General features: G+C 35.4%; 3 protein-coding genes across 4 annotated transcripts in view; 2 read left to right on the top strand and 1 right to left on the bottom strand.

Annotated features, from left to right (window-relative positions):
• Positions 1-23,671: 23,671 nt before the first annotated feature.
• LOC136033140 (mitochondrial ribonuclease P catalytic subunit-like) lies at positions 23,672-47,703 on the bottom strand. 2 transcript variants are annotated; one of them, XM_065713780.1, is made up of 3 exons: positions 47,666-47,703; positions 47,597-47,631; positions 23,672-25,222 (listed from the first exon to the last, which is right to left on the bottom strand). In XM_065713780.1, the coding sequence occupies exon 3, from the start codon at positions 25,199-25,201 to the stop codon at positions 23,699-23,701; it is 1,503 nt and encodes a 500-aa protein (XP_065569852.1). In that variant the 5' UTR covers positions 25,202-25,222; positions 47,597-47,631; positions 47,666-47,703; the 3' UTR covers positions 23,672-23,698. The 2 variants fall into 2 exon arrangements, with proteins under 2 accessions (XP_065569852.1, XP_065569853.1); XM_065713781.1 differs by lacking the exon at positions 47,597-47,631 and having other exon boundaries at positions 47,636-47,701.
• A 6,125-nt stretch (positions 47,704-53,828) lies between these two features.
• LOC136033143 (DNA primase large subunit-like) lies at positions 53,829-100,238 on the top strand. The gene is made up of 10 exons (XM_065713784.1): positions 53,829-53,871; positions 59,439-59,618; positions 60,702-60,817; positions 63,783-63,992; positions 70,022-70,255; positions 78,961-79,107; positions 83,165-83,347; positions 84,358-84,553; positions 97,412-97,585; positions 100,027-100,238. Exons 2-10 carry the CDS (start codon positions 59,447-59,449, stop codon positions 100,188-100,190), a joined length of 1,596 nt encoding a protein of 531 aa, XP_065569856.1. The 5' UTR covers positions 53,829-53,871; positions 59,439-59,446; the 3' UTR covers positions 100,191-100,238.
• Positions 100,239-117,998: 17,760 nt separating this feature from the next.
• LOC136033139 (b(0,+)-type amino acid transporter 1-like) overlaps positions 117,999-144,179 on the top strand; it is a 97,038-nt gene continuing 70,857 nt past the window's right edge. The window contains exons 1-3 of the mRNA XM_065713779.1: positions 117,999-118,138; positions 126,407-126,535; positions 140,794-140,895. Coding sequence (XP_065569851.1) covers positions 118,063-118,138; positions 126,407-126,535; positions 140,794-140,895 — 307 coding nt within the window. The 5' untranslated portion in view covers positions 117,999-118,062. The remainder of the gene's footprint in view (positions 118,139-126,406; positions 126,536-140,793; positions 140,896-144,179) is intronic.

Raw genomic sequence — 144,179 nt, 5'->3', positions numbered from 1 at the left:
TTATATTGAAATGATAGATTTTAGGAAGTAAAAGACCCTTACCCGTCAGGGGAAATAATTTGACCTGAGCAAACGGGGCGAAAGAGGAACTATAGTACATTTATGCAATTTTGCCATTAACTAGACTTACCTATTTACTTGATGATAAGGTTTTAAGCAGGTATATTTGTTTAAATATTAATGAGGAACATATTAGAAAGTGTAATGGAACCCTGTTTTTCGCATTTTTTATATTAAACACGAGGATGGAGGATCAATTAAGAAAAATTATCTGCTTAAAGTAAAGAACAAAGTTGAAACTTAAAACGAACATCGGTTTTAAAGTTATTTAATATTGTTTTCTCCAAATTAGTGTGGGGGGGAACTGCCCTCCTCAACGATGCCACTGTTTATGGCCTCCACCTCAACTTCCTTAATCGATATGTTAATGCTTTCTCCACTTTCTTTACAGCCCTTTATTTTCATATGATCTATCATTCAAATATTTTTTTTTTACAAACCACTCCCCCTCTCTATATAACAAAAAGCATTTTCACTTATATTTCTAGCTGCGTTTCTAACTTTTTTAATCTCAAAGCTTCGTTTGAGATTAGGAGTTTCAGAAACTCATGTCCCAGAGGGGTAGGAAATACGAAATTAGGTGATATAGATTTAATTTACTAAGGCAGGAAAAATGGGGTACATAGACAGGGATTAGGGCTCATGACGAATAAGGAATCAACTAAACCTTGTCAATGTTGGTAAGATATTAATAATAGAATGCTAGTCGCTCATTTTATGACTAAAATATGCAGAGTATTAGTCATAGTAGTATATTCCCTCGTAGAACCGACAGGCGAAGATATTAATGACTCAGATGAATTTTACTTACAGCTACAGGAACAATTAGACAGGGTGCCGGGTAGAAGTATGGAGATTTTAATGCCCAGGCCAGCAGAAATAGGGACAGATGGTATCCTAGCCTAGGTAAATTTGGTGTAGGAACAGAAAACAGAGTCAGTTACAGACTGGCTACAATTTTGTAAATATAGCTATCTAGTTATAACCAATACAGTATTTGGTAATAAAAAAGCCCATAAGTTAACATGGTATTCACATGATGGTATGACAGCTGACCTTATCGATTTTATTGTTGTAAACCGAATGCTTGCAGGATCTATACAAGATATTAGGGTATATAGGAGTGCTGTTATTTATTTTAAAAGTGAAGATTACCATCTAGTAGTGTCGAGGGTAAATTTAGAGCTGAAATTTAGAAAGGGACAACTACCTTTCGGGGAGCTATGACGATGGTAGATTCCAGTATGAGAATTTGAAATTTTCCAGGAATAGTTATGGAAATATCCTCCCACGTAACCCCCCCTCAAATCTCCGTCTCAACAAAAAAAAATCCCCCCTGAAGATGTCTGTACACTTCCCAGTAACCATTACTATCAAACAGTTCGTGGTAACGAACTGTAGTTAGGAGCGACCCGGCTCAATAGTAACCGAAACTCTAAAAAATGGAATTTTGATACCAATAGTTACATCAAAAGAACCGCATATTAATGCTGATTTTAAATATACAAGTTTCATCAAGATCAGTTATACCCATCAAAAGTTACGAGCCTGAGAAAATTTGCCTCATTTTAGAAAATAGGGGGAAACACCCCCTAAAAGTCATACAACCTTAACGAAGCATACAATCTGATACGCTGATCAGATTCAGCGTATCAGAGAACCTTATTGTAGAAGTTTCAAGCTCCTATCTACAAAAATGTGGAATTTCGCATTTTTTGCCAGAAGACAGATCACGGATGCGTGTTTATTTGTTTTTTGTTTTTTTTTCCTAGGGGTGATCGTATCGACTGAGTGGTCCTAGAATGTCGAGAGGGCTCATTCCAACGGAAATTAAAAGTTCTAGTGCCCTTTTTAAGTGACCAAAAAATTGAAGGGCCCCTAGGCCCCCTCCTATGCTCATTTTTTCCCAAAAGTCACTGGATCAAAATTCTGATATAGCCATTTTATTCACCATAGTCGAAAAACCTAATAACCATGTCTTTAGGGACGACTTACTCCCCCGCAGCCCCGTGGGGGGAGGGGGCTGCAAGTTATAAACTTTGACCTGTGTTTACATATTAAATACAAAAAACAAGTTTTTGTAACGGAAAGTAAGGAGCGAAATTAAAACTTAAAACGAACAGAAATTACTCCGTTTATGAAAGGGGCTTTTCCTCCTCAACGCCTCGCTCTTTACGCCAAAGTTTGACCCTTTCTCTTAACTCTACTTTTTAAAACAGTAAGAAACTTTAGCGTAAAGAGCGGGGCGTTGATGAGGAAAAGCTCCTTTCATATACGGAGTAATTTCTGTTCGTTTTAAGTTTTAATGTCACTCCTTACTTTCCGTTACAAAAACTTGTTTTTTGTATTTAATTTCTGGACGATTTTGAATTAATACATGTTTTGATCTTGACTCTCCGCTCATAAATAATTAAAACAAAATTTTCATATTAATTAATTGCAATTAATCGGAAGATTTTGAGAAAAAAGAAGCGAAGGAGGAGGCCTAGTTGCCCTCCAAGTTTTTGATTACTTAAAAAAGCAACTAGAACTTTAAATTTTTTACAAACGTATTCATTAACTTAGGTATTACGAACTTCTTACGAAATTAACTTACGTAACGAACTTCTATATTCGTATGTTTTTATTGCGTATATGAGGGGGTTCAACCCTCGTCGATACCTCGCTCTTTACACTAAAGCTTAGATTGTGTCCCAATTCCTTAAGAATGACCTCTGAATCACAAAGGCCGTAGAATAAATAGCTCAAATTACTAAAAATACTTTAGCGTAAAGAGTGAGGTATAACGAGGAGGTAAACCCCTCATATGCGTAATAATTTTTGTTCGTTTTAAGTTTTAATGCTGCTCCTTACTTTCAGTAGAAACAACTTTTCATATTTTTTTTCATTGTTTTTTTTTCAAATAAAGCTAAAAACTCCTGCGCTCCCTTCATTGAAATTCTCTTTCCCCATGAGACGTAACCCCCCCCCTCATCTCTCCCCCATAAACAAAAAAAAATCCTCCTGAAAACGTGTGCACACTTCCCAGTAACCATTACTATATGTAAACACAGGTCAAAGTTTTCAACTTGCAGCCCCTCCCAGGAGGACTGCAGGGGAGTAAGTCGTCCCTAAAGACATAGTTATTAGGTTTTTCGACTATGCTGAATAAAATGGCTATCTCAGAATTTTGATCTGGTGACTTTGGGGAAAAATGAGCGTGGGAGGGGGCCTAGGTGCCCTTCAGTTTTTTGGTCACTTAAAAAGGGCACTAGAACTTTTCATTTCCGTTAGAATGAGCCCTCTCGCAACATTCTAGGACAACTGGGTCGATACGATCACCCGTGGAAAAAAAACAAACAAATAAACACGCATCCGTGACCTGTCTACTGGCAAAAAATTCGAAATTCCACATTTTTGTAGATAGGAGCTTGAAACTTTTACAATAAGGTTCTCTGATACGCTGAATCTGATGGTGTGATTTTCTTTAAGATTGTGTGACTCTTAGGGGGTGTTGAAAATTTGTTTTGTGGAAAAAGTTTTTTCCACAAATTAATTAAATTAATAAACAACAAAGAGAGATAAAACTCCACAAAAAAAAACCTCAAACGAGACTGCGGCCAGTAGAGAGGTTTTATTATTGCCATGTAGATTATTGTCATTTCTGACCAGTTCGGCTTAAGAACTTTCACTAAGTTAATATCAAACAGTTCGTGGTAACGAACTGTAGTAAGGAGCGACCCGGCTCAATAGTAACCAAAACTCTAAAAAATTGAATTTTGATATCAATAGCTACATCAAAAGATCGCATTTTAATGCTGATTTTAAATATATAAGTTTCATCAAGTTTAGTCTTACCCATCAAAAGTTACGAGCCTGAGAAAATTTGCCTTATTTAGGAAAATAGGGGAAACACCCCCTAAAAGTCGTAGGATCTTAACGAAAATGACACCATCAGATTCAGCGTATCAGAGAACCCTACTGTAGAAGTTTCAAGCTCCTATCTACAAAAATGTGGAATTTGGTATTTTTTGCCAGAAGACAAATCACGGGTGCGTGTTTATTTGTTTTTTTTTTTTTTTTTTTTTTTTCCAGGGGTCATCGTATCGACCAAGTGGTCCTAGAATGTCGCAAGAGGGCTCATTCTAACGGAAATGAAAAGTTCTAGTGCCCTTTTTAAGTGACCAAAAGAATTGCAGGGCATCTAGGCCCCCTCCCACGCTCATTTTTTTCCCCAAAGTTAACGGATCAAAATTTTGAGATAGCCATTTTGTTCAGCATAGTCAAAATCCATAATAACTATGTCTTTGTGGATGACTTACTCCCCCACAATCCCTGGGAGAGGGGCTGCAAGCTACAAACTTTGACCATGTTTACATATAGTAATGGTTATTGGGAAGTGTACAGACGTTTTCAGGGGGATTTTATTTTGTTTGGGGGTGGGGATGAGGAGAGGGAGCTATGTTGGAGGATCTTTCATTGGAGGAATCTGTCATGGGGGAAGAAAAATTCAATGACAAGGGCGCAGGAATCTCTAGCATTACTATAAGAAAACAATGAAAAATAAACATGAAAAGGTTTTTTAAATGAAAGGAAGAGGTTGCATTGAAACTTAAAACGAACAGAGATTATTACGCATATGAGGGGTTCTAAAATACTTTAGCATAAAGAGCGAGGTATTTAGGAGGAGATAAATACCTTGCTCTTTATGCTAAAGTATTTTTAGTAATTTCAACTATTTATTCTACGGCCTTTCTGATTCAGGGGTCATTCTTAAAGAATTTGGACAAAACTTACGATTTAGTGTAAAAAGCGAGGTATTAACGAGGGTACAAACCCCTTCGTATACATAATAAAAATATAAGGTTATGAAAGTTTGTTACGTAAGTTAATTCTTAAGTTACGCATATTTTTACTAATAAACACGTTCGTTAAAAATTAAAAGTTCTAGTTGCCTTTTTAAGTAACCGAAAAATTGGAGGGCAACTAGGCCTCCTTCTCCACCCCTTATTTCTCAAAATCGTCTGATCCATTTAGAGAAAGCCATTTAGCCAAAAAAAGAATTAATATACAAATTTCATTTTAATAATTTATGTGCGGAGAGCCAAAACCAAACATGCATTAATTCAAAAACGTTCAGAAATCACATAAAAAAAAACTAATTTTTTTAGCTGAAAGTAAGGAGTGACATTAAAACTTAAAACGAACAGAAATTACTCCGTATATGAAATGAGTTGTCCCCTCCGCAATCCCTCGCTCGTTACGCTAAAGTTTGACTCTTTGCCAAAATTCTACTTTTTAAAACAATTAAAAGCTTTAGCGTAACGAGCGAGGGATTGCGGAGGGGACAACTCATTTCGTATACGGAGTAATTTCTGTTCGTTTTAAGTTTTAATGTCGCTCCTTACTTTCAGCTAAAAAAATTAGTTTTTTTATGTAATAAATATATAAAAACGATTAGATATAAGAATTATCTTTTATGGGTCATTAATCAGCTCTTAATGACGTTCCAGTGCCTCAATAGCGATGAAGAAAAATAAGAGGACGTATAACTGCTGCCCTTGAAAACAACGTTGAACAATGTTAATTTACAGGGTGTAGTTTTAATTTGCTAAGCTTAGTTTGCTAATTAAAGTAGTTTAAGTTGCATTGATTTTTAAATCAATGCAACTTAATCAAGTGATGAAGGAGGCTATTGGAATAGTGCGTAGATTTTGCGAGGTTTCTTCTCCTACGATGGGCACAGGAGTTGAAGGAAATGGAAGGATGATATGCACTTCAATATTAACGACAAAGCTGCCAACGAATCCAAGCTGATTAAACTCACCATCACCCACCCGAAAGTGCTTACAGTACACTTCTACCATCTGCACCAACTCATTGCTGGCAGTCTTAGTAAAAGCTGAACCCACTGCTGAATTTATGGGGTTTATTTATGCGTGTGCACTGTTTATTTTTACGTTCGGTAATGTTTTTAAATTTAACCGAGTAACGTCTTTGCTAAATAGTAACTTTTCTTCGTCTAAGCTTGAAGAAATGACCTATTGAAGACTTAGGGAAGGAACTTTACTTTTTAGCCACTTGGTATATCCCCTCCATCAGGAGGAAGAGCTCATGCACATATAGTCCCAGGATCGGGACAATTGGGGTGCTACATAGTCTGTAAATTATTAATTCACAATAAGCGCGTCCATAGGCTCAGAGATGTAAGATGGCCAAACTTTCGGTACCTTAACCAGTTCCGTAAAAACCAGCTTTGTTCAGCTGTCAACTTGAATGTGTTTTACAATGTGTTATTAAAAATATAATTTGTATCAATTTTAATTGGTTATAACAGGCTGATAAAAACAATAAAAGACAGAGCTCCTTACTTTCTTTCCATAGCTCAGAACCAACTTTATAAAGCAATGGAAAATGGAACAAGGAGAAGAAGGTATTGAAAAGGGATTTAATTCCCATTTACGTCTTCTTATAGTAACACAATAACAGAAAGTAAAGACAATCTTAACTGTGAAAGTAGCTCAATTTTAACTAAATTAATTAACAAAAGTGATCCAATTAATGTTCCGACCTCAGCGTTGGCTCATATTTGTGACGACCCCTTTCAACAAAGAGACTTGCTTTTCCCTTAAACTAATAGAAGAAAATTTGGATCAGAATCGTCAGAATTTTCAGACACCTTTAAAGCAGATTTAGGCTTGTGTTATTCACAAGTTTTCTAACATACCTTTCTCCACAGGTGGTTTTAAGCAGAGGGGTTGACGGGACACTTGCCCCAGGCGCATAAATTTTAGGGTGCAAATTTGAAATAAGTAATCTAAAATTTATAATCAATATGTAGTTTTAAAATTTCTATCTACAGGTTGTAGTTGGCAGTATATTGCTTACTTACCGTAATACTTATATAATGATGCTTAATACTTAATGCAAGTATAAGCAAATTGATGAGGCTGGAACCGTAACTGCTGTCTCCTGAAGGATAGCCCATGCCCACTGACTATCCGGATGTGGACCCCCTCTTATCCCCCCAATAAAAATGCCAAAAGCTACGCCCCTGGCCATGAATAAAATTGCTGAAGATTTGGAGATGCAGCCAGACGGCATAATAGTAAAATATTTTGCTTGCATACAAGTAAATTGAGAGGGAAAAGTCAGTCTGGACCTGTCCCAGTTAAAGATAGGAACGAGGCCATAATTAGTGTTAAGAAAAGAGTTAAAGAGAGAGGGGCAGAGCCGTTTGAGAATGTGTTAAACCACGGAAGATTTACAGGAAAACATATAGAGAAGATAGGAAAAGTTTGTGAAACTTCGGATGTAAAAGATTTAAAGAATTAGTAACAGTACTAAAAGGAGGAAAAAATAATAAGGCCACTGCATTTGCCCTCCACCCTCCCTTAAATATTGGCAACTGGAAGTGACTGCTTATGGGACTTAAATGAGTTGCATTGATAAAGTTGAGCTTCTTTTTGCTTTGGAGAGTAAATACTGCTCTCAAAGAGTAAGTGGTCTGCAGTTTTAATGACAGCATTGTGCAAAGGAGAGGAGAGTGGCTGGACCATGCCGAATTAAAAATTCGGAAGGAGGAAGCTTATAAACTTAAATCAGTGGGACTTACCTGGATCCTATGGTAAATATGAGACTAATTTTTACAGGGACATGAGATAGACGGTGGGAGGGGGGGGGGTCGTCAATTGTATCCCCTCCAAACTACAAAGAGAAAGAGCTCTGGAGGATGAGCCTTTTGCTTTTATAGTCTTATATGACAACAGCCTTTGATATATCACTCAGTTTATCAGAGGCAACGCTATAGCGTTGGCTATAAGTTAAGGCCATACGGCTTTAATGTTTTATTTGTTTACTTATTTATTATATTTTTTTCCCAGAGGTACTTCCTATGGAAGGAGTCTTCGTATAAACTCCAAAGGGGCTCATTCTATAGGAAATCGGGAGTTCTAGTGCCCTTTTTAAGAGTCAAAAGTGATTGGAGGGAAACTAGCCCCCCGCTTCCTTTTTTCCCCAAATACATCCTATAAAAATTTTGAGATAGTCATTTTGTTAAAAATAGTTCAAAGACCATATAGCAAACAATCTGGGGTCGACACAACTCCCCCCGGCCAGGCGTTGTAAGTTATGTACTGGGGGCTTATATGGTTCTTATAGAAGGGATACTCGTATAAAATTCAGAAAGGGCTCATTCGATTAGGAATTAAAAGTTCTATTTCACTTTTTCAGAGTCAAAAGAGACAGGAGGGCAACTAGCACCCCCATCGCCCTTTTTTTACCAAATCTATTCGATAAAAATTTTGAGATAGCCATTTTGTTAAAAATAGTTCAAACATTAGACGATAAAAGCTCCAAGGTCGGCACAGCCCCAAGACACGAGGACAAGCGTTGTAAGTTATGCCCCGGGGGCATATAGGGCTCTTATTGAAACGATCCTCGAATAATTTTCAGACAGCGGCCATTAGATTGAAAATTGAAAGTTCTGGTTGACTTTTAAAGAATCAGAAGAGATAAAAGGCCAATTAGCCCCCTCCCACGCCCTTTTCTTCCCAAACCCGCCTGATAAAGATTTTAAGCCATTTTGTTGAAAACAATTCAAACATCAGATCATAAAAGTTCCGGGGTCACCACAAACCCCCAGAGCTCAGGAGCAAGTGTTTTAAGTTATGCCCTTGGGCCATACAAGGTTTTTATGTAAGGAGAGGTCGTATAAAGTTCAGAGGCGGCTTATTTGATTAGAAATTGAAAGTTTTAGTTATCTTTTCGTGAGTCAAAATGGATCAGAGGGTATCTACCCCCCCCCCTCCAACACACACCCTCTTTCCCCAAATGTATCCGATCAAAATTTTGAGATAGCTAGTTTTTTTTTAAATAGTCCAACGATCAGATAGAAAAACTTCGGGGTCAACACCCTAACCCCCCGAGCTCGGGGGAAGGGTTGTAACTTATGCTCTGGGGGCATGTAAAGTTTTTATGGAAGAAATGGTCGTATTAACCTCGGAAGGGACGAAAACGATCAAAAATTGAAAGTTCTAATTCTCTTTTTAGGAGTTTAAAGTGATCCGATGGCAACTTGCCCCCCTCCCCAACCTATTTCCCTCACATTTGTCCGATCGATTTTTTTATATAGCCGTTTTGTTTAAAGTAGACAAACATTATATAACAAAGACTCCAGGGATAACGCAACTCACCAGAACCCGGGGGAAAGTGTTATAATTTATGCCCCGAGGGAATGTAAGGTTTTTATGGAAGGAATGTTAATAAAAACTTCGGAAGGGGGTCCGAAGGGTACACCCTCTTTTCCTTAAATGCATTCGATGGATTTGAGATAGCCATTTTATTTGAAATAGTCCAACGATCAAACAACAAGATCTCGGGATCAACATACTTACCCAGAACCAGGGAACTAAGAGTTGCAACTTTTGTCCCCGGGTATGTAAGGTTTTATGGAAGAGGTGGTCGTATATACTTCGCAAGGGACTGAAATGATTAGAAATTCAAAGTTCTAGTTCCCTTTTTAAAAGTCAAAAGTGATCTGATGGCAACTAGCCCCCCTCCCCCTCCCTACCAACCCTCTTTTCCCCAACAACCATTTTGTTAGAAATTGACCAAAAATAATATAACAAAAACTCCATGGATAACACAGCCCCCCCCCCGAGAACCTGGGGGCAAGTGTTGTAAGTTATGCCTCTTGGGCATATAAGGTTTTTTATGGAAGGGATGGTAGTATAAACTTCAGAGGGGGCTAATTTGATTGTAAATTGGAATTTCTGGTGTCGACATAATCCCCTCCTGAGCCCAGAGGAAGGGTTGTAAATTATGCCCAGAGTCATATAAGGTTCTTATGGAAGAGGTAAACTTCGGAAAAGACTCAAATGACTAAAAATTTAAAGTCTTAGTTCCCTTTTTGAGAGTCAAAAGTAATCTGATGGCAACTAGCCCCCCCCCCCCCCCCACCAACCGTCTTTTCCCCAGATATATCCAATCAAAATTTTAGGATTCTCATTTTGTCAAAAATAGACCAAACATCATATAGTAAAAGCTTTAGGGTTTACACAGCCCCCCCCCCCCGAACCCAGAGGCATATAAGATTTTATGGAAGTAATTATTGTAAAATTTCGTCGGGGGCTCATTCTATTGGAAATTGAAATTTCTAGTTTCCTTTTTAAGAGTGAAGTGAGGGCAACTAGCCCTCCTGCCTTCTTTACCTCAAATCCATCCAATCGAATTTTTGAGATAGCCCTTGTGTTAAAGTAAGTCAAAAGATTGGGTAACAAAAACTCCGGGGTCAACACAAACCCAAGAGCCCTGGAGCAAGTATTGTATGTTATATCCAGGGAGGCATATAAGATTCTTATGCAAGGGATTTGAAATGATTTAAAGATCAGATAAGCCAAACCCCCACTCCCACTCAAAAGATTTGTGAACGATATTTTATTCCAAAACTTAAGCGAGCTGAACCCTGGCCTGTTCTGCATGTTGTTAACAACATTTTATTCCAAAAATTATGGCAAGTCATCCCTGGCCCTCAATGGCCCGACCCCTTCACCCCAAAAAAACAACAACTTATTAACAATGTTTAATTCCAAGACTTCTGGGAGCTGACCCCTGGTCCTCCCTGGCCCTATATCCCTCCCTCCCTCAAAGATTATCAACGATAAATCATGAGAACTGACACCTGGCCCAACCCCCCCCCCCCACACACACACAAAAATTGTTAACAATATTTTATTCCAAAAATCATGGGAGCTGACACATTGCCCTCCCTCAACGCATCCCCCAACAAAAAAATTATTAACGACATTCTATTTCAAAAATCATAGGAATTCAGTTTAATTTTATTAGCTCTTTCCAAAACTTCTTCACTACAAACAAGAGTATGGCTACTGCCAGTTTCTAACAGTGAAAGCATAAGGCCTACTGCGTATTTGGCGCTTTACTAAAACGAATTGTATTACAGATATTTTCTTCTGTACTTATTACAAGATTGAAAATGAAAATTAATTTCCCGTGAAACCAGACCAGAATTTACCAATAGACAGGCTAGGCCCTTTTGAAAAAAAAAAATATTTCGAAATAGGGAATTTCGAAAAACTTGAAATTCTGGCAATCAAAAACGAACAAAAATTCATTTATAAAAAAAAATCCAAAAAAGAAGTTTTCTGACGAAAAGTAAAAGTTGTATTAAACTTAAGATCCGAAGAAACAGAAACCTACAATAATTTAAAACAAAAAATACCAGAAATTACTATTAAAGAATAAATGAAACCCAAAACGAACAGAAATTGTTGTATATACAATAATAGCAAACAAACATCCAATCGGTACTAATATAAATGAGTAAATAAACCTTAAAACGAGTGAAACTCAAATTGAATATCCGAATCAAGCTTGAAACGAACAAAAATCTCTACAAGCAAGATATTGGGTTTTGCCTCCTTCTATCACTGTAAAAGTCTACAAGCTACTGCATCATTGGGACTTTGTTGAAAACGAATTATATTACAAATATTCTGTTTTGCAATTATTGCAATATTGAAAATAAACATAAAAATAACAGTAAAATTAAATTTGGAATTGATCAGCTTTCAACAATTAATTTCATTATATTATCAAATATTAGTTTTATTACTTCTTTCCAAGACTATCCAAGACACATATAGCTTCACTACAAACAAGAGTTTGGATACTGCTCCCTTCCTTAAATGTATAAGTCTAAAGCCTTCTATGTCATCATTGCTTCACTGAAAACGAATTATGCTACAAATATTTTCTTTTCCAGTTATTGCAGCATCCAAAATGAAAATAAAATAAGAGTGAAATAAAATCTGGAATCGATGATCTTTCAACAATTGATAGCATTATATATCAAACATTCAGTCTGTTTTTATTTATACTTTCCAAAACTGCTCAAAACACATATAGTTTTCAGTAAAGCACCAATAAAGCAGTAGGTTTTGAATTTTACAGTGAGAGAAAGAGGCAAAACCCAATCTTGCTTGTAGAGATTTTTGTTTGTTTCGAGCTTGATTTGCATATTAACTTTAAGTTTCACTCGTTTTAAGTTTTATTTTTTCATTTATATTAGTAAAGCCTCCACGACGTCAAATTAAAGAGAACACAGGCACTGCAAAAAACTACTAACGAGGCCATCTATGAAATGGACAATGACCCAGAAATCTACCAGCCATACTTGGATAAAATTATCGTGCTAAGCGCAACGGCGCTGTTTCTAATAGCACCGACCAACCAGGACATCTTTCGAAAAATCATCCGTCAAATCTAAGCCCGGATATAGGCAACCAATCTTCTGACCTGAGCATGAGACTTAACTCAGACCCAACAAGAATTGGAAGCTGTAAAAGCGAATCTTAGGGATGAAATCTCACGTAAAGTTTCTGATCGCATAAAAAATCAACTCCTGCACTCGGCTGAATCAATTATATCTGACATATATGATTCTTTGATGGTCGAATACTCGCCAAAATTTGATTTTATCGAAAAGCAACTAAAATTGCTAAAAAACAGCTTCATGATACTCAAAGAGCGAGTGAAAAAGATCGAAAGTAGACTTGACTATATTGAGCAAGAAGATAGGCTGGATTCACTTATTTTCGGTGGTGTCAAACAAGCTCCGGGTGCTGATGTAAAATCTTGTATTAATAATATTATCTCGGACAAGATGGGCGTACAGGTTAATGTTTTGGAACTAACTAAAGTGTATAGATTTACCCTTCCAGCGAATCCTACGCGCCCTGATATGATTGCCCCGGTACTCGCCCAGTTTTCGTCTAAGGATGTGGCTAGAAAGGTATTTGCTGCTAAGAGCAAACTGGCCAAATCTGGTATATTTGTGTCAGAAAGTTTAACTAAGAAGTGACGAGAAATTCTGCAACTGGCTCGTGAACGGTTAGGTAACCACAACGTATGGTCCGATCACGGCCGTATTTTCGCTCGATCTGGAAATGACGCTCGGACACGTCGACTGTGGAGTTGTGACGACATCTAATCTGATTTTTTTTTTTTTTTCGTTTTAGTAGTTATAAATGTGTACTTCAGTATTTACATTCTTTCGTAGTAATAGTTCTTTAATAGGAAGTAGGATAATTTATTTATGAATGTTTTCACGATTACTATAGTTAGAAAATAATCGCTTTTCGTTAGATAATATTTTGTCGAGTGATGTTGGTAGCCGGTCGGAATTTTCGGATAAACAGCCTGCAAGGCTTAGTAAATATGTTGCAGTAGATGTAAATAATTTCTTAGACCACACTGCTTTTCCATTTACGAAAAAAAATAATTGAAGAAAAACGGGTTTAATTTCTTATAAAGCAGTGACAACAAAATAAAATAAAAACTACACTTTAGCTAACCAAAAAATAAAAATACTCCGAATATTTCGGCCCACGTCCGGGAGCCTTTCTCAACGGAAAAAAAAAAACAACAAAAAAGGAGAAAATTACAACAATTTAAGACATTATAAAAATGCCACAACTAAACCAACATTAAAATATAAACAATCAAATATATAAGAAACAAAAACTCACATTTTAAAACAAACACTCCCGCAACTGACTGTAACTTTAGAAAAACTGAAGTAATTGTTTATATTGGCACTTTCCTCTGCCACAATCGATGTATAAATGGGAATCTATTAAAAATGAAAAATATAAATAGTTGCAACAATACGAAAAGAGGTCACCCAACCCCAAATCCAACCAAAATCTTACAGGTTAATGAGACACAATTATGAATTATAAATTGAATGGATTTTTTCATTTGCTATTTTAGCTGCCGTCCGTTGACTTCTTACAGCATTGACCATGCTTTGACCTCCGTTCGCAAGGTTATTACTTGTTTCAGGACAATTATGCAACTCAATACTCATTGAAGTTTTTGACTGGTCTTTAATTAAACTATTATAAATTGAATTTATTTTAAATTCCCCTTCATCTCTATTGATAATAATTCAGATTCCCATTTATACATCGATTGTGGAAGAGGAAAGTGCCAATATAAACAATTACTTCAGTTTTTCTAAAGTTACAGTCAGTTGCGGGAGTGTTTATTTTAAAATGTGAGTTTTTGTTTCTTATATATTTGATTGTTTATATTTTAATGTTGGTTTAGTTGTCGTGGCATTTTTATAATGTCTTAAAAATAGTCTTAAATTGTTGTAATTTTCTCCTTTTTTGTTGTTTTTTTTTTCGTTGAGAAAGGCTCCCGCACGTGGGGCCGAAATATTCGGAGTATTTTTATTTTTTGGTTAGCTAAAGTGTAGTTTTTATTTTATTTTGTTGTCACTGCTTTATAAGAAATTAAACCCGTTTTTCTTCAATTATTTTTTTTTCGTAAATGGAAAAGCAGTGTGGTCTAAGAAATTATTTACGTCAAGCCTACGGGTGGCAAAAGACCAATTCAGTTTTAGTATTTTTGAATTTAGCGAAAAAACATGCAAATATAATTACACAACAAAAGTTTTTAGAAAAGTGCAAAATAAACAAAATCATTCCAAAATCATTTCGTTTTAAGTATCATTTAAATACATTTAATGAGAATAATCACACGAGAAAGGTAAATTTACTAAATTTAAACCATGTATTGAAGGATAAACGTTTTCAAAGATCACAGATTGTAAAAGAAATAGATTTCTTAAAAAACATACTTTGTGGGTTTCTTAATTGTCCTGAAACAAGTAATAACCTTGCGAACGGAGGTCAAAGCATGGTCACTGCTGTAAGAAGTCAACGGACGGCAGCTAAAATAGCAAATGAAAAAATCCATTCAATTTATAATTCATAATTGTGTCTCATTAACCTGTAAGATTTTGGTTGGATTTGGGGTTGGGTGACCTCTTTTCGTATTGTTGCCACTATTTATATTTTTCATTTTTAATAGATTCCCATTTATACATCTATTGTGGCAGAGGAAAGTGCCAATATAAACAATTACTTCAGTTTTTCTAAAGTTACAGTCAGTTGCGGGAGTGTTTGTTTTAAAATGTGAGTTTTTGTTTCTTATATATTTGATTGTTTATATTTTAATGTTGGTTTAGTTGTCGTGGCATTTTTATAATGTCTTAAAATAGTCTTAAATTGTTGTAATTTTCTCCTTTTTCGTTGTTTTTTTTTCCGTTGAGAAAGGCTCCCGGACGTGGGGTCGAAATATTCGGAGTATTTTTATTTTTTGGTTAGCTAAAGTGTAGTTTTTATTTTATTTTGTTGTCACTGCTTTATAAGAAATTAAACCCGTTTTTCTTCAATTATTTTTTTTTTTGCAGTAGATGATGTGAGTGCACCCGTTATGCTGTCCGGATTCCAGATTCTCCACTGGAATTGTCATTTAACTACTTCACATGAAGATGTAGTTGATATAATTAACAAACTTGACAGTGAGGTGCAAGAGATACTACTAACTACTAATAACTCACTGCAGCACCAAGCCGCCTGAGGCCAACACAGCTACGCACGCTCCTCCTCCAACCTAATCTATTTAAAGCCTCCCTCTTTACACCCTCCCAGGAAGTTCCCATTTCCTTTAAATCCTTATTTATGACATCCTCCCAACCCAGACAAGGACGACCTGCTTTCCGTGTAGCCCCAGACGGTTGGCCAAAAAGGACAATCTTCGGTAATCTGTCATCCTTCATCCGTAGAACGTGGCCTAGCCATCTCAACCTTTCTTTCATTATAGCCCCAGAAAGCGGGATTGAACCACACTTTTCGTACAACCTACTGTTTGAAATACGGTCAGTCAGCCGGGCACCCAGAACAATCCGTAGGCAATTTCTCTGGAAAACATCTAGTAAATTTTCATCTGCTTTTCGGAGTGTCCATGCTTCAGAGCCATATTTGACCACTGTCATCACTGTAGCTTCCAATATTCTAATCTTGGTTTGTAGGCTTATCTTTCTATTCTTCCAAATTTTTTTTAACTGTGAAAAAACACCCTGAGCTTTAGCTATTCTACTTTTAACATCTTCACTGCTCCCACCATCTTTACTAATAATACTACCAAGGTAACTGAAGCTCCCAACCTGATCAATCTTTTCGTTACCTGAGGTCACCTGTTCATCTTCACTTATTCCTAACCTTAGTGACTTAGTCTTCTTAACATTAATTTTCAAGCCTATTTTAGCACCCTGAACTCGTAAAACCTCTAAAAATTCATTCATTTTGCTCACACTTTCATCTAATATGCTTAAATCATCAGCATAATCTAAGTCCAGGAGCGTTCTTCCTCCCCATTGATTCCATGGTCTCCAATTGCCTTTCCTGTGCTCCTTAAGACGAAGTCCATCAAAATGATCCATATAAAGGGGGATAGAACACAACCCTGCTTAACTCCTGATTTAATACAAAACCAGTTGCTAACCTCATTTCCTACCTTAACCGCAGCAGTATTATTCTCGTACATAGCGCAAATCACTTTAATGTATTTTTCTGGTATACCATATAACGATAAGACCTTTGTTAACGCTGTTCTATCAACAGAATCGAAAGCTTGCTCATAATCGATAAAACTAAGGACCAAAGGTGTTTGACAACGAAGGGACTTCTCAATTATTAACCTAAGAGTGAAAACATGGTCGACACATCCTCTACCTTTTCTAAAACCGCATTGTTCTTCCCTTAAAACTTTGTCTACAGCATGTCTCAGTCTAAAAGTATCATATTACTCAGTAATTTGCTACCTACAGAGACCAGACTAATGCCTCGATAATTCCGACATTCACTCTTGTCACCTTTCTTATACAGTGGTTTAATTAAGGTTTTCCTAAAATCGTTGGGTACTTCCCCTTTTTCAAAATCATGTTCATAATCTTCAGTAGCTTATTCCTAACCTCAGAGCCACCATATTTAAGGAACTCATTAATCATGCTATCAGCACCTGGGGCCTTATTATTTTTTAATCCTTCTAGTACTGTCGCTAATTCTTCCTCACTAAACAAATCTTCCTTCACATCCAAGGTATCACAAACTTTTTCATTTTCATCTATATCTTTTCCTGCAACTGTATCTCGGTTTAGCACATTCTCAAAATGTTCCACCCATCTTTCTTTAACTTTTTCCTTATCACTAATTGTGACCCCATTTCTATCTTTAACTGGGACTAGTCCGGATCGGCTACTCCCTGCAAGAGATAGGTATTTGTGAATCATTTATTAGTGAAGAGTGTCCTGCTTTTTTATTTAATTTTCCAGGTTACACACTTATTTCCAAGAACCGGTCATTGATGGGAAGGGGAGGTTTAGCATTCATAATCAAGGATGATATAAAATTTAAAGTAAGGGAAGATTTATCTTTATGGATTGAAGGTAAGATTGAAACTTTTGCTAGTGAAATAGTGACAAGTAATAATAATCCACTTCTTATTTCATCGGTGTATAGACCCCCTGGTGCTAGCCCGGATTTTTTCCTAGAGGAATTCGAAATTTTAATATCTGAAATAAATCGAAATTTTGATAAAATTGTAATCATATGTAATTTTAATTTTGATTTATTAGATCTTCAAGCCAAAAATTTGGATTTCCTTAATGTCATGCTTTCATTTGGTCTTTTCCCATTAAATTCTATCTCATCCCGATTAACAGACCATTCTGCAACTTTGATTGATAATGTTTTCGTCAGTGAAGTTATGGTGGAAGATAGCATGTGTGATGTATTAATCCATTCTGGTTCGGACTACTTACCGCTTCTTTGTTTGTTACAGAAGTTATCACATTGTAAAATTAAAAGAAAAAATAAGATTCTTCGGCGTGACATGAAAGAAGTTAATCTGGCTAAATTTATATATGAAGTTAGTTCGTTGGATTGGGAGGTGGTTTACAATGAAAAGTATGATGCTTCAAAAGCTTTTAATATTTTTTCAGATATTTTTTACCCTGTGTTTGAGAAAAATTGTCCATTGAATAAAATTAATTGCAAGAAAGCTAAACCGAGAAAGCCGTGGATAAATGATGAAATTTTGAGTTTAATAAGACAAAGAAATAAGTTGTATTGTCAATATCTTGATTATCCATCTGAAATGAGTTTAAAGAGTTGAGAAATTATGTAAATAATTCAAAAAGAAATGCAAAGAATGAGTATTATTTAAACCGTTTGAAGATTAAGGAAGGTAATATAAAAGATACTTGGGGAATTGTCCGTGAAGTGATAGAATGCGAAAAAAAAATATGTGTATAATCAATTTAAAAACTAGTAATAGAATTATCCATTATAAATTGGAAATAGCAAATTACATGGGTAATTTGCTATTTTTCGAAAATTGGTAGTGTTATACAGAATGATGTGTCTAGAGGTGGTTGTGCCGTCAATATTAACGCAAATCCTTCAAGCATGCAGAATGGGTTTGAATTTGTACCATGTAATGTAGAAGAAGTTGAAAAAATTGTTTGTAGCCTTAAATCAAATTCTTCTGGTGTAGATGGATTGAACCTAAAGGCTTTTAATTATGCGTCGGTGTATCTTTTAACGGTACTGGTTCATTTAATTAATCTCTCAATGGTTAAAGGGCATTTCCCGTCGGAACTGAAACGATCTAAAATCATACCTTTACATTAAGGTGGGGACCCCTCAGACCCCTGTAATTGGCGACCAATTTCCATTTTACCTTTATTTAGTGAAATTTATGAAAAAGTTATTTATAAACGATTGTATGATTTTTTGGATTCGAATAAAATTTTGTATAATGGACAGTTTGGTTTCAGAAGTAAACATTCCACTAGTGATGCAGTACACCATCTTTTAAGTTTTGTTGATAATGCGCTTGAAAATAATATGGTTCCTTTAACTGTTTTTGTAGATTTCCGTAAGGCTTTTGACACTGTTGATTTTAATACTCTTCTTAGTAGACGAAGTGGGCTTGGGTTAGGTAGTTCTTGTGTAAAGTGGTTTTCATCGTATTTGCATGGCCGGACTATCAAATTTTCTTTATCAGATATATCAAGCAGAGAGTTCGGTGTTAAGTGTGGAGTGCCTCAAGGTTCCGTGATGGGACCTCTACTTTATCTTATTTATGTTAATTCGTTGGCTTCACATGTTGGAGTTGAAGCGCTGACCTCTTTCGCGGACGACACTGCGATAACAGTAATTGGTAGTTGTTTGGTGCAGGTTACACATAAGGCTAATTTGGCACTTGAACGTTTGCGCAGTTTTACAGTAGGTAGTTCCCTAAGAGTTGATGCATCTAAAACAAATTACATTATATTTAGTAGAACAGGTAGGTTACTTAATTATAATAATAACATTTTTTTTTGGACATTTACCCATTAAACAAGTTTTTGAAATTAGGTATTTGGGGTTTTGTTTAAATAATAATATTAGTTGGAAAAAGCATTGTAGTGTTATTGGTGCTAAAATGGCTAGGGGTCTAGGAATTTTGAGACGCATAAAAAAAACTTTTCCGTTCAAGATTTTAAAAATCATTTATTTTTCCCTTGTCCATCCTTATATAGATTATGGTTGTGTTCATTCGGCTAGCAATTTCTTCTCTAATTATAAAAGGATCCAGATTTTGCAAAATAAAAGCATTCGATTGATTGCGGACATAAAAGAGCAGGTTGAATCCAAAACTACTGCTAGCTTTTCCTGGTGTAATGTTTTAAATGTTGGTCAGATTCGTGACTACCAGGCATCAATTTTTGTGTTCCAGGCCATGAAACATATATGCCCTGAGTATTTTCATGATTATTTTTCCATGAATCAGGAGTACCATAATTATGATACAAGAAATTCACAACTTTTAAGCCATGAACAAAGAAAAACAGTTCGATCATCATATGTGATTCGTAATCTGGGGCCTTCTGTTTGGAATAGTTTGCCGGCTGGCATCAGGGAGTCTGTCACTTTATATGGGTTTAAAAATAAATTGAAAACATTTTATTTAAGTAATAGATTTTGAAGGGCAGGAGGTTTTTGATGTCTTTTTTTGCAGTTTATTGATGTGGGGTGGGGGCTGAATACCGGTAAATGATATTTAATATGATTATTTTGTTGCATTTTGTTCATGTGTATGTGTTGTTATTTTTTATATATAGGCTAAGATAGGCTAGGTGGTTAATCATTAGATGTTATGTTTAGATATTTATTTATAAGATGTAAATCATAATATGAAATTGCAGCACAAGTCCTTAGGACTTTCTTTTTGCTGCAATAATTTATTAGTGCTGTCGTTTTTATTTATGTTTGTATTGTGGATAAAATAAAACTTACCTACCTACCTACCTATTATTGTATATATGATTTCTGTTCGTTTTGGGTTTCATTTATGCCTCAATAGCAAAATGTTTTTTTTAAGCTTTATTTGCATATTCAACTGAAGCTTTACTTGTTTTGAGATGCATTTATTCATTTATATTAGTTCCTGTTGTATGTTTTTATGGCACTCGGTATTAACCAAGTGACATATAGCAATCGCAAATTCTGTCGGTCCTGGTTTTGCTACTTTAGGCACTTCCAGGTAAGCTAGGACGATGAAATTTGGCAGGCGTATCAGGGACCGGACCAGATTAAATTAAAAATAGTCGTTTTCCTGATTTGACCATCTGGGGAGAAGTGGGGGGCCCGTTAATTCGGAAAAAATCGAAGTATTTTTAACTTAGGAACGGTTGATCAGATCTTATTGAAATTTGATGTTTGGAAAAATATCATGTCTCAGAGCTGTTATTTTAAATCCCGACCGGATTTGGTGACACTGGGGGGGGGAGTTGGGAGGGGGAAACCTAAAATATTGGAAAACTGCTTATTTTTAACGCTACCTTTTGCTTTTAATGCTAATTTGAATGCTTTTAATTTTAACTGCTACACTCTCTTTGGGGTAGTTGGGGGGGGGGGGGGGTTAATTCTGAAAAATTAGAAAAAATGAGGTATTTCTAACTTACGAACGGGTGATCAGATCTCGATAAAATTTGATTTTTAGACTGATATCGTGTCTCAAAGCTCTTACTTTAAATCCCCACCGGATCTGGTGACATTGGGGGGATTTGGCGTGGGGGAGCCTAAAATCATGAAAAACGCTTAAATTGGAGGGATTGGGATAAAACTTGGTGGGAAAAATAAACAGAAGTCTTGAATACGTGATTTACATAATTGGAACGGATCCGTTCTATTGGGGGGGGGGGGGTAATTTTGAAAAATTAGAAAAAATGACTTATTTTTAACTTACGAAGGAGTGATCGGATCTTCATGAAGCTGCATATTTAGATGGACCTCGTAACTCAGATCTCTTATTTAAATCTCAACCGGATCCAGCGTCATTGGGGGGGGGGGACTGGAAATCTTAGAAAATACTTAAAGCGGAGAGATCAGGATGAAACTGGATGGGAAGAATAAAAACCTATCTAAGATAAGGGACTGACATAACCGGAACGGTCCGCTCTCTTTGGTGGAGTTGGGGGGGGGGAATAATTTTGAAAATCGAGGTATTTGTAACTTACGAAAGGGTCTTGTGCTTTAAAGCTCTAATTTTAAATTCCGACCAGATCCTGTGACATTGGGGGGAGTTGGTGGGGGAAACCGGAATTCTTTGAAAACGTGAAAATTGGGGTATTTTTATCTTACGAATAGGTGATCGGATCTTAATGAAATTTGATATTTAGAAGGAATTCATGTATCAGAGCTCTTATTTCAAATCCTGACCAGATCTTTTGACATTGGGGGGAGTTGGAGAGGAAATCTTGGGAAACTCTTGGAGTGGAGGAATCGGAATGAAGCTTGGTGAATAGAATAAGCAAATGTCCTTGATACGTGATTGACGTAACCGTACTGGATTCGCTCTCTTTGGGGGAGTTGGGGGAAGGGGTTCAGCGATTTGGCGCTTCTGGACGTGTTGTTACGATGAAAATTGGTAGGCGTGTCAGGGAGCTGCACAAATTGACTTGATAAAGTCGTTTTCCCAGATTCGACCATCTGGGGGGGGGGCTAAAGGGAGAGGAAAAATTAGAAAAAATTAGGTATTTATAACTTACAAGTGGGTGATCGGATCTTAATGAATTTTGATATTTAGAAGGACATCGTGACTCAGAGCTCTTATTTTAAATCCTGACCGGCATTAAGCCTCTGATTTTCCTTTTAAATCAATCTATTGATTCTTAGAATTTTGTTAGAGCTCACACCATATGAGCACTTGCCTCTTAGCTCTTCTTGCCTCGTCACAAGTGCCATATGAGCTCTTAGCTCTTGTTTGTTATAATTGTTTACTCAATTTCGGTTCGTTTTGGGTTTCATTTATTCTTTAATAACAATTTCTGGTTGTTTCAAGTTTTTAAGTTTCAAGTTTTAAGTTTCAGAAAACTTCTTTTTCAGAATATTTTTTTAATTAATGGATACAATGCCCATACGGCCCAAGATACAATGGGAATCGTTTTGATACCTTGGGACCTTATTAGAAATTTTTAATGGTTAAAGCATTTAATTTAAATGTGTTTCTTTGACAGATAAAATGTATAATAAATACTGATGCCTGGCTTGCATTAAGGACTGGATAATAGTAGGTTAAAATCCGATTTGACAGTTCAGAGTAGAGGGCAAACATTAAAATTTTGGGGAGAGTTTGAGGCATATGTAAAATATACTTGAGAGACATACTAATAGCAGCACACATACATATATGTTACTAAATAATTTTTAAGCTACCCATTTTTTGGCAGAGAAAACATGAATTCTCTGATAAACGTTTTTTAGCAATTGGGTACAAAAGTCTAAGCGTACATTCTTTAAGGAGCTCTGATATTCTTAAAGTTAGCATAAATAAATGCTTTATCAAGCTCCCTTTTCTAAAGGTTGTTTCTACTTATTTTGTAAGCTTTCATAGCTCCTGCAATCATGGTACCTTCAAGTTCAGGTATCTCGACAAATCTTGACTAGCTCAAGCAACTAGCGTTGCTTGAGCTAAAATTTGCCAGTTTTTCCACCAGCCTTCTAGAAGGGACTGAGCCCTCGCTGTCAAGATGGTCAGGTTTGTACATAAAGAGAACGCCAGAAGCTTTCCATTTTGTAGTGACCTTAAACAGCTGACCTTAAATCCTACTGGTAACAACATATATTGAAAAATAAAGCAGGTAAATTATATTCGAGGAATTTGCTGGTGTTGAGGAAACTTCTTACTCATGAACCTGCTTAATAGCATATAATTTGACGAACTAACTCAATACTCAATGCTTAATACTCAATACTTAACACTAACTCAATACTCAACACTGCAGCTAAGTATTACCACTTTATTTTCCCATGAGATGCTGGATGGCAGTAACCTCCTTGGAATATAATACTCTTAAGTTGCTTATCTTGTAGCTTTTTAATAAATATATCCTTGCAAGTTAATCTTTGGACATGTTTTAACTAGTTTATTTTTTTTCACTAAATTTTATAGGTTTTTCTCTGTTTTTAACCTCTTTGTTACAAAGATTTATTGTGTGTTGGGTCTATTATTCATCCGCACAATAAAAAGGATGGTGGTTCTGTGCATTTGATGATGCACAATACAAGTCCATTATTAAACGTGTTTTCTTTTTGATTAAAACCTGATTTACCCCCAACATCTGCTAATGTATAAAAGAATGATATGACCAAATTACCTTAAATAGAAGCAAAATGTTTTTTCCCTCTTTTCTCAATAAATAACGCAAATATTAGGAATAGTAACGTTCCTTTATTTCTTAGCTTGTAATTCGTTTTGCACACAGCCAAGTTTTTGGAGGATCAATTATTGGTCGCGCTTTTCCATCTTCATAAGGTATATGAACCGATTCCAAATTTTCGGAAAATTGTGCTACTCTATCTTCTTTCACTGGTGGTAAATAACAAATTTTATCATTTTCTATCACAAAGTTCTTCAATTGCCTAGTTTTCCTCCACCTAACAAAAAACTCTTTCAATTCTGGATCTTTCAAATTAAACATATGATTCCTTAAGAAGTCCCGTGTTGCCACATAACAATCCGGACCACTCATTAAACTCGAATAGATCATGAAAGGATCATCCTCCGAGTCGTTATTGACTAAATACAGATGGCAGTATTTAGAAACATTGATGTTCCTCAAACCATTTTCCATATGCTTTCGTCCAATTAATAAAACTTTTTTGTTTTCTTCTTTAAGTTGCTGAATTAATGAAAGTAGTTTCCTGTATTTAATCGATTGATCAACCCTTATTCCTGATATATAGAGAACATTTAGACCATCAATGATAACATCAAATGGTGCTCTGTCCTTAATAAAAATTTTGAAGTCCTCCACCTCCTCAGGCGTTGATCTCTGAAAGACATCATTTCCAACAAGGACATTTTTCATCACTGCCCCCTTTAAACGGGAATATTCACGAAATGTCAGCGGTGTTTGAACTTGAAATTGTGTAGAACACTTGGGACATTTTCCATGTCGCTTGAAAAGAAATCGATTCACTGTATAACCATTTGATACTAATTGCCTTTCCAGCTTTTTTGTTACATTATTAGATGGATATATTTCGTTCTCTGCAAGTAATGATATGAACAATTTAAGATGATATTTTCCTGTTTTATTAAGAGTTTCAAATACCTTGCTTTCAACCAGTGTTTCTAAAATATGATCACTAATGGTAGAATAACTTATGCAGAGTTGTTTCAGTAACCTGAAACAGGTATCAAAGTCCCATGAATTAATTGATGCAATTATTAAATTTTCAAGGCAATTTTTTGAAGGGTTTTTAAGCTGATTATAAAGTGATATCCCTTTTTGCCATTCTTTAGTTCCAGAGAGTCCATGAATAACATCATATAAAGCACTGTCAGGAACAAATTCCATCCCCAGTATCCGATCAATAAAAGTAGTCACTAACTTTTGATCAACGACATCTAAGTACTTTGGTACATAACGAAGGTAGATCAGCATTTCAGCATCTGATACATTTGACGTTTCATTCTTTTTTTTCATGAACTCAGTCACTAGTTCAGCTTTTCCATTTTCAAAGGCAATTTTAAATGCAGGAGAGTCATTCTTCAGATTTAATACTGTTTTTAGGCTCTCAATCTTTCTTGTACTATCAATCTGACTATCATTTAAAATTTGCAAGGCTTTTTCTTTGAAGCGATAATTATTCTGAACTATACTTGTGTGAAGAGAGTTGGCACATTCAGGTAATACAGAAATACCTTTTCTCAAGGCCAAAAATACTTTGAACATAACTGTTGATTAACTTCTCATCTGTAAAAAAAAAAATATATGTATATTAACAATCACCCAGTTTGGGGTATAAGAAAAAAACTGTGAAGAAGGACAAACTCGGACCAATAGTAACCAAAACTATAAAAATTGAACTTCGATAACAATTAATACTTAAAAAGAACTGGCTTTTTATCTTGATTCCAAAAATATAACATTTACTATGTTGAATGTTACCCACCAATAGCTAAAATTCTGAGAAACTTTGTCTGATTTTCCAAAAGTGGGGGAAATACCCCCAAAATAAAGCTATCTCAATGAAAATTACACCATTAGATTCAGCCTATTATATAACTCTATAGAGGTTTCAAACTCTTATTTACAAAAATGTGCAATTTTCCAGTTTTTCCCAGGAGAAAGATCATGGATACACGTTTATTTGTTTGTTTTTTTTTTTTTTTTTTAGGGGTGATGGTATCAAGCCAAAGGTCCCAGAAGATTGCGAGAGGCCTCATTCGAACGCAGATTACAAGTTCCAATGCCCTTTAAAAGAAAAAAAAAACAATAAGATTGTGCCACAGGTAGTGACTTTCTGCCATTTTTTTGCACAAAACTATGATTTTACCCCAAAAAGCATCAAGCTGCTATCAATTGGAAGTTCTGAGATAGCCAATTAATTTAAAAGTATTAAGAAAGTTGCAGAGGAGGTAGTGCTGCACGAGGCAGATTAGTTTCAGGGAAAGTCACCTAGTCAATATAAATAAATGGTTAGCATGGTCATTTATCTTAATGCTTGATTTAACTAAGTTAATCTGCTTGATTTCTTAAAAATTATGCACAATGAAGTATAATTACGCATCAGCTTATATGATGAAGGTCAGGGGGAAAGGGACGAATGCCAAAGATTGTTATCTATTATGGGTTACCTCTCCATAGTAGCATAATACTTGTAGGCATAAATATATAATGATTTGGAGGCAATAGGCTTGAGATTGTCTATGCAAGATTTTGACTCTTGTTGATAGAAGAGCATCACCAGGTGAGGAAAACCATGTTGGGACCAAGATAGACCAAGGATTACAAAAATCCTCTATCAACTGAATCTTTCACTATTTGACTCCTCTTATCAAACTGTTCGTGGTGACGAACTGTAGTAAGGAGCGACCCGGCTAAATAGTAAACGAAACTCTAAAAAACTGAATTTTGATGCTAAAAGATACATCAAAAGAATCGGATTTCCATGCTGATTTTAAATATATAAGTTTCATCAAATTTAGTCTTTGTCATCAAAAGTTACGAGCCTGAGAAAATTTGCCTCATTTTGGAAAACAGGGGGAAACACCCCCTAAAAGGCACAGAATCTTAACGAAAATCACACCATAGCATTCAGCGTATCAGAGAACCCTGTAGCAAAAATTTTAAGCTCCTATCTACAATAGGAGCTCCTATTTTTTGCCAGAAGACAGATCACGGGTGCGCGTTTATTTGTTTGTTTTTTTTTCTTTCTTTTTTCCAGGGGTCATCGTATCGACCAAGTGGTCCTAGAATGTCGCAAGAGGGCTTATTCTAACGGAAATGAAAAGTTCTAGTGCCTTTTTAAGTGACCAAAAAAATTGGAGGGCACCTAGGCCCCCTCCCACGCTCATTTTTTTCTCAAAATCAACGGATCAAAATTTTGAGATAGCCATTTTCTTCCGCATAGTCGAAAACCATAATAACTATGTCTTTGGGGATGACTTACTTCCTCACAGTCCCTGGGGGAGGGGCTGCAAGTTACAAACTTTGACCAGTGTTTACATACAGTAATCGTTATTGGGAAGCGTACAGACGTTTTCAGTGGGATTTTTTTTTTGGTTAGGGGGTGGGGTTGAGGGGAGGAGGCTATGTGGGAGGATCTTTCCTTGGAGGAATATGTCATGGGGGAAGAGAAATTCAATGAAAAGGGCGCAGGATTTTCTAGCATTACTATAAAAAAAAAAATGAAAAAATAAACATGAAAAAGCTTTTTCAATTGAAAGTAAGGAGTAGCATTAAAACTTAAAACGAACAGAGATTATGTCGCATATGAGGGGCTCTAAAAATACTTTACAATGAAGAGCGAGGTATTTATGAGAAGATAAATACCTCGCTCTTTATGCTAAAGTATTTTTAGTAATTTAAACTATTTATTCTACGGCCTTTCTGATTCAGGGGTTATTCTTAAAGAACTGGGACAAAACTTAAGATTTAGTGTAAAGAGCGAGGTATTAACTAGGGGACAAACCCCCTCGTATACATAATAAAAATATAAGAATATAAAAGTTTGTTACGTAAGTTAATTCTTAAGTTACGTATATTTTTTACTAATAAAAACGTTCGTTAAAAATTAAGAGTTTTATTTGCCTTTTTAAGTAACCGAAAAATTGGAGGGCAACAGGGCTCCTTCCTCACCCCTTATTTCCCAAAATCGTCTGATCAAAACTAAGAGAAAGCCGTTTAGCCAAAAAAAGAATTAATATGCAAATTTCATTTTAATAATTTATGTGCGGAGAGCCAAAATAAAACATGCATTAATTCAAAAACGTTCTGAAATTAAATAAAAAAAAACTAGTTTTTTTAACTGAAAGTAAGGAGCGACATTAAAACTTAATACGAACAGAAATTACTCCGTATATGAAATGGGTTGTCCCCTCCACAATCCCTCGCTCTTTATGCTAAAGTTTGACTCTTTGCCACAGTTCTACATTTTAAAACAATTAAAAACTTTAGCGTAAAGGGCGAGGGATTGCGTAGGGGACAACCCATTTCATATACGGAGTAATTTCTGTTCGTTTTAAGTTTTAATGTCGCTCCTTACTTTCAGTTAAAAAAAACTATTTTTGTTTATTTAATCCTAGCTAGAGACTACACTAGGGTTTCCAACTCCGCTACTAGCATATAATAGATCATCATAGCCAAACTTCGAAGCTGAAAGTGAAAAGTCACTTCTTTGACTCTTTCTCTCAATTCTACTATCAGTAAAAAACTTTAGCGTAAAGAGCGGGTCGTTGAGGAGGGAAAAGACCCTCTCATATACGGAGAAATTTCTGTTTATTTTAAGTTTTAATATCGCTCCTTACCTTCAGTTAAAAAAAATTGTTTGTTTTTTTATTTAATTTCTGAACGTTTTTGAATTAATGTATGTTTTAATTTTGGCTCTCTGCACATGAATAATTCAAACGAAATATGCATATTAAATTATTTTTATGAATAAATGGCTTTCTCATAGTTTTGATCGGACGATTTTGAGAAAAGAGGAGCGAGGGAGTAGGCCTAGTTACCCTCCAATTTTCGGTTATTTAAAAAGGCAACTAGAACTTTTAATTTTTTACGAACATTTTTATTAGTAAAAATATATGTAACTTACGAATTAACCTACGTAACGAACTTCCACATTCGTATGTTTTTATTACGCATATGAGTGGGGTCACGCCCACGTCAATTCTTCGCTCTTTATACTAAAGCTTAAATGTTGTCCCAATTCCTTAAGGATGACCCCTGAATCACAAAGCCCGCAGAATAAATAGTTGAAATTAATAAAATTATTTTAGCGTAAAGAGAGAGGTATTAGGTAGAGGTGAACCCCTCATATGCGTAATAATTTCTGTTCGTTTTAAGTTCTAATGCTGCTCCTTACTTTCAGTTGAAAAAACTTATTCATATTTATTTTTTCATCGTTCTTTTAAAAAATGCTAAAAAATCCTGCGCCCCCTTCATGAAAATTTTCGTCCCTCATGACAAATTCCTCCATGGAAAGCTCCCCCCGAATAAACCCCTCCCCCCACCAAAAAATCCTCCTGAAAGCGTCTGTACACTTCCCAATAACCATTATTAAGTGTAAACACTGGCCAAATTTTGTAACTTGTAGCCCCTCCAACGGGGACTGTGGAGGAGTAAGTCACCCCCAAAGACATGGTTATTAAGTTTTTCGACTATGTTACATAAAATGGCTATCTCGGAATTTTGGTCTGTTGATTTTTGGAAAAAATGAGCATGAGAGGGGGCCTAGGTGCCCTCCAATTTTTTGGTCACTTAAAAAGGGCACTAGAACTTTTAATTTCTGTTAGAATGAGCCCTAACACGACATTCTAGGACAACTGGGTCAATACGATAACCGCTGGGGAAAAATCCACAAGACGGGATCGGTGATCCGTCTTGTGGGAAATTAAATAAAAAAAACAAGTTTTTTTAACTGAAAGTAAGGAGCGACATTAAAACTTAGAACGACCAGAAATTACTTCGTATATGAAAGAGGCTGCTTCCTCATCAACGCCTCGCTCTTTACGCTAAAGTTTGACTCTTTCTCTCAATTCTTCTTTTTAAAACAGTAAAAAACTTTAGCGTAAAGAGCGGGGCGTTGATGAGGAAGCAGCCTCTTTCATATACGAAGTAATTTCTGGTCGTTTTAAGTTTTAATGTCGCTCCTTACTTTCAGTTAAAAAAACTTGTTTTTTTATTTAATTTCTGGACGTTTTTGAATCAATGCATGTTTTGATTTTGGCTCTCCGCAGAGGAATAATTAAAACAAAATTTGCATTTTTTTTTGGCTAAATGGCTTTCTCATAATTTTGATCGAATGATTTTGAGAAAAAAAGAGCGGGGGAGGAAGCCTAGTTGCCCTCCGGTTTTTTGGTTAATTAAAAAGGCAACTAGAATTTTTGATTTTTTACGAATATTTTTATTAGTAAAAGATTTACGTAACTTATAAATTAGCTTAAGTAAAGAACTTTTGTATTCTCATATTTTTATTACATATATGAGGGGGTTCCCCCCTTGTCAGATCCTCGCTCTTTACATTAAAGCTTAAATTTTGTCCCAATTCATTAAGAATGACCCCAGAATCACAAAAGCTGTAGAATAAATAGTTGAAATTACTAAAAATACTTTAGCGTAAAGAGCGAGGTATTAGGAGGAGATGAGCCCCTCAAATGGGTAATAATTTCTGTTTGTTTTAAGTTTTAATGCTGCTCCTTACTTCCAGCTGAAAGAACTTTTTCATATTTATTTTTTCATTTTTTTTTAAATAATGCTAGTAAATCCTGCGCTCCCTTCATGGAGATTTTCTTCCGCCATGACAAACTATCGATGGAAAGTTCCCCAGCATATCCCCCTCTTCTCAACCCCTCCCCCAACCAGAAAAATCCTCCTGAAAACGCCTGTACGCTTCCCAATAACTATTACTATATGTAAGCACTGGTCAAAGTTTGTAACTTGTTGCCCCTCCCACGGGGACTGTGGGGGAGTAAGTCGTCCCCAAAGACATAGTCATAAGGTTTTTCGACTACGCTGAATAAAATGGCTATCTCAGAATTTTGATTTGTTGACTTTGGTAAAACAATTAGCTTGGGAGGGGGCCTAGGTGCCCTCCAATTTTTTTGGTCACTTAAAAAGGGCACTAGAACTTTTCATTTCCGTTAAAATGAGCCCTCTTGCAACATTCTAGGACAACTGGGTCGATACGATCACCCCTGGAAAAAAAAAAAAAAAAAAAAAAAAAAAAAAAAAAAAAAAAAAAAAAAATAAACACGCATCCGTGATCTGCCTTCTGGCAAAAAATACAAAATTCCACATTTTTGTAGATAGGAGCTTGAAACTTCTACAGTAGGGTTCTCTGATACGGTGAATCTGATGGTGTGATTTTCGTAAAGATTCTACGACTTCTAGGGGGCGTTTCCCCCTATTTTCTAAAATACCGCAAATTTTCTCAGGCTCGTAACTTTTGATGGGTAAGACTAAACTTGATGAAACTTATATATTTAAAATCAGCATTAAAATGCGATTCTTTTGATGTATGTATTGGCATCAAAATTCTATTTTTTAGAGTTTTGGTTACTATTGAGCCGGGTCGCTCCTTACTACAGTTCGTTACCACGAACTGTTTGAAAAAAAATGCAAAATTCCACATTTTTGTAGAAAGGAGCTTGAACCTTCTACTATAGGTTTATCTGATACGCTGAATCTGACGGCGTGATTTTCGTTCAGGTTCTAAGACTTTTAAGGGTTTCCCCTATTTTCGTTCCACCTATTTTAATGTTTTCCTCTATTTTCAAAAATAAGGCAAATTTTCTCAGGCTCTTAACTTTTGATGGGTAAGTTTAAACTTAGTGAGACTTATATATTCAAAACCACTGTTTTACTATTGTTATCACTGTTTACTTGTAGTTTCGGTTACTAGTCGCTCCTTACTAACAGTTCGTTACCACGAACTGTTTGACTAGATACTAAACTGGAGAGTTTAAAATCTAACAATGTAGAAGATGCATGGAATAATTTTAGGAACATAGTTTTGAAGTCACTGATGGCGTCTTAGGGAAGAAAGTTAGAAATGTAGCATATTAGTGGGAATTCTTCATGTTTATTAGAGGAGGAGGGGCTTGTACAAGAATTATTTGAGTGATAGATCATGTGAAAATAGAGGGAATATAAAGAACCGGCAAAATAGAAAATAATGTACTGGCATGTTAATGAATTGAGAGAGAATATTCAATCTGGACTTGTCCCAGTTAAAGATAAGAAAGGGGCCATAATTAGTGATAAGGAAGGAGTTGAACAGAGATAGAAAGAACATTTTCAGAGCGCGCTAAACCACAATAGATTTGCACAAAAGATACAGAAAAGAATGAAAAATTTGTGACACTTTGGATTTGAAGGAAGATTTACTTTTGTGAAGAAGAATTAGTGACAGAATTACTAGAAGGATTAAAAATTAATAAGGCTCCAGGTGCTGACAGTGTGGAAAATGAGTTTTTTAAATATGATGGTTATGAAATTAGAGACAAGTTACTGAAGATTACGAACATGATTTCTGAAAAAGGGAAAATACCTAGCGATTTTAGAAAACTTTAATTAAGCTCCTAAATCAAATAGGAAGTAAATTACTTAGTAACAATACTTTTAGACTTAAAGATGCTGTAGACAACAGTATGGTTTTGGGAAGGGAGAGGACGTGTGAACAAAATTTTCACTCTTATATTAATAACTGAGAAGTGCCAGAGTCATCCCTTTAGTCCTCAGTTTTTTAGATTATGAGCAAATGTCTGATTCAGCTTACACCTCAGCAATATCTTGAGAATGAATGGGGGTATTAAGTTGAAGCTTTCAGGGCTACTACTATTACTACTTCTTGCTCTTACAATTTAAATAAACCAAAAGAGTGTAAGTGTATCCAGGTTGTCAAAGAGCATAGATAAAATTATTCGGGAATAGTATTAAGTTTTATTCTTCAGGTCAACTTGAGCAGGTATAAAACTAAAATTGAACACTACTAGTTGTGTTAGGATTAAAACTTGTTGAAGAAGTTTCTCCAACATGGAAATAGCAAGCCAAACTATGGATTTTTATAGAAAAAAAAATATACAATTTTTTCCATTAAAAAGCCTTTGTCAGCAAAAACAAACAGAAATTAATTTTAAAAGCTTTTTTCCACGAAACAAGTTTTTCAGAGAAAAGTAAAGAGCTCTATTAAACCAGAAATGAACAAAAATAAAGTCAAATAATCTTCCAAGCATTTAACAACCATAAATCACCATGAATAAATAAATAAAACACAAAAAGAACAGAAATTACAATAACTAGCCAAGTCACACTAAAAACAAGTAGAAATTAGCATGAGTAGGGTTGACAACTTCCAACCCTTCTCAAGACCAGAATGTTTTTTGCACTTTGCTGAAAATATACGCATATATGGATATTTATTTAATAAACTCTTGATATTTTTTAATTTATTAAAGTAAAAAAAGCAAAAACATTTATCATGTATGTTGTTGAAGGAAAGGGTTTAACTTAATAGATCTTGGTACATTAATTGCTAGTAAAACTATAACCCTTTCTTTGCTCTGTTTACCACTGTGACATTTTTCATCATAAAATTGATAGAATTTACCAGGTAGGCACTTGAAGCACAAAACTGTTCAACAGTATTAACAATATTTTTTGGGTGATAGTCCTTCAAGACAACCTTCAACGAGCTCTTCCAATCATCACAAGAATTACTGTCCACAGATGCACTCTCACCACAAACTATCTTAAACATAATATTGTGTCTCTTTTTAAAATTCTGAAGCCAACCATTATTGGCCTTAAAAAGTAATTTTATAGAGATTTGGTGAAGTGTTTAGTTTTTTCTCTAATAATTGAGCCTCCCAAGAGGAATGTTTTTTTCTCTACATCGTTTGAACCATCCAGTCATGCACTCTTCTGCATAACCTCTTCCTCACTCGACCTCTCAGGTGACTCAGGAAACTCAGATGACCTCTTCCCTTTACATTTGATGTTACCATCATTGGCTTGCTTTTTGATTTCTGTCTTTTTTTTCTAATTTATCAACTTAAAACTTAAAACAAGCTACAGTTTTAGATTTACTCAATGATTTTGCTTTTTTGGGGGGGGGGGTAAATCTTTCCCTTTGGTCTTTTCCTCACTCCTACGTTTCTCTGAACATCTTAGAAGTAAGAAAATATTTTTTCACCACTAGAGATTCTTCTTCATCAGGGAACTCAGATGAACTCTTCCCCTTACATTTATTGCTACCATCATTGGCTTGCTTTTTGATTTCTGTCTTTTTTAAATAGTTGATAGTGTACTGCCTGGGATACATAGCACCAGTGGCGTCATTGAGGGGGGATTTACCCCCCCCCCCCCAAAAAAAAAAAACGAAAAATCATTAAGTAAATCTAAAACTGTAGCTTGTTTAGAGTAAATCTAAAACTTGTTCTTCAGTTTGGGCAGATATTTTTTTATTAAATCATTCTCATTTATAATACAAAAAAAAAACACAAAAACATGGGTTCATTATACTTCCTAATACGTTCCACATTTATATTTATAAAAATTAATTAAAAAAAATACTTTCCTAAGAAGGAATTTTTCAAAGAAAAGTAAAGGACATATAAAACTTTGGATCATAAGAAAAGAAAAATCTACAATAACTCAAACTCAAAATGACCAGAACTTACTATTAAAGAATAAATGAAACCCAAAACAAACAGACATTAAACAAACAATCATAGCGAAAAACATACAACAGTTATTAATATAAATGAACAAATAAATCTTCAAACGAGTAAAGCTTCAATTGAATACACAAATCAAGCTTAAAACGAACAAAAAAATTTTAATCAAAGCATAAATGAAACTCAAAAAGGAAGAGAAACTAAATTAACAGCCATAGCAATCAAACATGCAATAGATACAAACATAAATGAATAAATAAATCTTAAACGAGTAAAACTTAATTAAATATACAAATCAAGCTTAAAATGAACAAAAATCCCTACAAACAAGAGTTTGGGTACTGCCTCAGTCTCTCACTGTAAAAGTCTAAAATCTACTGCATTATTGGCACTTTACTGAAAACGAATTATTTTACAAATATTTTCTTTTGTACTTATTATAACATTGAAAATAAACAGAAAAATTATAGTAAAATAAAACTTTGAACTGATGAGCTTTCAGCAATTAATATCATTAGGCTATATATCAAATATTCAATTTAATTTTTATTAATTCTTTTCAAAACAGTCCAAGACAAATATAGTTTCACTACAAACAAGAGTTTGGATACTGCCCTCTTCACTAGCTGTAAAAGTCTAAAGCCTACTGCATCATTGGCGCTTCACTGAAAACGAATGACATTACAAATATTTTCTTTTCCGACTATAACAGCATTGAAAATGAAAATAAAAATTACAATAAATTAAAATCTTGAACTAACAGTTTTAAACAATTAATATCATTATATATCAAACACTCAGTTTGATTTTATTTGTTCGTTCCAAGACTCTTCAAGACACATATAGTTTTAAGGAAAGTGCCAATGAAGCAATTAGTTTTAGACTTTTACTGTAAGAGCAGGAGGCAGTACCCAAATTCTTGTTTGCAGGAATTTTTGTTCGTTTCAAGCTTGATTTGCATATTCAATTTAAGTTTCACTCGTTTTAAGATTTATTTGTTCATTTAGGCCTATATAAGCATCTAGTGCATGTTTTCTTGCTATGGTTGTTAATTTTATTTCTGTTGGTTTTGGGTTCCATTTATACTTCAATAGCAAAATATTTTTTCCTTTTAAGCTTGATTTACATATTCAATTGAAACTTTACTTGTTTTAAGCTCGCTTTTTGGGCGTCATATACCACTTTATGAGGGTCTTATAGTCAAAATTATAAAGGGCCGTTAAATATGAAATCAGTTTACAAATGAGCCAATAATTAACTCTCTATGATGTCCATGTATCTGGCCCAGCCTTTTCATTCCAAAAATGTTCCCCAAATAGCACTTTTGGTGTACTATGTGACACTTTGTGATGGCCTTATTGAGTCTAGAAATATTAAATAAAAAAAACAAGTTTTTTCAACTGAAAGTAAGGAGCAACATTAAAATTTAAAACAAAACGAAATTATTCTGTCTATGAAAGGGTTGTCCCCTCCTTGGCGCCTCTGTCTTTATGCTAAAGTTTGACTCTTTCTTACAACTCTACTTAAAAAAAACTTTAGTGTAAAGAGTGAGGTGTTGAGGAGGGGAAAACCCCTTTCATATATGGAATAATTTATGTTCGTTTAAAGTTTTACTGTTGCTCCTTACTTTCAGTTGAAAAACTTCGTCTTTATTATTTAATTTCTGAACGTTTTTGAATTAATGCATGTTTGGATTTTGGCTCACTACAGATGAATAATTAAAACGAAATTTGCATATTAATTTCTTTTTTTGGCTAGATGGCTTTCTCATAGTTTTGATCGAACGGTTTTGATAAAAAGGAGGTGGAGGAGGAGGGTTAGTTGCACTCCAAGTTTTGGTTACTTAAAAAGGTAACTAAAACTTTTAATATTTTACAAACGTTTTTATTAGTAATAAATATACATAACTTACAAATTAAATTTTGGAGGTGTTTTGGAGGAGACGAACCCCTTATATACGTTATAATTTCTGTTTGTTTTAGATTTTAATGCTGCTCCTTATTTCCAGCTAAAAAAAATGTTTTTTTATATTTATTTTCTCATTGTTTTTTTTTAATAATGCTAGAAAATCCTACAGCTCCTTCATGGAAATTCTCTTCCCTCATGACGGGTTCCTCCATGGAAAGATCCTCCCACTTGACCCCCTCTCCTTGACCCACCCACCAACCCCCTCAAAGCGAAAAAGTCTTCCTGAAATGTCTGTACACTTCCCAATAACCCTTACTATATACCTATGCAAACAATGGTCGAAATTTGTAACTTGCAGCCCCTCTCCAAGGGACTGTGGGGGGTTAAGTCATCCTGAAGAACATAATTATTCAGTTTTTCGACTATGTTGAACAAAATGGCTATCACAAAATTTTGATCTGGTGACTTTGGAAAAAAAATGAGTGCGGGAGGGGGCCTAGGTATCCTCCAGTTTTTTGGTAACTTAAAAATGGCACTGGAACTTTTAATTTCCGTTAGAACGAGCCCTTTCGTGACTTTCTCCAGGACCACTGGGTCAATACAATCACGCCTGGTGATTGTGATGATGGTGATGATGGTGATGCAATATGGCAACACCAGCTGATTTTTGCTCTGTGAATAATAGTGAATTGTGGCGGACATAGAACACTAACCAAAGAACAAAATTGGCAAATATACTAAACCAAAACTGTAGAACCAGAAAAAAGAACTTTTCCTGTGTAATATGGACCAGTGTTAGACTTCCAGAACCGCGGTTGTGAATAAAAGTGCTGCCACCTACGAGTACGAACTAATTACAGACTTTTCGAGAAAGAACCACAGATGGCATCGCAGTCATCTAAGCGGAAGAAAGACAGTCCGATTAAAGGCCAAGACAAATGCTCAGCGTGCGCGGTAGCATTAGACCCTAACTCATCTGCCCTTGAATGTGATTCTTGTGAAAATTGGCTATGTATAAAGTGTTTGGAGATGCCCCTAGCTGAGTACAATCTTTTCACAAAGATGACAAGGAGAATTGGTTGCCAGTGGGTATGCCCAGTGTGCAAACTCAGGGCACCGCAGTCGTCCAATCAAAGTAACATTGGTAACCAAGTAAAAACCCTCCTTTCCGAGTTTGAAGATCGAATCACAAAAAAGTTTGATGATTCGTTCGACTTATTTAAGGACAGTATCACAAAAGAAATAAGCGAGGCAGTAAACCCACTCAGTGATCGGATCTCCAACATTGAAAGAGACATGGCATCTAAGTGTTCTGTTGCTGATGTCGATAGCAGAATTTCTAAACTAGTCGCGGAGGGAAAAGTTGGTACTGACCTAGAGGACCAAGTCCTAAAAGTGATGAGGCAGGATAGGGACAGACAACGCAGGAAACTGAACCTCATCGCTTACGGTGTCTCACCTACAGACGATGATACAAACTTTGTGATCCAGCACCTAGCCTCAGATTATAGTCTCCCCGGCGTCAAAATTCTGAACCTGAAAAGACTCGGTGCAAACAACCCACCCACCCAGCAAGTCCCAGACCGCCCTCCCCCGATTCTTTTTAGTGTTACAGACATTGCCACCAAGGTAAAGATCTTGAAAAAATCCGTCGAGCTGAAAGCAGACATACAGTTCCACAGCGATGAGTCCCGAGAGGACAGAGCTAAACGTAAGAGCGCTACAGAGGAACTTAAAAGACGGATTGCAAACGGTGAGACTGACCTCGGAGTACGGAACGGCAAAGTCGTTTCAAAAAACGGTCAGCGAGCTCCACCCCCAGCATTGGGGGCGATGGAGCACTAGATGCACAGCCAGACGAAAGACATGTAAATAGTAGTTTAGTGTCATTTAACAGTGTATTATATAGTAGTTCCATATCAGCTCAAGAACATTCATCGGAATGCAGTTTTGAAACTGCCAAATCTGACACTAGCTGCGTTCTTTCTGTTGAATCGGAATACAACTCGCCAGATTCTTATTCAACTGACGCAGCATCTAGCGAAGCAGACGAAAGTCCGTCATCCAACGATGACGTGCTAGTTCCAGCGGGCTCAGGAAGAAGAAGAAGCAGACAGAAACAAGTGATGAAAGTGTTGTCAACAAACATTGACTCCTTGCCAAACAAGCTGAATGAGCTAAAAGTGTTGCTGGCTCACGAAGATATAGACGTTGTGTGCTTAAGTGAAATTTGCCCAAAAAACTCTCAAAATAGACTGGAGGATAGCCATATTCAGATACCAGGATACACAGTCATTTCGAATCTGGACAGACCCAATGTGAGGAGAGGAGTTGCCATATACATCAAGTCAGCCTTGAAGGTAAATAACATTGACCTTTTCACAAGTGCCAATTATTTTTGGGTAGAGTCTATCCTGGTTGAATTGACAGTAGGGTCTGAAAAGTTTAGAATTGGCGTGATTTACCGTAGCCCTTCCTCCCCCAACTCCGAAGAATCATTTCAGTATGTGGCAAATATTATAAATGAAATGACAATATGTAACCCCAAAAATGTCATCATCGCAGGAGACTTTAACATGCCGGACACCAGGTGGGTCGATGGTTTAGGCTTTACTCTTCAAAACAACTATACCAATCCAACTCTTGAAGCCTTTGCTGATAACCTGCTGGTCCAGACAGTTGAGTTCCCTACCAGACATAGAGATCATCAAACTCCATCTCTCCTTGATCTCGTTCTGTCAAACAACCCCGAAAAAATTATGTCAACAGCAAACTTACCCCCCCTTGGAGCAAGCGACCATCTTTGTATCCTGAGTGCAATAATCTTGAATCGGATACCAACCAACAAAATCAAACGAACGTTTGTTGATTACAAGAAAATACGCCAGGACCTACAAGAGATTGAATGGGAAAACTCCTTGCAACAAGACACTGAAGCATCCTGGGAGCTTTTCAAGGACATACTACTGAGTCTTGAGTTGAAGCATACGAAAACTTACTTCTCAGAACGTCCCAGAACCCTTCCGTATATGTCACCACAGCTAAAAAAAAGTCATTAATAAGAAAAAGAAAGCTTGGAAAAAGTATAAAAATTGTGAGAGTGCAGCCCATCTAGAGCAGTACAAAAAGGCCAGGAACAAACTGAGAAATGCGACCAGAAAAGCAACCATAAGATATGAGGAGTCGATAGCACTAGAGGCAAAAACCAATCCAAAAAAGTTTTGGAGATATGTCACTTCAAACAACCCAAGCCGCAGGTCGATCCATCATTTTACCTCCAGCGATGGAACCAAAATAACCGACCCATTGGTAATGGCAGATACCCTCAATCAATGCTTCTCGTCAAATTTCTCTAAAGACCCTGGATGCCCCCCACCGGATATGCCAACCACCCACATCAAACACCCTATGCCACCGATCCAGTTCACAGCTTGTGATACTTACAAGCACCTAAAAACTTTGGACCCATCCAAGGCAAAGGGACCCGATGGCATCCATCCTAGGTTGCTGAAGGAGACCGCAGCTGAAATAGCGGAACCCCTGACAAGAATATTCCAGATGTCAATAGCTTCCAAAACTATTCCCTCTGACTGGAAAACAGCAAATGTCATGCCAGTTTTCAAAAAAGGACAGAAAGATAAACCACAGAATTACAGACCCATCAGCCTGACTTCTGTCCCATCAAAAGTCATGGAAGGCGTCTTAAATGATGCAATCGTTGCACATCTGGAAACTAACAGCCTGTTATACGATGGACAACATGGTTTCAGGAAGGGTCGCTCTGTGGAGACAAACCTAATTCAATCATATGACATAATCACCAAGATGATTGAGGAAGGCCTTCCAGTTGACGTACTCTTGCTGGACCAAGCCAAAGCTTTCGAGAAGGTAGTACACTCGTACCTGGAAAGGAAACTAGAGTTCTATCAACTCCACCAAGATGTAAGGGAATGGATTATCCAGTTTCTCAAGGATAGAATACAGAGGGTGATGATGTATGATGAGGAGGGGAATCAAATCATGTCAAACCCAACTCCAGTGCTCAGCGGAGTTCCGCAAGGAACTAAACTGGGACCTACCCTCTTCAACATGTTCATCAATGACTCAGCCCAGTCAGTGCAAAATGACCTTAAACTGTTTGCAGACGACTCGAAATTGTTTGGCCCAGTCGCAAACAACCAACAGTGCGCAGCTCTGCAGGCAGATCTGCACACCCTCAACAACTGGTCCTCTTCCTGGTCCCTCGAGTTTAATGCTGAAAAGTGCAAAGTCCTACATCTTGGCCCTAAGAACCCAGGAATGACATATACAATGACAGATCGTACTGGGAAGCTCATAACTTTGGAAACTGTCACCGAAGAAAGAGACCTTGGGGTCATTGTTGATGACAAAATGAAATTCCATAGTCACAGCAAATACCTAGCTGCAAAAGGCAACAGGTCCCTTGGTCTCATCAGACGTAATATCACCAGTAGATCTCCCAGGACAATCAGGAAGCTATATACAGGACTGGTCAGACCGCAACTTGAGTACGGAGTCTCTCTTGCCGTTCCCCACTATGTCGTGGACAAGAAGATCCTTGAGAGCGTTCAGCGGAGGGCTACAAAACTACCAACCAAATGTAAGAACCTCTCGTACCCTGAACGCCTCAAGAAACTCAAGCTCCCAACCCTGACGTACAGGAGGAAACGCGGAGATGCAATCCTGACCCACAAGCTGCTGGAGAATGGTGTCACACCAGGGCTTTTTAATAAGTCACTCTCTAGCCACACCCGGGGCCACACCAAGAAGCTCCAGCAACAAAGAAGCTCACGGAGAGAACGTTCCAACTTCTTCTCAACTCGTGCTGTTCCACTGTGGAATTCCCTTAGTGAAGAAACAGTTCAGTCCAAAACTGTTGACAACTTCAAAAAAGCAATTGACCGAGACTGGGCAGCGATGGAGTGGAAACTACACTGGGAGGCCAGTGGATCTACTCAACGGAACTAGACAACGCACTTCCACCTCCATCACTCAACCGGCGAATCTACAGGATGTTCACCCAACCTTATTCGCCGGCCAGTGCGATTTAAGGTAAATTTAAGGTAACATGCATCTGTGATCTGTCTTCTGGCAAAAAGTACAAAATTCCACATTTTGTAGATAGGAGCTTGAAACTTCTACAATATGGTTCTCTGATACTTTGAATCTGATTATGTGATTTTCGTTAAGATTGTATAACTTTTAGGGGGTGTTTCTCCCTAGTTTCTAAAATAAGGCAAATTTTCTCATGCTTGTAACTTTTGATGGGTAAGACTAAACTTGATGAAACTTATATATTTAAAATCAGCATAAAAATTTAATTGTTTCGAGGTAACTATTGGATCAAAATTTCATTTTTTAGAGTTTTGGTTATTAGTGCGCTGGGTCACTCCTTACTACAGTTTGTTACCACAAACTATATGATAAAAAAAATAATATAGAAGAATTACCTTTTATGAGCCAAATTATTACCAAAATATAATATATCACTGCTGTCCATGTAAAAAAAATTGTCTTCTTGTTGTTCAATGAAGAGGGTGGGGAATTTTCCTGTATAAGGTTTCAACAATGGCAATTTAAAAAGTGTACTTATTGACTTACTAAGAAGTCATTTTCAAATCAAGAGCAACGGAATGCCGATATACATGGAACTGTTGGAATATTGTGTAATTTGACTCTAAGATTTTGTCTTCTATAGTTTTCGCAGGAATTGAAGGAAGTGGAAGGAGGATATGCATTTAATATTAACATTAAAGCTGGCAAAGAATCTGAGCTTATTAAAATACCATCACCCACCCGAAATAGTTTACAGTACACCACAGTTGTATGCACCAACTCACGTTTATCAGACTTAGCAAAACCTGAGTCAACCCCTTAATTTATGTTTGTTTTATGCAGGTACATTATTATTTATGAATTTTGTAGTTAACTGGATAATATCTTTGCTAAATAGTAACTTTTCTTTGTTATTGCTTGAAGAAAAATGTCCTATTGAAGACTTAGGGAAGGAACATTATATCTATACTTCTTAACTGCTTGGTACATCCCCCCATCAGGTGGAAGAGTGCATACACATGTGGTCCAAGGATTAGGGCAGCTGGACAGCTACATGTCTTGCAAATTATTTATTCAGAATAAGCATGTCCACAGGCTCAGTGATGTAAGATGGCCAAACTTTGGTTCCTTAACCAGTTCTTTGACAATCAGCTTTGTCCAGCTCTCAACTTTAAGGTGTTTTACAATGTTATTAAAAATATAATTTGTATTAATTTTAATTGGTTAGCCTATAACAGGCTAATAAAACCAATAAAAGGCAGAGCTCCTTTCTTTCTTTCTTAGGCTCAAAACCAATTTCATAAAGCAATAGAAAGTGGAACAGGAAGAAGAAGGTATTGAAAAAGACTTTGATTCCCATCTATGTCCCCTTATAGAAACACAATAACAGAAAGTGAAGACAATCTTAACAGTGGAAGCAGCTCAACTTTCACAGAATTAATTAATAAATGTGATCCAATTAATGGTCCAACCTCAGTATTGAACAAAGAGAGTTGATTTTCCCTTAGACTAACAGGAGAAAATTTGCACCAAATCATCACAATTTTTGGACATTTTTTAAAACACATTTAGACTTGTGTTTTTCACGAGTTTTCTAGCACCCCTTTCCCCATAGGTGGTTTTACTCAAGGGTTAACTGAAAGCTGAAATTTTGTAAGGGTAGCTACCTCCTTGGAAACTATGATTTCAGTTGACTCCAGGATGAAAATTTGAGAGAAACTTTCTAGGAACAGTTGAATGCTGAAGTTAAGAGTTTAAAATTTGACATTATGGAAGATGAATGGAATAATTTTAGGAAAACAATTTGTGAAGTTTCTGATGGTGTCTTAGGGAAGAAAGTGAGGGGTAGAGCTAGGAATGTTAGTGAAAAGGCTTTATATTTAATATGGAAAAAAGGGGCATATACAAGAATTATCAGAGTGATAGAATATATGAAAACAAAAGGAATGAAAAAAAAATGGAAAAAACATTAAAATATGAACTAAGGAAGTGTGAAGTGGAGATCATGGATAAAATTGCCAAGGATCTGGAAGATGCAGCTAGATGGCATAATAGTAAAATATTATACAGTCATGTTAATATGTCAACATGTTAATCTGGGCTTGTCTCAGTTAAAGATAGGATCAGAAGCAACAATCAGTGATAATGGAAAAGTTAAAGAGAGATGGGCATAACATTTTGAGAATGTGTTAAACCAAGATAAAGTAGTAGGAAAAGATACAGAGAAAAATGAAAGTTTGTGATACCCTGGATATGAACAAAGATTTGTTTTGTGAGGAAGAATTATCAACAGGACTAAAAGGATTTAAAAAAATATAAGGCTATAGGTATTGTACCTATTGAGTTTAGGAATACCCTAATTAAAGCATTGTATAAGAAAGGTGATAAAATGAGTTTGGTAATTATTGAGGCATTAGCCTAGTCTCATAGGTAGCAGATTACTTAGCAATATGAAACTTTTAGACTGATAGATGTTGCAGATAAAGTTATAGGAGAAGAACAGTATGGTTTTAGAAAGGGTGGAGAATATTATCAAATATTTACTCTTAGGCTAATAGTTGAGAATTGCCTGAATTATCAAACACCTTTGGTTCTTGATTTTGTAGATAATGAACAAGCATTCAATTTGGTTGATAGAAGAGCTTTAGCAAAGGTCTTATCCTTGAACAATATACCAGACAAATACATTAAAGTCATAAGTGCTAATGACAAGAATAACACTGCTGCAGTTAAGGTAGAAATGAGGTAGAATAGCCAAGGCTCAAGGTGTTTTTTCATGATTAAAAAATGTTTGGAAGAATAGGAATATAAGTCTGCAAACTAAGATTAGAATTTTGGAAGCTATAGTGATGACAGTGATGAAATATGGCTCTGAAGAATAGGTTGTCTGAAAAGCATATGAAGATTTGCTAGATGTTTGCCAGGGAAATTGCGCCTATGGATTGTTCTGGGTACCTGGCTTACTGACTGTATTTCAAGTGGTATGCTGTACAAAAAGTACGGTTCAATCCTGCTTTCTAGGGCTATAATGAGAGAAAGGTTGAGTTGGCTAGGGCATATTCTGTAGAAGAAGGATGACATATTGCCAGATTGTCCTTTTCACCCAACTGTCTAGGTTTAAATGGAACAGGTTGTCCATAATTGGGGTGAAAGCATGTCAATTTTAAATTACCTTAAGCTGCAGCTTGGAGCCATCTAAGGATTTTTCCTTGTAGAAACTCCAGAGTGGATAATACATGGCACATAGTTGAATACATACACTTGACTAGTGGTTTGATGTTGCTGATTCAAGTGCTTCCCAGTTATACTTCCATTTTTATGTTGACCATTTGTTGTCAAGATGGTTCTTAAAGCTGTCTGTGATTTGGGCAGCAATGGTATCTGGCAGTAATTTGTTCCAGAGGTTGGCAACATGGTTGGTAATAAAATGGGTGCATTGCTGCTTTGAGGAGAAATGCCTGGATAACTGCAAGTTATGTCACCTTGTACAAGAGTCCTGAGACACCAGAGGAAGAAGATCAGGAACTGCCTTTGAATTAATAAGTTTATGGACCAGAATGGCATCACCCTGTCTTCTTCTATAAACCAGAGTTGGGAGTTTCAGCTTGTATAGCCTTGTAGGGTAAGGGAGCTCATGCTGTCCACTCACCATCTTAGTGGCTCTTCTCTGGACATCCTCAAGAATTTTAACATCTTTTTTGAAAAAGGGGGATGCAAGGACCATGCCTGTCTCAGGCCTTGGCCAAACAAGTCCTTTATACAAAATGCTCAGAATTTTAGGAGAATGGGAGGAAATTGTTCTTTTTTGAGGCCTAGTGATGAGCTAGCTGATGCTGCTGCCTTCTTTGCATGAGTGCTAAATTTAAGATGATCGTCAACAATTACTCCTAGGTAATGTTCTTCCTACACTGGAGAAAGGAACTGACTGTAAAGAGAGTAAGTTGGATTGATACTCTTGTGCCAAAAGTGTAAAACATGACATTTTGACACATTGAAAGTGAGTAGCCAAGATTTTGCCTACACATTAAGGAGATCAAGGTCTTTTTGAAGTTGGAAAGTATCCTCAAGACTGCTATCTGGACCAATTACCTTGGAATCATCAGCATAAAGCATCATCCTGCTTTTAAGCACTAGAGGAGCATCATTTATGAAAATATTGAACATGGTGGGGCCAGAACAATACCCTGTGGAACCCTACTGATAACATTCTGAGAGGAGGAGAGAATAGGATTGCCATCTGCATTCAAACAGTCTTACATGCTGAACACAATTCCCCAAGAAATCCAGAATCTATTTAAGAATTTTTTCCTCCAAACCAATAGACTGTAGCTTAAGCTCAAGTCTCCTATGAGAAACTTTGTCAAATGCTTTTGAAAAATCAAGAAAGATCATGTCAACAGGGATTCCCAACTCCAGTAGTTGTGTAATGTAGTCATATGACTTGAGCAGATTAGTGTCAACTGATCTGTTGCATTGGAAATCATGTTGAGTGCTGTTGAGAAGATGATTCTGATCAAGATGCTCAATAACTGCTTTGTAGACAATACGTTCAAGAAGCTTATCAACAACAGAGGTAATACTAATAGGCTGGTAATTTTCCACAGAATCTTTCCTTCCCTTTTTGTGAATGGGGGTAATATGTGCCACTTTCCACTCTACAGGAAGCTTTGAGAGTGGGTATACTATTTCTGTTCTGCACTCATGCAAGAGACAGGGGTGGAGGCCATCTGGCCCAGCAGATTTATTTACATCCAACAAAGTTAGCTTAAAGAAAGCTAGTCATAAAGAGGAAGACTTTAAATAGATTGGGCTGGAGGAGAAGCAAGCCTGGCTGTGTTGGTCTTAGGTGGCTTGGTTCTGAGGTAAGTTGTTAGTAGTAGTAGTAAGGTTTTCATAGTTTTAGCATTTTTTTCTGATTTTTAGTCATTCCATTGGCTATAAAAAAGGACCATCAGGGGGGAATATATTTGCAAGTAAATTGATCAGTATATTTGATAAGAGCATAAAAAGGAATGGAGTAGTTTCTTCACCTTGTACCAAGGTCTATGTCACTTAGGCTATGGAACCTTGTAGGCTACTGGCCTATCTTGAACCAGACTATTCTTACTGTTATTGATTTTAGAAAGAGTATTGAACATAGAATTAAATGCCAACATTACCTTCTAAATTATTAATTAGGAAACTCTTTCAGGAAAAGGAAGGGTAAAATTCTAGTTAATGACTTCTTGCTATCTTGGAAAGAGTTTAGGTTATGAAAATGAAAATTTCAGGGATGGGTCTACAGGCTAAAGTATTTCCCGGGAAGGTATTTTAAAGGACCCATCTCCACTCCTTCTCCCTCAAGAGGGCCCTGAAATTTGCCTACATGACAGGTCTATACCTATTGAAATTTTGACAAAACAACATTTTACCTTAATTTTCAGATACTAGTTGCTTTTTCTCTGCCTTTAGTTCTGAAAATGCAATTCCTGTTATTTGAGTAGAATTTTGAGCCATATCAATGTTTTTTTTCAAAATTTAGAAAATGTAGTTGCATATCTTTAAAACCTTATAAAATGGAATTGAGTAAAGTTATGAAGTTAAAAACAATTTTGTTGTACTCTAATTAAGCAGAGGATCAATTATGTAAGGTTTCACTTTTATAACACATATTTGTAAAGGTCACCAAAGGTCAAGGCCCTCTAGAGGGTGAAGAAGTGGAGGTAGTTGCTTCAAAATACCTTCCCAGGACAGACTTTAGTCTGTAGATTCATCCCTGAAAGTTTCATTTTCCTAACTTAAACCCTTTCTGATATAGCAAGAAATCAATTAACTAGAATTTTACCAAAGGAAGAGATAGAGATGTGTCAAAAAAAAATACTTGGTAAAATTCAAGACAAGCTAGCCTACCTTTGTAAGTAGTTAAGGGTAGGAAAATAAAGCTTTCAGTAATGAATCCAGGGCCAAAAACATGGCAACCAGGAAGGTATCACCAAGCCACTATGTTTGCATTCTTCTGATTTTTATGTCTTAGAAATGTACCTCCTTGAAAATTTTTAGTTTCTTTTTCTCTGGTTTTAGGCTAGTTCTGAAACTACAATGTCTGTTACTTTAATAATATTTTAAACAATATCACTGGGGTTGTATCTAAATTCAGAAATATATTTCAGATCTTTAAAGCTCAAAAATTAAATTGAACAAATTTGTGAAGCTGAAAATACTTTTCTGGTAGCCTACTTTATTTAAGCAGAAGATCTATTTTACAAGGCTTCAACTTTATAAAACAAGGATTTTCAAAGTTCAGTACCCTTTAGCTCTAGAGGAAGAAGTATTTGAGGTAGGTACTTCAAAGTACCATTCCAGGCCATAGATCCATGCATGAAAGTTTCATTTTCCTATCCTAACTGGGCCTACTTTCCAAGATAATCAGAATATAACTTGTCTACAATTTTATCTATGAAATTTCCCAAAGAGAGACTTTTACCTAAGAGAATTCATAATAGGCTATATAGATATTCCCTACAGGTTTTGACCTTCAGGACCGAAATCGCACTTAATCACGGTTAGGATTTTCATACTTTTTGCGAATTCAATATACAATGCATGGCAGTTATGTTAATCTGGACAAAACGCCGGATAAATGAACCTATCATCCAAATTACAAATCGCTTTCGTGCGATAAAATTGACCGAAGAGTTAGAAGTTTAAAATAAGTTGTCTAAACTGTTTATTGCGATCCTAGTAAATGGTAATTTGGCCCATTAAAAGCTCTTTTCTCTATACTGCTGAGTAAAAAAAAGATCTTTTGGAGTTCCATTGATTTATTTGCTGTTAGTTCATTGCTGTTAGTTATAATTGATTACCTAAAATTAATGCATAGCCTAGAAACAAATTTACATTCTTCTTTACCTTGTATTAACTAATACGATAGACTCTTTTAAGCTTTGTAAAATAGTTTATAATATATGTAAGTTGAAAATGTTTTTTTAAAAAGATTAAATAATTAAAATTGAATTTTATGCCTCCTCAAGTTGACATGAAAAATAAAACATGATAACTTTCCCAAGAGATTCTTTTTATGCTCTTTCATTACTTGGATTTCTAGACATGCTGCTAAGATTTCTTATTGGCAACCATTAACACAGTGCCTTTGGACTTTGTTTAAAAGCAACATTTCTTTTTAAAACACAACGGGCCAATTGTATAATTGTTGGAGATTGACATAGCCAATATTCCTAGAGACATAGTTACTCGACTATTCTACTATGCTGAACAAAATAGCTGTCTCAAAATTTTGACTGAATGTGTTTTGAAAATGAACGGCTTGGGAGGAGGGCAGCATACATTTTAATCTTTTTTACTTTTAAATATGGCAACGGGTTTTTTTTAATGAGTTCAATACCCGACTAAAAATTTCTTATAAGCTTCAACTTAATAATCTTAGCTGGCGTAGTAGCAATTGCTATAGAAACATAGTTGCAGTGTGCACACAGCACACCGAAGGTTTTTTCAACATCCCCTGCAATACACGCTTAAAGTTTAAACTTAATACCATCAGCTTTTCCAGAAGAATTTTAGATACGTCCTCTTAACAATCTGTGTGGGCAAAGTGTGTTTTGATTTATTTACATACAATTTCAATATTTCCAAATTTTTCCCCTTAATACCATTAGTTTTAGAAGCAGCAGCAGTAGTAGCAGTAGAATTAATGGTAGTAGCCTTAGCTTTAGTGGCAGTAGTAGTAACAGAAGTATCAATAATAGTAGCAGTAGTAGTAGTGTGGGTGGAAACAGTACCATTAAGATTCAAATATTTTCTTTTTGTTATTTCAACATCCCCCACAACAAGCCACGCCAGATGTTGGTGCTACGATATTGGTGCTACAGCCTTTGATAACCTGCATACTGACGGCATGATGTGATTAAGTTACCTTGCCTCATCCCTCCAAAAAAAATTCCTTGGAAATTTAACCTTCATACCCTTTCACATAGCTGTGATACTATTCATAGTAGTAGTATTTTTATTACAGTAGTAATATATAAAGTAATAGCGGTAGTATTAGCAGCAGTACTACTTCTAACATATTACCTTTAAAAGTATTACATTAGAAGTAGCAGTAGTGGAAGTAGCGGTAGTTGTAGTAAATATAGCAGTGACTTAAGTATTAGTAGTAGCATGCACTTATTACCTATTGGTTAGATGATTTTCTCCTTTTAGCAGTCTCTGAAAGTTTCAATTGAAAAGCGCTTTTTTGACAGTGTACATGCACATAGCCTCTTTTGATTTATTTTTCCTTGATATCGTAACTAGAGTAGTGCGATAACATTAATAGTGGTGGTAGTAGTAGTAGTGGTCGTGGTGGTAATAGTGGTAGCATGCAAATATTACATTTTAGGTCGTCTCCCTTATCATTATCTGAAAGTTCCAAATTAAAATACTCAATCATTCCTGAGCTCAATCATTCCTTTTGACAATCCGTATGCACACGACGTGTTTTGATTTAATTCAACACTCCCATCAACATTCTCTGAAAGGATCACCTGAATGCCATTCGTCTTTTTGAAAGTAAAGTTCAAACATGCATACCTTTCTCAATAACGAATGCTGTACGTAAACAATGAACCAATCACCTAACTTACAGCCCTTGCCCTGAGAACTGTAAGGAATATGACATCCCCAAAGACATAATTACTGAACCCTTCAACAATGCTGAACAAAATAGCTCTCTTAAAATTCTTACCGGATGTGTTTTGGGGAATGATAGGCTTATGGGGGAGGGGCTGGTTGCCGTCCATTTACTTTTGACTCTTAAAAAGGGCATTAGACTTTCCAACTTCTAATCCGATGAGAGTAATTTAATCGAAATTTTACGCAACCACTCGTTCCATAAAACCTAATATGCCCCGAGGCATAACTAACAACCCTTGCCACTGGGCTCTGGAGAGTTGTGTCCACTCTTAAGGTAGTTTTAAATTCTCTTTGGACTTTAGTAAACAAAATACTATCTCACAATTTTGATTGGATGCGTTAGGGGAAAAAAGGTGTCAGGGAGGGGGGGGGGCTAATCATCGTTGCTTACTTTCGACTCTTAATAGGGAATTGGATTTTAAATTTCCTATTGAATGAGCCTTCTTTAAAGTTCAAACAGCCACCTCTTTCATGAAAACCTAGTATGACCCCTGAAGATACCTTAAAATCCTTGCCCCAGATGGGGTGCCGTGTCAACCCCAAAGGCCTTTTTATGTGATGTTTGGACTATTTTTGAACGAGTTGATATCTCTAAATTTCTACCGAATGTATTTTAAGAAAATAGGCTATCTGGGGGGCTAGTTGCCTCCCAATCAGTTTGACTGTAAAAAAGGCACTAGAACATCTTATTTCCAATCCAATGAGACCCCTCCGAAGTTTATGCGTTCACACACTCCGTATTAACCTCGTCTGTCCCCGAGGCATAACTTATAGCTCTTCCCTGAGGGCTGTGGGGGGGGGGGGGGTAATCTTCAGAAATATAATTACTGGACCTTTCAACTCCACTGAATAATAAAGCTATCTAAAAACTTTGATTGGATATATTTCAGAAAATGATGGCTTCGAGGTGTTTCCCTCCAATCACTTTTGGCTATCAAAAAGAGCAGTAGACATTACAATTTCCAATCGAATGAGCCTCTTTCGAAGCTTCTGTGACAACTCCTTTCATACGAAGTGCCCTTGTCTAAAACAAACCCCCAAATATATATATATAGCAAAATAAATAAATAATGCATTGTGTCTGCATTTCTCTTTACTTAGGCAGTGCTATCGCGCTCGCTATGATTTGAACTGGCGTTCTCCAATTTAAATTTAAACCCCATTTCAGAAAGTGCTATGTGTTGCAAAACTTTACTTGATACTTTACGATGGTAAATGGCACACATATTGTGTTTTCTGGCTTTTTTTCAAAATGTTCGAGACAACACCGCTACAAAGAAAAAAAAATAGGGACCGCTCCAAAATCAATGCACATCCGGAAGGTGATGTGCTCAAAGAGTATTGACAACACATTAAGAAGGTGTTCGCTAACAATTCCATCCATACCAGACGCTATACCTCCCTTGAGCTTCCAAGTATTATGCCGCACGACATTTTGCTCATTTATCTTCGAGCAAGCTATTTAACTGCCTACAATTCTTATTCTACTTAATAGACTTCTACATATCATTAGTTGAAAGAAGAGCGTGCACAAAAGCCTCGGTGGCTTGTGCAAGCTTTAAGTTTTAAACTGATAGATTATACACTTTTTTTTAGGCTCGAGTAGAAGTACCAAAGTTTGATTGGTGTTTAGCATCTTTCAGAGGAGGACTTTTATTACGACCCAGCTTGCCAATCCTTATTCGAATGCTTGCTTCAAGATCGGATGCTGACTACAGCACTTTCATGGCATCGACTATCTCACAGCAGTACAAGTACAACGCTAGGGTACCGGACGAACCATTCTTCAATAAAAAAAATGAAGCTTTGATTTTCCTTAGAGTTTTGTCACAGTGGGCCTGATACTGATATTGATTAATTTCTTTTTACATTCAGTTTTAGTGTGAAACTTATTGTTTCTTTACCTAGTAACCTTCCTGAATTGAACTTTGCTCAAAAAACATGCTATGCTCAGAATCAAAGTAAATAGGATTCTCAAGGTTATGATTTGCCAATGCATGGTCAGTGTTAGTGACACTTCTGGAATAATGGATATAACCATATGAATTGGGTTTTTAAACATATGGTAGATCGTCTGGCACACTGGACATAAATATTTTGGCAAATTTGCTAGGATCAATGCCAGAGATATCACATTGTAAATCACTATAAACGACTATACACTGATCTTCAACTTTGTTCACAAGTCATTATAGTTGTGTGGAAGCTTGGAAATGCCGTCTCTCAGAAGCCATAGTGTTCATAGTTGTTGAGAGGTAAACAATTACCTAGGCTTGAGTTGCGATATAATATTTATAAAGCTCAATATTTTTACCGAAAACTTTGCTAGCCATAAAACCTGCTCCTTGCAAGGGCGTACCCTGGAGTAATGACGTGTCACTTTGGGGATAAAAGTACTTTTTCACCAGCAATCTGAAGTAAACCGTAATGTTCCGCCGTTACAAATGGCTCTTGGAGGCCCAGGTCATCTTGATTGTTACACATTTCAGGGATATAATCCAGTTTCTGTGGATTGTACCAGTAAATTTTGCGAAAAAATGTCAAGACATTATTCAGAGGTAAAAAAAGGTAAAGAATACGGCATTAGACTTTACAGTCCTTACCGGTGGTGCTGATCTCCGTTTCTTGGACCTTCATCCAGGAAGTGCAATGGGGGGTTTGGGGCCAACCATCCTGTGCTTTCGAACACCCTTCCTGTTTACCTTCCCCAGACTTCTCCAGGTACACATTTAGAGCTGGGTCGACTCTGGCTGAGGTTACAGAATCACACCACTGATCCCGTCCCAAACTGAATAATTGGGTACACTAGGATTCGAAGCCTGGTCCTCTTAGACAAAGGATCCTGAAACCAGCGCACCAATCCACTCAGCCAGGAGTGGATTCAGAAGTAGGCTGTTATCCTGTTTCTAGACACAACGTTCTTTAGCGATTTTTAAACTGTCGCAGAGTTCATTATATAGCTCGCTCGCACTTTTTCGAAATCCGGGCAGAACGCATATTTTAAAGTCGCGGTAGGGCACGGTGATTCTCGGATAGCGACATTGTCCCCGCATATTTTAGGCATTTAGGTTGACTAGTACTATCTTTGGCAGTTTGGTTGAACTAATCGTCGCGGTGGGGAAATGAATTTTATCTAAACCATTCATCTTTTCCAATGCATGATCAAGAGAAATAGAATCTTTAAAAAACAGCTCAATAGCGGTAGACGCATAATGTTGGATATCCATCTTTCACAAAACTTCGCTATTGCTATGAATCTTGAACTCGGCTAGCAGCTTTTAAATTTTGAACCTTCTTCACAGATTCTTCTAAACATTTCAACGATTCGTCCTAATCGATTCATAATAAAACATGAATCAGTCCAAATATCCCTAACAAAAAAATAAAAGACAATCGGTTAATAGCATGGAAGTTGAAGCAAACGGTTTCAACATTGAAGTTGAAAAATGGAATAAAAGATTTACTGTAATAAATATGAAAGTACTCGAATACAAATGCTTTATAATACCACACAAAAATATTGCTTATGGTGTTTAAAGCTCAGAAAGACTATCCGCTCGTGTTGTCATGACATTGTGACCATCTTTTGAGGATTCTCAGATTAAGTCAGCTCCTTCTGTCAAAGCACTTCAGAGGAGTCTGAAACAGATGCTCCAAAGTGTTTCCTACGGGTATTTCTATAGATGTTTCTAAGGGTGGAGACCTTCTTCGTTTAATCTCTCCCATCCAATCTTCTATCCCTATCGCTCCCCTATGCGTGCTAACTCTTCGCCCCTAATTGTTGGGACGTTCTGGGGCTGGAGAATTATGGTTTAGATTTTATTTGATCAAATCAAAAAGTGCCTCACGAAATTTTATCAAGAATAAGCTGCCATTCCCCTTAGCTTTGTCCCTGCTTTGATGTGTTTGATAGTTCCAGGCTTCCACTTGTCAATGGACTGCTCTTTACTTACTGTCTGTTACACTGTTTGAAATGTTAGATTGAAACAGGCGGCAGAATCTGTAAACACATTTCTGGCGGGAAATTTGAATTGATATCTCTTTTAGTAGGGCCTATTGGCAAGAATACTAGTGAATAGATCATTTGGTGCCCTTTTATTCCCTTTCAAAATCCAATAACTGCTTCTGGGGTACATTAGGCCTACATTTTCAGCCCTTAAAGGGCTAGAAGAGCTCATAACACCTTATAGTAACCAATAGTTTAAAAGTTTGTTCCTGAAAAAAACAAACTAGGCTAGTTAGTGAAAAAAGAATTTCATTTGTAGCTTATTCTTAATGGTAACTATTCATTAATATTAACTATCCTACAAAATCTTGGCATAAAAATATGTTTGCAGAATTTTTTAAAGGGTCACAAAACCCTTAAAAATGATGTCAGTTTATCCTAGCTGTAATGTCACTTTCAAGGGGTTTCCAGGCTCTTTAAAAATTCCTTAAAATTTGTTTTTATGCTAACATCTTACCATTAAAACTGGGCTAATGAAAATAATAATTACCAAATGCTTAAGAAATGCATAATTTGGACTAAACATTTGCACATTAGGAAGGGGTAGTAAGGGTAAAGTGAAGTGGAGTACTCTCAGAAGTGATACATATATAAGTAGCCTAAGTATTTTAGGATTTTCTGATGTTGTTTTTTTGTATTTTATGTGTTTTCTTCTGAGTAGGCAGGCCCGGGTTTACCAACAGGCCTATTTCCAGGGGCACAATGCCAGGGTACACAATAGATTATCACTAAGTGATTTTTATTAACAAAATCTAGCCTAAACCAATTTTAGCAGTAAAATTCTAGTTTATTGACTTCTTGCTAGCTTAGAAAGGGGTTAGGGGAGGAAAATGAAAGTTTTGGGAATGGGTCTACAGGCTAAAGTATATCCCAGGAAGGTATTTTAAAGTACCCACCTCACTCCTCCCTCTAGAGGGCCCTGAAATTTGCCTATATGACAGGTTTATACCTATTGAAATTTTGACAAAACCACCTTTTACCTTAATTTTCAGTTGCCAGTTGCTTTTTCTCTGCCTTTAGTTCTGAAAATGCAATTCCTGTTATTTGAGTAAAATTCTGAGCCATATCAATATTTTTTTTCTTCAAAATATAGGAAATGTATTTACATATCTTTAAAACCTTATAAATTTGGATTGAGCAAAGTTGTGAAGCTGAAAACAATTTTGTTGTACTTCATTCAAGCAGAAGATCTATTTTGCAAGGTTTCACTTTTATTACCCACATATTTTAAAGGTCATTGAAGGTCAGGACCCTCTAGAGGGAGAGGGAGTAGAGGTATGTACTTCAAAATACCTTCCCAGGACATACTTTAGCCTGTAGACCCATCCCTGAAAGTTTAATTTTTTCTAACTTAACCCCTTTCTGAGATAGCAAGGAGTCACTAAACTAGAATTTTACCATTTTAGCTATTGTCAAAATGCCATGTAGTTGCCATGTAGCCTATTCATAGAAAAGTGATTTTAAAACAACAAAGAAATTCTCTGGCCACTTATAAACTTTCTGATTTCTCCCCAGAATGGCAGCTGAGAGTTTGGTATCATCTCTCTTTTCCATTACTTTAAGCTCACCAGTTACATTCTGCTCAGTGCTTCTACTATCCCTGAATTTTTAGGAACTTCCCTGAAAATCTCACAAAAACAGAGCTGCAAAAACACTAAACCTAAGATTATCAAAGTTTTGAATGTGGTCCTGTGAGTAGGCCTAACTATAAACTAGTGCTGCTACTTAAGATGAATATAATTTTTTTTTGGATTTTAGGGTTGCTTGCAGTGTAACTGTATCCTAGATCCCCCTAATGATGGGATATAGCCCTAGGTTAGTTGGTATGCAACAATTTTCTGATTTTAGGGTAAAATTCTAGCTTAGGGGCTTCTTGCCATCTTTGAAAGTAATGGAGCTAGGTAAGTAGAATATTCTGGAATTAATACAGGGCCAAAAATATACCCTAGGAAGATGTTGCCAAGCTACTATGCAGTGGTAAAGATAGGGTTTTGAGTTCTGATTAGGGATATCAAGAGTATGTCAACAAATGCAGACACATAAGCCATGTTAAGAGGCCAAAGACATCTAAAGTTCCAAGATGTCATGTGTGGGCAATATGTCCTTCCTAGGGAAATACTCTAGAGGTAATCCTTCCAAAGCAGAGGACATACTCAATAGCACATTTGGCATAGCTTACACACTAGATTTGATTACCAATTTGACCAAGTCCTATGTATTAAGCTTCTCCTTTCTAAGTGATCTTTTTAATTTCAGCCACCTCTTTAGCTTTTTTCTCTCAAAGAGGTGGATCAAGCTCATGTAACTTCTAACTTTAAATGGGAAAAACAATGCAATATTATGTTAGAAAGAAGAAATTTGGAACTTCAGTCTTTACAATTTATTTCAAGGTATGGGGTCCCTTTCCCATACCTTGTATGTATCTACAATACTTTTATCTATTGCTCCATAGATTATTTTAGGTCAGTATGGCATGTTCATCTGAATGTGGGAGAGAATTTAGCTTGAGCCATTATGGTTAAATCTAAGAAGCCTAGCATTTCTTTCCTAGGGTTGAATAGGGACCTCGAGTTTTTTAAACCTTATCTGACTGTTGTTGGAATCTTTGCAAAAATTTGGGTTATTTCTTTAGAACCAACCTATCCACCAAATCATCTAATGCCCCTTTTATCAGCTTGAGACTCTTACAAAGTGCCAGTGAATTGTTTCCAAACTACCTCCAGTTGTCTCACAGCATGCAAACTTTAAACAAAGTTTTTTTTTCATACTTTACATTTAAATGTTGCAATTCAAACACACAAGCATAGTTATGCCATACAGTTTTTATGGCACTTGATATTTACCAAGTGACATATAGCAATCACAATTTCTGTCCATTGGTCTCTCTGTCTGCCAGTTCTGGTTTTGCTAGTTTGGGCACTTCCAGGTAAGCTAGGACAATGAAAGTTGGCAGGCATATCAGGGACCAGACCATATTAACTAGAAATAGTCTCTTCCCTGATTCAACCATCTGGAGTGAACAAGATAGTTGAGAAGATTATTACTGGCTGATAAAACAAATGATTGTTCTGCTTAAGTGTGTCTTGCTGATATAGGGGTATGATTCTCACTTAAAGTGCAAGAGGACTCAGGTTTGAATTTTGGACCACCCCAATTTTTACATGAAGAAGATCCAAAACTAGGTAATGATCAACATAGCAATTGCTGAAAGTTGGCAGGTGTATCAGGAACCAAAACAGATTAAATTAGAAATAGTTGTTTCCCTGATCTGACCATCTGGGGGGGGGGGGGCGTGGGGGTAGAAGGACAGTTAATTTGGGAAAACTAAAAAAATGAGTTATTTTTAACTTATGAAAAGGTTATAAAAATCTTAATGAAATTTGATACTTAAAAGGATCTCATTTCTCAGTGCTCTTATTTAAATCCCAACTGGATCTGGTGACAGTGGAAGGAGTTGGAGAGGGAAACTGGAAATCTTGGAAAATGCTTAGAGTGGAGAGATTAGGATGAAACTTGATGGAAAGAATAAGCACAAGTCCTAGATACATGATTGACATACCCAGACCAGATCTGCTCTCCTTGGGGGAGTTGGGGGATTTTATGTGTTTTAGCAAGTTTGGTGCTTCTGGACATGCTAAGACAATGAAAATTGGTAGGCATGTCAGGGACTTACACAAATAGACTTGATAATAGTTGTTTCCCCAATTCAACCATCTGAGAGGGGGGCTGGAGGGAGGGGAAATTGTGAAAAATGGGGTTTATCTCATGAATGGGTGACCAGATTATAATGAAACTTGATATGTAGAAAGATGCCATGTTTCAGATGCTCCATTTTCAGTTCGGATTAAATACAGGGACATGGGGGGTTGGAGGGGGTAAACGGAAATCCTGGAGACCAAAAATCTTGGAAAACGCTTAGAGTGGAGAGATTGAGATGAAACTTGATGGGAAGAATAAGCACAAGTTCTATATATGTCATTGACATAACTTGACCAGATCCAATCTCTTTGGGGGAGTTGGGAGGATTTCTAGTGCTTCGGCAAGTTCGACAATAATCACAAGTTCTAGGGGCATGATTAACATAACCAGACCAGATCTGCTCTCTTTGGGGGAGCTAGGGGGTCCAGTGGTTTTTTATTAAAAATTAGACTGAGTCTAATTTTAGGTTTCAACTTTGTCACAAGTGCCATATGAGTTCTTGGCTGTTCTGACATTTTCACAAGTGCCATATGAGCTTTTGGCTCTTGTTCAACCTTTGTAGGTCAATATTGAACTGATTTTCTAGATTTTTACTTTGTTTGGCTTTTGGTTCCTTGTTTATTTAAGAATTATAAAAAAAATGTTTCAGGCTGTTGCTAGTTTTGAATAATAAAAAAGATCTAATATACGTCAGTTTGGAAGGTAACTGGACAAAGTCTGGCTAAAGGGATTTGTTTCACAGTAGCACCAAATAAATTTAGGTTTGTAATAAATGTAAAGATTTCTTATCTTTTTTTATAATTAGGAGTTAATATATAAAATTGCAAATAAACTTTCCCTTAGATACCTGAACCAGCTGCAAACCTCATCCTGTTACCCATAACCTGAGATAACATACAAATCTGTTCTCCATCTATATTACACCTATCATGCTAACCCTTACTTTAAATCAGATTGTTATTAAATACCTAGATCTATACTTTTGAATACTTAGTAGGGAATAGTAACTTGAACTGAAAGTCTTCAATCTGTTCAATGAATTTTGAACTGATTTTTTTTTATTCCCAGCCTATTTTTCCTCCTGTAAAAACAAAAAACATCAAGTCCATGCCAAAAAAATCAAAATATTTCATGAAAGAAATACTTCAAAGAAGTTTTAAAGCAATTTCTTAATCAAATGACTAAATTTTGCTACAATGTGAGAGATACTATTTGTAAAAACTGTTCTGTTTTATGATGAAATATTAAAAAAGAGCATTAATAAATGATATGCTTTGTTCAACAAGAATAGACATTTCTTGCTTATCTTATGTCATTGCTAAACATGTAAAGTTATCTGCTTTATTTTGAAGTTGGCAATTCTTATAGAAGGGATAGCATATACTAAAGGCTGATTGTATCCATGGGCATTGTTGCCCAGATCCTCAGATACATTTTGCTTTGTCTATATTATTGGGTAGTTTTTCTTTAGTTCAGCTATTTTCGGCTTTCAAGAAATTTGGAATAGAGCATGCTGTGTGACTATATGTTTGTTATGTTTCCTTTGAAAATCCATAGTACAAAGAGAGAGAGAGCTTCTCAAAAGGATTCCAGAGTTCAGAGTTTAATTCAACAATAAATTTTACTCCAAAACACTTCAATATAGTCTCCACCATAAGGCTCCATGGCTAGGAAGTAACAGGAAAGAAACAAAAATAAAATAAACACACAAAAAAAGATTTTGCAGTGCCTTTGCACCTTCAAGAATCTCAGTACAAAAATAAAAGAAAGACACCAACACACAAAAAAAAGTCCGATCTTCCTCCTGAAAAATTGTCATAATTGTCAGAATTTTTAGCCAAAAACATGTAGTTTTCTTATGAAATCTACAGAAATACATTCATACTGTTTAAGTGTCTGAAACATAGTCTAAGTATTCTCTATACTTTTCTAGTTGACACAATGGAGTATTCTTCTCCTCATTCTGTTACGAAAGGAGTGAGGTATCTAAGAAGAAAAGCTGTGAACATTGAGAAGAAATTTTACAAGCATGGTCTGTCATTTTATAAGGATCATCCTGACCAAACAATTCTATTAGATGATTTGATAAAGTTTGCAGATGAGAGACTGTCAGGTTTGTCTTGGGACTTAAAATTTATTTCGCCTAGGCGAAGTTTGGTAGTACACATACTTTTGTTTAGGGGGTGGGGGGGGGGGGGGGCTCTGAAAAACCACAAATGCATTACTATGTCGAATTTCATATTATTCTGCTGAAAAATCTTTTAGAATGATGCATGGAGGCTCCCTTTTCTTATTACACTGTGTGGAAGTTTGCTCTTATGAGGCAGATCAATATAAATGAGGGGTTTGCATAATGTGCAATACTTGACTGAATAAGTGGCTACTTCAAGGTAAGTTTAGTATGCATGTCAAAAGTGGTAAGAACAGTGTGTTGGCCTTATAAAATCTGACCAAGGAATTATCATAAAGTTTCTAGTTTGCAAGATTTTAAAACAGGCAACAACTTTGCAAGATGTTAATTACACTGTTTGCATATCAAACTATGTTAAGCTGGTATATGTTTGCCTGGCATGATGAGTTCTTTAAGAACCACAAAGGATATCAAACTTGAAAGGCAACACTGTATCTCACAGTTGGCAATGTTTTTTCAATTTTTTTTCGGAACTAGTATGGTGCTTTGCATGATTGTGAGACCATCAATTGATTCCTACATCATGTGTATTGAGTGAGAGATGCATAGTATTCCAACATGTGACCAGTCAATACAAAAAGTTGTTGTTCTCTGTGACTGCAAGAGCCTAAATTGTGTCTCTTGTGCATGAAAATCTTGACAAATGTATTTTATTGCAATTTGACATTTTGTTTTAGTTTAGAATTATTGCAATGCTAACTTCATAGCTTTAAGGCATTCATAGAAGCTAATGAAGGTTAGAAGTTGATCAACCCTTTAAATGAAGGTTTTAAAGCTTTTTATCTCTCTATTTTTTGACAAAAAAAATTTATTTTCTGTTAGTATGCCAATTTTCTAAGTCAATATATTTTTGAACAGTGGCACTGCTGATCCATGGAGTTTTGATTAGCAAAGAAAAGGCAAGTTGGCTTAAACTTTATGTAAAAGGCTCTAATTTACTTGAGTCCTGAAAATGACTACTTTTTAGTTAATTTGAATTTCACTTTTTGCTTTTTCCAATTTCAGTTCTTCGAAGCATAGAGAGAGTCAATCTAGGAAAGACATCTAAGTTTTCAGAAGCATGGAGAGCCCAGCTCGGAGACGAATTGAGGAAGCAAAATCTAAAAATTTATTTTAAAGTTGTAAGTAGGCTAAATTCTGTGTAAGTACTCATGCAATCGTCTTATTTTCAAAAAGAAATATTATTACATATACTAGACGAGGGTGTTGGATACCTTTGTGTACAGGTGCAACCCAACCTCTCTGGGGGGGGGGGGGTGTCCCTACATTTTTATTATCACAAATACATACTAGAAGAATGTAAATTGTTGACTGAAGTTGATTGGAAGTAAGAGTTTGTGTCATAGTTATGTCTCCTGAGGGTTAGGAGGTGACCTGAGATCAAGGGGGGCGGGTTAGGTTTTTTATTGATTCCTTATTCAACAATCCACAAAAAAAAGAATAGACTAAATGAACATATTCACTGCTTAAACATTAAATGACCTTTATGCAGCAGCTCAATTAATTAATTAATTAACATTATGAACAACATAAAAATAAAGTAAGTAAAGAAGAAACAGAAAAAGAATAAAAACAAACCATGGTATTCGCAAAGAGCCCTTCTATCCCTTCATCATGACAAAGGAGTGGATGCAGTGACCTAAAAACAAAGTCCTATTTGTATCTTTTTTTACGGTTATTTTGTCTTCATGTATATCCAAATTATTTCTAAAGTATGTGAAAATGCGAAAAAAAAATAACAAGGTAGTTTTACAAGTTTTTAGGGACTTCCTAAGGCCAGTCTCAGGGGAACAGCCCCCCCCCCCATCCGTAGGTCCTCAGACTGAAGAATTCCTTGCATATCTTCTCTGCCTTCTTTGCTGCTATCAACTGGTAAGATTGGTCATGGTAAAATTGGTTATTTTAAATATTTTATCGTGATTTTAGCAACCCCAGTAAAATTGGTATTTTATCAATTTTACGTAATTTATGTTTTTTACGTAATCTATGTATTTTACCGGTATCTTACATATTTTACCGATATATTTTATGACACCTTGCAATTTTCACAGTAATCTGAAGGGGAGGAACTAGATTTACCATTAAATCTTATTGAAGACGGTCTTAATAACTTTGAAAGTGACTGAATGTTCCACTACTCTGATCCTGTGCTTAGTTATTCAAAGTCATCAATGTGTTGTAAATCAATTTTATACTTGTATTCAGTGCTTTTATAGACAAATGAAAAACAGCATGAATATGATCTGAGAAATGTGGCTGAATATGACTATTTAAATATGCCAGGCTGTTAGGGTAATATATTTTAGTTTTAAATGTAGAAACAAATTGCTAATATGATTTTATTCCCAAATAACGGTAAATTTTGATTTTTTTTTTTTTTTTGGTTTGTTACAAAATGGACGCCTGAAATCAGGTACTGTCCAATTGCTAAGGTATCATCCTAGGCACAAGATTACAAAAGGAATAAACTAGACTAAAATTCTAAATGAAGGGGTATTACCTTTTTTAAGCCCAGAAAAATCAGAGTCATCACAATTTTTATTAAAAGCTGAAAATGATGCTTAAAAAGAAATTTTCTATGGGTCTTGTGCCTACCAGACAATTCTAAAACACCAATTTTAACCTATGTTTCTAAGGGAGCACCTTATTTTACCTTATTTTACCAACTTTACTTATCGAGTTTTTATTTTACGGTGATTTTACAACACTGGTTGTAATCTGATGTTGGATATCTGTACCGATTTTTACTAAAAACAAGAAAAATCATAAGAATAAAATTTTTACAAATTTTTTTTTGAGTCTGGACAAAGATTAGTGCAGGATTTCTAATACCACTATATTATCAGCTAACCTCAACTTTGTGAACTACCTCATATAAATACCTGCCACACATGCTCCCCCTCCATCACAGTCTATTCAGACCTTCACTTTTCACTCCATCTGATACCTCCCCGCTTCCATAATTTTGTTTTCTCATGAAATATTTCACCCGATTCAAGGATGTCAAGCGTTTTATTCGAACCCATCTGGATTGCCAAAAAGCCCAGTTTTTGGTAAACAATTATCCTAAATAGTTTCTTAGACTACACTGGCTAAGCGTGACAAATAAAAAAAAATGGCGAAGAAAACAAGAGGATAATTCCAGCTAGTGATTAAAAGATTACAAATATTGCAGCCGTGACCTCCACTTAACCCTCCTCAGTGTGAAAATGGAAATAGAGGGTAAAAATACACATAGAAGTTCTCAGAGCACAATAAAAACTTAATTAATTTGCCACTAGTCTTGCGGCATATATATTAATTTAGAGATCGTGCTTTACGCTTTTCTATATCTTATTTGGCACCACACTTTTCATTATTGTGAAAAACATTCAAATACTATCCTCCTTTTCTCATTCGCTACTTATCATCACCACTGACTTAAAACCCTGGCAAGGCCTTTAAGTTAAAGCAATTTGGGGCTCTTTTTAAGCACAGATCCATTCGCCAAAATACTGAAGTAGCCGTAGAAGTGTCCCCCAAAATGACACCATTCATCTTAACTATAAAACGAGATTCAGGACCATTGTCTATTACTGTTGGTCACATAATGGGCTAAAATTGGAACGACTTTTTCTATTCTTTTTTCAGATAGTATACTTCTATACTTTTAGTAGAGTATATTTTAAGGTAAATGAGTCACTCAGTGGATTACAATTTTAAGAGTTTCTTTGTTTCTAAAAAATAGTCCCTCTAATCTGAGAGACTGCAACCTATATTAGCCTATTGGGTAGTTTGCCCCACCCGCTCTTCCTAAATATTGAAAGAGTTTGTTTTTCGTTGATTTCTACTTTATATTTGAAAAATAACTCAGTTTGTTTGTATTTGGAAGTTATTTATGTTATAAATATTATGTTGGTAGCATTGTGATAGTTCTTCTGCTTTTGTTAATGTGCAATGATCGTTCTGAAAATATGGTAAGAAAGATTTCTGATTCTAAAGATAAGGCAGACACATAAAGACCTAACGTTTTAAATAAATTTGAGGAAACATAGACATGTCATGTCTATTTTTAACCTCTTCAGACTAAATATTTTTTTCTTTTAGATGAGTGGGATTAATGATGAAGAAGTTCAGAACGCTCGTGAACGTGACCAGCTGTCCCATTTTGCTCTACGACTAGGTTATTCATCAACTGAGGAAAATCGACGATGGTTTGTCCAGCACGAAACTGACCTTTTCCGATTCAGATTGCTCGAGGAATCTCCATCGAATTTGAAACAGTTTTTGACTGAACAAAACATGAAGTTCCAACAGGTTTGTAAATCACAAACATCAAAAACAAGAAGAATATAATAGGGAATCCTTTTAGTAAGACAGTGGAAATCTAATTTGAATGAATATTTCGGTCCAAGGCCCTACGTCTTTTTCGTAAGAGTACTTTTACTAAGACTTTACTGCTCAAAGATCTAACAATCTTCTATTTCATGGTGAAAGTATAGTCTCAAGGCTGGAGGCAGTACTAGTCATAGAATCAAAGAAAGAAAAGGAGCGTGTGTGTGAGTGCGTGACAGAGCCGCTCCTAGGGTTGGTGGTAGGGTAGGGTGGAAAAATGTATTACAGTACCCCCTCCGGACTCAAATATTAGCAAAAAATGCCGAATCAAAGCGAAACATATGATTGAAGTGGGAGGTAATTTTCTTATTAGGTAACAAATTTCTTTTCTAATCTGAATTAATATTTTGGCCCTATGTCCAAGGGCCACCCTCAGCAAAACATAAATATATAGAAGAAGAAAATCTTGCAATGAAAAACAACATACGACCAATAAAACTACAATGATTTTTTTTTAAAACAGTCCCGACATCCTTACTTCAGCGAAGTTCAACCAGGTTAGCTGCCAGAAAAGCAAGATTAGCAATAAAAATGTGTTTTCAATTGTTCTTCTGTCATTTCAATGATTTACCTTGTTTCATCTCACTTTATTTATCAGTACAGAAAAACTCTTATGGGGTTTGTAAATAATCCTTTCATGCAAACTTTTGTACTTATTGCTTGTTTACTAAATAAATCTTATCTAATTTGTGAAAAAGCGCTGTTTTGTTACTTTAAAGGTGCCTTATTAAAATTTAGCTATTTTGGAAACTTTTACTATTTGAAACAAAGTTTTTACGGACCTATTGAAGGTAGAACAAACCCATATCTTCTAATTTTCACAGAATTTGTTGACTATGTGCACAGTCAGGTTTTTATCCAATCGCATAAAGAAAGATAGTAAATAATTTTGCAGAAACCCCCAATTAATAATCAAAAGAATCTATTGACCTGTAATATAAGTATACTATATAGACCTAAAAATTATTCATTAACGCGCTTTATTAAGTATAGTGATAACTTTATATAATTAAAATAATATTTGTCAAAACAACAAAAACATCATAAAAAGAGTCATATTTATCATCCCCACTAATAATTTATCTTCAAGATTCATTCCTGATGTCACACCTTCTGACTCTTATGATAGACCCGTTTTCTAAAATATCATAGGCAGCGCAATAGTGCTGCCGATGTGAACAGTGATGTGGATATAATGTATTATTTATTTATATTATTTTTTGAGGGGGGAGAGGTTAGACGAGGGCACTTCCTATAGAAGGACGTGTCGTAGAAACTTCAAAAACGACCCATTTGATTGGAAATTGAAAGGGCTAATGCCCTTTTTAATATTCGAAAGTGATTGAAGGTCTACTAACACTCCTTCCACGCCCACCATTTCCCCAAACACATCCAATCAAATTTGAGATAACCATTTTGTTTAACGTAGTTGAAACCTCCGGAAATTATGTATTTGAGGATGACAACCCCCCCCCCCCCTATAGCACTCGGGGCAAGATTTTTAAGTTACGCCCTGGGGGCATATACTATATATATATATATATATATATATATATATATATATATATATATATATATATATATATATATATATAGAAAGGATGATTGTATAAGCTTTGGAGCGGGCTTGTTGGATTGGTAATCAGAAGTTTTAGTGCCCTTTTTGAGATTCAGAGTGATGGGGGGGAGGGGCGGTGGATCACCCCCTTTCCCACGCACACCTCATGTTGTCCCGCAATGCGTTTGATCGAAATTTTGAGGTGGCCATTTGATATCATATAAACTTTGAAAGAGGCTCATTAAATTGGAAATTGAAAGGGCTAGTGCTCTTTTTAATAGTCAAAAATAATTGGAGGGCAACTAACCCCTCCCACGCCCACGATGTTCCCAAACACATCCAATCAAAATTTTGAGTTAGCAATTTTATTCAACGTAAATGAAAGGTCTGGAAAATTATGTCGTTGAGGAAGACACCCCCCCCCACTCCCCCCCACATCCCTCAGCACAAAGGTTGTAAGTTATGCCCTGGGGGATCTAAGGTATATATAGAAAGGGTGAATGTATGAACTATAGAGGGGGCTCATTGGATTGTTTATCAGACGTTCTAGTGCCCTTTTTCAGAGCCAAAGTGATCGGAGGGTAGATACTCCCCCCTGCACACACACACACCTCGTATTTTCCCGAAATGCATCTGATAAAATTTTTTAGATAGCTTCTCGTTCAAAAATAGTCCAAAGATCATATACTAAGGCATTTGAGGTTGACAGAATCCCCCAGAGTCTGGGGGTAAGGGTTGTAAGTTATGTCTCAGGGGTATATAAGGTTTTTATGGAAGAGGTAACCGTGTGAGCTTTCGAAGAGGCTCATTTGATTTGAAATATTTAGTTTTAGTTTCTTTTTAAGAGTCAAACATGATGAAGAGCAACTAGCCCCTATCCCTGACATCCTCTTTTCCCAAAACCCATTCAATTGAAATTGTGAGATAGCCATTTTGTTACCAATAGCCCAAAAATCATATAACTATGTCTTTAGCGTGGATACAATCCCCCAGAGCCCATAGTTAAGGATTGTAAGTTATGCTTGGGGCATTTAATTTTTTTATGGAAAGGTTAGTTGTTTAAACTTTGGATCAGATGGAGCTTATTTGATTTGAAGTTGGAAGTCTTAGTGCCTGTTTCAAGAGTCAAAAGTGAATGGAGGGCAATTAGCCCCCTCCCCCAAGCCTATCGCTCCTCAAAACGTATCCGATCAAAATTTTAAGAGAGCTATTTTGTTCATCCTTGTTGAAAGGTCGGGTAATTATGTCTCTGGGGATGTCAACCTCCCCCACAGTCCTCAGGACAAGGGCTGTAAGGCAATACGTTCATTGTTTACACCTAGTATATGTTATTGAGAAAGGTATGCGTGTTTGAACTTTACTTTCCAAGAAGACGAAGGGTATTCAAGTGAGACTTTCAGAGAATGTTGAGGGAAGTGTTGAACTAAATCCAAACACGTTATGTGTATACGGATTGTCAAAATGGTGCAACACAGGAATAACTGAGTATATTTATTTGGAAAATTCAGAAAATAATAAGGGATATGATCAAAAAGGTAATATTTGCTTGCTACCAATACGAATAAAACCGCCATCGCTAGTACTACCTCACTACTCCATTTACAGTTTTAAGGGGAAATTCGAACTAAACCAAAAGACGCTATGTGTATGCCCATTGTCAAAATAGCCTATCTCAAGAATTGATTCGGATATTAAGTTGGAACTTTAAGAGAATACTTAAAGGGGAAGAGGATCTCACCAACAGGCAATATGTGCACACTACTGCTAATACTGCTGCTGCATTTACTACTACTACTACTTCTATGTAACTACTCGTTGTGCTAAGAGCATTGAGACGAAAATTTTAAGAAGTATACGAACATATAGGCTATCAAAAAGCCACATCAGCAATGTTCTAGCAATAGTTAATTGTATTAAGTTAAAATTTCCAGGACTTGAGGATAGGGATGATCAACTGACCAAAAGGCAATAGGTCAATACTAGTACTGCTATTCAATACTATTACTAGTAATGTCAATACTACTGCCGTGACCACTATTACAACTATGCATAATGGTATGAAGGTGAAATTCTGAGGGGGGAAGATGAACTGAATTAGAACACGCCCTCTTTATGCAGGTTGTCAATAGGGTGTAACAGCAATTTCTTAGGAACAGTTTGGGGTGTAAAGTTGAAACTAACAAGGCTTGTTTTGAGGGATGATTAACTAAACAAAAGAAAAGTTTTGCATCCTAATGCTACTGATCCTACTCATACTACTGCTACTGTTACTATTACTACTACTTCTATCGCTACTACTGCCACTAAAGCTTAGGTAATACAATTAATTTTATTGCTACTACTACCTCTGCTACTGCTATTAAAACTAAGGTTATTAAGTTGAAAAGTTTGTGATACATAGAAACTGTATGGAACTAATTCGAAACACACTATGCCCGCACAGGTTGTCAAGCAGACGCATCGGAAATGCTTCAGGAACGGCTGATGGTTGATGGTATTAAGCTGAAACTTTCAGCGTGTGTGTGTGAGAGAGAGAGAGAGAGAGAGAGAGAGAGAGAAAGAAAGAAAGAAAGAAAGAGAGAGAGAGAGAGAGAGAGAGAGAGAGAGAGAGAGAGAGAGAGAGATCGGTATATTTAAAAAACTATCGTAGCATAGCTAAATTCAGTTTTTTTTTACAAAATCATAAATTTAAACAAAAATCACACACTACAACTCATCATTGAAAATTGATGTGAAGAAAGTGAATTGAAAATTGTGTTGAAAGGGATGTTGAAGAAAATAAAGGTTCTATGCGCATACTGCTACTAATGGTGCTACAACTATTGCTACTGTGCAAGCTAAGAATATTAAGGTGAAGCTTTTAAGGAATATTTGGGCTGATGTTGAAACAATCCAAACAAACTATGAGGACGTGGACTTTCAATAAGGCAGCAATGGATTATCTGAAGAGCAACTTATATTATGAATTTAGACCTTTAAGGGTAAGTTGTGGGGGAATTTGAATTAGCCAGGAGGCACTATATGGATGATTTTAATACTATCACTATAGTTACTGTAACTAATGACGCTAGGGGTATTGAGATGTAACTTATAGGGAACGTTTAGGGGTTTCAATTAAGCGAAAAAACTGTATGCATGCAGGTTTTCAAAGGAGCTTATAAGCAATATCAAAGGCAACACCACTTTGTAACAGCTAGAAATACCATTAAAAATTTTATAAAGGAGCTAATCCGATTCAAAATTAAAAGTTCTGGTGCCCTTTTTAAGAGTAAAAAGAGACTGGAGGGCAAGCAGCCCTTCTCTCAAACCCATTCATTTTCCGAACACAACCAGTCAAAATTTTGAGACAGTCGTTTTGCTCAACATAGTAGAAGGGTCCAGCAACTATGTCTTTAGAGATATTAGGCATTTTAACCCCCCCACAATTATGCAATTGGCCCATTATGCTTTAAAACTAAATGTTGCTTTAAAATAAATCAAAAGGCATTGTGTTTATGGTTGCCAATAAGACATCGCAGCAATATATTGAGAACGACTGGGGGTATGAAGTTTAAACTTTAGGGAGTGCTACTATTGCTGCTTCTGCTCTTACAATTTAAATAAATAAAAAGAGTTTAAATGAATATAGGCTGTCAAAGAGCATAGGTAGAATCTTTTGGGAATGCTATTAAGTTTTATTTTTCATGTCAGCTTCAGAAGCTATGAAATCAAATACTGAAAAAAATACTGTTTGTGTCAGAATTAAAAATTGTTAAAAATGTTTCTCCAACATACAAATAGCATCCCATACAATGGAATCTTATAGAAAAAAGCTGAAAAGATGTAAAATATTTTTTTCACGAAAAAGACTATGTCAATAAAAACCGAACAGAAATTAATTTAAAAACTTTTTCTGCAGAACAAGTTTTCAAAGAAAAGTAAAGAGCTCCATTAAGCCAAGAATGAGCAGAAATAAAGTCAAATAATCTTCCAAGGGTAAAACTACCACAAATCACTATCAATAAAAAAGTGAAACTCGAAACGAAAAGAAATTACAATAGATAGCCGAGTCGAGCTCAAAACGAGCAAAAATTAACATGAGTAGGGCTTCACTTCTCTTATTTTCATAAATAAAAAAAAAAATATGAAAACTTTGAGGAATAAATAACAGCATATGTCAATTAAACTGTCAATCCATGGCTATTTGTTTTCTTGTTCTTTTTGTAGACTTCTTTTTTTGGGGGGGGGGGGGGGAATAGATTTTTGTTATATTCCTCACTAAGCAGTATGCTTTACCATTTTTTTATGTCTGTCGCCCAACAAGCGGTACTGCTTATTAGAGATAATTGGCTCTTATAAGACACCCAATCTCTTAACAACTTTATATCCCTTGAAATTATCGGTCCCATTTTAGGTATCTGAAGAAGAAAAGATGTCCCTGTCTACCGAACTTTCTTCTTGTGGCTATAATATGTCAGCTGTAAAAGTTCAATCAATAGAATACTTCAAAGTTCCTTTTACGGAAGCATTAGACTTGGTTCGAACTAGAAAAGTGTTTATTCATAAGGGCTACGCTTATGTTGCGTTTGAGGACTTTGGCTCCATTATTGGAGCATATTTCAGACTGCAGCTATCTCAAGCTATGGTGGTAGGTTCTTTTTTTTAGTTTTAACTAGTTTAATTTTACAAGTTAGATATTTTGTGAGAAAAGTATTTATTGATAAGGCCTACGCTTATGTTGCATTTAAGGACTATGACTCCATTATTGGATTATATTTCAGACTGCAGCTATCTTAAGCTATGGTAGTGGGTTCTTTTTTCTTTTTAGTTTTAACTAAATTTAATTTTACGATTTGATTTTTTGTGAGAAAAGCATTTATTCATAAGGGCTACGCTTGTGTTGCATTTGAGGACTTTGGCTCCATTATTGGAGTTTATTTCAGACTGCAGCTATCTCAAGCTACGGTGGTAGGTTCTTTTTTCTTTTAGTTTTAACTAGATATAATTTTACAATTTGGATTTTTTTTTGTGAGAAAAGCATTTATTCACAAGGGTTACACTTATGTTGCATTTGAGGACTTTGGCTCCATTATTGGAGCATATTTCAGACTGCAGCTATCTCAAGCTACGGTGGTAGGTTCGTTTTTCTGTTAGTTTTAGCTAAATTTAATTTTACAATTTTGATTTTTTGTGAGAAAAGCATTTTCTCATAAGGGTTACACTTATGTTGCATTTGAGGACTTTGGCTCCATTATTGGAGCATATTTCAGACTGTAGCTATCTCAAGCTACGATGGTAGGTTCTTTTTTCTTTTAGTTTTAACTAGATTTAATTTTACAATTTTGATTGTTTTTTTTTGTGAGAAAAGCATTTATTCACAAGCAGGGTTGCCAAAACTTTTTGGGACTAAAATGTCAAATTCAGCAAAAAAGGGACACTTTTAGTGTCCTCCTAGAAAATTAGCCAATATACTTTAAAAGTTTACAAAAAAAGGCGTTTAATGGTTTTCTCGTAACTCCAGGGCCAGATTTACGTTCTTCGATTTCAATTAAAAGCAAAGCGGTTCTTCAAATAAGTAAAATCCCATGTAAAACCTCAAATCGCCTAATACGTGAAGAAGAAAAGAATTCAGTACAATTTCTCGAGTTCTCTCAAACCTTCGGTTGTACTAGTTATTCTTCTTCCGAAAACTCAGTAAAGTCCTGTTTTTATTTTAGCGTTTTCCGGCACCAGAGCTGGCTTTGCCGCTTTTTGGACGACAGTTTTCATTTTCGTCGTTTTTGGCAAAAAATTCGAAAGCGCAGTCTTATTTCAGGAACTGCAGAAGATTCTGAATCATTTGTGCTGCGTTTGCGGTGTTACAGGAACGTAAAGGAAAGTTGGAGAACAACTAAGATGAATGACAAAATATGTTGTTTAGTTTTTTCGTTTTCAGGCAACATGTCTACTCTGTACGGCGAGAAAACGAAAACGGCGATAAAACCTGTCTTTACTATGAGCCGCCCCAGCCGTCTCGGCCGGAAAACGCCATAATGAAGACATGGCTTAAAAGATTTACGCCAGCAGGCCACAGATACGATATCTGTCGCTGCCGACACGGCGACACGGCACGGCTTCAGTAGCATATCAGATCTTCTGCAAAATTTTGTCGACCATTTCCCGCAGACTGATATCGAAAAGCGAGTGAAACGCGCTTGGCTTGGAACGTGCTTCACAGCCTTTTCACCTGGCTTTCGCCAACGCGTTTGGTAACGCTGCTCTCGCCAAAATACACAACCACTGTGTTATTTCATCCAAACATTAATGCATTCATGAAATCAATTAACTAAGAGATCAAACTTGATAAGGAGAGAAATAATAATAAGACAAATATCACTTGTTCTGTATAAAGCTAATTTATTCTTCAAAAAACAAAGAAATGTCAAATTCTTTGCAAATAGTGAGAAGACAAATATCAAATGTGCTCAATCAAACGTTGAAATAAAAAAGAAAAAGCACAGAAAACCAAAGAAAAAGGCGTTTTGGTGTCAAGAATAGCTATAGTTTTTCGAGGAAAATCCGTTTCTCTGCCCACTCTCTTTCTTCTGAGAAGAGGTCGACGGCGTCTGTAAAAGACAATGGAAAGGCTTATTTAATCGCAATCCTTTTCACCAAAAGCAGAATGGTGCACAACAACATAAGCCTTGTGCACAATGGTGCACAAGGCTTATGAAAAGCGAGTAGATACAGAATGAATCGGATTCCAATTCAGAAGTATTGTACAGAGGTCCAGCCCCACCCTGGGTTCAGAAAAGGCCAAGTTTTTCAAGAAAGAATGGAGAAAATTACAAGAATGTGAGAGTGTGAAGGGAAATTTTAATGCAAAATTCCTGTACAAGAAATCTGTTCAAAGCTTCAGCTTTCATTTTTGAAAAATAAAAATAATCAATTTCTAGTTGTTAACTATTTTGGAGAAAAAGACTTCGACTACTGCAATATGATTTCAGTTGTTTGGTTTTCTAATTGGTCAGTCAAATAGGTCAGGTTCAGATTCATTCTCTATTTGCTCATCCTTGTCGTCAGCCATGCAGTACCACCTCGAAAAGTCGTTAAGTAATATTGGCAGAATCTGCCACCGATCCACCGACGCAGCACTACGAGTAACCATGTGCTTTACATGCATGAGGAAATCCACAGTTTTCACTTCCAACCGATTTCGCAACTTAGTTTTAATGTTTGTTAGTTGAGAAAACTGTCTTTCGGCGCCAGCACTTGAGTGAGGTAAAGCGCATAAGTTCAACATAAAGTTTGATAGTTCAAAGAATTTGAGAGTGCCGTCGGGATTCTTCACATCTAACAAGAACTTCCAAAAATAAGATGGTGAGGACACTAGCTCTTCACCACCAGACTTCAGGATCATGTGACTTGAAGTCACATGTTTCACCACGTTTGAATTTTCGCGCTTTTGAAAAATGCCCCCCTGGAAAATACCCCTCCGTGGAAAATACCACCCCGTAATGTATTTTCCACTCCGTGGAAAATACATTACTTAACGACGAAAAGTCGTTAAGTAATATTGGCAGAATCTGCCACCGATCCACCGACGCAGCACTACGAGTAACCATCTGCTTTACATGCATGAGGAAATCCACAGTTTTCACTTCCAACCGATTTCGCAACTTAGTTTTAATGTTTGTTAGTTGAGAAAACTGTCTTTCGGCGCCAGCACTTGAGTGAGGTAAAGCGCATAAGTTCAACATAAAGTTTGATAGTTCAAAGAATTTGGGAGTGCCGTCGGGATTCTTCACATCTAACAAGAACTTCTAAAAATAAGATGGTGAGGACACTAGCTCTTCACTACCAGACTTCAGGATCATGTGACTTGAAGTGACATGTTTCACTACGTTTGAATTTTCGCGCTTTTGAAAAATACCCCTCTGAAAAATACCACCCCGGTTAATACCCTCCCCCCCTGGAAAATAAAGCTTTCTAAAGTCAGGAATTTTATTTGTATTTTTTTTTCGGTAGGGGGAAGGAATTTTGGTTCTTGTGTATTATATGCCACTCACTAAAGTTTATGCTGTGTGAAATTCGAAAGTAGTGCGGATACAATAAAAAAATCCCCAAGACGAAAACAAACCTGAAAAGCAAAAAGCACAAATTAAAAGCAGTTGCAGTTAAGAAAAAAATGAAAATAAATGCATATGGTATTGATTTTGAAAAAATGCCAAAAAGTGTCCTTTTTTTCAAAAAGTTGCCTTTTTTCACCCAATAGTGGCACGGTGTCACCCAGAGTGAAAAAGTGTCAAAAAAGCACTAAAAGTGTCCCTTTGGCAACCCTGTTCACAAGGGTTACACTTATATTGCATTTGAGGACTTCGGCTCCATTATTGGAGTATATTTCAGACTGCATCTATCTCAAGCTACGGTGATAGATTCTTTTTTCTGTTAGTTTTAACTAAATTTATTTTTACAATTTTGATTTTTTTTTTGTGAGAAAAGCAATTTATTCACAAGGGTTACACTTATGTTACATTTGAGGACTTTGGCTCCATTATTGGAGTATATTTCAGACTACATCTATCTCAAGCTACGGTGATAGATTCTTTTTTCTGTTAGTTTTAACTAAATTTACTTTTACAATTTTGATTTTTTTTTGTGAGAAAAGCATTTATTCACAAGGGTTACACTTGTGTTGCATTTGAGGACTTTGGCTCCATTATTGGAGCATATTTCAGACTGTAGCTATGTCAAGCTACAGTGGTAGGTTGTTTTCTTTTAGTTATAACTAAATCTAATTTTACAATTTTGATTTTTTTTTATTTTTGTGAGAAAAGTATTTATTCATAAGGGTTGCACTTGTGTTGTATTTGAGGACTTTGGCTCCGTTATTGGAGCATATTTCAGACTGTAGCTATCTCAAGCTATGGTGGCATGTTCTTTTTTCTTTTTAGTTGTAACTAAATTAATTTTTACAATTTAGATTTTTTTAAATCAATAATAATTTTCAAATTATTGGATGAATATTAGGTAGTGGGTATATCATAAAAGTACCCAAATAACTATTGAATAAGTTTCAGGAAAGGGGTAATAAGATATATGCAAGAGTTGAAAAGGAACATTTGAATAAAGAAATATATTCGCTAAAGGTGAAATAGTTAAAAAGCGAAAAGTAATTTGAGCTGTTCATTATGATTTCATTGGTCTTTAGAAGTTACAATGGGAACGAGCAACAAAGAAAAAACCACAAATTAACAGAATGACCCTGGGTCAGTTAAGCCCCACATGCTCATACCCGAGAGAAAACACATCCGCTATAGCCAGAATAAAAAAAAAAAATTGCTTCTGGGCAAGAATTAACAACAAACAAGTTTTGACCAACAAACTAAACTTAATTTTACAATTTTTTTTTCAAGAATAGCATATGAAATATACCATGGTTTTACATAAATGAAAACAAAAAATACCTTTAGTCTTATTTCTTTGGGGATTTATTTGATGATCCTTTACACCCTAGATTTACCTTGAGATCCCCTCCCTCCGGAAAACAGTTTTTAGAAGCCTCAAGGGGAGGCCCTTCAACATTTAGGGGAATCATTCTCTATATGATAAAGGGAAATCATGCCTGCACAAGGGAAAAGAGGGTTTCTCCTTTTCCTCAAGATTTAATTGCAAATTTGAAAGGAGGAATTGAGTAGTCCATCTGGGCTAGTCCCTGTTAAAGATACGAACGGGGCCTTAATTAGTGATAAGGATTGTGTTAAAGAGAGATGAACAGAACGTTTTGAGAATGTATTAAACAGCGATAAGGTTGTAAGGAATGATATAGAAAGGAATGAAAAGTTTGTCAATTCTGAAGTGAAGAAATATTTTTTTTTTTTGCGACGAAGTGTTAGAGCCCTCAGGCCCTCATAGTTCGAAAAATGAGTTTTTGAAATAAGGTGGTTGTGAAGTTAGAAGTAAATTATTGAAGATTTTTAATACGACTTTTGAATATGGGGAAGTACCTAGAAGTTTCAAGAAAACTTTAATTAAACCCGTTTATTTAAAAAAGGAAAAAATAAGTGTGGTAATTATTGAGGTATTATTTTGGTTTCTGATGGAAGCAAAATACTTTATATGATGATACTTTTAAGACTTAGGGATGCTGTTGATAGAGTTTTAAGAGATAAACTGTGGTTTTAAGAAGGAGAGAGGATGGGTTTAAGAAAGAATTTTAGGAAGGGGTAACCACATTTTTACTCTTAGATCGATAATTGAGAAGTTCCTGAGTCATCAGACCCCTTTAGTTTCCGATTGTATAGATTATGAAGAAGTGTTTGATTTGTCCGACACAAGAGCTGTAGTGAAGTACCTATCCCTGTATGGTATACTAGCAAAATACATTAAAATGATTATTGCTATTTATGCGAGCAACATTGCTGCAGCTAAGGTAGGAAATGAGGTTAGTAGGTGGTTTCATCTTGAAATTTCATCCGGACTTGCAGGGATTATTTTGATAGACTTGGTCCTAAAAACACAGCAAAGGCTATGGGAGAACAGAGAATTAAATGGGAAGGTGAAACTCTCCTTGACTTAGATTATGCTCATGATTTGTCTGTCCTAGATGAAAATGTTGGCAAAATTAAGGATGTTTTGGAAGTTTTGGAAGTTTAGGGTGCAAGAATAGGTTTGAAAATTAATAATAAGAAGCCTAAGTGACTTAGATTAGGAATAAACAAAGGTAAAGAGGTAATGTTGGGCAACAAAAAGATTAATCAAGTGGATATCTTCAATTATTTGGGTAGTAATGTTAGTAAAGATGGTGAATGCAGTGAAAATGTTAAAAGTAGACTAGTTAAGACCCAGGGTGGTTTTTTTTTTCACAGTTTGAAAAGGTTTGGAAGAAGAAGAAAATAAGTCTGCGAACAAAGGATAGAATATTGGAAGCTATAGTGATGATAGTGGTAAAGTAGGATTTTGGATAACGGTTGCATTGGCAGATGGAGGGGGATTTGTTAGATGTTTTACAGAGGAATTGTCAACTGAGTGTTTAGGTTACCTGATTCCCTGGCCATATTTTCAACATCAAGCCACACGGAAAATAAGTTTCTATCCCACTTTCCGGGGCCATAATAACAAAGATTGAGATGGCTAGGACAAGGTATGGAAAAATTTCCAAAGCTGCCAAAGACAGAATTCGCTAGTATTCCAGAATCTATCAACACTTTAGCAGCACAACTTGTGTTTTGACAGCTTTTCTTTGAGTCAGAAGTATTTGAGTTTTAGAAATGAGTATTTACAATTGGGTATTTGGGTATATGGGTACAATTGGATATATGGGTATTTACAATTCAAAGCAGCTTTCGTGCTTTTTTCTCAAATATGCCTCTGGATTGCTCCGTTACCAAAAGCAATTAGCTACTATTCAATTTCCTATTCAATTCTGTTTTTAAAGTAGCACTCTTTCTAAAGTAGTAGCACTACTTTCTGTTTTTAAAGTAGTACTATTTTTATATGTAAAACGGTATTTTCAGACAAAATCTGCCAACAAATTTCACTAAGCCATGACTGCCAAGTAACATTGCTACTATGTTACCCCACTTTTTGCAAAGCGGGATAGGACACGTTTTGCGGATGAATGATGACGTATTGCCAAAGATCGCTCCTTTTGGCCATCCATTTAGGAACAGACGGAAAGCAGCTTTATTGTCTTCGTTCTTCTTTTCTTTGCGATTTTGTGTTTTGTTAAAGCAGCTTCTCCCCGAATGGATTGGGGAGGGATCGTATGAAATAATTTTAAAAAACTAATACTTCTTGGGAGGGTGTAGAGAGGAAAGTTTTGAATGGATTAGGACAGAGGAGGAGCGTGTGAAGCTATTTTGACATCAGGTGGCTTGAAGCTGTAATGAGTTTTTAGTAGCAGTAGTAGCAGTATCTCTTAAAGTATAATTGGTATACAAATTTGATGACTGAAGTTTCAATTACTGCTTTGAGCCTAATTATTATCATAGATATGGTAAGATCTTTTCATAAACAGAAACAAAATCAGATAACCAATTACAAAGGGCGGTTATTCCAATTCAATAGTTATTCATATAAATAGTTATTCAATATTAAACTTAATCCAAAAAGTTTCCTTTGGCTATAATAAAGAAATATTAATAAAGTTAGACAAAACTGGGCACTTTGACAATGTAAGTTTGTACAACTAATGGGTTGTCAGATTACGTTATCTAACTTGCATAAGAGAAACAATACTCAACCCAGGCGATTTTAAAGAAAATCTACAGTCATTAGATAGATAGATCTAATGGTCCCTTCATTTATATCGATTTACAAAAAAAGTTAAATAAACATGGCCACTAAGGTCAGATGACTCATACGCATATGACCGTTAAGGTCAGAACAATGGCTTAATTAATTAGTTAAATAATGTCTTTAAAAACACAAAAAGTGCAACAACAACCGAAAAGGAAGAAGAAAAAAAGAACGTCTAACCATGATTTTCACAAGGAATTTCATAAGAAGAAGGAGGAGGAAGGAGGAGAAAGAGGGAGGGGTATGAGCTCAAAGCCCCTGCCCCTTGAGTAAATTCTTTCTGTGGAAACTAAATGCATCTTGAATCGTGGATGTTTCGTAGTAGCTGTTGTTTCCTGGGGTAGTTTATCCTGTGCTATTCAGACTCTGCTATGAAGTGTGTGTGCTCTTTTTTGGAGAGTACTTTAAATGAGTTTTTTGATGCTGTTGTGTGTTTAATTTGTTATTATTTTTGTTATATCACGAATATTTTTTCGAATATAATGAATTGTAAAGTGTAAAAGTGGATACTGTGTCTTAAAAAAATATAAAAAAAAATTAAAAATTGAGAGAAATAAAGTGTAAACAACGGTAATTAATGGTGTTGCACTGACTTTGATTTTGTATTTAATCAAAAACAGTTTTTCGCAAGTGTATTTTATACAGTTTTGCAAGCCACTGTTGTCACTTCACTGTTGGCAAATTTAAACTTTGGAAAACAGGCATCAAGCTTGGATATGCTCTGACATAAAGTCGAAAAGGGTTTCAACGAAGCAAATTTAGTTTTTAGTTTCAGTTTTTTTTTTTAATAAGATTTGTTGTATCCATTTTGAAAACTTATATTTTTTTAAAAATGAAAATCGTTATAGTTAGTGCAATATCTCTAAATAGCATTATTGGCAAAAGGTTTCAAAAAGCTCCCGCTGGATCGCTTTTTTTTTGACATTGAGACACAGCAACTTTTCCATCCTGTTGCAATTCCATCAAACCACTTTTCCATTTAATTATCTTTGCGTTTTAGGTATTCTGAAAATTAATATCCCTCATTTTCCAGAAGAATCCTTTTTTCGGGGCTAAAATACTCTTTTCTTTAAGGCTACAGCGAGAGGTCGAACGGTTCTTGAATCCGACCACAGACTATATCGACTATTGAACGACTTTGACAAAAGATCGCCTGGACAAGGCTCTGTTTCTTTTACGAACGATGGAAATATAAAAATATCCTACCAAATGCTTGATGCAGTAAGTATTCCTAAAGTAAATCTAAACAGAATTAAGCTCTGTCTGGAGGCAGCCCTCTTGTGGTTTTATTTTATTCTGTTTGTGACTTCTTTTACTCGTCTATAGGATCTGTAAGACGTTAATGGCATGTCTAGGAGTTCAGACAAAATTTTAACAAAATTTTTATTCATTAACAAAATTCTCATTTATTTGAATCTGACTTTTCTTACTCTATGGGGGAAAAGTGAACAACTTTGGATTCGATTTGCTTATAGCCTACTAACTCTATCACGTACGCAGGGGTGAGGCCTTCGGGCCCGGGCCTCCCCCCCGAAATTTCGCGAAATATTTAATTTCTCCATGGTTTCTTGGGATTTCTGGCAAAAGTAGGACATTTATTAAGAATCTAGATACATGTGTGAAGCCTTTTTGGGGGATTTTATAGCATGCAATTATCCGGTCAAGTCACAGCCCAATTATTAACCCATTTTCTGTCTAACTTTTTACCCTCTTTGAAGTAATTAGCAATTGTGCTGTTATTTTTTTTTGTAAAGAGAGTTTGCTTTCCACAGCAAAATAGAATTATCCTTGATATTAGGGCGTTTATTCCCCCTTTCCAGAATAAACTACAGCTTTTAATGGATCAATTTTGGAAACTATCATTTTTCATTAAAATCTACGTTTTGCAATAAAAGAACTACCCCCCACAGCACCCATATTGCACTGTTAACCATAAAATTTCCCTTTCAGTGGGATATAATAGATTAATTACTGGTTCTAAGTCGCTATGAACATAACCTGAGCCTAAAACGTACTTTTGAGGTTTCAGTCTTCTTCCCCCCCCCCATCCGCTACAATACAACGGAGTAAAGTTAATCTGTATTTCCGATATACGTGCTTTTTGCATTACTAAATAAAAAAGTGCTACTTTATATCTGCTGTTTCGAAGGTTTTGCCCCCCCCCCCCGAAAAAAATTCCCGCGTACGTGCCTGTACTAACTGCCAACTACGCCTTCTACTTTGTTTTAATAAAAATGAAATTTCAAAATTACAACAATTGTACATTTTAAAGTATTTATTTGAAATTTGCGTCCCTGCAATTTTTGCAACCGGCAAGTGCCCACTCCTCCCTAAAACTGCCTCTGAGGAGTCAGCTTGTAGATATCATTCTAGTAAGGCTTTAAAAATTCTTTGGGCTTTCATGAATTTTAGTTTTCTTATTCTCTCTTTCTTTCTTTCGTCCTTTATTTTACTGAATTTTCTAAGTTTCTTTTTTCTTTCACGTGTCTTTGTGTAGCCAATCCTTAAACATATTTAAAATTTTAAATAATTTCACTTGTTATATTCCCTTGTTCTGTGTTTATTAACTTTTTGAATTACATTGACACCTTTATATTGCGAAATATCTTTGAAGCACATCAAAATAAGAACAACTTTCGCTTTCCTGGGCACATCTGGATCCTTAACTCACTTTTTCTAAGTCATTCCTTTTGATTGCTCCCAAATTATGAAGTTTACACGGCATTATCACATTTTTGTCAGTGTTGCCACGTTGAACTGTGAAAATAAATAAGCAAAACTAAATAGTTGCGTTTGACAAAGCTTTTCATCCGTAAAAATTTAAACACTAACAGTATGTTGAGTTCGAATAACTTCTACACTTTAAGGAATGCAACATCTTCTTAATGCCTATTCAAAATAATATTTTACTAATACCAAGGTTTAACTAGCGCTAATTTAGCCGAATCAGAATTTTCGGCAGAATTTTTCAGCCAATCAAAAATTTTATGAAAATTCTGATTGGCTCAAATTAGCGCTTGTCAAATCTCGGTATTAAACCTCATTATGATTGGGCCTTAAGCTGTTTGGTACCATTTGTTTTCAGTTAATTTTTTGCTGATTTGTCGCCCTTTTCTTGAGTTTGGAGTTTGATACTATCATGAAATGTTTAATTGCATATGTGTCTATGCATGGACCAATGATGGCATATGTAACTTTGAAAAGTAACGGAGATTCAGCTTTCGTTTATTACCAATACTAAAAAGATTACCTTAAGGGTAATTTTTTTCATTGGATCAAACGTTTAGATTCCTTAGTGTGAAAGATAAATAAAATAAATTATGTTTAATACAGGGTATAGAGCGCCCTAAGAGTCCTAAAAAAGGACCTGGCACGTACGCAGGGGTGGGGCCTTCGGGCCCGGGCCCCCCTCTCCCGAAATTTGCGAAATATTTAGTTTCTCCATGGTTTCTTGGGATTTCTGGCAAAAGTAGAACATTTATTAAGAATCTAGATACATGTGTGAAGCCTTTTTTGGGGGATTTTACAGTATGCAATTATCCGGTCAAGTCACTGCCCAATTATTAACCCATTTTCTGTCTAACTTTTTACCCTCTTTGAAGTAATTAGCAATTGTGCTGTTATTTTTTTTTTGTAAAGAGAGTTTGCTTTCCACAGCAAAATTGAATTATCCTTGATATTAGGGCGTTTATCCCCCCTTTTCAGAATAAAGTACAGCTTTTAATGGATCAATTTTGGAAACTATCATTTTTCATTAAAATCTACGTTTTTACAATAAAAGAACTACCCCCCACAGCACCCATATTGCACTGTTAACCCTAAAATTTCCCTTTCAGTGGGATATAATAGATTAATTACTGGCTCAAAATCGCTATGAACATAACCTGAGCCTAAAACGTACTTTTGAGGCTTCAGTCTTCTTTCCCCCCCCCCCCCCCATCCGCTACAATGCTACGGATTAGAGTTAATCTGTATTTTCCGATTTACGTGCTTTTTGCATTACTAAATAAAAAAAGTGCTACTTTATATCTGCTGTTTCGAAGGTTTTGCCCCCCCCCCCGAAAAAAATTCCTGCGTACGTACCTGAAAAGGACCAAAATATTTTTTTCTAATTGACTCGTAACTTACAAAGCTTGGGCTAAGATAAGATAAGATTTATTCATTACGAAACACACATACAATATTACATTTTACTATTTCCCCAAAGGCTCTTTGGCCTGTAAAGAAGGGGAAAATGAACGAGCCACTTACTCAGAGAAGAAAAAAAAATAATCACTTACTCACAGAGAGAAGAGCAAAAAGGAGAAGAGAGGAAAATATAAATAAAATGAAAAACTATAGAAAACAAAACTAAATAGACTAATAGATTGAATAGACTAAATTAATTATGTAGATCTGTAGATAAAATAGACTCCAATGAAATAATAAGGAAATATATATTCATACAACACGCATACACACATATAAAAAGAGATAAAATAATTTCTAAGAAGCCAATGAATTTTTAATAATTTTTTTGAACAAACCGAATGAGTGGCACCTTCGCGCTGATTCGGGCAACTTATTCCATACAATATAACTCGCAATTAAAGGATTAAAGTCTGACCTTACACAAGGAGTAAAAGGAACTTGAATATGATTTTCGGTATTGCGAAGATTATAATTATTCTGATCAGAGGTGAAAGATGGCTGAACACTTAGGGGACGGGGGAGGTCACCATGAAGCTGAGAAAAAGTAAAACATGCACACGAAAGAATATACAGTGACTCGAGATCAAGTAATGGGATAACTCTTGAACGGTTAGTTTCCTTAACGAGGTTTCTAGCTTTATTTTAAACCTTAGAAAGTGGTTTTAACAGTGAAGGAAAGGTTGACATCCATACTATTGGACAGTAGGAAACGTAAGATCGGATCAAGGAGTGAAAAAGGATTTCCAAAATTGATCCAGGGAAAATATCCGTTTTGTTAGCAAGGAGGAAGCTGTTATGGGGCCCAGAAATGGACCAAGAAACTTTGTCTTCGATCAGATTGAAATTTACTGCTCAAAGTTCTTAGACCAAGAGGAGGCTAATGTAAATAAAAAATCCAACCTAGAAAGGCTCAACAAACTTTTTTGTTATTTGGAAGAACTAAGGCTGTCTAATATATCACCGACAAAGTATGTCGCGTGTACGGTCAAACGTGACTTGCTCTTCAGAGTCATTAGAGTAGCTCCTTAAATTTCTGCTCCGCAAAAAGCTGTCATTTCTTCAATATAACAAGAGTTTATCTTTGTAGCTTTCAAAGCAGTCATTCCCTCTTTGTATGAGAAATCTACATGATTCTCTGAGAACAAATCATCACTTAAAGCACGGTGGTCGAATGCAGTATGGTCTCTTTCTAAAGGGTATCGGGTTGCCTCTTGAAGACTCAGTTAAGTTCTGGCGAGAGGAATTCACCAAAGCTATGGATGTTGATAAGGTTGGTTTTGATTGAATTGAATTTGGTGTCCATTTTATTTGAATTTGTACTTGATATATTGTTAATTCGTTGAACTGAGAAAATAGCCAAATAAAATTGATCTGAAGTAGAATAGAATGGAATCGGTTTTATTTGCACAATCTCTCGTAGTCATAAAACTAAATGGCGCTTGTGCTTACAAAAAAAGGATTAAATCAAACGACAAAACAATCAGAAGACGAATAGGATTAAATCAACTATTGTTATACTTTGTTACAAAGAAAGGGATGAATGAGTTGGAAAAACGGTTTGTGCGTGAAGGAGGTGCTGCTAGGAAGTATAAAGAAATAAGGAAAAATCCGAAATACCTCTGGGAAAAGTTTGGATTTAAATCAGGTAAATTTGATTTTAAAAAAAGCGGCTACAAAAAATCTACAAATGAGTAAACTTGCGTTTTAAGTCATAATAAAAAAACATAAAGAGTTAAAAAATAGTTGAATTAAGTCGAAGACCGTAGCGTAAAAAATGTCCTTCTTATACTCATATTTTATTTTCATTCAAAGATCAAGATTGTATTAAACAGAGATAGAGAGAAAGAGAAAGATAAAAAGAGAGGGAAAAAAGAAAGAACGAAAGAGATTGTTTTTATCATGATTTTTACTTTTTTTCTGTCTATGCAGCTCTAGCCTTAAGACACTTCATCCTTCTTTGATTTTGACCTGAACAATTTGGAGAATAAGACTGTTGACCATGATTTTCTTTGGGACAGTATTTCATGTTATATTTTGTACTGGGACAGATAATAGGAACAAACATTCATTTTGGTACGGACAAATAATGTTATCAGTACCCTAGCTTAAATACTGTTTACTATAATTTAGCACACTATATACGGAATTTAACCCACATTACACCGCTCCTGTGAAAAGATTAAAACATTATTTTCTCTCTTATGAGACTGAGAGTTGGTTTTAAATAAGACATAAAAAACATTTAGACAACATGTTACAAAATTTGTTCCCCATTTTTAGTTTGAAAAGAATTATGCGTACAATATTCGTCACAATTACGGAAAGGAAGGAAACAAAGTGAATTACACACCATATGGCTGTAGCAAAATAATCAATGGCTCAGTTGGGCCAGGTGATCATCATGGTTGTCCCTTTAAACATTTCGATGCGAAAGAACTAAAAAGCAGATTGCAGCTGTACAAAACACCTTCTCAAGGTATGCCTTAATTTTTGAGTATTAATTAGGCATAACTGCTGGCTTTTGGGTTTATATATATATATATATATATATATATATATATTTTCTCTGTCTTTTTCTCGTTTTAGCGTTATTGTGTCATGAGATTCTGTATATGCTTATTTAATTTCTTAATTCGCGTATTACGTGAGGGTTTAATAAAATAAACTTCAAATTGAAAGTGAAGACTCGTCTTGTCGAACTCTAAGAAAAAGAAACTTAAAAATGTGATTTTCTGCAGTCTAACATTAATTTTGTGCAGTCTTGTGCACAATAACAAGTCTTGTTTTATTTTTTATTTAAAACAGTTTGCAGTACGTAACTGCAAACTAATGCTATATATTGTAATACTAACACTAATATATCTCTTATTTATTGCCAAATTCCTATTTAAATAATTTTTTTTATCTCAAATGCCTCTTTAAAAGATTGCGACATGCCATTTACAGTAGATATTAAAGTTGCCTCTTCAAAAAGAACTAGATATTCAGGATTTTCGAAGATATGGAGGATACCTCAGTCTTTTAACGACTAGCGTATATCTGCTACTTATGTCCCTTGCTAGAATACGCGTGCCCTGTTTGGCGACCACAGGCTCACAACAGTGACTATTTAAGTGACGATCTCGATGCTGTTCAAAAACGTGTGACAGAAATTATATTGGACCCCGTTTATGACACGTATGCAACTGCAACTCTAACATTGAAAATACCGATGCAAAGAGAACGGAGATTCCACCTCATGTGCAAATTTGCATAGTCTCTCCTATCTAGTGAAAGACACAGTGCGTTGATGCCTTCTCTTATTGGCCCCAAAGCCAATAGTTGAGACACCAACAAGTTCGAGCCAATAACATACAGAACGAATTGATCCAGCGATTCTTTTATTCCGTCTTATACAAGTGTCGTTAATCATGCTTAGTTTTTTTTTTCTTTTTTTGTTGTTGTAAGAAATAGCGTTATGCAGCTGAAGCTCATGCTAATACTGTGAAAGCTGTTTTTAAATAAATGAATCTTGAATCAGTAGCGGTTTTAGGCTTCATAGTCTGGGGGGGGGGCAAGCTATACCACAGGAGTGTAAAAATAAAAAATAAAAGCAATTTAATCTAAGAGAAACTGAAGTGCAGCCCCCTCGCCTAGGCCTACTGATAGTTTGGTATCGGTTTGGTCTCCCTAAAGCCTAGTTATCTTTTCTTAAGCCCGAAATAGGATGCATTACTTAGTCACAACTTCTGGCCATTTAGCTCTCAAATATCTTTTTCTCTTAACATTCTTTATATTCTATATATGTCTAATTAAACTGCCGTTTCTTCGGTCACGAAGACATAGATTCTCAATAAAGTATTCAATAGTCTATATTTTAAATAAACTAAAACATCAGCAGCTTTCATGCTACATACGTAATTTTCTTTTCCGAGTGGTTGGGTTAACTTACGTTAAGGGTAACTTTGTGTACTTCAACATTGTTTAAACTTAGATAACTTCGAAGACCACACTGCCTTTCCATGACGAAAGTAAAACAGTTCAAAATAGGGATGATACCTTTTTATTGACAGTGAAATATAAAATTATTTAACTGGATATTTCGAACACATATACAGTGTTCATCATCAGCAGTAAAACTAAAAGACATGAATAAAAATAAACAGAATTTATACCTAATAAACTAATTACATATAGTTTATTGCTCTTATTTTTTTCAATGCAACAGCCGAGGCAAATCTCCTTGACCTTTTCGGTTCCGGTCCATTAGATTTAACTGACGTATTACGTGGACAGAGGTCATAGCTCTTAGGTGAAGTGATATTTACTTTATTTGACCTCAGTAAATTATCATAAATTGAGTTCAATCCAAATTCACCTGTATCTCTGTTTATGGAATTATTCTTGAATATAATTTTTTTAACTTCGATTGTTTCCCTGGAAGTTTGCTTTAAACCTTGGTCCCTAGAAATCAAAGAAACATTTTCAAACAAAATAAAATGATTTGGAAAATTAAAGATATGCTCCGCGAGGGCCGACGTGAAATCTTCAGGTTTGGTATTTTGCTTTAAAGACGATGAAATGGAATTATGATGTTGTAGCAATCTCGTTCTTAAATTCTGGTTAGTACGTCCCACATAAGAGCTTCCACAAGTACATGGAATTTTATAAACCCTACTTTGTTGCTCTACGGAAGTCCGATCCTTTCCAGAATTTAAAAAACTTGCCAAAGTATTACTACCTCTTAAAGCTACCTTTAAACCATTATTTTGTAAAATTCTTTTAAGTTTTTCACTCAAACCTGGAACATATGGTAGAGAACAAAAGATATCTTTCTTTTCTGTTGTTTCCAGAATATCGTCAGAACATTCTAGAAATTTTTTCCTTCTTTTCGAAAAAGTCTGGTCAACTAACCAACCCGGATAATGGTTACTTATTAAAATGTCTTTTAGCAATAATAATTCCTCCTCAATGAATTTTGGAGAACAAATTCTAAAAATGCGGTCAGTTAAAGATATGATTAAACCAATTTTTACTTGGCGGGCATGACCGGAGAAAAATGACAAAAATCTGTTATTGTTAGTAGGTTTTCTGTAAATCTTAAAATCCAGACTATTTTCATTTTTTAAAAGAAGGACATCCAGAAAAGGAAGTTTATTATCCTCTTCTAATTCTATTGTAAATTTTAAATCCCCTCCCCAAAAATTAAGATGTTCTAAAAAAACTTTTTAATTCCTCCACCCCATAATTCCATACTGAAATTATGTCATCCATATATCTCCCCCAAAATTTATGTTTTAAAAAATATGAATCTAACGCTATTGTTTCAATATTTTCTACAAAACAATTTGCTAATAAAGGACTTAAAGGGGCCCCCATAGGTAAACCATTTACTTGTTCGAAAAAACCCCCTCTGAATTGAAAAAAATAAGAGAACATATTGCACAACCTAACTAAACTCATAATTACACCGACCTCCAAAACTGTTTCACCACCAATTAAGTCCAAATTTCTTAGTATCTTTCTCTCAAGAAGAATTTCCGCGGCTTTTACATCAATACTCGTATACATTGACACTATGTCGAAACTTGAAATTATAGAATTTGAAGAAATCTCAACTTCTTTTAGTTTTTTTACAAGTTCTGACGAATTCTTAATGTAAGAAATTTGTGTAGACATGAGTGGTTTACACAATGACACTAGCCACTTACTCAGAGCACTTGTTGGTGACTTGTTACTATTCTTACCAAGAGGTTCTTTGTGCCCTAAATTATATGGACTTCCAAAGATACATAAGCCAAATCTGCCATTACGACCAATTGTTGCGAGTAACAAGTCACCAACAAGTGCTCTGAGTAAGTGGCTAGTGTCATTGTGTAAACCACTCATGTCTACACAAATTTCTTACATTAAGAATTCGTCAGAACGTGTAAAAAAACTAAAAGAAGTTGAGATTTCTTCAAATTCTATAATTTCAAGTTTCGACATAGTGTCAATGTATACGAGTATTGATGTAAAAGCCGCGGAAATTCTTCTTGAGAGAAAGATACTAAGAAATTTGGATTTAATTGGTGGTGAAACAGTTTTGGAGGTCGGTGTAATTATGAGTTTAGTTAGGTTGTGCAATATGTTCTCTTATTTTTTTCAATTCAGAGGGGTTTTTTCGAACAAGTAAATGGTTTACCTATGGGGGCCCCTTTAAGTCCTTTATTAGCAAATTGTTTTGTAGAAAATATTGAAACAATAGCGTTAGATTCATATTTTTTAAAACATAAATTTTGGGGGAGATATATGGATGACATAATTTCAGTATGGAATTATGGGGTGGAGGAATTAAAAAGTTTTTTTAGAACATCTTAATTTTTGGGGAGGGGATTTAAAATTTACAATAGAATTAGAAGAGGATAATAAACTTCCTTTTCTGGATGTCCTTCTTTTAAAAAATGAAAATAGTCTGGATTTTAAGATTTACAGAAAACCTACTAACAATAACAGATTTTTGTCATTTTTCTCCGGTCATGCCCGCCAAGTAAAAATTGGTTTAATCATATCTTTAACTGACCGCATTTTTAGAATTTGTTCTCCAAAATTCATTGAGGAGGAATTATTATTGCTAAAAGACATTTTAATAAGTAACCATTATCCGGGTTGGTTAGTTGACCAGACTTTTTCGAAAAGAAGGAAAAAATTTCTAGAATGTTCTGACGATATTCTGGAAACAACAGAAAAGAAAGATATCTTTTGTTCTCTACCATATGTTCCAGGTTTGAGTGAAAAACTTAAAAGAATTTTACAAAATAATGGTTTAAAGGTAGCTTTAAGAGGTAGTAATACTTTGGCAAGTTTTTTAAATTCTGGAAAGGATCGGACTTCCGTAGAGCAACAAAGTGGGGTTTATAAAATTCCATGTACTTGTGGAAGCTCTTATGTGGGACGTACTAACCAGAATTTAAGAACGAGATTGCTACAACATCATAATTCCATTTCATCGTCTTTAAAGCAAAATACCAAACCTGAAGATTTCACGTCGGCCCTCGCGGAGCATATCTTTAATTTTCCAAATCATTTTATTTTGTTTGAAAATGTTTCTTTGATTTCTAGGGACCAAGGTTTAAAGCAAACTTTCAGGTAAACAATCGAAGTTAAAAAAAATTATATTCAAGAATAATTCCATAAACAGAGATACAGGTGAATTTGGATTGAACTCAATTTATGATAATTTACTGAGGTCAAATAAAGTAAATATCACTTCACCTAAGAGCTATGACCTCTGTCCACGTAATACGTCAGTTAAATCTAATGGACCGGAACCGAAAAGGTCAAGGAGATTTGCCTCGGCTGTTGCATTGAAAAAAATAAGAGCAATAAACTATATGTAATTAGTTTATTAGGTATAAATTCTGTTTATTTTTATTCATGTCTTTTAGTTTTACTGCTGATGATGAACACTGTATATGTGTTCGAAATATCCAGTTAAATAATTTTATATTTCACTGTCAATAAAAAGGTATCATCCCTATTTTGAACTGTTTTACTATTGTTTAAACTTGTTTAATACTTATTTAATAAAGAAGTCATTTCACGGTAGGTTAAGGTACGAATTCATAAGATAATCATATTAATCGTCTAAAGTTATCCAAGTCAGTATAATAAACTTATTCAAAAATATAGGTCCAAGCTCTGATCAAGCATAAAAGGTTTTGTAGGAACAGTTTATCTCTTAATTTTCAAAAAATAATAATCGATCATCCGAAAAATCCTTTTTGTTGCTACGATACTGACTTTTCCATAATGTGACACAAACTTATGTGTCGTAAAATTATTTGTAGAACTCAAGCCTAGTTGGCACTGTCCACGTTATAGACAAAAATTTCTCCGCAAGGTTACACAACTTACCGTGAAGTCTTAACTTATGTTAGCGTGAAAGGTTCTGCGATGTTGTGTGAAAACACCATTCTAACAGAAAGCGTAATTCTAAACAAATTGAAGACTCGTCTAGACTTATCTTCCGAGATGTTGGTACACCTTAACAATTTATTTATATATATATATATATATATATATATATATATATATATATATATATATATATATATATATATATATATATATATATATATATATATATATATATATATATATATATATATATATATATATATATATATATACATATGTCACTTCGATAAAATCTGCTTTTTATATCTTTGAGATTCAACCATCAGAGCCAAGGGTGTATCCATAATTTTATTGGAGAGGGGGGGGGGTGTTTGCAAAATATCTAAACAAAGGCGTGAAAAATTTGCTTATAGGCAGTTTTTTACGGTTTTACGAGTCAGACAAAAGCTTTGGGGGGTAGGGGGCAGGGTTCAAAACCGCCCCCCCCCCATGTACGGCCTTGGTCAAAGCATTTTACTTTCTCTTAGTTTTGCACTGTCATAAGTAAATTTCAAAAAAATATGGAGTAATTGAGAGAAAGAAATTAATATTTTTCGTGATGGAACATCATTTTTTTTTTTTTTTTTTTTTTTTTTTTTAGCAGCCAATTTGACGAAGTCCAACTTGAAAATATTCTTAGTACTCGTGTGCTTAGTGTATTCAGGTGAAAGCCAAAAATGAATGTTCTTTTAATTTCTTGAATTTCCTTTTCAATTTTTTGACTGTTGGTTTTGTGTATCTGGCTACATTGGCCTCTGAACCGCTTATATAACAAAAGAAATAGTCCTTAAATCCGGTAAGTCACAGTAATTCTTAACTGAGGTGCAATGTGACAACATTAGTAATGGATAAATAATTCTGTAGCTTTCAGTCTGTGTTGACCAAATTTTCCAATTTAATGAGCCTGATGATGACGTTGTCCAGGTTCAGTCCGAATAATTACATGATAGTCACATGTTACAGCATGAACTTCCCTTGTTAAGGTGAGCTCAAGCATCGTCTTCATTATGTTCAATAATCTTCTGAAACTTGACTTAGTAACTTGACTTGACTAGGGCGGGATTATGTTCAATAATCCCGCCCTCGTCCGAATGTTTCTCACACAGTCTGCGGTAGTGCATTAGGACCTGAGACTCTTTGACTATAGTTTAACTACTGTCAATTTCAATCGTTTTATCATCTGTAGTCACAGCTGCTTCGATCGTTCACCTTTGAACTTTAGTTGCCTTTTTGTAACTCCTGTCACAGAGTAGACTCACGTAGTTACCTATGAACGTTGGGAATTTTGCTTATGGATTTCAAAATTTTTGACAATGTTGATCATAGTGTTAAAAAGCACTCCGTTTAAGTTCCCCGAAAATTATGCTTGACAATATTACAATCACTGTATTAACAAAGAAATAAACTTTCACCGTTCCAGTCTTCTCAGAACTAACTAAAGAATCATAGTCAATATTTATGGTTCATTAGATTGTTGTCAAGTCACCTATAGTCAACTACCATAGTTCAGGGTATGAACGCACTAGCCTGTACGTTTTTGGCATAATATTTTTCACATTTTTTGTGTGTTTTTTTCGGTTTTTGAATCTGTGTCCATTACAACCCTCATATAGATGTCCTATTTAACAACTGTTAATGAGAACTACTACTACTACTAATAACTCACTGCAGCACCAAGCCGCCTGAGGCCAACACAGCTACGCACGCTCCTCCTCCAACCTAATCTATTTAAAGCCTCCCTCTTTACACCCTCCCAGGAAGTTCCCATTTCCTTTAAATCCTTATTTATGACATCCTCCCAACCCAGACAAGGACGACCTGCTTTCCGTGTAGCCCCAGACGGTTGGCCAAAAAGGACAATCTTCGGTAATCTGTCATCCTTCATCCGTAGAACGTGGCCTAGCCATCTCAACCTTTCTTTCATTATAGCCCTAGAAAGCGGGATTGAACCACACTTTTCGTACAACCTACTGTTTGAAATACGGTCAGTCAGCCGGGTACCCAGAACAATCCGTAGGCAATTTCTCTGGAAAACATCTAGTAAATTTTCATCTGCTTTTCGGAGTGTCCATGCTTCAGAGCCATATTTGACCACTGTCATCACTGTAGCTTCCAATATTCTAATCTTGGTTTGTAGGCTTATCTTTCTATTCTTCCAAACTTTTTTTAACTGTGAAAAAACACCCTGAGCTTTAGCTATTCTACTTTTAACATCTTCACTGCTCCCACCATCTTTACTAATAATACTACCAAGGTAACTGAAGCTCCCAACCTGATCAATCTTTTCGTTACCTAAGGTCACCTGTTCATCTTCACTTATTCCTAACCTTAGTGACTTAGTCTTCTTAACATTAATTTTCAAGCCTATTTTAGCACCCTGAACTCGTAAAACCTCTAAAAATTCATTCATTTTGCTCACACTTTCATCTAATATGCTTAAATCATCAGCATAATCTAAGTCCAGGAGCGTTCTTCCTCCCCATTTGATTCCATGGTCTCCAATTGCCTTTCCTGTGCTCCTTAAGACGAAGTCCATCAAAATTATCCATATAAAGGGGGATAGAACACAACCCTGCTTAACTCCTGATTTAATACAAAACCAGTTGCTAACCTCATTTCCTACCTTAACCGCAGCAGTATTATTCTCGTACATAGCGCAAATCACTTTAATGTATTTTTCTGGTATACCATATAACGATAAGACCTTTGTTAACGCTGTTCTATCAACAGAATCGAAAGCTTGCTCATAATCGATAAAACTAAGGACCAAAGGTGTTTGACAACGAAGGGACTTCTCAATTATTAGCCTAAGAGTGAAAACATGGTCGACACATCCTCTACCTTTTCTAAAACCGCATTGTTCTTCCCTTAAAACTTTGTCTACAGCATGTCTCAGTCTAAAAAGTATCATATTACTCAGTAATTTGCTACCTACAGAGACCAGACTAATGCCTCGATAATTCCGACATTCACTCTTGTCACCTTTCTTATACAGTGGTTTAATTAAGGTTTTCCTAAAATCATTGGGTACTTCCCCTTTTTCAAAAATCATGTTCATAATCTTCAGTAGCTTATTCCTAACCTCAGAGCCACCATATTTAAGGAACTCATTAATCATACTATCAGCACCTGGGGCCTTATTATTTTTTAATCCTTCTAGTACTGTCGCTAATTCTTCCTCACTAAACAAATCTTCCTTCACATCCAAGGTATCACAAACTTTTTCATTTTCATCTATATCTTTTCCTGCAACTGTATCTCGGTTTAGCACATTCTCAAAATGTTCCACCCATCTTTCTTTAACTTTTTCCTTATCACTAATTGTGACCCCATTTCTATCTTTAACTGGGACTAGTCCGGATCGGCTACTCCCTTTCAATTTATTAACATGCCAGTATAATATTTTACTATTATGCCGTCTAGCCGCATCTTCCAGATCCTCAGCAATTTTATCCATCGCCTCCATTTCACATCTCCTTAGTTCATATTTTAATGCTTTCTCCACTTTCTTTACATTCCTTTTGTTTTCATACGACCTATCGCTCAGATAATTCTTATACAAACCCCTTCTACTCTCTATTAAACCTAAAGCTTTTTCACTAAAATTCCTAGTTGCTGTCTTAGCACTCTTCCCTAGGACACCATCAGCAACTTCACAAATTGTTTTTCTGAAATTATTCCATCCATCTTCCACATTGTCAAATTTTAAACCCTCAAGTTTAGTACTCAACTGTTCCTGGAATTTTTTTCTCAAATTTTCATCCTGAAGTCTACCAACATCATAACTTTCCGGGAGGGAGTTACTCTTCCGAAATTTCAGCTTTAAATTAACCTTAGACACTACTAGATGGTGATCTTTACTTTTAACATCAATAACGGCACTCCTATACACCCTAGTATCTTGTATTGATCCTGCTAGTCTTCTGTTTACAATAACATAATCAATAAGGTTTGCTGTCTTACCATCACGTGAATACCATGTCAACTTATGGGCCATTTTGTGACCAAACACCGTATTGGTTATAACTAGGTTGTTATACCTACAAAATTACAAAAGTCTATAGTCATTACTGTTTTCTTTTCCTACACCAAACTTACCTAGGCTAGGATACAATCTATCCCTATTTCCACCAACCTGGGCATTAAAATCTCCTAGCGAAAACACCATATTTCTACCTGGTACCCTGTCTATTTGCTCCTGTAACTGTAAGTAAAATTCATCTGAGTCACTAGTATCTCCATCAGTTGGTTCAATGGGGGCATATACTACTATAACTGATACCCTAAACTTTTTAGTCATAAAATGAGCAATTAGTATTCTATTATTAATACCTTCCCAGCCTAAACAAGACTTAGCAGCTTCCTTATTCATCATGAGCCCTACTCCCTGTCTATGTACCCCATCCTTCCTTCCTGAGTAAACAAATTCTATGTCACCTAATTTCATGCTTCCTACCCCTGGGATATGAGTTTCTGAAACTCCTAATAAATCCAGTTCAAACCGTCTGAATTCGTCAGTCAAAATGTCGATGCGATAGTCATTTTTTAACGTCGTAACATTCCAAGTTCCAATTTTCATGTTCTTTAAATCTTTGAAATTATTTTGGCCTCAAGAAAAGCAGTGATCCCGGATACCAGTGCAGGATGGGGACCAACATATCTTCTCAAGTCTACACCGAAGCGCTTAAGCCGGCTTAGAACCGGACAGCAAGAAGTCCCTGGGACCTCCAGTAAGTTGGAGGCTTTGTGCAATCCTGGGCCCATCTTGGTCACAACATGGTTTTCAGCACTTGGCGATGCTCTTCTATCAACAAGAGTCGAAATCCTGCACAGACAGTCCCAAGCCTATTACCTCCGACTCATTATATATTCATGCCTACAAATATTATGCTACTACGGGGAGGCAGCCCATAGTAGATAAATTAGCTAGGAAGAGGTTTTTCAGCCCGAAAACGCCCATCAAAACAAACCAAGCCCAGAAAATTATCCAATAATCAGAATCCCGTACGAGTGCTGTGTTGTTTACTAGGCTATAATTTCCTCGAGGGGCGCCACTCCTCAAGTGGGAAAAATTGACCGCAAGTTTCCCAGTCTTGCAGGTACCCCGAAAGGGTCGAGGCAGCCCTTTACAGAGGCCGTTGTCCATAAATCTGGATCTTACGCCCTGCCGCAGTTGTCCTCCTATAGAGGATCCTCCCACGATGGTGTTCTGCTTCACCATGCAATTTAACCCATTACTGGGAGAAGGTTTGTAACTCATCTGACGCGTGAACACGGCAGTTGGCCCTGCTGAGTGTACATTTGAGGGGCCTTCTTCCTCCTCCACCTGAAATTATGACCCCCAGGGGAGGGTTTCCCAGTTTCTATTATGGGCCCCACTGGGACAAGGTCCTACTTGGCCTAAGCCTCCTATGGAGCTACTCTACCTATCTATAGGGCTTACATATATACATATATATATATATATATTATATATATATATATATATATATATATACATATACATATACATACATATACATACACACATACATACACATATACATACACATACACATACATACACATATACTCACTAACGTGCAAATATAAGTAAGGGGGTAGAACTAACTCAAACAGCACTAGGTTGTCAAAACACCATACTGCAATATCCCTAGACTAGAAATAGGCCATTGAAACTGCAAAATTTAAAGTTCTACTGCCCTTTTTAAGAGTCAAAAAAGATTTATGGCTAACCAGCCCTGTGTATTGGTATAGGCTAGGTCTGTATATGATGAATATTAATTTCCATTCTGATGCAAATGCACAATAACTTTGGATTCAGGATGCAATTCTGACTATAGAGATAAGTATTTTTCTTACTTGAAATGTATGTGCAGAAATTAGAAATTCTGCTGGTACTACAAAAGTAGACCTAAGTAGCCAATTTAGCCTGTCTGAAACATCTCACAAGCCAACACCTTATAAAAAACACCTTTGATAATTTAAATGAATAAGAAAACTTATTAGAAATTCTGCTGATACTGCAAAAGTAGACCTAAGTAGCCAATTTAGCCTGTTTGAAACATCTCACAAGCCAACACCCTATAGAAAACACCTTTGAGAATTTAAATGAAGAAGAAAACTTATTAGAGACTCTGCTAATACTGCAAAAGTAGACCTAAGTATCCAATTTAGCCTGTTTGAAACATCTCACAAGCCAACACCCTATAGAAAACACCTTTGACAATTTAAATGAATAAGAAAACTAGTTAAAAACTCTGCTAATACTGCAAAAGTAGACCTAAGTAGCCAATTTAGCCTGTTTGAAGCATCTCACAAGCCGACACCCTATAGAAAAACACCTTTGACAATTTAAATGAATAAGAAAACTAGTTAAAAACTCTGCTAATACTGCAAAAGTAGACCTAAGTATCCAATTTAGCCTGTTTGAAACATCTCACAAGCCAACACCCTATAGAAAACACCTTTGACAATTTAAATGAATAAGAAAACTAGTTAAAAACTCAGCTAATACTGCAAAAGTAGACCTAAGTAGCCAATTTGGCCTGTTTGAAGCATCTCACGAGCCGACACCCTATAGAAAAACACCTTTGACAATTTAAATGAATAAGAAAACTAGTTAAAAACTCTGCTAATACTGCAAAAGTAGACCTAAGTATCCAATTTAGCCTGTTTGAAACATCTCACAAGCCAACACCCTATAGAAAACACCTTTGACAATTTTATTTAAACACCTTTGACTATCCACCGGAAATCTCTGTTTCCATGTCAAAGTACTAAATTGAGGTACCGCCATATTAGGGTAATAGATGCTCTAATTACTTACTGTTAAAACCATTTGAAAACACAGAACCCTCATTAAATTTTTAAACAGTTGGTGTTATTTACATGGGAGGAGGGCTGGTTAGCCATAAATCTTTTTTGACTCTTAAAAAGGGCAGTAGAACTTTAAATTTTGCAGTTTCAATGGCCTATTTCTAGTCTAGGGATATTGCAGTATGGTGTTTTGACAACCTAGTGCTGTTTGAGTTAGTTCTACCCCCTTACTCCAAATCATATTGAATGTCCACTCCCCCCCCCCATAAAAAAAGAAATTGTCACAATTTGTAACTCGTGGCTTCGGGTAAAGCATTTAATTCTAGGATAAAACTGTCAAAACGCATATTTAGATCATTGGGCTCTCGTTTCCAACGTTCTTGCTTCAAATATTGTCCCACTCCATGTTGTTTTTCTAACCTCCCTCCTCTTAAATTCAGATCGTTTGTTCCTACCCGCCCTTCTCGTCGAAGTGGTACACCCAAAGACGAGTTTCCTACTTATCTTTTGATTGAAAATTAATGCAGACAAAGCTTTCTTATTGACTTTCATTCCTTTTATTGTTTTATAATAAGTATATTTTTTTTATATTTTATAGTAATAGATGAAATCCTACAACTTGTTTCTGGACGGCATTATCAGATAGCCTGTCAAAGATTGTTCGAAGCTACACATAATGTAGAACTGCCAGGTGGTATCAACCATCCCAATCAATATTTCATAGAAAGTCAGAAAGCAATTAATGGGGATATGAAAGGAGTTAAAGATAGAGGTAAGGACGTAGTAGTTTAATTATTAGTAAATATTATTAATATTTTATATTACAAATAGTTATTTATTATTTTTATAATAATTGATTTATTAGTAATAAATAAAGTTTTTAATATTATTAATTTATAATATTATTATAATCTATATAAATTTATAAATATTATTAATAAATATTATATAATGAAAAATTGAACTTAATTATTTTTATAATAAATAATTTGTTATTAATAAAGAAAGGTAAAATAACTTCATAAATAAGCTAAAGAATAAACATAAGAAAGCTTAAAGTTGGTACATTTTATGTATTAGATTGATTAGTAAATTGCATTATATTTATTGCATAAATAAAATAAACGTTTAAAGAAAATGATAAAATGAATTGATAAAAGTATGTCCCCAAAACAGCTCTACCAAAAAAAAAAATAAATGTGGATTTTTTTTTGTATGTAAAGGGGGACAATTTTTTCTTTTTGTACGTTTCCTTTTTGTATTTAAGTGTACGTGAATATGTTTAATTCTTTCTTATTTATTTTGGGTAGCTGGTATTATTTTTGGGTACTTATCTGCTATAGCGCCGACACTCAATAAGTGAATTTAGGTTAATTTTAATGAAATTTGCCTAAGTTCGGCGATATATTGGTGCATTTGGGGGGGGGGAGTAAAGTATAAAGGGTCTGCATGCAAAATATGTTAGTTAAAATTAATCTGCATATTATGAAGTAAAAATTGTTTTCTGACTTCCCAATGTCCAAATATTTTACCCCCACCCCCCTAAAGTGCAAATATATAGCCCAGATTATATAATTTTCATTTATTGTGTCTCTTCTCTTTATCTTGTCTCACGCTAAGTTGAAAGAAACTAACGAAAAAAAACGGTTCTACAATGCGTCAGTGGATGATAAGCTTCAGTGTTCAGTCGGAGCCAATTTTCTCAAACCAGATGAAAATGACATAGAAACTCTCAGAATAGTAATAAAAAGATATACTAAAGAAAACCGATCTATTCCAGTGGATATTTCAGCCTATCTTCAGCCTATTTCAGCCTATATTTGGAATGCAGTTTTACATTTAATATATTTGCTATAGAAAAATTTGCTTCAACTAAACATTATTTCAGATGCCATATGCTTAACTAGTGTGATTTTTCTCTTGTTTTTTTTTTTTTTGTCACAGAGAAGCCAAGGTTTTATTGAGGTGGTAAGGGATTAATATATCTTCCATGCGCCACCAATAGTAAATCATTTTTATTTCAGTTGTTATAAAAACCTTGTAAAAGCTATATCGAGTAACGGGATCACATAGAGAACGGAATAGTGTGTATAAACAGAATGTAGTAATATCATATGTGCTTTGATATAGAGTTTTAATTCTATTCTCAAAGTTTCTGTTAAATGATCGTGCAATTTTTGTCTCTTTAGTATACTTATTTAGTTTTAATCAAACCCAAAGTAAAGAGAAGCTAAAATGAATAATCCTCATCTAACATAAAGAGAACAGATTCAGCTATAGCTGAATCCCAAAATGAAGAGAAATTAAAATGTTTAATCAAGTCAAATTGTTATTTGCTTTCTTTCAGTGTAAGTGATCCTTAGGACCACTTGCTGAATTTAGAACCACTTGCCACTTGCCACCTTAGAACCACTTGCTGAACTGTTGCTGAATTTAGGGGATGAGAGGATTACCCACAAAACCAAAAATGTTTCCTTTCCTTTTCTCGGGGTTTGATCCCCCAGCCCCGTTTCCTTGAAATTTTATCTAACTCGTAAAAACGTAACAAAAATGCATAGAAACAAATTTTTGATGTGCTTTGTAAGTTTCTTTTTGTAATTGTATTCTGGTCTTGAGATGGTATAGAGATCATCAGCCCTACTCATGTTAATTTTTGCTCGTTTTGAGTATAAATCCGCTATTTATTGTAATTTCTGCTCGTTTTGAGTTCGATTTGTGGTAGGTTGGCGCTTGGAGAATTATTTGACTTTATTTTTGATCATTCTTGGCTTAATGGAGCTCTTTACTTTTCTTTGAAAAACTTGTCTTGTGGAATTTTTTTTAAATTAGTAATATTAAAATATTGTACTAGTATGTTAATAGATTGAGAGGGAGTAGGCAATCCGGAAGTGCCCCATTTAAATACCGGATACTTCCGGTATCCGCTGACTATTGAATTTGGGGGATTACCCACAAAACCACAAATGTTTCGTTTCCTTTTCTATTGTTTAAGGATATTCTGCATTATCAAATCATTTAGCAAAACTTTAGACGTAGTATTGACAACTTTTCTTCGTAAAAATGTAAATTCCTAAAATAAAATTATTTCGATTTTTTTTTTAATCTTTCTTTAGGTTCAGCAAAATGGTATCTTGTCATATCAATATCAGAACTGAAGCTCTTAAAAAATGGTTTTTAATAAAAAAAACTTCATTCATTTTTATTTCTTTTTAGTAAAAATTGAAACTATTCGCGAAGTATCCTACTCCCAAGATGTTTTGAAACCAAGCCAAACTCCAGTCTCAGACAATATTAGCCAGTTAACCGAAGGCATCAATTTTGACGAAGATTTTGAAACGGATACAACTGCAATGGACGATTCTATTCTTTCTGTTTGATTTTGTAGGCTTCCTTTCTTATTATTAATATATAATTTCTATCTTTCAGATCCTTGTCAAGATTATCTAGTGAAGACAAGTATTTTCTTTTATTTTTACTCCTAAGTTTGTCAAATATGATTCGCCTAATGTGGAGGGCAAAAATGGTCCCACCCCCTCCCACAAAAATAAAGTTGGATTGAAATAAGAGTACCCAAGTGAAATCGCTTTTATCGAGCCCTCTACTGGAGATTTATTGTTTAAAGGCTTGGGTAAGAGCTCGTAAAATAAAATAAGAAAAAAAATAACAAGTACATCCACCTCCTCTCTCCAAAGAAGTGCCTTCCATTGAAATGAAAAGTAGCAAATTGAAATTACCATTATCGAAAAACCGGTACTTGTATGATATACCCCTTGCAGCTCAAGTTGTTCATGCATTGACGCACTGTAAACCAGTTTCTTTCGCTAGTTTCTTTCAACTTAGCATAAGAAAAGACAAAGCGAAGTGACAGAATAGTTGAAAAATATATAATTTGGGCTATATATTTGCACATTAGGGAGGGCGGGAGTATTCGGACAGTGTGAAGTCAGAAAACCATACTTACTTCATAAAATCAGAATAATTGTAGGTAACACATTTTGCATACAGACCCGCTTTACTTTAACCCCCCCCCCCTCTCCTAATGTGCAAATATATAGGTCAAATTTGTTTTCTAAGTATTATATTTTTATCATACTTAGGTATACTTTATAAGGAGTAACCTAACTTCACTTCTTGAGCTGCAGGCGGTATATCATACAAGTACCGAAAAACCTTAATTGACATAGAGATCCCATACCTTAAAAAAAAGAATGGTTACATTTTTCAGTGGGTAGCACTCATTTACTTATTTATTTCTTTAAGAACTAAATAACAGGAGCTCTTTGGAAGTCTCTACTTCAGGCTCATTCCAAAAGGTATTCGATAATTCGAGACAATTTTTCATTCAAATTTCCTTGAATATTTTTTGGCATTTTGGTATGAAAAAGCATTGAGTCCATTGTCTAATAATTTTGAATAATTGGAACAAGCTTGTGAATCGGTTCTTTGTGAAACATTTTTCTGATTGTTCTGGAAAATCGACAACCCCATCATCTAGTGATCTCAATTAATTGGAAATACGTCGGGCTCATTCCAAACGGTATTCAATAATTGAAGACGATTTTTCATTCAGTTTTTTCTCAAATATTTTTTTGACACTAGGTATGAAAAAGCGTTGAGCCCATTGTATAATTGGAATAATTGGAACAAGCTTTTCAATCGGTTCTTTGTGAAACATTTTTCTGATAGTTCTGGAAAATCGAAAGTCCCATCATCTAATGATCTCAAAAGCCTTTCGACTTTTATTTCTTAAACATTTTTGGGTTTTTGGCCTGGAAAATCGATGAGTCCATCGTCTATTGATGTTAAATAATCTAAGGAATCTTATCGATTGATTATTTATTTAACTCTTTCTGTTGGTTGGACAGGAAAATTGAATACCCATCGTCTAAAGATTTCAATTTTACTGGAGAAAGGTCTTTAATCCAGTATTCATTAATTTTTTTTTTTTTGTATTAGTATGAAATATTGTTGAGCCCGTTGTTTAGTGATGTTTAATAATCGAAACAAGCCTTTTGAATGACTAATTGTGAGGCATTTTTTGGTATTTCGTCTCCAGAATTTTTAAGCCCGTTGTTTGACAATGGACTCAATAATCGAATCATCGGAAGTATTTTGACCTGTTATTTATTTAATATTTTTAGTATTGGGTATGGAGAATCGTCTACCATGTTTCTGCTTTCCACCGGAAAGTTCTGTGCTGTGCAGGCAGTTTGAAATCAAAATTAAACTAAAATTGAAAAGTACTTAAAATGTACGACGACTACCGGGTACCATTGCCAAAGATGTCGGCGCTATACCTTTCTAAGCTGCTTTCTAAGTTGTAATATTAAAAAGTTGGCTCATGACAAGAAAGTGAACTCTTGAACCAAGAGAGACTGATTTTTTTTCAATGTCCATCAATAGTCGTTGTTGACCTGATGAAGAGATATGACATACCATTTTTCTGAAAAAAAAAACAAATTACACGTTACAGCATGTTGAGTATTCCGAGGGGCTGACAACTTCAGTGCCGTGATACACATTAAAAAAAATCCTGGTCAAATTTTAATCCATGGGAGGGCTTGTAAGTAGACACTGGTGTTATGTCTTGGCTGTCTGTGCGATGAGTGGTTGACATCTTTACTTGTTGGTGTACCTGTTATTTAATTTTGATGCATTTAAGAATAGGAACAGTTTGGTCTCATGTCCCCTACAAAGAGGGACGCGCAAATATGAATAGATTTTTATAACAATCCAACCTTTTGAAGCAGACTTCACAAGAAACGATTAGATGCCCCTGTCCATTTGTCTTTTGTGAAGTCTAATCAAAAGGTTAGATTGTTTTTGTTTTGTTTTTCTTTTCGTTTTTATTTTTTCTTAGCACTGAGGATGACTTTGCGGATGGCCCGAAATATTCAATTATTTTTGCTTCATACTGTTCCACTGGCTGATACTACCATCGTTTTTTCTCTACTATTTGATTTTCTTTCATGTAGTATATTTTCTCTTCATTGTTTCATGTGTCATGTATAGCCAGTGTGGTCTTCGTATGCATTTATATGCAAGTTTTGAGTTCATCCGTGAGATATATCGGTTAAAAGATTTCGAAAGGTTAACAACTTCAGTTTGAATGTACAAACTTAGAGAAAGAATTCGGATTTAAGATATGAGGTAATTTAGATATTTGAAAGGAACATTCGGCTGTTATAGTGTCAGAGCGTCTTTAATAATAAGGGGTCTGTAACTATTCCTAGTTGGTGTACCTATCATTTGGTTCCTGGTGTTTATTTTAGGCTAAGATAAGAAATTTTCTTTGTTTCCAATACATTTGAGGGTATCAAAATTTGTCACCATGCGGTTACGTAGCGATCATATTGTTCTATACGACAATTTATATGAAGATGCTGTTTTTTGTCAAAATTTAATTTCATCTCTGACATAATGTTTTTATTATTACAAAAGTACGTAGATATAGCGGTTACCTTTAAAAGAAGCCCTTAAATAGCTCTCTATGATGGTGCTAGCAGTGGAGAAGGAGACGAAAAAGAGGATACTATGCTACCCATGCAACAAAGGGATATTCCTTGTTGTTCAAGGCATAAGACTTTAAGTATTCTGATTAGGGTTTTCGGTCATGGTGATTCCTATGGGGTACTTTTTTCGATCCGACGTCATTTCTTAGTGGCTTTCAGGCTATATTTTTAAAATTCCCTTAGATATGTTTTCAAAGTCATATTTTAAAATATAAACTAATTTAGATAATAGTTACCATCCTTGAATCAGCTAGAAATGGCAATTTTTCCTCACTTGCCAGTTTATTTAAAAACCCATTTCTTAATTTTCGGTTACTGTGGGACGTGATCCATCCTAGGTATTTTTTTGACGACCGCACTGCCTCTCTGTGATGAACAAATAATAGTTCAAATAAGTGATTTTATTAGACAGTGGAAAAACAGACAAAAAAAACTTATGAAGTGTTCTGTGACCTGGAAGTAATTATAAATATAGTTTGTTTTAATTGCAATGCTTTAGTTTATCTGCTAATGAAGATTGGATGGATTGTCGAGAAGAATTAACACAGTCCAAAACGCTTTCTGTGATGCGAATGCTCTTGGTTCAAATTCGTGTTTTCGGATGTCTTGCAGAATCCAAAAGTTTTTGGGAAAGGTAAAAAATCCGTTGACTCAAGATTCTATTCTACAAGCACGGCGAAATAATCAAACAGTTCGTGGTAACGAACTGTAGTAAGGAGCGACCCGGCTCAATAGTAACCAAAACTTTAAAAAACCGATACCAATTTCGATACCAATAGTTACATCAAAAGAATCGCATTTTAATGCTGATTTTAAATATATAAGTTTCATCAAGTTTAGTCTTACGCATCAAAAGTTACGAGCCTGAGAAAATTTGCTCTATTTTAGAAAATAGGGGAAACACCCCCTAAAAGTCATAGAATGTTAACAAAAATCACACCATCAGATTCAGCGTATCAGAAAACCCTACTCTAGAAGCTCCAAGCTCCTATCCTCAAAAATGTGGAATTTTGAATTTTTTGCCAGAAGACAAATCACGGATGTGTGTTTATTTGTTTTCGTTTTTTTTTTCTTTTTCCCAGGGCTGATCGTATCGACCCAGTGGTCCCAGAATTTTGCGAGAGGGCTCATTCGAATGGAAACGAAAAGTTCTAGTGCCCTTTTTAAGTGACCAAAAAAATTAGAGGGTACCTAGGCCCCCTCCCACGCTCATTTTTTTCCCAAACTCATCGGATCAAAATTCTGAGATAGCCAATTTATTCAGCATAGTCAAAAACCTTATAATTATGTCTTTGGGGACGACTTACTCCCCCACAGTCCCCATGGGAGGGGCTGCAAGTTGCAAATTTTGACCAGTGTTTGCATATAGCAATGGTTATTGGGAAGTGTACAGACGTTTTCAGGGAGATTTTTTGGTTGGGAGGAGGGGGGTTGAGAAGAAGGGGTTATGTGGGGTAAATTTTCCATGGAGGAATTTTTCATGGGGGAAGATTCCCATAAAGGGGGCGCAGCATTTTCTGGCATTATTTAAAAAAACAATGAAAAAATAAATATGAAAAAGTTTTTTTCAACTGGAAGGAGTAGCATTAAAACTTAAAACAAACAGAAAACATTACGCATCTTAGGGGTTCACCTCCTCCTAATACCTCACTCTTTATGCTGAAGGATTTTTTAGTAATTTCAACTATTTATTCTACGGCCTATGTGATTCAGGGGACAAAATTTAAGCTTTAATGTAAAGAAATATTAAGGAGGTATTGACGAGTGGGCAAACCCTCTCATATACGTAATAAAAACATGCGAATATAGAAGTTTGTTACGTAAGCTAATTCGTAAGTTACGTATATCTTTTACTAATGAAAATGTTCGTAAAAAACTAAAAGTCTAGTTGCCTTTTTAAGTACCCAAAAAAATGGAGGGTAACTGGGCCTCCTCCCCCTCCTTTTTTCTCAAAATCATTCAATCGAAACTATGGGAAAGCCATTTAGCCAAATAAATAAATATACAAATTTCACTTTAATTATTCATCTGTGGAGAGCCGAAATCAAAACATGGATTAACTAAAAAACTTTCTGAAATTAAATAAAAAAACAAGTTTTTTTTTACTGAAAGTAAGGAGCGACATTAATACTTAAAACGAACAGAAATTACCCCGTATATGAAAGGGGCTGCTCCCTCTTCAACGCCCTGCTCTTTACGATAATGTTTTTTCTGTTTTAAAAAGTAGAGTTGAGAGAAAGAGTCAAACTTTAGTGCAAAGAGCAAGGCGTTGAAGAGGGAGCAGCCCCTTTCATATACGGGGTAATTTCTGTTCGTTTTAAGTATTAATGTCGCTCCTTACTTTCAGTAAAAATAAAACTTGTTTTTTATTTAATATATCTATTGCTAATCATTTAATATGCAATAAAATTAGCTTATTGTATTATTGCATCCAAGTTAAATATGATAGCAACAGAAGGTCAAAATTTTTAGTTCCTGGATGGAACGACATAGTATGAACGGCACTGAAACTTTCCAAGACGACTGAAACATGAACGTTCTAAATACTGATGATTCAGCTGCTGCTGCAGAACGTATGTATTGGGTTCTGCAGCGGGAAAAATTCAAAATTTTGAACAATATTTACCGGCAGTCAATGAATCTAACTGTGTTGGAAAAGAAGTTTTACATAGATGGACCAGGCAGTACCAGTAGAACCTTCGTGTATTACCTTGCATTGCATTCTCTGTGGCCAGAATTACAAAGCAAAATGTATGGTATTTACTGGAATTGGATCAACTCTATTGCCTGTTGGACAAAACGCACACAAAATATTTGTCCTGAAAATTCCAATTTCATCAGATTGAACTTCTATCATAAGGCCTGGTGCAAACAAAGCTATAGAATTAGTTCAAGGTGATTCCTTATGGATGATGCACCTAGACCCTGGCGCCGCGCTGATAAAGGTAGGCCAGTGGTGACGGGACCAAAAATAGCAGCGGCGGCGCGCTGCCGAAAGTTTTTCCGTGCCGCCATCGGTGAGATGTCGGCAGCACGCCGCCGGTGCGATCATTATTGGTCATTCTTTCTCAAAACCCAGCTTTAGTTTGGGCCTATTCATGAGTTAGAAACTTCGAGAGTCGCTGGCTGTTATCCGCAATTATCCTCAAAACCTAATATTTATTTTCTTCTTTTACCATTATGTAATTAACACCAGACTTATACAGGGGAGCATTTGGGACCTTGTTCCCAATAAATCTCAAAGTGTTTATCATTCTCTAAGTCCAACTGCATATTTATGCCATTTTATATTTTTCAAATGCTGCCTCCACCCACCCATACAAGTCTTACTTCCAAGCTTGGCTGTAGGCTGGTCCTTTCTAGGTTGAAATGCCTTATAACGAATTTTCTTATGAATAGACAAACCAACTTTTATAGCACTCATCCGCTATGTAGTTACGTGTTTTTTTAATACATTTCGAACCCTGAAAGTATGGATTTTTTTTTTGATAAGAGGCTACCTTTGTAACACTCTGCTAGTAATAACAAGTCTTATCTTCATATGTAGATCGAAGGTCCTATATTTATAAATTGCATCAAATATTTTGTAAAGCATCTGCATACTTCTCATGCTAAAAAGATACTCACACCAGAGAAGCATGATGCTCATCTTCATCCAAATATGATAAACTACGCAAAGGAGCATGGGGTCATTCTGCTGACAATACCATCCCATTGCCGTCAATGCGTACAACCATTGGATATTTCTGTCTCTGACCCACCCAAGTGGCAGTACAGCCAATCCATGGATATGTGTATGGTCAACAATCCTGGAAGAGCTGTCACCATTTACACCACAGCTGGGTTGGTAGGAAAACCTTTCTCCTTAGCTTTCATACCATCATTTTTCCAGAAGGGATTTGGAAGGTATATCCCCTTTCAATCCAGATTGTTCTGATAAGGAAGATCTATACTCTTAAATACAAATTAACAATTTTTTTTTAGCCCATGAAGCTAGTGGCAAGTTGCAAAGCTCATCAGCGAGTCTAACTCCAGCTCATCCTACCTGCACTGCCATCCTCTCACCCAATGTTTTCAGTAAGCCCTAGGATTTTGTAGACATTGTGAAATAGGATAGTCACACCTGAGCAGATACAACCACATCCCAGCACCACTAAGAAAACAAAATGCTTCAAGGAAGAAAGGAGGGCAGAACAAAAGTGCTCACTGATATATCAGTGAAGGCCAAGATTGAAGTTGCCTTTGCTAAAAGGGAAGCAAAGAAGAAGTGGAAAAAAATTTAAGCAACAAAAGTAAACAAACCAAAGAAGCAGGCTGTGAAGAAATTTGGTGAGAAGACAGCAGAGGGTGAAAATGAAACTGAAAAGGTTCAGACTGCGATTGTGATTGTCTTTGACAACTCAGACAGTTATCTTGGGCAAATACTAAAAAGAAACTTGAACTTAGTTTTGATTTGGGTTGCAGTTTACAATTATCTATGAGGGTCATTAGGGAAAAGGTAGAACCTACTGCAAAGGTCGGTATGATGACTATGAGTGGTGAGAGATATAATGTGTAAAAGTGGCTGGAAAAGCCAGATCATATCTACTACATGAAATAGGATTTAGAGTGGAATACCCCCCCCCCTGCTTTGACAGTGCATGATCTTGGGCAAATGTTTTGACTAAAATGTATCATCCCTAAACAAGGACAGAAGGTTCTTAATCTTAGACCTGATGCAGATAGCTGGGATTGGCTGACTACAATATTATAGCCAAGCTTATTTAAATATGGTTACTCTTTTTCACAAACATGTCAGTGATTGAATCTGTCCATGAGTGAGATACTTCAATTTCAAAATCCTTTGTCCAAGATTGGGCATTAGCCTATTTGCCAAAATTAGACTCAAGCTAAAAATGTACAATTTCAATTAAGACTCTACTATTAACTATCTGTGCATTCAAAATAGTTACCATTGTATATGGGTGAAAAATTCAAACTAAAGAAATACTTATTGAGAAAATTTAGACAGAGTAAGTAGAAAAAAGTTAATTTTAAAAGTGGTATGATAGATATAATGGCATGTTAATAAATTGAGAGGGAACAGTCAATCCGGACTTTTCCTAGTTAAAAATAGGAACGGGGCCAAAATTAGTAATAAGGGAACAGTTGAAGAGAGATGTGCAGAACATTTTGAGAATATGCTAAACCATGATAGAGTTTGCAGGAAAAGATACTGAGGAAAATGAAAAGATTGCGATACCTTGGATGTGAAGGAAATTTTGTTTTGTGAGAAAGAATTAGCGACAGTACTAAAAGAATTAAAAAATAATAAAGCAGTAGATGCAGATACTGTGGTTAATGCGTTTCTTAAATATGGTGGCTCTGGGGTTAGAAATAAGTTACTGATGATTATTAATACGATTTCGAAAAAGAGAAAGTACATAGTGATTTTAGGAAAGCCCTAATTAAACACATGTATAAGAAAGGTGATAAGAGTGAGTGTCGTAATTATCGAGGGGTTAGCCGGGTCTCTGTTGGTAGAAAATTAAATAGTAGTAATATACTTTTTAGACTGAGAGATGCTGTTGACAAAGTGGTAGAGGATGTGTCGACCAAATTTTCCCTCTTATTTTAATAATTGAGAAGTATCTGAATTATCAGGCACCTTTGACACTCAGTTTTATAGATTATTGGCAAGCGTTCGATTCTGTTGATAGAAGAGCCTTAGCAAAGGTCTTATCCTTGTATGGTTTACCAGACAAATACAGTAGAGTGATTAGTGCTATGTACGGGAATAACACTGCTGCAATTAAAGTAGGAAATGTGGTTAGCAGCTGAATCCATATTAAGTCAGGAGTTAAGCAGATATTGTCTTCCATCTCCATTTATATGGGTCATTTTGATAGACTTAGTCTTGAGGAGCACAAGAAAGACAATGGGAAAACACGGAATAAAATGGGGAGGAAAAACTTTCCTGGACTTCGATTATGCTGATGATTTAAACATCCTAGATGAAAGTGTGAGCAGAATGAATAATCTTTTAGAGGTTTTGTGAGTTCAAGGTGCTAGAGTAGATTTGAAAATTAAAGTTAAGAAGACTAAGTCGCTAAGGCTAGGAATGGAGACGTTGAAAAGGCGACTTTGGGTAAAGAAAAGATTGATCAGGTTGACAGCTTCACTTATCTTGGTAGTATCATTAGTAAAGACGCTGGGAGCAGTGAAGATATTAAAAGTAGAGTAGCCAAGGCTTAGAGTGTTTTTTTTTTTTCAAAGTTAAAAAAAGGTTTGGAAGAACTTGAAGATAAGTCTGCAAGCCAAGTTTAGAATATTGGAAGCTTAAATGATGACAGTGGTCAAATATGGTTCTGAAGCATGGACGCTCCGGAAAGCGGATGAACATTTCCTAGATGTTTTCCAGAGAAATTGACTACGGATTGGACTGGGTACCCGGCTGACTGACCGTATTTCAAACTGTAGGCTATACAAAAAGTGTGGTTCAGTCTAGCTTTCTAGGACTATAATGAGAGAAAGGTTGAGATGGCTAGGGCAAGCTCTGCGGATGAAGGATGACAGATTGCCGAAGATTGTCTTTTTCGACCAACCATTTAGGGCTAAATAGAAAGTAGGTCGTCCGTGTTTGGGGTGGGAGGATGTCATAAAAAAAGATTCAAGTGAAATGGGAACTTCCTGGGAGGGTGTAAAGTGGGAGGCTTTGAATAGATTGGGATGGAGGAGGAGCCTGCGTAGCTGCGTTGGCCTCATGTGGTCTGGTGCTGCGGTGAGTTGTTAGTAGTAGTTGCATAATAGATATAACTATTGAGATGATGATTTGGGAGACTTATATTTGTAGTTTCCTTCCTATTCCTTTCTGTCCATGTCAGAAATAGGTCCCTTTCCTGTAATTATACATCTTCTAGACTGCTACTAGTTATTACACCTCAAGTGGTTTTATGACAAATGAGGGAACACATTAATTGTCCTCAATTTTAAGTTTAGAATTTAACAGTTAGGAACTTGAGAATTTTCAGAACCTCCTGTATCAAGTAACGCTGCAATGTGAAGGAACCAAAACCTCAGTATTTATAAACACCTGCCTACGGCAAGGACTCTGGAAATATTTTTTTTTGCTATAACAAGGTGTCTTAGAATAGAGAGGGCCTTAAATCTCAAGTTCTTCTACCTGTAATTTAATCTGGTGTCTGTTTGGAAGACAATTGTCTATTCAATGGAGGAGCTACGTGAACTACTGCTGAATAAAAACTCGTCCTGTAAGCACAGGGAATTCTTGCAAAATATATATGTTCGAACTTGTTTGTTTAATTTTGAAAACAGCAGATGATTTCTAAGCACGTAAATCGAAATTTTTAACCACACGAGAAAAGAAAAGCTCCGAAATTACGGTTATGCGCCAATAAAGAATTGGTGCAAATTAATTCAAAGTCAGTCGAACGACTCAGCCCTGTCCAGCGGAGGCTGCTGATAGAGTTACGACATTTCCGTGGCGGTCAACTGGGCGTCTTATTGGTGGCGCTCGATGCAAGCGGTCGCGCGGTGCCGGGGTCTAAATGCACCGATATTACCAAAGTATGGTTTACAAAATATGGATCAGTTGTTATGGTCTATTCTAAATCTAAACTTACCATTTCGAGGGAAAAATTTTAGTTACTGAAGGTGATTTCTATCAGTGCCTACCTGTTCAATTCTAAACCAATCTCAGTAAAACACTAAGTAAAACCTAAAAAAAGGATAAAAAGTTAGATCTGGAAGTATTTCAAAATGAAATGAATAAGCATTCGCAAAGTATATCATGGAATTGGTAAATGGAAATCTTTCCAAAATTGACTTCAATGAGATCGAACTATTTGATGATGGGATTTCTAATGGTAATTTAATTGAGGATATATTTGGAAATTGCCTTGTAAATAAAAATTACAATGGAGTAAAGGAAGCGTGATTTTAGCATCCCTCAACAGAAAAGAACAGAAACAAATTTAAAAATTGTCGGTCGTCACCCAAGAAAATGCAAATTATACACAAGTCGTAGTTCTATAAATGGTAGAAAGGAAGGAGGATTGAATTCCCGCCGGAATTTTTTATTTGAAATTTCAGATTTGCCTCCTCATGACTTAAAACTAAAGAATAATTCGATAACTATGTTAATGAGTAACTTAGATATTTAACAATGTATGTGCAATGCCTGGTGCTACTGAATAATGTAGTAGCGTAATCATAACAAATATAATTACTGGTAAAAAGCTAGAAAAGAAGTTAATATTCTTCGAGATGCGCTCGGGTCAAACAAAGGTCAACTTGGATGTAAAATACATCAAAGTCTACTTCCATTTCAAATAGTGTTTGCAATAATCAAACATACATCACAAAGGGCAAACTTTCGATTTTGTCGGTGCTGACCTTCATTAATCTATCTTTAATCCTTGGGATGTTGTACATATCATTTTCCCGTGCTTAACGACAAAATAGCTTGGAATTCTGCTACCACCTGAAAATGAAGTCAGATATATTATTTTGTGTGGAAGGAAGCACTGAACGCTCCCCTTGAAAAGTCTATTAATTAACTAAACACAGTTTTTTATTATTTAAACCCAGCATTACTGAGCAGGGGTGGGGCTAAGAGCGTCGTCAGTCTTCTCCACAAGTGGTGGTTAGCAGCAAGGGCCACTGCATCAGACAGCAAAGTTTTAGCCTTGTCCAGGAAGTACCTATTTTCAGGGATTACATGAAAACGGGATCTTTTCAGGTTTTTTCTTTGTTTTTTGTTTTTTTTTTCAAAATTACTAAGTTTTTAGGGCAGTAACACATTTTCGTCGGTGCTGCAGTACTAAACAATGAAAATAAATAAGCTAAAAATTGCCAATGCCTTCTGGTACACCTTATCATCACTGATAGGCCTAAAGGTCATTCTACAATTTCAAATTTCTTATATAATAACCAAAAGCCCTTGCTATGCTGTTCTCAAAGAGAGGATGAACAATGTCATCCTTGATCCTCCTAATCTATATTCTGTCACTGATCCTCCCTTAGAGGAAAGCTTAGTAAATGGTTTTCGGAAGCTTAAAAACGTCACACCCGATATTTAGGTACAACAAGGACGGTATATTAAGGGATACACCCCCTTCTAAGCTAATCTTTTGTATTTTTCATCATAAATATTTAAAGTTTATTTGCTTCAGTTGTCTTGAAATGGAATTTCATTCTGACTGTATTTTTGCTTTTATGTCGTAATTATTTCCTGTTATTATGTTGTTTCTTTTGTGATTGACATGGTAGTAATCAAGTTCCTCCGTGACAAGCTGCACAAATTGGTTTATAAATATTTAGGTTGCGTGTTTTCCTCTACTACAAAGACTTAAATTAGGTTGAATAAAATTGATTCGGTTGATTTGACTGGTGTGCATCAGAAGAAAAGTACATCAAGTACAACCAATCTTAACGTATCTGAAAATATGTAGAGATTTATTTGTATCAGTTTATTATGACTTTCAGAAAACTCTTTCAAAACTTTTTAGGAAAATATTCAAACGAATCATTGAAATGAGTCTTAAAAAAATACATACATTGAATTGAAAATGCCCAAGTTTAACGCAAAGAATAAAGGGAAGCGAAATCAAAGTTCTGAAGTTAATTCAAGAAGTTTTGCCACATTTAATCGTATAGAAATCCAATCATTCTGAATTGGTTTTGAATGTCAAATATCAAGTGAGTTTTGATTTTTAATTAACCATTTGAAGCATCGAAAACAATTAAAATACAGTCTATTGTGCTGGACGTCTTAAAGCAAAAATGTACAGAAACATGACTATCTTAAAATTTTGCAAAAATCAGGAATTTACTTTTTAATGAAAAATACCTCCAACACAATGCAGTTTTGGCATTACTGGGTGCCAATATTAGAAAACAAAAACTTGGGTGAGAATTCAGCAAATAATAAGCTGAAAAAAGAGCCACTAAATAGCTTGAGAAGGTACAGCTTCACTTTGTAGGTATAGTTGTCTTCGGGAATCAACAGGTTGTCAATGTTTGAATTTGAAGAAAAGTATTGGCAAATTTTTGGCTTATTTATTTTTATGATTCAGTGTGGCAAAGTTGACGGAAATGTGGTACTGCCATTAGTAGACCTAGGGCGGCCTGAGGAGGCAATAAATATTTTTACTTGGTGTCCTCGACACTTTGAGAGTTCGAGATAGAGTTCTAAGCGGTATTATGATTTTTTTAAAGCGTTGAATGGTGCATTGAATATTTGTTTACGTTTCAGCTAGCAAATTAATCAAACATCTTACAAAATTCCGAGAAACACAGTCCAGGAAAATAGGTATTTCCGTGGAAATGGAAAAGAGTAAAAAAGTGAAATAAATTCTCCAGTTATTATTTCACTATTCAGATTACAAATACACAAAAATAATGCCTAAATTATTCGCCTTCATTCGTAATATTTTTACGAGGTAGTGGTTGGTGATAAAGGAATGTCTTCGTATTGCAAACATTCATCTTCTATGTAGGGTGTTAACTGTAAAGTTTTACAAGACAACATTGACAAAATGTCAATGAACAAAAGAAATGATATTTTTAATCGTCACATGCCGTAGGAGAAATACAACCTGGGTTGTAGGTGCTGGATTTTTCTTTTTCAGGAAAACTGTGGACAAGACAACATTGACAAAATGTCAATGGACAAAAGAAATTGTATTGTATTGTATCAGATTAACGACGCTTCTTAACTACTAAGGTCCCTGCGTCGGCCCTGCAGTGCATTATTGCAGCATGATTCGGTCTCTAACTAAACAAAAACTTCGGGACTAAACAAAAGAAATGATATTTATAATCGTCACATGTCGTAGAAGAAATACAACCTAAGTTGTAGAGGCTGTTTTCCCTTTTCAGTGAAACTGGGGACACATAAAATATTGCAGATTTACAACCAACATGAAAAAGGAAATTAATCCGTCTAGAAAAGTTTTTTGAAAAAGCTCCATCAAAAGTGCTAAGCATTCAAATCTTAGAGTGCATTAGCACTGAAAATAAACGAGGGTAAGCATAACAGGCTTGATAATTATGATTTGTGTTGAACCAAAATAACGGTATAGACTCTAGACAAAGCCGTTAGTTGCTTGAACAGGGTCCAGCCATTTAAAGGAGGAACACAACTATAGAAAAAACCTTTTTGTTCCTTTTGGGCAATTGGATTCGAACCCCTTGGAGTGAGGCGTTTAACGTTGTTGGGGATTCTTTAATTCTTAACCTCATAGTTGTAATTAGTCACATGACAGCCAATACTGTTGATTGTTTTTTTTTTTTCTTCTCCTCTTTTCGCTGATTTTTCTCAAAAACTTTTCAAAACCAATTAATTGGAAAAAATGTTTATTTTAGGATCGTCCTGGTTAAGGGTGTTAAGCTGTGTTTTTCCTTAGCAGTGTACAGACAAACCGATAAGCCTACCAACCAACGAAATTACCAGAAGACTGTTTTTTTTCAGCTCATCAGAGGAAAACGGTGCTACCAATTGGTTTGTTTCTTATGCATTTTATCCTCCCAAAAAATTGTTTTGTTTTTAGTTTAATTTTTGCCCGTTTTTAATCTAAATTTAAAATAGAAACAACTCTGCCTTGAAATATTTTGTTTCTATGATGGAGGGGGTAGCCCCCCTCTTGTAAAGAATAATTTCTGTTTGTTTTAAGTTTTTAATGTTACTCTTTACTTCCAGTTGAGTTTTTTTTAGTTACTTTTTGATGGGTTTCAAATAATGCGAGGAAATCCCCCTTCCCCTTTTAAAATTTCTCCTGGAAAGTTCCCCCAGAAACTTTCCCTCCCATGGGAAACGTTTTCCCAGTGACTATGGAGGGTCGTGTCGTCTCTAAAAGTATTGTTATTGGACTTTTCAATAATGCTGAAAAAATGTCTACCTCCAAATTTGGATGGGACGACTTTAGGGGAAGGGGGCCTTTTCGGGAGGGTGCTTGCTGCCCTCCAATATCTTTGTTCACTTAAAAAGGGTAGTAGCAATTTTAATTTCCGTTCGAATGAGCCATTAATTATCTCTTTATGATGCTCTGGTAACCCGTTACCCGGCAAAAAAAAAGAAGAAAAAAAGACACATCAGTGCTACCCATGCAAAAAAGTGATTTTCCTTTTTGTTCAAGGTGGGGGACTCTAGTTACTCTCTAATAGGGTTTTTGACCATACTGATTTCAACGGTGCAATTTTTATTTTGATCTGACATCATTTTCGAGGATTTTCCGGCTCTCTTTCAAAATCAACGTAAATTTGCTTTCGTAATAAACTTTTACTTTTAACATTAACCGAAATAATAGTTACCATTCCTGAATCAGTGTCAGATGACAGTTTTTTTCAAAATTTGTTTTTCTAGTTTCAATTACCATGGGCTTTGGTTTGCTCTTTACTAGGTTGCAGCTACTGCTGCAGCCATGATTGTAGCTACTGGTGCAACCATGATAGAAGCAAAAACTATGATTGAAAAAGACACTTACATCGATATACCCGATACGGATAGGCCCGATACCACGTACAGCCCTTTCCTCAGGGAGTGTGGAGGGTCATATTATCACCAAAATGATAATTATTAGACTTTTAAGCTATGCTGAAAAAAATGGTCCCAAAAGTTTGATCAGACGACTTCTTTTTGGATCTTTCTTCAAAAGATCAGATGATCTTTTTGGTCACTTAAAAAAGGCACTAGTAAATATAATTTCTGTTCGAATGAACTATTAAATATCACTCTATAATGTTCTCGTCACCCGCTAGCCCTGGTAGAAAAAAAAGGACAAAGGAGACAAAGAAGTGCTACCCATGCAAAAAAGTGGTGTTCCTTGTTGTTGAAGGTGTAAGACCCTAATTATCCTAAACAAGGTTTTTGACCATGCTGATTCCAATGGTGCACTTTTTATTTCGATCTAACGCCATTTTCAAGGGGTCTCAGGCTTTTTTCGAAATCACCACAAATTCCTTTTCGCAATAAACTTTTGCTTTTAAGACGAACTGAAATGATCGTTACCATTCCTCAATCACTGTCAGATGGCAATTTTTTTCACCATGCAGTTTTTTCAAAACGTGTTTTTTAACTTTTGGTTACTATGGGCTGTTGTTTGCTCTTTACTGGGGTGCAATTACTGCTGCAACAATGATACTTGATTTAGTAATTTGTTTGTATGGTACCATTCTTTAGGCTAATTCAGTCGCTTATTCACACACTCACTTTTCAACGACTTACCTACCAAACAGACAGTGTTATAAAGCCAAACAAAGGCTCAACCGAACCCTAAGCTAGAAATATCACCCTTTAATTATTTGAATCTAGTGAGATTGGAGGGAGGCTCTGTTTGGGCCCTTTAGTGTTGATTTTAGCATAAACGCATCCCAAAGTGCTCCGAAATAAAACGACATGCAATTTTCTACTTCGTAAATGAAAGGGATTGATATTGATATTGATAATGATATTGACAGGGTTCGGCGTTCAGTTATTTTTGTCATAATGAGCAGTTATGGAAAATAGCAGTTATAGGAACATAATATCATGGAATATAGTCGAGCTAAATTTTGAAACATCTTACCCAGTGGTTTTGCCATCAAAAAGTCTAGAAACAGACATGTCAGCAGAGGGGGTCTTCGGGCCAGTTTCTCTCCTCCTGAAATTTTGTGGTTTTTACGATTTTGCCGTAAAATCCAAGAAATTTTTAGAGGTGCAAAACTCCATTAAAATCCTAAAATTTCCAGTATTAGCGTAGTTCATGAAACGTGAACCTGAAGGAAGTGTTGCTGTTGCACCCCTCTTTTCTAACTTTCTAACCTACTTTTCTAACTTTAAAGTGATTTTCATATGAAGGGGCTGGTCTGATCCTGAAATTGTCTTCCACTCCATGCCATTGCATAAGGGCATGTGGTAGTGGTCTACCCACTTTATCTCACAACTAGCCATGCCATTGCTATTGTATGAGCTAGAAAACTGCAGTATCGTCCTGCTATGTGCAATGTACCCTTTAAGGCAAGGCTCTTTACCGCCACCCCCCAGCTCTGTGACTAGTTTCACCGTTTAAATCTCTCCTACTGGTCATTTTGTAATATATATGTTATTATGAGGGGGCTGAACTTATCATGAAAGGAGAGAACGCCCCACATAGCATGCAGCTGCAGCAACCCTGACGTAGAGCATTTTAATTTTACAAACATTCAGTCGCCAAAATTTGTCAATATCCTTGATTAAAATGTGTGTTGCCAAAATAAAATGAGATTTTACTAATAAAATGTGAGAAGATCTTATCGTGGAGCTTTTAAATGGTCCCTGACAAACCGAAAAAAACCATCAGGATTAATTGACCTTAAATTTTGATATGGTACTATCAGTAATCTGTTAGTAACTTTCGATTTATATTCCTCCTGAACACTACGATTGTTTCTTAGGACAAGGAGTATTGAATGATCTTTGGATCTAATTTGCATGCTTATCGTTCTAGTAGTCATGCTTGTGGTATATTTAGGTATTCCATGCAAGTATTGGGAGTTACTGAAGTAGTTCTGGTGAAATCCAAGCTTTATCGCATTGTTTTCTCAAAGCTTAGCAGTTAATTACTTTAAATTCCAAACTAAAAATATAAAAGAGGAAGAATTTTGTTGGCACAATCGCAATTTTTGGGAGGAGCCTTTAGCCCGGTTTTTTATCTCAATTTATAGTCAAATTAGTACACTAATTTAGTTATTTTCTACAGTATGTTCCTTGTTTAAAATCATGGGTGATAGAAAAACTAATGGTTTGGATAATTTAGCATATATTGATGACGAGACATCAAAAATCAAAGATAACAGTAATATAATTTTGAATTCACCTTTCATTGACATTTTGTGTTTTTGCCTTTAATTGTTTTGGCAATTTTGTCGTTTTTTTTATTTGTTTCAATGAAAATTCCGAAATAGGATAATTTTCAAAATTTTGGGGGGGGGGTCCAAAAATATCTTGGGGTAATTTTCCCTAATTTCTCCAAATAACAAGCCTTGTCTGAAAGCTAAGGTTTCCTGACTGAGATAAGGAGAATGTGGATTTGGTTAATTATTCTTGGTAATTTATTGGTAATTTTATTAAATAATATTGGATGTTTGGGTAATTTATTCTTTCGGTTTTGACAGCTTTCTCATTTATGAGGCTCAATTTCTTTTGTTGGGGAGGAGAGGTGACCAGATGTTCTCATCTTGCACACTGTATAGTAGATGTAGAAAACTAGTATTAAAGGTAATGGATCAAATAGAATGTAATTTACTTAGTACTAGTGTATTTATCAAGTCCGTATCCAGTGTAGGCTAGGGGGTTCGACCCCCTTCCCCGAAATATTTTCCTGACTTGTAAAAATGTAACAAAATGCATATTAATAAATTTTGATGTGTTTTTTAAGTTCTTTGTGTCCCCCAATAAAAAATTTAAACCCTCCCCCCTCCTCAAACAAGAATCCTGGATATTGCCCTAGTATCTATATTTTTTCTGCATGTATCTTTCAAAAATAAATTCACTGCAGATTATTACTTTTGATGATTCTATTATTATTAATATAATTTGTAATACAAATTCTCCGCATAAAGCACAATTTCGCATATATTCTAAGCACTTATACCAGAAAGGAATGTTTAAAGAATTTCGAAAGAAAAAACTATCAATTATGGTTTTTGTAATTCTAAATAGTTATAAAAAAAGGCGGCTATAGTACAGTAGTTTTGGTGTTATGAATAGTCAAAAAATGAGGCAAGGCAATTATCAGGATTTATCTATGCGACAACTATCTGAGTCAAACAATATTGAAAAGCTGAGTCCAAATACTAAAATTAAACTTACTGATAGAATCCAGAGCTAAAAACAGTCGAATAAAAAATAAATAAAACTAAATCATCTACTTATAGTGCACTATTACACAGCAAAATGAATAAACTTAAAAAAAATTGCCTGCTGACAAATGGTCTGCGTAGTATAACTGTCTTTTGACTTGCTGCCCTCCGCCAGGGGGGCAATGCGGGGTTGGGGGCAAATCATCTGACGCTTCCTGTGTTTTCCACCATATTTCTCCAGGTACCCGTTTAGAGTTGGGTGGACTCTGGCTGAGCTTACCTTGGCGTTATATCATTCATCCCTGTTCCGAGCCAAATAACCAGCAACACCAGGACTCGAACTCCTCTACTCCTCTACTTCATATTTGAAGGAACGATTTTTTTTTACTGACACGGTATATATATAAATATATATATATATATATATATATATATATATATATATATATATATATATATATATATATATATATATATATATTTCGCTTGTTCATTACCTCATCTTGAGAATTAATAGGCTATGGTAACAGCAATTCGAATGGCTATGTTCCACAACATACATTTAACAGGAGAGCAGAAAAACTGAAAAATATTTTTGGATCTTTAGGCTGTTAATAAGAAGCGGACATTGGAAAATATGGTATTTATGAAGGCATTGAAGATACAAAAATACACTTGATATCAACAGCGTTAATTTTTAATCATTAAATTTAAGCGGTAAAAGAGGATATTTCGAATTTAATTGGTAAAAAAAAGTTTAGAAACGTTAGGAACCAAGGGAGATATAAAAAAAATTTACGAGTTAATGGAACTTGCATTACTTGACAATGTTTTTCAAACATATCACTTGTTCCTTTTTTTATTACTAAAACCGATTAGCGGGGTCAACTGCGGTGGTAGAGTGGGTTTTGATCCCTATATACCCCCCTCCTTAGATTTTGAAAAAATAACTTTTTGGGGGTATTTCCATTGACAATTGCCCTTTATTGTTATTTTCATTGCAAAAATAGGAAACAACTAATTTGCACTCATTGGAAATTGGAGAATGTATTTTGCCCCCTTCCCTAAATACTCCAGTAGCTTGGCGCTACTGGAACAGACTATAATTTTACAGGTGTTAATAAAAGTTTGACCTTAGCGTAAACTTTTACAACATCGTGAAGGGAAACAATGAATAAATTTTATCCGAATAAAAAAAATAGTCAGGTAGAGCAATAAATAAATATTATTAAGAAAATGAAACTTAACTATTGAAGTTGAATTCCCTTTACACTGGAAGATTGATTATCAACTCGCTACCTGTTGACAGTTTAATTCCAAGTCTTGCAAATAACATCAAATTCATTAAAGTGCATTTGAATGAAAAGAAATCTGCAGAATGTCTGAGAATAGTTCTATTTCATAAACTTTGTGTTCCCTCTTTAGGTTGTTAAGTAAGCATTTAAAACTGTGATGTGTACAACATTGTATTAATACTGCTGCTCAGTGTCAAAGATGATTGTTTAAAGGTCTTAGAAACTCTTTTGTAATGAATACTCGAATAAGTGGTAAAATTTAAGTTTTGCGGTGCTGTGAAGCAGATTTTAAGATTCCGATAAAAAATTTAATCCAACTATGAAATTTTAAATTTTTTTAAAAACAAGATTATTGCTGTAAATAGAAAATCCAACAAAATGAGAAACCTTTCAAAAGACTATCAAAAAAGCGATCCAATTCTGAAAAAATAAAAAGATAATAAACTAAATAACAGGACAGAAGAGCAGAGGATAGGATAACAAAAAACTGAAATATAGTAGTGCGTAGCAAAAGAGAGAACTATTGCGCAGGTATTTAGAATAACTTAAGTCTGGTAATTTTTGATGATTAGATATTTTCTTAATAATATAGCTAAACCCAAATCAGAAAGGGACAATATATATAAATAAAAGCATAAAGCGAGATTGAATTTTGACCAGAATTTCAATACCTACAGAACCAGATCCATAATATATAAAACCAATCTTTATAGTATTCATGAAATTAGGAATTGCTATTAATCATTTTTACAATGTATTAAGTCTACATCCATTGATAGTTGAGACACCCAAGATCTTCAACCCATCCAAAACCAAAAGTGATTAAAACGGAAGGATAAACTTTTTTTTTTTTTTTAAACACATTTCCATTGAGCAAGTCTAACTTAATGACAATTGCTATTTTTATGAAAAAAAGAAGAAGACTTTTTATGTTCCGTTATGATTTTAGGGCCAGAATGTAAAGTCATAAACTGCTGCAATTTTTATTTTATTTTATTTTTTTTTTTTTTTTACTATGCAATAACACCCAGTTCCTGTACTACTACTTTTCTAAGAGAAAAGCTATAACAATAAATTATACAAATTTTTCTTTCTGCAATTAACCTTATTAGTAACCTTGACTTCTATAGAAATGATAAAATTCTGCAAAGAGGAATGTTTTCACTTTGGCAGGTGCAAAGAATAACAATTGGGTTTATAAATGTACAAATATAAGATCGTTTGCCAAAACATGCATCTTTTAACAGAGCAGTTCGTTTTGTTGACGAAACTGTTCATGGTAATGAGCTGTAAGTAAAGAGCGACGCTTGTCAATACAGCTGGAAGTCTGGAAAGTGGCATTTTTAAGTCAGTATTTGTGTCAGATGATTCTAACTCTTTATGTTGATTCCAAAAAATAGAAAATTATTTATTTTTAAAAAATTTAAATTTTTAAACCTATGAGAATTTATTGGCATAAGAAAATCTACACAACCTTAAAAAAGAGGGGAAGCCTCGCTAAAAGAGTACAATATGAATTGGAATCATAATAGAGAATTCACTTCAGAAATTTTCTATCGTATCGACCCAGTGGTCCTAGAATATCGTGGGAGGGCTCATTCGAATGGAAATTAAAAGTTGTATTGCCCTTTTTAAGTGACCAAAAAATGGAGGGCAACTAGGCCCCATCCCACACTCATTTTTCCCAAAGTGACCCGATCAAAATTTGGAGATAGCCATTTGATTCAGCATAGTCGAAAAATCTAAGAACTATACCCTTGAGGATGACTTAATCCCCCACAGTCCCCGGGAGAAAGGCTGCAAGTTATGAACTTTGCACATTGTTTATATATGGTAATGTTTATTAGAAAGTACATAAACGTTTTCAGGGGATTTTTTCTGTTGGGGGGGGGGTCAGGGAGAGCGGGTTATGTGGAAGGGTCCTTTCATGGAGGAAGTTTTCATGGGTGAAGAGAATTTTCCATGAAGGGACGCCGGATATCCCAGCATTATTTAAAAAATGACCAGAAATAAAATTTAAAAAAGCAAGTTTTTTTTCAACTGAAAGTAAGGATTAAAACTTAAAACGAATAGAAATTATTCCGTATGTGAGGAGGTTCGCCCCCTCGTCAATAACCCGTTCTTTGCGCTAAAGTTCAAAATTTGTTCGTATTCGTTGAGAATGACCCCTGAATCACAAGGGCCGTTTAATTAGGACAAAGAGCTCTTTTGAAAGTACTGAAAATGTTTTACTGGAATGATTCCATAGAACGATTGTCCTGCGTAACCCCCTCTTCCCAACAATGTAAAGCGTGAAGTGTTTCATCTTTTTGAGGGAAGATTTTCTTATCAATTTGGAGGATTCGGGTAGGTCATTTTGCCCTGAAAGCTCGTTCAGTAAAAGGAATGTACTTGGACTAAATGTTAATAATGAGAGGGGGTAGCTCTCTTCTGGTAGTGCATAGAGTGCAAGCGCAAAATAGGAGCCAAAATTCATATGCATTAGCAGACAAAGGAAAAAAATAAGAGTAAAGGGTGTAGCCTTAGGCTAAACACAAACACAATAAACTCAAACTAATCAACAGTGCCAATAATGCGCTATTACGCCTACTCAAAAATATACCAATAAAATCAATTAGCTCTAATCTTAGCTTGAGGCTTTATCCGAGCATTTCGATGAGGGGGAGGCTGGGATTCAAATAAACTGAACTAACCATCCAACGGAGTTTCTAATAATACTGGTTGCAGTACAACCCAAGTATGAACGAATATCCTAGTCCAGGGCCGTATGCTGGATGTCATTCCAGGACCGTATGGGGCATCAACAAAGATCAAAATCATCAGAAGAACTTCCAAACAGTTGAAAAGTTTGAAATTTTTATGTGAAAATTCCTATTTTTATATTTTAGACCCTCTGCTTCCGTCATTTTTTTAGGTGGCCTCAGGGGCCCCTTGTTACTGCTACTGCCATATCGTAGTAAAATGACTGTAATGGATACATAAACTCTGCTGACAAAAATGCTTGAATAAACTCCGTTTTCTACACTTTTCTTTTTTTTGTGAAGGGACAAATTTGGTTCAATGTGGGCTAAAAATTTTTTAAGTCCTAAAAATTTTTTTAATCTGTTCTGTTTAAGGCATCGAAAAGTATTCAAATCAGATCAGAACAAGCAAGCAAGAAAAGCAAGAAATTAGATCAAAAAATGCATTAATTCAAAAACGTCCAGAAATTAAATAATTTTTTTAGATGAAAGTAAGGAGCAACATTAAATCTTAAATAGAACAGAAATTACTCCGTATATGAAAGGGGCTTTTCCTCCTCAATGCCCCGCTCTTTACGCTAAAGTTTCTTACTGTTTTAAAAAGTAGAGTTGAGAGAAAGAGTCAAACTTTAGCGTAAAGAGCGGGGTGTTGAGGAGGGGACAACCCCTTTGATATACGGAGTAATTTCTGTTCGTTTTAAGTTTTAATGTCGCTCCTTACTTGCAGTTAAAAAACTCGTTGTTTTTTTTTTTTTTTTCTAACAAGGATCGACCAACTAACTAGATCCTCAAAGCAGTTGAATGCTACCAAGGAGTGATATTTGCCCCTCCCCTGTAAGAAGCATATTTACAATACGCTGGCAGTGTTTATTTCTTTACCAAGTCTGCCCAAGGAGCCCAATCCATACTCTACGGCTTATTAAGGGGGGGGGGTATATCTGTATAAAAATCCATTTCTGTGACGACTAATGGCATTGGTGACAAGCCCGTCCTCCTTGCTCCAAGCAGTTTTGTTGCATCATTGACACTTCCAACATGGCTACACAAGAAATTCAGGCTATTAAAAGGCTATATTAATCCTTTTTGTTTTCCTTTGTCCTAGGACACATATGTGGCACAAACATCAAATTGCCCTAAAAGATCAAGTAGCACATGTTCGACGTAATAGTGAATAGATTCTGAGATCATATTGAGATCATACTGGAATAGATTCTTAGATCATTCAATAGCCGAGAAAAACAAAAATAATGTCAACCAGTGAACAAAAAAGAAGCGAAAATGGCAAAATCAGATATTTTGTAAGGACCTCCACCAAGCTGTCTTCAGTGCTCTAAAAAAAGAAGAAAACTGGCCTTTTGAAGTACACTTGGACAAAGCAGAAGAAACATCGACTCAAACAAACCGAAAAACCAAGCCGGAATAAATGAAAGACCGTTCACCAATGATATTGCGCAAGAATACTGTACTTAGCAATTGACTTAGCTTGCCAAGTGGACCGTTTTTATGGCACTTGGTATTTACCAAGTGACATATTGCGATCCCTGGCCGAGTGGGTTGGTGCGCTGGATTCGGGATCCCTTGTCTGAGAGGACGCGGGTTCGAATCCCAGTGTACCCAATTCTTCAGTTTGGGACGGGGGTCAGTGGCGTGACTCTGTAAGCTTAGCCAGAGTCGACCCAGCTCTAAATGGGTACCTGGAGAAATCTGGGGAAGGTAAACAGGAAGGGTGTGCAAAAGCACAGGATGGCTGGCCCCCAACCCCCCATTGCACTTCCTGGCTGAAGGGCCAAGAAACGGAGATCAGCACCGCCGGTACGGACTGTAAAGTCTAATGCCGTATCCTTTACCTTTTTTTTTACCATATTGCGATCGCAATTTCTGTCGGTCTGTCGGGGGTGTTAATTCGGAAAAATCAGAAAAATTGAGGTATTTTTAACTTACGAACGGTGACTGGATCTTAATGAAATTTGACATTTAAAAGGAACTCATGTCTCAGAGCTCTTATTTTAAATCCAGACCAGATCTGGTGACATTGGGGGGAGTTGGGTGGTGAAACCGGAAGTCTTGGAAAACGCTTAGAGTGGAGAGATCGAGATGAAACTTTGTGGGTAGAATAAGCAAATGTCGTAGATACGTGATTGACGTAACCAGACTGGATATGCTCTCTGCCGGGGAGTTGGGGGGTCCATTTCTTTGGCGAGTTCGGTGCTTCTGGACGTGCTAGGACGATGGAAATTGGTAGGCGTGTCAGAGACCTGCACAAATTGAGTGGATAAAGTCGTTTCCCCGATTGGACCATCTGGGAGGCTGAAGGGAGAGGAAAAATTAGAAGAAATGAGGTATTTTTAACTTACGAATGGGTGATCGGGTCTTATTGAATTTTGATATTTAGAAGGACCTCATGTCTCAGAGCTCTTATTTTAAATCCTGACTGGCATTAAGCCTCTGATTCTCCTTTTAAATTAATCTATTAATTCTTAGAATTTTTATACAGCTCATGCCATACGAGCTCTTGCCTCTTGGCTCTTCCGACCTCGTCACAAGTGCCATATGAGCTCTTGTTTATTAAAAGTGCAGTCAGATTTTTTGAAATTAAACTGAGGAAAAATTTATTTGAATCTTTTCATATTAAGTTATTAAAAATTGAGTTTATATGAATATCTTAAGTATCTCTATTTAAAGCAAAGTCTCTATTTAAGTATTTTTTTTTTTTAATTTCAATTTCCTCCCTAAAAAATTGTGTCAAGCCATTTGCTGGTGATATTAAAGTTGCCCCATCAAAAAGAACTAAATGACCTGTAAAGATGTGGAGGACCAAAGCAGAATTGAAATTGGCAGTTTTATTTCAATTTTCATATCTCGGATATTTATCTGTTGAAATCTTTTGTTCTTGCAGTTGTTCCCCCAGCTTTTGACGGGTTCTCCCAATGTAAAACTTCCTACATAAACACGTAAACACCACAGGGTCGGTTTTATCCTTTCCAGGATTTAAAAAGTATCTGACACTAATTGATTGGTGGTGGGACTGTTTGATTTGGTTTCTTGATTCCAAATTTTCACGATTTTTTAGCTAGTTTCTTTCTAATATTGTAGTAATGTTTTGATATAGCACATAGAAATACTAAACCATTAGGGTTTTTTTTTTATTTCCCATGTTATGTCTATTAAAACCTCAGTATTTACATTATTTTACAGCCAAAGTATAATAAAGAAATCTTTATTTCAGTACCGAATGAAATAAAAAAGACATTTTCTGGTGACGAACGAAAAGAAAGTATTGGTAATGGAAAAGTCCAACTTGAAAGGCGTATGGGTCTCATCAGTGGTATTGGGCTGATTGTTGGAACTATGATTGGTAAATATTTATTGTTCATTACTTTTTTATTTATCTATTAAACCAAATTCAAGTCTTATAATTAAAGTTATAAGTGCTTTTCGTTCAAGGAAGAAATTGTGAAGTTTTTTTTTTATTTCTACACTAAATAAGGACAAACATTATTCAAAATAAAGACAGAAAATTATTGATACAATTATACACAGCGGTGTGCAACTGCATACTAACTATTGTGAAGAAGGGGAAGTGGGACATTTTTTAAGTGGGAGGGAGAGATGCCTCAAGGGCTAAATTTTATTGCTTTAATATCTGAATTCTAATTGAACCTTCAGATAAGTATAGCACGAGTTTTGGGGAAAGGGGTATATTGTAAATTGGTATCTTATCTCTCTTGATTCCTTGGTTTATTTTTGGCATAAGTTTTTAACCTTTACGGTAGGTTCTGTGGGGGGGGGGGGGTAATAGTGCCCCTTTCATTATGGTAGCCTTCGATTTTGTGGCATAAAATATTGCATTGACATGCCTATCGGCACACATGTGGAAAAGACGAGACGGGGCATCATGAAGCTCGCCGGAAAATTTCTTGGGGGGTAGTAAGTGCTACCAGAAGTTTTGTTTTCAGTTATTTTAAGTGGTAATATTTCTCTTTTCCTATTTATACACAGTGTTTCAATGTATTTAAACAAATGTTTACAATATTTTTGAACATCAGGAAACCCTATTGTAGATGTCGCGACAGCTTTAGTCATGTAGATTATCTACATTCACGCAGACTTTCCATCCATAAAAAACAATAATACCCCTAACCGTTTACCCAAAATTTTATAGCAAAAACATTATTAAGGACTTATTCAAAAAAACTTAATTAAACTTCACAATTTTCAAGATGTTGACTAAAAATTCAAGTATGTCCACAATTTTAATTACAATCCAGCATTTTAATTCTTAAGCAGAAAACCGGAAAAAAAGCAGACTGCTACTAATCAGTTTACAATTATAGATATATGAAATTTATCAGCAAGAAATCGGACGTTCATGGGGCTGGTACCCCCCATCATATTCTGGTTAGACATCGGCATGATTTGAAAACGATGAGAAATCAAATAAAACAAAATAAATGAAATCTAAAAAACCGAAATTACAATGGAATGAAAAAATGTGTCGGTTGGCTGATTTACCACCCTGTGACTTGGAACTAAAGAATAAAAGATGATTATGTCTATGCGCAATTTAGATATTTTAGAGAGCATAGGCATTGAAAAATTACCATTTGTTACTGAATTATATATCAACGCCGTTAGAGCATAAACATAACGAATGAGGAAAAGCCGGGAAAGACATTTTTTGGTATTTATGACCTCATTCAAAATCACATATGATTTTGAATGAATCTGAGCAGCTAAAGCAAAAGGTATGAAAATATGTCTGAGGCAACGAGGCACGAAATTGAAGCGTAAACAAGATCTGCAGCTAGAAGACATGCAATAACTAGCATCGCAACGGATCCCAAATGAAAATAATGGACGACAAAATCTGTCGATAGAATAAAAGCCACGGGGATGATCACATCAAATCGTAAACGAATCTGTACTTAGAAGAGAAGCAACAGTGAGGATCACGTCAGACCTCAGATCAATTGAAATTGTTGATTTGACACCTCGCGACTTAAAATTGAACAATAAGGCAATGATTATGTGAATGCATAATCAATTCAAAAATCAAATAAATATAAGCCTGCCACGTGCTGATTGCCTGGGTCCGGGTGACGCCCGGGCTCCCGGTGCCATATGTATGTATATGAGATTGAATAAAGGATGAATAGTGGGTTTGAGTTCTGAAGGGCAAAATCTCCCCTCTTATTGCAGAGACGAAAGTTCATTTTCTAATAATAATACTTGAAACAAATACACCCTGACACTGTATTTTGAAGAACCAGCGATTGGAAGTCGTGATCCTGTTATGAAGATCACGACAGGAAGTCGTGAACCTGTTATGAAGCTTTGCGCAGCTCAGGCTGCGTTATCCTGCAAAAAGTAAGCTTTGATTAAAGGAGTCAGGCTTCAAGGAATCGTAGTTCTCCTCATATTAGCAAAACGCTGGATATGATATTAAAAATAAACATAAATTCAATTAAAGACTAAATTTTTTTTGAGAAGGTGAACAACGATATTAAAATTTAAAACAAACGAAAATTAATTCGTATATAAAGAGGAATGTCCCCTCTTAAACCTCTACTGTGTATGCTAAAATTTAACTTTTAATTCCAAATGCTGAAGATCTACTGCTCTAGCATAAGGGTGATTGGTGGTAAATAGAAAGTGTCTTTTACAGTATCCCAAGAATAAAAGAGCTCATTGGTGTTCATTTTAAACAAGACAATTTTCAGTTCAAATGTTTTAAAAAGTGATTGGTTGCCCATTCCTTAGACTTATAAGGCTTTTTGCATAGCAACATAACACTTCTGCGCAAAGAGTGGGGGTTTAGGAGGGCTCTCCTCGTATACAAAACAATTCTCGTTCACTTTATGTTTTAATGTCACTCTTTATATTCAGTTGCAAAAGCTTTTAAAATTTAGAAGTATTAAAGTTTAGAAGATAACGCCATTCCTCTGCCTCCGCCTCCAGTACAGTAAATAAAATAGTAGACTCAACGGTCTTAAACAAATAAATAAATGGCTTATAAGATCAGATGGCAGCACTTCTGGAAACGGGGGAAATTGCCCCTTTTTATCTCAAAATTTTCCTATGCTACTATCTAAAATATATTTTGGCACTGGATATGTCCAGATGGCCATGAAATCATCATGAGCACTTTTAGCATCTAAATTTGATTTTGAAATTTCTGCCAGTTTCTTGCTGGCTCGAACGGCAGTTTTAGCTCGAAAGAAGAAACAAGTCGGAGAAAGGGAAGCTTGGCAGTAGAACTTTGGACGCACTTTCTGACATAGACTGTAGATCCCTTTTAGCTCACACACTATAAGCTCTTTCACAAGGACGAGCAAAAACATTGGTTTCCAAAATATGATATATTCTTCAATCTGACCAGAGCTACATACTTTTTCCATAGAACAGGCGTAAGTTATACCCTTATCATTGTTTCCATAATAAACTGAAATTAGAAGCAAAAGTAAAAAAAGGACAAAACCGAGATGTTACTCCTGTATCAGAATAAATTAATTCATTTTAATTGCAAAATTTTCGTTAATTCTACAGCTATAATGGCCTGATTTATTCCATCGGTAGGACCAATTAGACCATGTTCATCTATTATCATTTTCATCTGCGGAAATCCTTAGCAATCTATCTATGACAAAATGGAATATTTGGACAAAATACCACAGGACTCCATTTTAGTTTTTTTTTTGGGGGGGGGGAGGATAATAGACAGGTTTTTGCTTGAATGGCTGGACTGCTGAAGAAAGTTATTACTACACTACTTTACAGAAGTTCTTAAACAGTATTTTACGAATTTAAGCACTTGGAGCAAAGCCATGGCTATTTTCTAAAAAGCACTTCTGGATTTCTAATTTTTAAAAAAATCTTAAATTTAGAACTTTTTGCTTGCTTACTGGAACGGTGGTTCCCACTCGAAAGCAGAAACCTCGTTCGAAGAAACAAAAGTTTGGCAGAACAGCTTCAGATACTCCTCTCTGACAAAGACAATAGAACTCCCTTTTTGCCCACACAGTTTAGGCTCTGGCAAGCGAATACCATCATTTTTGGCCCCAGGCAAGAATTATATGTCGGTTTAAAAAAATTAAATTAAAATGTAAATAAATTTTTCAATCTGGCCAGAGGTCCATAGTCTGTCCATAAGAGCAGCGTAGGTTAGATCCTTGCCATTTTTCTCATAATAAACAAACATTTTCGGTAGGAAAAAAGAAAGAAAAAACGCAAGAAAACTGAGGTGTAACTCCCGCAGCACGACAAAGGAATTCGCTGTAGCTGCAAAACATTTGCTGCTTTTACAGCTAAAATAGGCAGATTTTTTTCATTTTCGACTGTAATTCTGTAGAGTTTATGCATTGTCATTTTCAATAAAAGCATAAATAAGGATAAAAATGGAATATGTGTGCCAAATATAGCACGGGCCCCAGAATTTTTCTAAGAAGGTTAAACTGCTGAAATGAGTTATTTTTACATTATTTAACAAACTTTCATAACTGATATTTCACGAATTTAAGGCAGTAGCAGCTTAGCAAAGCTCCATTTTCAAAAAGCACCCCTGAATTTTAACAAAAAACTGAAAACAATAAAGAAGAATGCATACTAAATGGTATGTCCCGCTCATCTGATGACATAAATAGTAGGTATCCGCATAAATGCGGATACTTAAAAGAATCACTTTTTCTCTCACTTTCTTTCGTAAATTTCAACTCTAAAAATGAGAGTAATTAAACCGGTCATTCCGCGAAATTGGAGGTTTACTTTTGAGTTATAGTAGAAACTACTATTAAAATAAAATCTAGGGTCTTCAATTGCTGAGATTTCCTGAAATTCATATCATTGTATAGTAAGCATTTGGTTTAATTTTATCTGTTGTTTCCAGTCATGTTGCTCGTCTCTTTCTGGTATTTCACTTTAATGTCAGCTATCTTAGATAGTGAATCACTTAGGACTTGAGCAGCAGATTCCTTTCTGATTAGAACCACTAAACCAGGCTTCGTCTGCTGAATCTTCTGCACATGCCCAGGGGCTATGGACTCCTTGGTAAACTTCAACTCTTGGGAATTCACTACCGTTAGGTTGCTGGAACCTTTTATTCGTAAAGTGTTTTAATATTTTATCTTATATTTACCAAGTGTGATAAATTGGCTACTCAGCCAGTGGTATAATTTGTCAAAGTCCTGGGGGGGGGGGGGTAAGTTGGAGCCAATGTTCCCAAATCAAGTGAAAATGACGGCAAAAACTGAAGAATGAGCCATATAGTAACAAAAAGGTAAAGATTTACTTATGAAAATTGATCCGTTTCTGTGGATGCTCGAATTATCCAGGCTTTAGTTGAAGCGAATAAAATTCAGCTGGAGAGCAAGATGAGATCTTTGGGGGAGATCCAACTGAAATCCGGGAGTGTTAGTAACCCCCTCTGCCCCATAGCAAATTACGCCCGTGTACTCAGCAAGCTAAGATATTTTGCTGTATCAAGATAAAGTTAATTTTTGTCGTGATTTTTAACTGAAGAGCTTTAAATTACTATCAAGTTCTTGTGATATTTACAACAAAAAAGGTGTCAGATCAAAAATATTAGCCTTAATAATTCTAAAAATGTTTTGGAATTTTGAATGAAGCCTTTTCCTGGGAACTTCCGACTTCTGAAACCATAAGCAAAAGCTCGTATTTCTGTTCAATTTTCTCCACTCACAACTTCATTACGGAATGCCAAATGGCATCAGATCTAGAAAAAATATAATAGTTTTCTATGTATTTGACACGGCAAAAATTCAGGAATTTTGCCAGTTTTAGATGTAACAATTATTGCTGAGAAAATACTTTCTCCGTTGACCGAGTAAATTCTGACTAGTCAAGTATCTACGTTACTTGAGCTTGACAATGGGTCAAATTACAAATTGTGAAGATCACTGTTGAAATTCAAAGAAGAAGTATTTTAAATTTTTCAGTTGTAGTTTTACCGCCACACAGTGCATGAATTGTTATTTCATTTTCTTTTTGAACATTTAGGTTAATCTTATCGAACGAAAACAATCCGTAAGTTGCTTCATTTAACGGCTACAAATGGCTCCTAGAAAATGCCTCCCTGCAACCCTATTAAATGTCGCACTTGATTATATTTATTCACAGATAAACGTATCTTCATCTCTAAACCGGATGTTTATTGTGAATAAGAGGACTGATGTTTATGTCACTGGGAAGGGGGATTGGGTGTTGATGGCCCTCCATTGGAAACCAGAGACAATTCAAAATGTATCAAAACAGGATATGAGAAATGCTCCCGTATGAATTACAGTGGGAACAACTCCTTTTAGTACCCACCCCCCTCTAGAAAGGCTCCTTGCTGGTGCTCTTGGCTTTTAAAGTATACAGATTTGCCCTTATGAACTTTTTTTTATTACTGTATGCATTTGTTCTGTAAATCTGAAAACGTTCATTTTGTATTTGGAGACCTACTTCACCAAACAGTTCGTGATAATGAACTACAAGAAGGAGCGACTCGGCCCAAAAAGAATCGAAAGTTTGAAAAACACAATTTTTATAATAATACATCCATCAAAAGAATTTACTTTTTAAGCAAATTCGAATGAAATTAAGAAAACTCAAAAGAATTTTCTGGCTCCACACAAATGATATAATGTTGCCCGTCAAAAACCACGAGCCTGATAAAATTTCCCTGACTTTCGAAAAAGGGGAGAAGCACCCCAAAAGTTAAAGTGATATTAATAAAACTAAACCATCGAATTCAGAGTAAGAAAGGACATTATTGTAGAGGCATCAAGCTCCTATCAACAAAAATGTGGAATTTTGTATTTTTCGCCTGAAAAAATATCACGGATGCGTCTTTTTTTTTAATTTATTTTGTTCTAGGAGTAATTGTATAAAATCAATAGTCCTAGAAGATCGGGAGAGGGCTCATTCAACCTAAAATCAAAAGTTCTATGCCCTTTTTAAGTAAACAAAATGATCAGAGATAAACTAGCCCCCCTCTCACGCTTTTTTCCCCAAAGACATCTAACCAAGTTCTAGAAATAGCCATTTGATTGAGCATAGTTGAAAGGCCCAATAACCATTTTTCTGGGGATGATCTGACTCCTCTGAATCTATGAAGATAGTCTGTAAGTTATGCAATTTGCCTACTGTTCACATTTAGTATTAATTATTGGGAAATATATAGAATTTTGTTGGTATGAAGGGTGAATTTTCTGCGAGGAAGGGGATTTTACCGGGAGAAAAATTTTGTGGGGAGAAAAGTATATATATATATATATATATATATATATATATATATATATATATATATATATATATATATATACATATATGTATATCAAACAGTTCGTCATAACGAACTGTAGTAAGGAGCGACCCGGCTCAATAGTAACCAAAACTCTAAAAAATGGAATTTTGATACCAATAGTTACATCAAAAGCTGAATTTTAATGCTGATTTTAACTATATAAGTTTCATCAAGATTAGTCTTACCCATCAAAAGTTACGAGCCTGAGAAAATTTGCCTCATTTTTGTAAATAGGGGGAAACTCCCCTAAAAGTCATATGATCTTAACGAAAATCACACCATCAGATTCAGTGTACCAGAGAGCCTTATTGTAGAAGTTTCAAGCCCCTATCTACAAATATGTGGAATTTCGCATTTTTTGCCAAAAGACATCACGGATGCGTGTTAATTTGTTTTTTTCCCCAGGGGTGATCGTATCGACTCAGTGGTCCTAGAATGTCGCGGAATGGCTCATTCTAACCAAAATTAAAAGTTCTAGTGCCCTTTTCAAGTGACCAAAAAAATTGGAGGGCACCTAGGCCCCCTCCCACGCTCATTTTCTCCCAAAGTTACCGGATCAAAATTCTGACATAGTTATTTTATTCACCATAGTAGGAAAACCTAATACCTATGTCTTTGGGGATGAATTACTCCCCTGCAGTCTCCATGGGAGGGGCTGCAAGTTACAAACTTTGACCCGTGTTTACATATAGTAATGGTTACTGGGAAGTGTACAGACGTTTTCAGGGGATTTTTCGGTTGGGGGAGAGTTGAGGGGGGGGGGGGTTACGTGGCAAGATCTTTCCATGGAGGAACTTCTCATGGGGGAAGAGACTTTGAATGGAGGGTGCGCAGGATCTTCTAGCATTATTTAAGAAAACAATGAAAAAATAAATATGAAAAGTTGTTTCTACTGAAAGTGAGGAGCAGCATTAAAACTGAAAACGAACAGAAATTATTACGCATATGAGGGATTTACCTCCTCGTAATACCTTGCTCTTTACGCTAAAGTATTTTTAGTAATTTCAGCTATTAATTCTATGGCCTTTGTGATTCAGGGGTCATTCTGAAGGAATTGGGACAAAATTTAAACTTTAGTGTAAAGAGCGAGGTATCGAAGAAGGGTGAGCCCCTCATATACGCAATAAAAACATACGAATATAGAAGTTCGCTACGTAAGTTAATTCGTAAGTTACGTATATTTTTTACTTATGAAAACGTTCGTAAGAAATTAAAAGTCATAGTTGCCTTTTTAAGTAATCAAAAAATTGGAGGGTAATTAGGCCTCCTCCCTCGCTCCTTTTTTCTCAAAATCTTCCGATTAAAACTATGAAAAAGCCATTTAGCCAAAAAAAATTTATATGCAAATTCCGTTAATTATTTATGTGCGGAGAGCCAACATCACAACATGCATTAATTCAAAAACGTCCAGAAATTAAACAAAAAAAGCAAGTTTTTTTAAATGAAAGTAAGGAGCAACATTAAAACTTAAAACGAACAGAAATTACTCCGTATAAGAAAGGGGCTTTTCCTCCTCAACGCTCCGCTCTCTACGCTAAAGTTTTTTACTGTTTTAAAATGTAGAGTTAAGAGAAAAAGTCAAACTCAAAAGTCAAAAGTCAAAAAATATATAATATTTTAGGTTGAGGTAACGTGAAAATCTCTGTTAAAAAACATATATTAGGTGCCCTCGTTCACGCAAAACACTCCAACACCTATCTTTGACAAATGAAATATTCTTTCACCAGTCCTTGTTCTACAAGGTTGAAACGTTGAGGAAAACGTTACGTGAAAATCTCTGTTAAAAAACATATATTAGTTGCCCTCGTTCACGCAAAACACCCCAACACCTATCTTTGATAAATGAAATATTCTTTCACCAGTCCTTGTCCTACAAGGTAGAAACGTTGAGGAAAACATTGAAGTAACGTGAAAATCTCTGTTCAAAAGCAAATATTAGTTGTCCTCGTTCACGCAGAACACATCAACACCTATTTTTGACAAATGAAATATTCTTTCACCAGTCCTTGTTCTACAAGGTTGAAACGTTGAGGAAAACGTTGAAGTAACGTGAAAATCTCTGTTCAAAAACAAATATTTGTCGTCCTCATTCACGCAAAACACTTCAACACCTATTTTTGACAAATGAAATATTCTTTCACCAGTCCTTGTTCTACAAGGTTGAAACGTTGAGGAAAACGTTGAAGTAACGTGAAAATCTCTGTTAAAAAACATATATTAGGTGCCCTCGTTCACGCAAAACACTCCAACACCTATCTTTGACAAATGAAATATTCTTTCACCAGTCCTTGTTCTACAAGGTAGAAACGTTGAGGAAAACGTTGAAGTAACGTGAAAATCTCTGTTCAAAAACAAATATTAGTTGCCCTCGTTCACGCAAAACACTCTAACACCTATCTTTGGCAAATGAAATATTCTTTCACCAGTCCTTGTTCTACAAAGTAGAAAAGTTGAGGAAAACGTTGAATTAACGTGAAAACTTCTGTTAAAAAACATATATTAGTTGCCCTCGTTAACGCAAAACACTCCAACACCTATCTTTGACAAATGAAATTTTCTTTCACCAGTCCTTGTTATACAAGGTTGAAACGTTGAGGAAAACGTTGAAGTAACGTGAAAATCTCTGTTAAAAAATATATATTAGTTGCCCTCGCTCACGCAAAACACTCCAACACCTATCTTTGACAAATGAAATATTTTTTCACCAGTCCCTGTTCTACAAAGTAGAAACGTTGAGGAAAACGTTAAAGTGAAGTGAAAATCTCTGTTAAAAAGACATATATTAGTTGTCCTCGTTCACGCAAAACACTCTCACACCTATCTTTGACAAATGAAATATTCTTTCACCAGTCCTTGTTCTACAAGGTAGAAACGTTGAGGAAAACGTTGAAGTAACGTAAAAATCTCTTTTAAAAAACAAATATTAGTTGTCCTCGTTCACGCAAAACACTTCAACACCTATTTTTGACAAATGAAATATTCTTTCACCAGTCCTTGTTCTACAAGGTTGAAACGTTTAACGTGAAAATCTCTGTTCAAAAACAAATATTAGTTGTCCTCGTTCACGCAAAACACATCAACACCTATTTTTGACAAATGAACTATTCTTTCACCAGTCCTTGTTCTACAAGGTTGAAACGTTGAGGAAAACGTTGAAGTAACGTGAAAATCTCTGTTCAAAAACAAATATTAGTTGTCCTCGTTCACGCAAAACACTTCAACACCTATTTTTGACAAATGAAATATTCTTTCACCAGTCCTTGTTCTACAAAGTGGAAACGTTGAGGAAAACGTTGAAGTAAAGTGAAAATCTCTGTTAAAAAGACATATATTAGTTGTCCTCGTTCACGCAAAACACTTTGACAAGTGAAATATTCTTTCACCAGTCCTTGTTCTACAAGGTAGAAACGTTGAGGAAAACGTTGAAGTAACGTAAAAATCTCTGTTCAAAAACAAATATTAGTTGTCCTCGTTCACGCAAAACACATCAACACCTATTTTTGACAAATGAAATATTCTTTCACCAGTCCTTGTTCTACAAAGTAGAAACGTTGAGGAAAACGTTGAAGTAATGTGAAAATCTCTGTTCAAAAACAAATATTAGTTGTCCTCGTTCACGCAAAACACATCAACACCTATTTTTGACAAATGAAATATTCTTTCACCAGTCCTTGTTCTACAAGGTAGAAACGTTGAGGAAAACGTTGAAGTAACGTGAAAATCTGTGTTAAAAAACAAATATTAGTTGTCCTCGTTCACGCAAAACGCTTCAACACCTATTCTTTGACAAATGAAATATTCTTTCACCCGTCCTTATTCTACAAGGTTGAAACGTTGAGGAAAACGTTGAAGTAACGTGAAAATCTTTGTTCAAAAACAAATATTAGTTGTCCTCGTTCACGCAAAACACATCAACACCTATTTTTGACAAATGAAATATTCTTTCACCAGTCCTTGTTCTACAAGGTTGAAACTTTGAGGAAAATGTTGAAGGAACGTGAAAATCTCTGTTCAAAAACAAATATTAGTTGTCCTCGTTCACGCAAAACACTTCAACACCTATTTTTGACAAATGAAATATTCTTTCACCAGTCCTTGTTCTACAAGGTTGAAACGTTGAGGAAAACGTTGAAGTAACGTGAAAATCTCTGTTAAAAAACATATATTAGTTGTCCTCGTTCACGCAAAACACTTCAACACCTATTTTTGACAAATGAAATATTCTTTCACCAGTCCTTGTTCTACAAAGTAGAACCCTTGAGGAAAACGTTGAAGTAACGTGAAAATCTCTGTTCAAAAACAAATATTAGTTGTCCTCGTTCACGCAAAACACATCAATACCTATTTTTGACAAATGAAATATTCTTTCACCAGTCCTTGTTCTACAAGGTAGAAACGTTGAGGAAAACGTTGAAGTAACGTGAAAATCTCTGTTCAATAACAAATATTAGTGGTCCTCGTTCACGCAAAACACATCAACACCTATTTTCGACAAATGAAATATTCTTTCACCAGTCCTTGTTCTACAAGGTAGAAACGTTGAGGAAAACGTTGAAGTAACGTGAAAATCTCTGTTCAAAAACAAAATTATTTGTCCTCGTTCATGCAAAACACATCAACACCTATTTTTGACAAATGAAATATTCTTTCACCAGTCCTTGTTCTACAAAGTAGAAACGTTGAAGAAAACGTTGAAGTAAAGTGAAAATCTCTGTTAAAAAGACATATATTAGTTGTCCTCGTTCACGCAAAACACTCCAACACCTATCTTTGACAAATGAAATATTCTTTCACCAGTCCTTGTTCTACAAGGTAGAAACGTTGAGGAAAACGTTGAAGTAACGTGAAAATCTCTGTTAAAAAACAAATATTAGTTGTCCTCGTTCGCAAAACACTTTAACACCTATTTTTTGACAAATGAAATATTCTTTCACCACTCCTTGTTTTACAAGGTAGAAACAAGGAAGAAAAGAAGCAAATTACTAAAGTAAGCTAACATTACCATTCAAAAACAGGTTGACACTGACATTAATTTTACATTAATGTCAAACCTTTTAAGTGTGTTATAAGAATAGCACAGTAAAAATTTATGCTAAAAACACATTGTTGACAAAAATTAAAAGTCGTCATACACGGAAAATATGATCTCTACTTTACTATGTTAGTCCAAAAATTATTCAACAGCAGTTTGGAAATCAGCAATTTGAATACCAGACTTTGTAATATTTGAATAAAACGTCCTGAAGTACCCCAAAATTAATTGCAAAAAGTTACAAGCATTGCTTAAATAATCCTAAATTCTTTTCGGATAGACAGCTTTCCAAGGTTGCATTTTATGTACTAAGGATGAAAAAGTAATAGAAATTTAATTGCCTTTAAAAAGTTAAATAAAATAGAGGAAGATGCTTGTAGTCTTTGTTAAATAAAAGAGAGGAAGATGCTTGTAGTCTTTTTTGTTATCACTTTATTTTATATTATCAGGAACATTATTGAGGTGTTAAAAAGGGATTTATACACGCTTTGGCTATAAATAATGATATTACGAACATAAAAAGTGTTTATATATAAATTTTTGCATTGACAAACGTATTTGTCATCGTTACTCAATGAAAAAATTTTGACGAAAGGGGAGTTTCAGACTTCCATAGAGGAAGGTCTGAAAGCTCTAAAAAATGTTTCTCTCTCTCTTAATTTTAAATATACCATGTGATACATTATTTTAGCGAACATCGGAGGGATTTCATGTTTTTCCTGTTTGTAGGTGTCGTAATAATCGTGTTTGCTCTGTAGTGTTCATCAAAGACAACGCAGGGTAATTTTGGATAGTGAATCCTGGAAGCTAAGACGTAACTTTTGCCTTTCTGAATAACTGTCAATTTTCTTTTTCTTTTTTTGCAAATGAGTTTCTGAGCTTGACAATGCCAGTCAATCCTTCTCTCGAGTGATTGTGACATCTTTTTATTTTTGTTTTTTAGGAAGGGCGAGGAGACAGAGTAGACGAATGATTTTATTTGTGTCTTTCACATTCAGTTAGGCCGTGAAGGTACATTAAAATTGAAAACTCAATTATTTTTTTGGTGGAGGATGGGTAAGGATGTCTGGTAGTAATTGCGTATGCAGGGTTTTGCAAAGGGTGATGTCTTCCTATAAAAATTATAAGTTTCGGAATTGATGTTAATGTTTGTATTTCTTTTAATAAAACCCCTTTTCTTCAAAAGCTGGTAGAAACAAAACGTTCTTATCATGGTCTTGTTTTTTTTTTTTGCACGATAGGTTCATTTGTCATTGTTACTTTTGTGAGGGCGGGGGGCAAAAAACCTTGAAATAAATAGAGTAAAAAAACTTAATTTGAAAGTGACGAAAGCAGAACTGGATGATAATTCTCGTGACAGTTTATTAACAAAAGCATATTCTATAAGTATAAAACCAATGAATTTGGTTGACCCAGAATTTTAACAAATACAGCCTAGCACATGTCATGTCAGGCTCTAGATTTGATATTTGATTTCTATGAAATTTAACCCACGCAGATTAACATATATATAAGACTAAATCATAACTTGAAACATTCGACTCCCATAAAATTCATCCTATAGTAAACTGAGCCATAAAAGGAGAATCTCATGACTCGATCCCTGCAATACTAACCTCCTTTCAGATAGAGCTTTATTTCTCCACAGGTAATCCCATACGACTCTGCCAGAAATTACTTAATTCTCCCGAACACTCCTTAGAATTTTATTTAACTATTTCCACTATCATCAAACAAGCAAAACTTTTGGGTGTAAAGAGTAATTCTTTGTTTCAGTGGAGACCCTCCCCCTTTTAGTTAGCACTTTTTCAAATCTAATTTCTATGAGCTGTTCTTAAACACGAAATCCCCATAGTTACCACCACTTCCTAGAATATGTAAGAATTCGTTGAGTTTTGAAAGAAACATTTGAATAGGGATGAATTCCTTTATTAGACAGTGAAAATTCACAAGAAAATACTGGATATTTCGGTTACATGTACAGCGACCGTCATCAGCAGAAAAACTTGGAGTATTTCTGGTGATGGTGGTCATTGTACATGTGAATTTTCACTGTCTAATATAAGTTTTTATCCCTATTCGAACTATCATTTATCGTCATGGAAAGGCGGTGTGGTCTCCAAAATTACCTAGTCGACTTTTTACAATTCCAATCTTTTTCAGCATGAATTCAAGCCAGCAAAATGAAAGGCAAAGTCATAAGCCAATGATTTGATCTAACGCACAGGATCTAACCCAAAATTTAGCATAATTTTCTGATTTATTCTTTTTTATTTAGGTTCTGGGATATTTGTATCTCCAGGTGCTGTTCTAAGGGATAGTCAGTCAGTGGCAACTAGCCTTATTATTTGGGCAGCTTGTGGCCTTCTATCTCTACTTGGTATGTACATATAGCTTTTTTTTAGCGGGATATGAGTTTTGTCTATTGTCAAAGGTGCAGAATTTGAATTCAAGGCAGACAATCAAAAAACAAAATGTTCCTGGTGAAAATTTTTCATGGCCTGTGAGCATGGAATTCAAAATTTTGAAGCATAGGAACAAAAATTTTCAATGGTTTTTTTACGAAGCAATCGTAGACTACTTTTATGTAATACAGTCTTGTGATTTATCTTTATATTTGGTTCTTATTCTTCAAAAAAACTGTTTTAGATGTTGGCTTGCATTAGTGAGTTTCATTGTGACTTTTGAGCGTAAAATTTCAAAAATTTGAAGCATAGAAATAAAGTCTTTCAATATTTTTTATTAGAAGTAATTATAGACTATTTTTGGGTAACACAATCTTGTGATTTATTTTATACTTAGTTTGTGTGTTTTGAAAAACTGTTTTAGATTTTGATTCTCATTAATCACTTTCATTGTGACCTTTGAGGAGGAAATTGCCAAAATTTTAAGAATATAAATAAAACTTTTCAGTATTTTACTTTTTAAGAAGTAATTGTTGACTACTTCGGTAAAATCCAATCTTTTGGTCTATTCTTAACACAAGTATAATACAACCATTTTCGAAAAACATTTGAAATTTAAATCTTGTTTTTATTAGTATGTTCATGAAATCATTTTCATTCCCGAATAGTTGAATATTATCAAATTCATAATACGTGTTATTCACAACAGAAAGCACAGGATGGACTTCAGAACTATTTTTTGCCATAAATTTCAATGTTGGGTAATGAAGGTGACGAAAAAAGAAGAGAATATTATGATTTTATTATTCATTTTTATTATTTAATTATTATTTTTATTTTATTTTATTAATTATCTATTTATTTATATTTATTATTCTGTTTTGGGTATTATATTAATGTATTATTTTAGTTCCTTGCTTGAGGAAAGATTTTGAAAAAAAGACCACATTCTAAACCTTATTCGTCGATGCTTATAATCCCAACAATGACTCAATCAGAACTGACCAGGGTTGCCTACTTTTTTGCACTTTTATGTCATTTTGTCACGGTACATGGTAATGTCCTTTTAACATAAAATGTGCCCAGTTATTAACCCTGAGCCTGACAATTGTTTCCGCCTTTTTTTAATGAGCGTAATAGTTTTCAAAACTCATTCCTGGTGACAAGGTAGTTCACTTTGGTATTTTATTGGGATCCCAACAATGACTCCATCAGAACTTTGAACCAACATCGTTACTCCATAATCTATCAGAATTGGACTTCTAATTCCTATCAGAAGCTACCACTACCTGGTTAAAACAGATTAGTAAAAAGTCTTTTCAGCAAATCCTTGAAAATCTTTCCATTAATCAAGTTATTCTCCGAAATTTGGTATTATTAAAATTTTATTTAAGCTATAAAAAAAGGTGCATAAATCAAAAAGAACGAAAAATTCAGTGCTTCCTTCCCAGAACCTATATAGAGGGGTATTGTCTTTCAAAAGACCAACAACTGATAACATATTGTTAGTTCTACTTAAAAATTTATTCTTCTTCTTATCCATTATTTGCCAGGACTGCCGTTATTTACTTCTACTCTTAGAGATACGTATTTAATGGTCACAACTTTGCCTACTTCCATTTTACTCTGCATATACTGTTGGTTTCCGTTTTATTTCCTTTATATGCATTGTGTCTTTAAGAGACGCTATGTTTTAATATTTTTATCTTCAGACACATAATGTGCTATCTATTCTTGTAAACATACATACAGCCGTGTATCAAGGTGTTTTTGAAGCTCCAGGCAATAACGTATAACACTAACATTTTGAAATGCTTTATCATAAGAATTCTCACGCAGTTAATTCCTTATTAAAATCCCCCTTTACTTACCCATTGACTACACTTAATTTAGTCGAACAGCTTGCGGTATGGAATGGTATGTAAGGAGCGATTCATAATAGTATCTGAAACACTGAATACAATTGAACAACACGATATACATAGAAAATATTGGCTTTTCATGGTGATTCCAAGCATATAAATTAAAGGTATATATATATATATATATATATATACTAGCTGTTGGGGTGGCGCTTCGCGCCACCCCAACACCTAGTTGGTGGGGGCGCTTCGCGCCCCCCCCAAGCCCCCCCGCGCGCGTAAGTCGTTACGCGCCATATTAGTTACGTGCCATTGTAGTTGTGTCCCTATGTCCCACCTGTGAATATATATATATATATATATATATATATATATATATATATATATATATATATATATATATATATATATATATATATATATATATATATATATATATATATATATATATATATATATATATATATATATATATATATATATATATATATATGTTTTTAACTACGTAAAACTTGCGAATATACAACATTCTTTGCTGTCCCATTGTCTGTGCATATAAATAGATTTTCAGGTTTACCGACTCTTGAACATGCAACATATAATGGTCCATGGGAAAACAATCCGTATTCAGATCTATACCTCATGATTCTAATGATTGCCCTTGAGCTTTGTTGATGGTGATTGCTAATCGACCATTCCCTGAGTCGCCATCGTCATTTATATATCCCCCTGTGCACCCCGGCGTCCCCTTTGTAGTTATGTCCCTGTGTCCCGGTCGTCATTTATATTCCCTGTGTCCCGGTCGTCATTTGTGTCCCGGTGTTCCAGTCTGTGATTTCTCTTTGAGTGTCCCGGGCGTCATTTATATTCCTTGTGTCCCGGTGTCCTGGTCGTCATTTATATCCCCCTGTGCCCCCCGGCGTCCCCATTGTAGTTGTGTCCCTGTGTCCCGGTCGTCATTTATATTCCCTGTGTCCCGGTCATCATTTGTATCCCGGTGTCCCGGTCTGTATATACATTCGTTTTTTAGTTTTGTTTTTGTATTTTATTTTTTTCCTTTTTTCTTTTTTTTCTTTTTTAGTTTATTTAGATTTTTAGATTTTTTAGTTTTTTTATTAGTTTTTAGTTTTTTTGTAGTTTTTACCATTTTTTTAGTTTTTTTAGTTTTTTTTTTTTACTTATGTCCTGGTCGTCATTTATACTCCCTGTGTCCCGGTCGTCATTTGTGTCTCGGTGCTTTGTTGATTGCTAATTTATATTATATTTATATTTATATTTTTTATATTTATTAATATTTTTTTAGTTTTCTTTTTCTCTTATTTTTCAGTTTTTTCCCTTTTTAGTTTTCTTTTTCTCTTTTATTTTTCAGTTTTTTCCTTTTTTTTAGTTTTTTTCTT

The sequence above is a fragment of the Artemia franciscana genome, chromosome 11 (genome assembly GCF_032884065.1).
Source record: "Artemia franciscana chromosome 11, ASM3288406v1, whole genome shotgun sequence".
NCBI lineage: Eukaryota > Metazoa > Arthropoda > Branchiopoda > Anostraca > Artemiidae > Artemia > Artemia franciscana.
This window is presented reverse-complemented; position numbering and strand designations above follow the sequence as displayed.

What these genes read in the sequence shown, in the direction of transcription:
- LOC136033143 (XM_065713784.1), top strand. Translation starts at nt 59,447, where the DNA reads ATGGAGTATTCTTCTCCTCATTCTGTTACGAAAGGAGTGAGGTATCTA. An exon ending in CCTACCAAATGCTTGATGCA is followed by an intron (nt 79,108 to 83,164) that starts GTAAGTATTCCT and finishes TTATCTTTGTAG; the next exon opens with CTTTCAAAGCAGTCATTCCC. An exon ending in GTACAAAACACCTTCTCAAG is followed by an intron (nt 84,554 to 97,411) that starts GTATGCCTTAAT and finishes TATATTTTATAG; the next exon opens with TAATAGATGAAATCCTACAA.
- LOC136033140 (XM_065713780.1), bottom strand. Translation starts at nt 25,201, where the DNA reads ATGTTCAAAGTATTTTTGGCCTTGAGAAAAGGTATTTCTGTATTACCT.